General features: G+C 44.2%; 3 protein-coding genes and 1 long non-coding RNA gene across 5 annotated transcripts; 2 read left to right on the top strand and 2 right to left on the bottom strand.

The window, feature by feature from the left end:
• Positions 1–7756: 7756 nt before the first annotated feature.
• Positions 7757–9331, bottom strand: LOC139434145 (uncharacterized). The gene is made up of 3 exons (XM_071203649.1): positions 9264–9331; positions 8542–9182; positions 7757–8455 (listed from the first exon to the last, which is right to left on the bottom strand). Exons 1-3 carry the CDS (start codon positions 9292–9294, stop codon positions 8165–8167), a joined length of 963 nt encoding a protein of 320 aa, XP_071059750.1. The 5' UTR covers positions 9295–9331; the 3' UTR covers positions 7757–8164.
• A 14817-nt stretch (positions 9332–24148) lies between these two features.
• Positions 24149–73610, top strand: LOC117449954 (aldose reductase-related protein 2). The gene is made up of 10 exons (XM_034087893.1): positions 24149–24464; positions 39794–39970; positions 41002–41118; positions 41667–41744; positions 42002–42118; positions 50064–50176; positions 65940–66027; positions 66102–66185; positions 73233–73315; positions 73387–73610. Exons 1-10 carry the CDS (start codon positions 24384–24386, stop codon positions 73418–73420), a joined length of 972 nt encoding a protein of 323 aa, XP_033943784.1. The 5' UTR covers positions 24149–24383; the 3' UTR covers positions 73421–73610.
• On the top strand, positions 24480–28482 carry LOC139434197 (uncharacterized). The gene is made up of 3 exons (XR_011643609.1): positions 24480–25297; positions 26008–26086; positions 26718–28482. It is a non-coding gene; the product is annotated as an uncharacterized lncRNA (long non-coding RNA).
• Positions 73611–75486: 1876 nt separating the features above from the next.
• klhl36 (kelch-like family member 36) lies at positions 75487–92589 on the bottom strand. Of its 2 annotated transcripts, XM_034087096.2 has the most exons (9): positions 92347–92589; positions 92067–92150; positions 89804–89998; positions 86591–86713; positions 85495–85716; positions 81691–81993; positions 78387–78614; positions 78028–78185; positions 75487–77111 (listed from the first exon to the last, which is right to left on the bottom strand). In XM_034087096.2, exons 2-9 carry the CDS (start codon positions 92124–92126, stop codon positions 76505–76507), a joined length of 1896 nt encoding a protein of 631 aa, XP_033942987.1. In that variant the 5' UTR covers positions 92127–92150; positions 92347–92589; the 3' UTR covers positions 75487–76504. The 2 variants fall into 2 exon arrangements, with proteins under 2 accessions (XP_033942987.1, XP_033942989.1); XM_034087098.2 differs by lacking the exon at positions 81691–81993.
• Between the last annotated feature and the right edge of the window lie 21161 nt (positions 92590–113750).

Raw genomic sequence — 113750 nt, 5'->3', positions numbered from 1 at the left:
AGCCCAGTGTGCTCCAATTGGTCAGCTCGGCCACTCTGTTCTGATAAGTCAACCACCAGAGAGGCTCCGCCCATGTCTAACACAGTGCTTTTTTCGGCTCTGAGCGGAACATCAGTTTTACAATGGCGTTGGTACAGCCGTATGTTATACGCTAACTAACCGAACTGTACCTACAACTGTTGTTATTTAGGTGCACTTGTGGAAACCGCGCCATGATGCCTACCGAAGTGGAAAACGTCTGTTGCAAAGAAATTAGAAAGGTAGCCTAGCTGACAGTTACAACATTATGTAGCCAGCTAGCTGAAAACACCAACAGTAGCACACAACATTATATGCCAAGATATACACCATACATACCCCACACCCTGCAGAACCTCCATAACATGTACAGATTCGATTATGGACCTTTGAGGCGTTACCATGCGGAGGTAATCGATGACCGCAGCTCCGATGACCGCTCTGGAGAGGCAGTCCGCGACCACGTTAGCCTTGCCAGCGATGTGTCGTATGTCCGTGGTGTACTCGGAGATGTACGAAAGCTGGCCTTGCTGTTGGGCGGACCACGGCTCGGCCACCTTGGACATGCAGAAAGTCAGTGTTGTGATCCACGAACGCCGCAAACACACGGCCTTCCAGCAGGAAACGGAAGTGGCGAACCGCCAAATAGAGACCAAGGAGTGTCGCTGTACTTGCGCTCCCTGAGAGTCAACTGGCGGCTGAAAAAGGCGAGCGGTTGCCAGGCACCGTCGACCCATTGTTCATGCACCGCGCCCACCGCATAGTCAGACGCGTCGGTGGTGATAGCGATGGGGGCCCAGTGTGACGGGTGAGCCAACATGGCGGCTTCGCTCAGGGCGGCTTTGGTGGCGTTGAAAGCGACCTCCCTTTCAGCCATCCAGTCTATGGCCTGGCCGGGGGACTTGAGGGCCTTGTACAGCGGGCGCATGGTGTGGGCCGCCCGGCGGATGAACCGGTGATAAAACGTCACCATCCCGAAGAACTCTCGGAGCGCCCGAGCTGTAGGCGGTCGTGGAAAGGCAGACACAGCCTCCACTTTCGACGGGAGGGGGGGCGACCCCATCCTTGCTGATGAGGTGCCCGAGGAAATGGATGGAGGATAACCCGAACTGACACTTCGCCGGGTTGATAATCAGGAACCGGAGATGTGCCTGGTGCTCTTCGGAGGAGGAGCTGGCGACCAGGATGTCGTCTAAATAGACGAAGATGAATGGCATGTCTCTGAGCGCTGAATCCATCAGCCGCTGAAAGGACTGAGCTGCGTTCTTAACCTCTTAAGCCCTGAGCCTGTTTTTCAGGTTTGAGGCTCGAAAATGCTATGCCCAAAACAAATAACTATAACTTAACTTCTAAAAGTTAAGTTACCCTATATGAATAAGTTCACCCTATATGAATAATTTATTTTATCAAAGCAAGGTTACATCTGTGAGTTGGATGTAGAAGTGTCAGAATCAATATAGATGTTTCTGTGTCAGAGTAAATTCAGAACATAGTAAAAAAAGGTAAATTCTTACCTCCGCCTAAAAAAAAAACATTACTTATAGTGAAAACCACCCTTGAATGATGGTATGGTAGACTAAATGCTTTAGGAATCCAAAGTATAACATATAATAAGTACCCTGTATCAAGATTGAGGCAAAACAAGTTACATTTGACCTTTTTAGAGAGGTTTAGCAAAAAGTACTGACCTTTGGGCACATTTTGGCACATTTGGATACCATCTGTGCCATTTGACCTTTTTCAGGTACCATACTGTAAAAATAATTTTATTATCACTATAGGTAATCATTCCATCCAAATACAAGTGTTTTTATAGGAAGGTTTACTTACACAATAACAATTAGGAAACATAGGATACATTTGTCTCCAACAGGATCAGATTTATTTAAAAAATAACACACTAAAAAACTACACTAAAACTGAAATAACACCACAAGCATTTTTTTTGTAAACACTGGCAAAAAAGAAAAAATGTACACAACCTGAATGTGTTTAGTGTTTTTGAATTGAGGCACCAGGCACCTAGTGCAGTAGATAGGTCTTCACCGTTGTGTTGCCAGCATCAGAGCACCTCCTGAGCATGGTGGCATCTTCCCCATAATACTTGGGAATGCATACGAGTGATGATGGGGGGGGGGGGGGGGGGGAGTGGTGGTGCTGCAGGGACTTCACTCCTCATGTCTGCAGCAAGCTGCTCCCTGAAGGACTTCTGGGTGTGTGGCTTCATCCTGCCGGGGTCACCCCTCATCTTGTGCAGCTCCTTGTGGAGAAGGAAGCTGTTCATCAATGTCCAGAAAATGGTACCATTTCATGGTTTTGTGGTGAACGCTGTAGTACCCAATCAAAGCATCGGACACATCCACGCAGCCCATGCTTCTGTTGTAGTCCACCACAGCGTCAGGAATGGTAACAATCTTAGTCTGCCACATACCAGCCAGCCCGTTTCACTTTCCTCCTGACAGTCTGTCCACTGAATCAGAAGATGCAGAGGGAGGCTGAGTTAGTACTGGTGCAGACGTCCGGCGGCGTAGCTTGGATGTTGATGGCTCTGGGGCAACTGTATGCTGATCTGATGCACGTCGTAGCTCGGATGAGGCAGATGTTGATGGCTGTGATCCAGAAGCCATTTGATACTCGTCTTCATCACTGTGAAAACAAATGTGGAAAAAACAATTACTTTGATTACTTCACTGGCTTATTCTTTCAAAAATGTAACTCAAATCAGAAATAATTCCTCCATTTAGCATGTGTGAAATAACAGTATACATATATATATATATATATATATACTATAGCGTGTGTAAAATAACAGTATACACATATATATGTGTATACTGTTATTTCACACACGCTATATATATATATAGACTGATATACAATACAGCTTTATTTATAAACTGCTAATAGTCAATGTCTGTAGAACTACAAAACAGCATCCATTTGGCATGTGTGGAATAACAGTAGGCTATATATATATATATATATATAAATACTGGGTTGATATACAATACAGCTTTATTTATATACTGCCGTGTTATAGTCACGAAATACAATTAATCTATTTATACGTTCACCAACATGATGTTGTCATTGTTTTAGTTTCTCACGGAACGATAACGCTACAACAACAAAGCGGGGTCCATTTTGTATTTTGCGAGTGTGGAATTACTATAGATTACACCAAATACACAACTAATAGATACAAACAGAGAGAGTACATACCTTTCCTGAAGTTCATAATCAGGGTGCTGTGCTGTGCTGTGCTGTGCTGTGCTGTGCTGGGCTGGGCTGGGCTGGGCTGTGATGGGCTGGGCTGGGCTGGGCTGGGCTGGGCTGGGCTGGGCTGGGCTGGGCTGGGCTGGGCTGGGCTGGGCTGGGCTGGTTATGCGGCTGGCGGTAGTGTGTCATGTGCACAAAGCAGCTGCTGCTGGCAATATTCATACTACGCTGGATCCTATCTCTGGAACCCATTGGTCGATTTGGGTGATTGACACCTTTTTTGAAACTTTAGAGCCAATAGAATCGAGGGGGAGTTAGTAAACCCCGCTAAATACTTATGTCAAGGAGAGAGAGGCTTGCGTAAACAGCATGTGAGACAGCCGGAGCCCCGGACTGCAAAACGTTCTACTATACTCTGCGGCCATGAATGTAATGATGGATTATCAGCAACAATTCTAAAGTGACTTAGGCCCAATCCCAAACCACTTCCTCGACCCTACCCCTCCGTGATGGAGTGAACTCTGTCTGTAGCCACACTCGCAGCTCAACGAGGCTCCCTCCTGTCAGATGGAGGGAGTAAATACAGCAGCAAGCTTTGGGACGGCCTCCCCTCTCTCCGGCAGAAACAGGAAATGCCATAACATACCCTAGGGACCAGAGGGTACAATGGTTGGACATTTACTACCGGCCGCGGTATGCCTAGTGTACAGGGTCCATATAACCGACTTAATGCATAGCGGGAAGTCGGTTATATAGACATCAACAGAATAAGTGTTTAACGGTGATTTAAACTAGTTTATGCGGGGAAAAGAGTGCTCAAAATCGGATTCAACAGGCCATCCACACCGACTCCCATTAAAAGTGATTGAAATGTACAGGAATCTGTCCATTTCAATCACATTTGATGACCCGTCCAGGGTGACTTTCTTCCCCAGGAATTAGTGTCTGAAAGCTGGCTAACATTACTTTAAATACAGTGTGCACATGGCTTTATTACCCATGAAATAGTGTGTGAAAGCTGGGTGAGTTTGATGTGAATTTAAGGAAGATATGGCCATTTCATCCACACCTCACGACTCCCATTAAAAGTGATTGAAATGTACAGGAATCTGTCCATTTCAATCACATTTGATGACCCGTCCAGGGTGACTTTCTTCCCCAGGAATTAGTGTCTGAAAGCTGGCTAACATTACTTTAAATACAGTGTGCACATGGCTTTATTACCCATGAAATAGTGTGTGAAAGCTGGGTGAGTTTGATGTGAATTTAAGGAAGATATGGCCATTTCATCCACACCTCACGACTCCCATTAAAAGTGATTGAAATGTACAGGAATCTGTCCATTTCAATCACATTTGATGACCCGTCCAGGGTGACTTTCTTCCCCAGGAATTAGTGTCTGAAAGCTGGCTAACATTACTTTAAATACAGTGTGCACATGGCTTTATTACCCATGAAATAGTGTGTGAAAGCTGGGTGAGTTTGATGTGAATTTAAGGAAGATATGGCCATTTCATCCACACCTCACGACTCCCATTAAAAGTGATTGAAATGTACAGGAATCTGTCCATTTCAATCACATTTGATGACCCGTCCAGGGTGACTTTCTTCCCCAGGAATTAGTGTCTGAAAGCTGGCTAACATTACTTTAAATACAGTGTGCACATGGCTTTATTACCCATGAAATAGTGTGTGAAAGCTGGGTGAGTTTGATGTGAATTTAAGGAAGATATGGCCATTTCATCCACACCTCACGACTCCCATTAAAAGTGATTGAAATGTACAGGAATCTGTCCATTTCAATCACATTTGATGACCCGTCCAGGGTGACTTTCTTCCCCAGGAATTAGTGTCTGAAAGCTGGCTAACATTACTTTAAATACAGTGTGCACATGGCTTTATTACCCATGAAATAGTGTGTGAAAGCTGGGTGAGTTTGATGTGAATTTAAGGAAGATATGGCCATTTCATCCACACCTCACGACTCCCATTAAAAGTGATTGAAATGTACAGGAATCTGTCCATTTCAATCACATTTGATGACCCGTCCAGGGTGACTTTCTTCCCCAGGAATTAGTGTCTGAAAGCTGGCTAACATTACTTTAAATACAGTGTGCACATGGCTTTATTACCCATGAAATAGTGTGTGAAAGCTGGGTGAGTTTGATGTGAATTTAGGGAGGGAGAGCAGCAGCAGCAGCAGCAGCAGCAGCAGCAGCAGCAGCAGCAGCAGCAGCAGCAGCAGGCTGTGACCCTGGCGGAAATACATTGATTGTTTTAGCCAGGAATAAGTGTTTAGAAGGCGGGTAAAGTGTTCCTGCAGCTCCTCCATGACGGTAATAATGATTAGATATAATTGCCAGGGCAGAAAGCTCTTTTTAAAAGTGAAAAAACGATTTGAAACCGTTTGAAATGACTGGCGGGTGCTGATGGAAAGCAGGCGGAAATAAATGGATTGTTTACCCAGGAAAAGGTGTTTAAAAGGCGGGTAAAGTGTCCCTGCAGCTCCTCCATGACGGTAATAATGATTAGAAATCATTTACAGGGCAGAAAGCTGTTTTTAAAAGTGAAAAAACGATTTGAAACCGTTTGAAATGACTGGCGGGTGCTGATGGAAAGCAGGCGGAAATACATGGATTGTTTTACCCAGGAGAAGGTGTTTACAAGGCGGGTAAAGTGTTCCTGCAGCCCTTTAAATACAGTGTGCACATGGCTTTATTACCCATGAAATAGTGTGTGAAAGATGGGTAAATTTGCTGTGAATTTAAGGGAGATATGGCCCTTTCAAACAGGGAGATGTACAGGCCTTTATTACCCACGAATTAGTGTCTGAAAGCTGGCTAACATTACTTTAAATACATGGTGCACATGGCTCTGTAACCCATGAAATAGTGTGTGAAAGCTGGGTGAGTTTGATGTGAATTTAAGGAAGATATGGCCATTTCATCCACACCTCACGACTCCCATTCAAAGTGATTGAAATGTACAGCACTCTGTACATTTCAATCACATTTCCCGACCCGACCAGGGTGACTTTCTTCCCCACGAATTAGTGTCTGAAAGCTGGCTAACATTACTTTAAATGCATGGTGTACATGGCTCTGTTACCCATGAATTAGTGTGTGAAAGATGGGTGAGTTTGATGTGAATTTAAGGGAGATATGGCCCTTTCAAACAGGGAGATGTACAGGCCTTTATTACCCACGAATTAGTGTCTGAAAGCTGGCTAACATTACTTTAAATGCATGGTGCACATGGCTCTGTTACCCATGAATTAGTGTGTGAAAGATGGGTAACGTTGCTGTGAATTTAAGGGAGATATGGCCATTTCATCCACACCTCACCACTCCCATTCAAAGTGATTGAAATGTACAGCACTCTGTACATTTCAATCACATTTCACGACCTGTGTAGACTGGCTTTCTTACCCATTAGGTACACCGACAAAGCCACCTCTTCGGGGCCGCTCCAAGACCCCCAAAACACGGACGCAGCAGCCCCAGCATCTCTCCCTGACATGAGCAAACAGGTTATTTCAGACTTCCATGACATACCCCGGGGAAAAGCACCTCTCTGTGGCCGCTCCAAGACCCCCAAAACACGGACTAAGGAGCTCCAGGATCCCTCCCTGCCTTGAGAAAACAGGCTAGTTCACACTTACATTACGTACACCGACAAAGCCACCTCTTCGGGGCCGCTCCAAGACCCCCAAAACACGGACGCAGCAGCCCCAGCATCTCTCCCTGACATGAGCAAACAGGTTATTTCAGACTTCCATGACATACCCCGGGGAAAAGCACCTCTCTGTGGCCGCTCCAAGACCCCCAAAACACGGACTGAGGAGCTCCAGGATCCCTCCCATGTACCTCCAGAACCTCGAGCACCTTGGGTCCCCGGGCCCCCGAATTTAAGCACTCCCCCACGGACTAAACCAAGATGATCACACCCTCAAGAATCTCGTGCCCCTGGCTACACTTAAAGGGGGTCTACTTTGCGGTGCTTTGCCGTCCGCCCATCGGCACCCATAGTCGGCCTTCTTCACAGCAGCAGCACCCAACCTCCATGGAGGATTTTGCTCGTGCCCCTGGCTACACTTAAAGGGGGTCTACTTTGCGGTGCTTTGCCGTCCGCCCATCGGCACCCATAGTCGGCCTTCTTCACAGCAGCAGCACCCAACCTCCATGGAGGATTTTGCTCGTGCCCCTGGCTACACTTAAAGGGGGTCTACTTTGCGGTGCTTTGCCGTCCGCCCATCGGCACCCATAGTCGGCCTTCTTCACAGCACCACCTGCCCTGCTGGAGGTTCACACTTTAACTTTTTTTACCCTCTTCTACCTTACAAATCATCCCACACTTGAGCACTCCTCACTCGGACTAAACACCTACATGCTACCACCAGAACCAGAATATCGTGCCCCTGGGGATCTTAAAAGAAGAAAACCCATAGTGGGATTAAAAACAGAACACTTAGTAATTTTAACAAACTTTATTTACAGTAATATTGACAGTAATAAATAAATTCAAACAGGATATAACGTATTTACAAGGGGACTGATTACAACAACACACTGCATATTTACAAGTTGATCACTGGCAACAGTGGGTGAAGTTGGGGCAGAGTATGGCACCCTCTCTTCACCCATGTCTGAGGGGTTGTGTTCGGCCAGTGACTGGTCCCTCTTCGGGACATGTCTTGGTAGGGAGTCTTGGTAGGGAGCCGGGCTGTGCTCCTCTCCAGAGTTGTCACTGTCGATGTCAATACCCGCAAAAGTGTCTTCATTTCCCGCTGCTGCTGCTGCTGTCGATGCCGCCGCCGCTGCTTGAAGTGACTCTGTGAAGAGCAACCGAATGTCCGCAGCCTCCTTCAAAGAAGGATTATTCGCGTAAAATTTGTCCGCAGTTGCAGTGTTGTGACACATGAAATCACTCACTCTTTGGCGGTTGCCTTTGTCTTGAAACCTCTTCGCATTATCGGCGTGGACTGTGCGGAGGTCGGTGAAGTTAATGGGACTGCGGAGCCCCACATCAGCCATGCCAACCTCAGGGAGTAGGCAAGCTTCCTGAACGGGTTCTTCCCCTCTGTGTACAGAAAGTAACGGCTCTGGGTGCAGGTCAGCGTACCCTTAATTTCCAGCCACCTCTTCATCCATCCAAATTCTTCTACGGTGAGGTACAGCTGCGCCTCCCCGAACGCGTTGGCCGTCTTGTGGTTACTTACCTGTTATGACAGAGATAGAGAGTGTCAATACAATGTCAATCATGCATATAACTGCCAGAATAAATACATTGATTAATAGCACTCACATGAACCAGGTAGCCGAAGGCAGTGCCAGTTGTATCCGCCTTTCGGACCTCGGCGTTGGTCATGTTGGAGTAGACCCCCGGACGGTGGCCATAAATGCAGCTCCAATGAAGAGTCATATACCCATAGAGCAGTGTCCGGGTCGCGGTAGTCGGATTGCTGGCCATCACATCCAGGAGCTGAGGGATGCGAGTGGTGGTCGAAGTCAAGCATGTCATTAGGTCGTTGTGGCTCGGCAGACCTTCCATCTTGTCACGCTTCACTTGCATCTGGTGGATAAGTACTTTTCTCTTCAGGGACTTCAGGATGGCAACTACTTCCCGTTTGATTAAAATCATGTCCGTTTGGCTGAGCCTGCTCCCCTTGCACGGTGTGTCGGCCATGTACTTGAGAAAGTGTGATATATTCTTGATGTAGAAGTCGGAGGTCGTGACCTGAAGGCTTGACTTCATCAGGCTCCGGGACCACCCGCGTATCCTCTTGAGATCCCTCAAAAAGAGCCAGTCAGACAGGCGATTGAAACCGTGTGCCATGAAACTGAGGAACGACTTCACTCTGCTTAGTTTGGAGACTGTGTTTTCCTGGAGCCTCACTGGTGGGTCGATACCTGCATAATGCTCCCGGTATCCTTGCAGATACTCCTCTGTGAAATATAAACAGTACTTTAATGACAACACATGATGTGTTACAGAAACTGCATGTGTCACATAGCCAAAACACTTACCCATGATCCGTGGGAATGTTATGTCCCGCATTATATTTCCCCGGCCCCTGCCCCGGAACCAGGGGGAATTTATGGGAGGGGAGGTTGACGAGGCCTCGGTATGGATGGATGCAGGCTCTGAGGAGCTGGATGAATGGGTGTGAGAGCCAGTGGGGGACTTGCTGCAGGCGGGAATGGGAGACGTGCTGCAGGCGGGAATGGGAGACGTGCTGCAGGCAGGAATGGGAGACTTGCTGCAGGAGGGACCTTTCGACTTGGACAGCCTCGTTGGTGTCGACTCTGGTCGGGGTCGTTTCTTCAGAATGACCCGCTCTCGTTCCTCCCCATCGAACGCGGGCATGTCCCCGGCCCGCTGATCCATCCTCTGTCGCTTGTCCTTTATCCTCTGCTGCAACTTGCAGCGCAGGGATTTCACCTCAGCAGCATATATGTCCCGCTGAGCCCTCACTGCGTTAGCCTCCAGCCTCCATTCTTTGCAGTCCGGGTTGTCACATTCATTCACCGGGGACAAGGGTGGAGGTTGTGACAGTATATCGTCGTCTGCCACCGTGTCAACAGCCCAAGCGGTAATCATTTCTATTGTGGGGTTTGTCATTCGGAGTTCATAAAGCTCCTTCTTGGCCACTGTCATTTTCATTTGATTTTGAACCACATGTAGTTCCTCCCGGGCCAGCTCAACATGGTCTCTGGCCAAGTGGCGATCCAGCCTTGTGCCGTGGTACTCGCATCCCAGAATGGTACAGGGATGGAGCCTAATGTTGGTCCGTCCGTTGGCCAACAACAGCAGAATTTTTCTTTCATCCAAGTTACGCACACCATGGTTCCTCTGTAGGTGCTTGCTCAGGGCACGGTAGGAGCTATTGCAGATCGGACAACGGACCGCCATCCGACCTGTATTCTTGAGCATTTCGGTACCGGAAAATGTCACCAGAATCGTGGGTAAAAAAGAAGGAAGCGTGAAAAGACTCACGAAAGACGCACTCAGCTTATTTTCAAATCTGTGTTTGTTTTCATTTGCATCATGGTGCGGTGTCCCATTTAGGCACTCGTTAGGCGGGCAGAGATCCCTGTAATCTCCCCTCACGTTCCTCCAGAGTCTGATTCTCCCAAAGGATACCCGACAGTTTCGGGTACGACCCAGAGGGCGCACGGTGGACGGCCAGGGCGAGGCCGCCACACCGCGCTGGAGTCAGGGTCCCGGTGAGGCGCAGGACGGAGCACCCGGCAGTAGCCTCCAGCAGACCCCCGCGCGGTTCCCTCATCCCTCAGAAGAGGTGGAGAGGCGGAGGGGTGGGTCTTTTCATCTGCTGGCGGGTTGCCGGGATAACAGTATCCTCCGGGGAGGCATTGAACCCTTCTCAACTGCCCCCCGGAGGAGGCAGGGGAGTCAGGTACCCAGAGGGTGGACGGCCAGGGCGAGGCCGCCACACCGCGCTGGAGTCAGGGTACCGGTGAGGCGCAGGACGGAGCACCCGGCAGTAGCCTCCAGCAGACCCCCGCGCGGTTCCCTCGTCCCTCAGAAGAGGTGGAGAGGCGGAGGGGTGGGTCTTTTCATCTGCTGGCGGGTTGCCGGGATAACAGTATCCTCCGGGGAGGCATTGAACCCCTCTCAACTGCCCCCCGGAGGAGGCAGGGGAGTCAGGTACCCAGAGGGTGGACGGCCAGGGCGAGGCCGCCACACCGCGCTGGAGTCAGGGTACCGGTGAGGCGCAGGACGGAGCACCCGGCAGTAGCCTCCAGCAGACCCCCGCGCGGTTCCCTCGTCCCTCAGAAGAGGTGGAGAGGCGGAGGGGTGGGTCTTTTCATCTGCTGGCGGGTTGCCGGGATAACAGTATCCTCCGGGGAGGCATTGAACCCTTCTCAACTGCCCCCCGGAGGAGGCAGGGGAGTCAGGTACCCAGAGGGTGGACGGCCAGGGCGAGGCCGCCACAACCAGAGAACCAGAAAAAAGGGGTGAAATGGGAAAAAAGTACCCCAAAATAGTGTTCCATAAGGCGGGTAGAGTCCCCTGACAACTCCCCATACCTTTCTCCAGGGTGGGAAAAAGTACAAGTCAACTTTTGGAAGAACCAGAGAAAAGGGTGAAAATGGATAAATTGTATCCGAAAATAGTGTTCCAAAAGGCAGGTAGAGTCCCCTGACAACTCCCCATACCTTTCTCCAGGGTGGGAACAAGTTTAAGTCAACTTTTGGAAGAACCAGAGAAAAGGGTGAAAATGGATAAATTGTATCCGAAAATAGTGTTCCAAAAGGCAGGTAGAGTCCCCTGACAACTCCCCATACCTTTCTCCAGGGTGGGAACAAGTTTAAGTCAACTTTTGGAAGAACCAGAGAAAAGGGTGAAAATGGATAAATTGTATCCGAAAATAGTGTTCCAAAAGGCAGGTAGAGTCCCCTGACAACTCCCCATACCTTTATCCAGGGTGGGAAAAAGTTTAAGTCAACTTTTGGAAGAACCAGAGAAAAGGGTGAAAATGGATAAATTGTATCCGAAAATAGTGTTCCAAAAGGCAGGTAGAGTCCCCTGACAACTCCCCCTACCTTTCTCCAGAGTCGGAAAAAGTCTAAGTTAACTTTTTGGAAGAACCATAAAAAGGGGTGAAAATGGATAAAATGTATCCCAAAATAGTGCCTCTTGAGGCGGGTAGAGTCCCCTGACAACTCCCCTTGCATTCCTCCAGACACCAGTTTGAAAACTTAAAGTTTTGTGAGAACCATGATTGGGCAGGCAACAATTTCATCCGATCCAAAGTGCTCATGAGGCGGATACATTCCTCCATGATTTCCCCATCATGTGAAAATAGCTCGTTTTTTTCTAAGTGCTCTCAAAAACCGGGTTTCCGATTTCGTGCAGATGGTAGCTTGGAAAAGATGAATGAATTTTTTGGACGGAGGAGGGGAGCTCTCGTTTCCCCTCTCCGTTGTAAATTGCAACGGGGGAGTGCAAAAGTCTCCGGGGCTTCGTTCCGAAGCGCCGAAGACTTGACCCCCTCCCCCGTTGGCACTTAGCCGTTTTTCAAGAATTTTCAAAAACTTCATTTTTGATTATTTTAACATATAATTGACCGTTTTCTTTACTTTTTTTTGCTTTCCACGGGTGGAGGCGCATGGCAGGCCGCATATGAGCTTCCAAATTCGGCCTGGAACGTCCGGGAATTATGGGTTAAGCTCCATATACTGACGACTCCCATTAAAAGTGATTGAAATGTACAGGAATCTGTCCATTTCAATCACATTTGACGACGCATGCAGGGTGACCCTGGCTACACTTAAAGGGGGTATACTTTGCGGTGCTTTACCGTCCGCCCATCGGCACCCATAGTCGGCCTTATTCACAGCAGCAACACCCAACCTCCATGGATGATTTTGCTCGTGCACCTGGCTACACTTAAAGGGGGTATACTTTGCGGTGCTTTACCGTCCGCCCATCAGCACCCATAGTCGGCCTTCTTCACAGCACAGCACCCAACCTCCATGGAGGATGTTTCTCGTGCCCCTGGCTACACTTAAAGGGGGTCTACTTTGCGGTGCTTTACCGTCCGCCCATCAGCACCCATAGTCGGCCTTCTTCACAGCAGCAGCACCCAACCTCCATGGAGGATGTTTCTCGTGCCCCTGGCTACACTTAAAGGGGGTCTACTTTGCGGTGCTTTACCGTCCGCCCATCAGCACCCATAGTCGGCCTTCTTCACAGCAGCAGCACCCAACCTCCATGGAGGATGTTTCTCGTGCCCCTGGCTACACTTAAAGGGGGTCTACTTTGCGGTGCTTTACCGTCCGCCCATCGGCACCCATAGTCGGCCTTATTCACAGCAGCAGCACCCAACCTCCATGGAGGATGTTTCTCGTGCCCCTGGCTACACTTAAAGGGGGTCTACTTTGCGGTGCTTTACCGTCCGCCCATCAGCACCCATAGTCGGCCTTCTTCACAGCAGCAGCACCCAACCTCCATGGAGGATGTTTCTCGTGCCCCTGGCTACACTTAAAGGGGGTCTACTTTGCGGTGCTTTACCGTCCGCCCATCAGCACCCATAGTCGGCCTTCTTCACAGCAGCAGCACCCAACCTCCATGGAGGATGTTTCTCGTGCCCCTGGCTACACTTAAAGGGGGTCTACTTTGCGGTGCTTTACCGTCCGCCCATCGGCACCCATAGTCGGCCTTATTCACAGCAGCAACACCCAACCTCCAGTGGAGGATGTTATCATGCCCCTGGCAACACTGGTAAACACTGGTAACATATGTCTAGCCGCTGACAGGAACTTGACATCGGAACTTGACATCGCATTTCCATTGAGCGGACTCCCGTACATGGGAAGGGCAAGTCCCACGGTACCTCCGTTCATAAGGCTGACATTTGCCTTACTATATGTAACAACGGTTTCAAAGCAGCATCTCTTAGACAAAAAGTTTAAATGAATAACTCAAATAAAACTCCAAACATCTTTCATTGTGTTTCAAAGCTCTTTTAGTTTTAAACCTGATGTTTATAAGCTTCTTAGTTTTTGCAACGGTCTGTAAATATACACAACTTTATAATAAAATGCACACATTTACCTTTTCTAGACTAAACACAGGTATGATCCTAAGTTAAAAACATATGAGGTTATCATGAGGTTGTTAACATCGCAATTTATCAGTGGATGTTTGCTGGAACTACTTGTAAACAGCGTGTTTCCTGACGGACACACACAGCGTGACTCCGGTCAGGTAGAGACCGGTCTCAAGTCTGCACCGCTGCAGACTCGCTGTTTGAGTGCTTGATAGCCCACTCCCCCTCCACACTCGTTGCTTTGGAACAGCCCTCAATATGGCGGACCCTCCGCGTGAACGCGCAAACGGAGGGGTAGGGTGTAGGGGTAGGGTGTAGGGGGCGGTTTGGGAATGGGCCTAAGAGACATTGGATTAACCTTGAGCAGCGTTTTTATTCCCTTGAACACGACTTTTGATCACAAAACAGCAACGGTAAGACATAATTATTGTTATGGTTTAGAACACTGTTGTTGTTTTCTTGCTCTGTTCTGGCTGCTAGCTCAGTGAGTTTGTGTCCTACAGTGATGATACTTATATCAAAATAATCTGTGGAGTATCAGCTTTCAGGTGATATGTAGTTTGTGCAGAACATATTAAGTTTGAAAGATCGTTTTTGCTAGTTGGCACCGGAAGTAGCATCAGCCTGTTTTCACTAAGGGCTAATACTAACACTTCTTGTGAGACTTGTGTTTTGTTTCGGTAAAAATGGCTCATATCGTCAGGTTGCTGAGTTTTTTCCCATTATTTGAGTATAAGACATTCATAGGTTTTTAAATATTAAGAAGCCCCCAGACGCTGTCTCCTGCAGTGACGTGTTTTCCGCCCGGTATCGGGGGGGGGCCGGGCTTAAGAGGTTAAGCTGCATTCATACGCAGGAACTCGAAAAGCCCAAACGGCGTAATTACCGCAGTTTTGGGGACGTCTGAGGGGTGCACCGGAACCTGGTGGTAGCCCTGCACCAGATCCACCTTGGAGAAGACCAGCTTGCCCGCCAGGTGTGCAGAGAAATCCTGGATGTGAGGGACCGGGTAGTGGTCTGGCGTAGTGGCGTCGTTAAGGCGGCGGTAGTCACCACACGGTCGCCAGCCACCGGCTGATTTAGGGACCATGTGAAGCGGCGAAGCCCAAGGGCTGTCTGAGCGGCGGATGATGCCCACAACGAACTCCGACTTGGCGACTGCCAGCATTTCAGGGTTGAGCCGCTGGGCCCTAGCGTAGACAGGGGGGCCTTCAGTGTCAATGTGGTGCTCTACCCCGTGTTTGGTAGAGGCAGCGGAAAAGGTGGGAAACTCACTGAGAAGGTGCTGAAACTTGTCGCCCTGTGAGAGTGAGCTGGAGAGCCTGCTGAATGACGCCTCGCCGCGGGTACATGTGAACGAGGCAAACGTCAGTGCGTCCACCAGGTGGCTGTTCTTGACGTCCACCAGCAGTCCGTGAGCGCACAGGAAGTCTACGCCGAGGAGGGTGAAGGAGATGTCAGCTGTGACGCTACGTGTCAGGGCCAGCACCTCCGGGGCAAAACGATGGGTTGCCAGGAAGAACCGGTCAGCTTCTTCGGCCAAAGCGTGGGGCTCAGTAATAGTCGTGTTAGCGAGCGCTGTCTGTACATGTGGGGGCATGAAGACACAGAGATTGTGGCCATTGAAGAACAGGTATTACATTAATTAATTTCCTTTTGCATAAATCCCTTTTTTGCTTAATTTGAAACATTTGATAGCTGTTACAATGTGAATAGTACTCTCATATAAAATATAACATTATTTCTGTCATTTAATTCTGCAGAGGGAGGCCACAGAGACAGCAGACCAGAGGAATCTGGAGAATCTTCCTCCTCCTCCTCCCATCAGGAAGTCAGCCATTGCAGAACTGTTTGGTGAGCTCTTCAACACTGAGGAGAGAAACAAGCCCACTTTGCAGCTGGTGAAGGGAGAGGTTACCTCATACATGGCAGCGGACAGCACTTCACTGGACTCCGACCCACTTGCATGGTGGAAGACCAATGAGGCCAAATATCCTCATGTTGCCATGTTGGCAAAGCGCTACCTGGCTGTATCTGCTACCTCTGTCCCTAGCGAGAGGGTGTTCTCCACAGCAGGAGACATTGTGAGTGCAAGCAGATCTGCCCTTTTGCCAAGCAATGTGGACAAGTTGATTTAAAAAAAATACAATCAATGAGAAGCAAGCCCTAATGTCAAGCTGCCTGCTGCTTCATCCATGGCCGAGGCAAAGCAGCAGGTGTGGGAGAAGTTCGGAGAAGACATGGAGAAGGACTTTCGGGCGGCACCAAAGTTGTTCTGGAAAACTGTCCGACACCTCAGGAGGGGGAAGCAGGGGACCATCCAAGCTGTGTACAGTAAGGATGGGACGTTGTTGACCTCAACTGATGGAGTGTTAGGGCGTTGGAAGGAACACTTTGAGGAACTCCTGAACCCGACAACTCCGCCCTCTATGTTAGAGGCAGAGCTGGAGTATGACGGGGGATCGACACCAATCTCCCGGGGGGAGGTCACTAAGGTCGTCAAACAACTCCACAGTGGCAAAGCCCCGGGGGTGGAAGAGATCCGCCCGGAAATCCTGAAGGCTCTGGGTGTTGAGGGACTGTCATGGTTGACACGTCTCATCAACGTTGCGTGGAAGTCGGAAACAGTACCGAAGGAGTGGCAGACCGGGGTGGTGGTTCCCCTTTTTAAAAAGGGGGATCAGAGGGTGTGTGCCAATTACAGAGGCATCACACTACTCAGCCTCCCCGGGAAAGTTTACTCTAAGGTACTCGAAAGGAGGGTCAGGCCGATTGTCGAACCTCAGATTGAGGAGGAACAATGCGGATTCCGTCCTGGTCGTGGAACGACGGATCAGCTTTTTACTCTCGCAAGGATCCTGGAGGGGGCCTGGGAGTACACTTATCCGGTCTACATGTGTTTTGTAGACTAGGAGAAGGCGTATGACCGAGTTCCCAGGGAGTTACTGTGGGAGGTGCTGCGGGAGTATAGGGTGAGGGGGTCTCTAGTCAGGGCCATCCAATCTCTGTACTCCCAAAGCGAGAGCTGTGTCCGGGTCCTCGGCAGTAAGTCGGACCCATTTCCGGTGAGGGTTGGCCTCCGCCAGGGCTGCGCTTTGTCACCAATCCTGTTTGTAATATACATGGGTCGGATTTCGAGGCGTAGTCGTGGGGGAGGGGGTCTGCAGTTCGGTGGACTAAGGATTGCACCACTGCTTTTTGCAGATGATGTGGTTCTAATGGCTTCATCGGTCTGCGACCTTCAGCACTCACTGGATCGGTTCGCAACCGAGTGTGAAGCGGCTGGGATGAGGATCAGCACCTCCAAATCTGAGGCCATGGTTCTCAGCAGGAAACCGATGGACTGTCCACTCCAAGTAGGGAATGAGTCCTTACCCCAAGTGAAGGAGTTCAAGTATCTCGGGGTCTTGTTCTCGAGTGAGGGAACAATGGAGCGTGAGATGGGCCGGAGAATCGGAGCAGCGGGAGCGGTACTGCAGTCGCTTTACCGCACCGTTGTGACGAAAAGGGAGCTGAGCCAGAAGGCAAAGCTGTCTCTCTACCGGGCCATTTTCGTTCCTACCCTCACCTATGGTCATGAAGGATGGGTCATGACCGAAAGAACGAGATCGTGGATACAAGCGGCCGAGATGGGTTTTCTCCGCAGGGTGGCTGGTGTCTCCCTTAGGGATAAGGTGAGAAGTTCGGTCATCAGGGAGGGACTCGGAGTTGAGCCGCTCCTCCTTCGCGTCGAAAGGAGCCAGTTGAGGTGGTTCGGGCACCTAGTTAGGATGCCACCTGGGCGCCTCCCTAGGGAGGTGTTCCAGGCACGTCCAGCTGGGAAGAGACCAAGGGGTAGACCTAGGACCAGGTGGAGGGATTATATCTCTTCGCTGGCCTGGGAGCGCCTTGGGATCCCCCAGTCAGAGCTGGTTGATGTCGCCAGGGAAAAGAAAGTTTGGGGCTCTCTCCTGGAACTGCTACCCCCGCGACCCGACCACGGATAAGCGGGAGAAGATGGATGGATGGATCATAAATACACAAACAACAATGCGTACTTACAGGTTGTGTACCCGATTCTCCCGCTTTGTCTAAATAAAGTAGGAACAGCATCGTCCTTCAGTGCCCTACGCTGTGCATATCCGGCATGAATCGCTGCAATGTTTGCGAAGCTTTGGTCCATGAAATGCCGCGCACACAGTACAATTCCGGCTCGAACATCTGTTAACAAGAAATGTCAACCACTGACTTCGTCGTGGTTCTGCCCTCGGTAAGGCATACATTGAAGATTTCCCCTCACAAGACAGGAAACAGACCCTCGTTGGCATGACTGGATAAAGTTTTGAACTGAACCTGAGCGTCCAGTTCGGCTGGCAGAGGGCGCGGCCATAGCTCTGGGCGTGGCTACTGGGTATCCCTACGTAGCGATACCCAGGAAGAAAACATTGGAAAATGAGAAATCTCCAACGGGGCGTTTTGGGGAGGTCTTTTCTGTGTTCGAGTTTTACTTGCTACAGGTGTACTTTGAGGGTGTTTGACTCTGCACACCGTTTCCATGGATAAAAACCTTCATAACACACAAGGGGACAGGTAATAAGGAAAAGCATGACATGCGACCTTTACAGCATGGAGACATGTCACAGTACGTACTAAATACGAATATGAACCTGAACCTGCCAACGGAATAGGACACAGAGTTGGCAGGACCCTCAGCGGAACCCCCAATGGACCAGGACATTGGGTTGGCAGGACCCCCGGCAGAACAGTAGTCGGCGGGACCCCCAACGGGACAGGACATAGAGTTGGCAGGACCCCCGGCGAGACAGGTGTTGGCGGGACCCTCAACAGGACAGGACATTGGGTTGGCAGGATCCCCGGCAGAACAGTAGTCGACGGGACCCCCAACGGCACAGGACATAGAGTAGGGACTTGAGTTGGGACTTGAGTAGGGACCAGAGAAGGGACTCGAGAAGGGACTCGAGACGGGACTCGAGAGGGAACTCGAGAGGGGACTCGAGAGGGAACTCGAGAAGGGACTCGAGAGAGGGCTCGAGAAGGGACTCGAGAGAGGGCTCGAGAGGGACTCGAGAGGGAACTCGAGAGGTGACATGAGAGGGGACTCGAGAGGGGACTTGAGAGGGGACTCGAGAGGGGACTCGAGAGGGGTCGAGAGGGGACTCGAGAGGGGGCTCGAGAGGGGACTTGAGAGGGAACTCGAGAGGGGACTTGAGAGGGGACTCGAGAAGTGACTTGAAAGGAGACTCGAGAGGGGACTCGAGAAGGGACTTGAGAGAGGGCTTGAGAGGGGACTTGAGAGGGAACTCGAGAGGGGACACGAGAAGGGACTTGAGAGAGGGCTTGAGAGGGGACTTGAGAGGGTACTCGAGAGGTGACTCGATGAGCCATAACATCAACTTCCACACATATGCCGATGACACACAGATTTATTTCCAAACTGCCCCGGATAAACATCTGGCACTTTCTAAAGTCTCAAGATGCCTGGAACACATACACCACTGGATGAACAACAACTCCCTCCAACTGAATAGCAGCAAATCAGAGGCCATTCTGATTGGAACTAAAAAGCGACATCAGTCATATCAGCATCCATTCCCCTCTCCCCACGAGCCTAGGTGTGAAACTGGACTGATCCCTTTCATTCCAACCACACATTAAAACGGTCTGCCAAGCCTCACACTGCCACCTGAGGAACATCTCCAAAATGCGACACTCCCTCACCAACATGGTAATACATTATACTTAGTGATAACAACTGGGCTGAACATCAATAATATCTCAATAACTGAGCTACCTCTCTCCGACCATCACTGTATATTCTGTGATGCTGAAATAACCCTGACTAAAACAAAAAAATTCATAAAGTCATAGTTCAAAAAATGCTCCTAATCAGATTATATGAACCACACAGTCATGACAGCTCTCTAAATGAAATGGGAGAAAATCTCAATGATGCACTATCATCTGTATTCAATTATGTCGCCCCACTAAAAACTAAAAAGAAGTCGACAACCAGAGCCTCCCCCTGGTTGAACTATAATGGTGTCAAAGAAGAAAAAAGGAAATGTCGTGCAGCAGAGAGAAAATGGAGGAAAACAAAAACCACTATCTGCTGTGATATCTACAAAGATGCTTTAACTGTCTTTAACAGAACCATCCGACGAGCAAGGAAAGATTATTTTTCCAATATTATCATAGAAAATGCCGGAAATTCCAGAGTCCTTTTGTCCACTATCGATCAGCTGCTAAACACTGTCTCTGCCCCCCCACCCTCCCCAACAGCTAAATGTGAGGAATTTGCTCTGTTTTTTGAGAGCAAAATAACTTCAATCAGAGCTAGTATCATTCCTAGTGGAGGTGGAGATGAACCCGATCTCAGTAGAGTATGTAATGTAACCATGAGTAACTTCACATGCGTCACACTAAGCGAATGTGTAAAACTGTTTCAGAAGCAAACTCCACAACCTCAGACATTGATCCTATCCCCACAAAATTCTTTAAGCGAGTGTTTGATAGCGTCTCTAGTCCGGTCCTGGACATTATAAACACATCCCTTAAAACTGGCGTCTTCCCTGATGCCTTTAAAACAGCTGTTGTAGAGCCTCTATTAAAGAAACCTAAATTGGATAACAACACAGTAGCAAACCACAGACCAATATCAAATCTACCATTTATCAGTAATATATTGGAAAGAATCGTCTCAGTCCAAATAAATTCCTATCTCAAAGAAAACAACATCTTAGAGGTTTCAGAAGATACCACAGCACGGAAACTGCACAAAGGTAATTATTAGTGACCTCAGACTCAACTCTGATTCAAATAACATCTCCATCCTTATCCTATTAGATCTCAGTGCAGCTTTTGATACTATTGATAACAACATCCTAATAAATCGACTTGAAAAGCTTATTGGTTTCTCTGGCTGCGTGTTGAACTGGATTAAAACATATATCAGAGGAAGGATGTTCTGTATTAGTCCAGGAGTCCATACATCAGAGAAACATGAAAGCCGCTACGGGGTTCCACAAGGGAGCTGTTTAGGCCCATTACCCTTTTCTCTCTATATGTTACCGCTCGGCGACATCATCAGAGAGCATGGTATAGATTTGATTTCCACAGCCATGCGGATGATACACAATTGTACATATCCACTGAACTAAATGATGCGACAGCCATAAACTCCATTACCAAGTGCCTGACAGCAATAAACAAATGGATGCACGATAACTTTCTTAAATTGAATGAAGAAAACTGAAGTCCTACTTGTTGGCCCCAAATCAAAAAGAGAGATGCTAACAAATAATCTAGGAAGCTTAACCACTTGGATTAAACCGGAGGCAGGGGCGGACTGGAACTACAAATCAGCCCGGGACTCTCGACCGGCCCACTTTGGTATTTGTCGGGTGCTAGTGACTTACCGCAGAGGTAGACATTAAGGGTAAAATGCCACTGGCCCTCCGGGCCGGTGAAATTGTATTATCACTGGCCCCACCATTGTAACCACTGGCCCGGAGCATTCGTACAAAACTAATAATGAAGAAAATTAACATATTTGTTGCAATAGTAATTCATGCACTAACTACATTACTACTTGTACTACAACATCTGAATCATCAGTTCTTCCTCATTTTCCTCAATTGTTCATATTTGGTTTATTAAAATAATGATATTGTGGTCATTGTTAAAAAATGTCTGCTATTATTATGAGTATTATTATTTGTATAATGCACTTTCTGCCTTCCTGTCATTAGGAGTTAGACATGTAATGGCTATATGTAATTGATTTGATTAGAACCTTCATTATCCTAAACTGCCGGGACATTTCCCTCTAGCCAATACCTTTATATTGTCTACTCTTCACTTACTTGTCAGCATAGGTCGGCATTGATGTACAGAGCCACAGAAGACCTTGTTTATATATTGGCATCATATTGAGAGGTGCAGTGACGCGTCCTGAAACCAGGAAGTAAGCTGCTGGTTCCCTCCACAGAAAGCAATGGGATTTCTCCACAAGGTTTTGGAAAATAGCTGGAAATAAGGTCTGTGGAAAACGAACCTGTTTGATAAATGCTCGTTTTGTTCAGCCGGATAATCTCCACATGTCTACCCTACTTTTATCATTTTTCGAATCATAAATCTAATCGATAGATTAGAAAAGGGTTTTAGGACGCGTCACTGCACCACTCGAAGCCAACTCCATTGATCAAGCTGGCTGAAACTTTCTCTCCCTCTTCTCCTCATGCTCCCTGTCACTCTCCTTTAACTCCTCCGGTGACTTTCTTTTATTTGAAGATTGTTTTTGCCCGGCTACCGCTGGTATTAAAAACATTTTGGCGAATGGTTAGGTGGCGCGATAGCTCCGCATGCAGCCGTTTGCTTTTCACCCAACAATTACAACCGACTCACGGAACGCTACGTTGTAGCGTTGATAAACGAAACAATTTAACTAAATTGCTAGTCAAAATACCAATACCACAGGACAATTTTTTTAAAGCAATAGTGGGCAATAGTGGGCAAGTGGAAAGTACGTTATGCTGGCCCGGGGTGTCTTAATAGTGCTTCCGGGCCAACGGGCCATTTAATGTCGAGCCCTGCCGGTTACCGGCCGGCTCACATCGTCTGACCGGCCCACTTCAATACCGGCCCATCGGGATTCGTCCCGATGGCCAGTCCGCCCCTGACCGGAGGTGACAAGTCTCGGTGTCATCCTGGACTCAGATTTGAACTTCAACGCCCATTTAAACAAAGTGACCATAGACCAATAGCTTTCTTTCATCTCAGAAACATAGCGAAGGTACGACCATTCATAAATCACAATGATGCAGAGAAGCTAATTCATGCTTTTATATCTAGCCGACTAGACACGGCAATGCACTATTCACTGGTCTCCCCAAGAAAGCTATTGATTGAAAACTCTGCAGCTAGACTACTAACTAATACCAAAAGGAGGGAACACATTAGTCCTGTCTTGGCTACTCACTGGCTTCCTGTAACTTCTAGAATTGATTTGAAGGTGCTTCTCCTCACATACAAAGCTCTAAATGGACAAGGACCCAGCTACATTGCTGACTCTCTAATAAACTACACACCTGCCAGAACACTGTGATCATCAGATGCAGGTCTATTAGAGGTCACCAGAAAGAGTCCTACGAAGATCGGTGATGCAGCCTTTGTAAACTACGCCCCAAAAATGTGGAACACGTTACCCAACAATATTAGGGAAGCCAATACGTTAGACATTTTCAAAGCATTTGACTGACTTTACACTATTATACTGCACTATTTCTCTATGTTTTACTCCCCATGTTTTTATGTTTAATTATTTTATCCCACTTTATGCTTTGCTCTTGCTGCTTGTTTTACACTGATTGTATGTCTTATTTCTTACTGATGTAAAGCATTTGAACTGCAATCCCCTGTATGAAAGATGCTATACAAATACAGTTATTATTATAATGGTCTTCAACGCCATCAACCACACTGGCCCCACCTACCTACAGGAACTGCTAACCAGCAAACATTCGCATACCTCATGCACACTCAGGTCAGCCAGCTCCAATCTCCTGGCTGTTCCGCGGACAAAACTGGTCACCATGGGAAACCGTGCTTTCTCCTCCCTGGGTCCACGTCTGTGGAATCAGCTTCCAGAGAACATACGGACCTCGGCATCACTCTCAGTTTTTAGGAAATGCCTCAAGACCCACCTGTTCCACACCACATTTTACTGTCTGTCCTTTATTTTATTTATTTTATTTTAAACCTTTTATGCTCTTAACCTTTTATTTTACCACATTTTATTCAATATGCTCCTTAAGATATCTTTTTATTTTTGTATTTGTTTTATTATTTTCTCCTTATAGCTTTGTGAAGCACGTTGAGATGACGTTGTTTTTAAAGTGTGCTATATAAATGCAATGTATTATTCATGATTTATTTCTCTATATATTTTTATGAATTTATATTTTGGAAGACATTTGATATGATGTCATTCAAACTATAGACTTTCTCCTTTAAATGTGAAGCATTGGGCGTACAATGAAGTGATACAATATCACCACCTAATGTTGAAGTGTTAGTAACACAGCAGATTGTTTCTCACAATGTGACCCTGCCTGTGTGTGTGCGTTTGTGTGTGTGTGTGTGTGTGTGTGTGTGTGTGTGTGTGTGTGTGTGTGTGTGTGTGTGTGTGTGTGTGTGTGTGTGTGTGTGTGTGTGTGTGTGTGTGTGTGTGTGCGTGTGCACTGCTGCCCACGTGAGAAGAGTGACCTTTGCAACATGCTCCTCCTCACCTATTGACTGTACCCGTAAGTGCTTCATGCTGGTGAAGTACTCTGTGTGTTGTCCAATAATTAACTTGTAGACTGATAAGACACAGGAGAGAGGAAGAGGTGAGAGGAAGGACAGAGAGAGAGAGAGAGGGAGAGAAACATATCAGATAGAGAAGTACGATCAGCAGAGAAATAGGAAGGACGTTGACTCAGCAGTTGCAGTGTGAGGTGAAAAGAGGAAGAGGAAAGCTGTGAGTGTGTGAGTGTCACTCTGCTGACCTGCTCGTGCCGTGGTAAACGTCTCCATGGAGGAGCCTCAGGTGTCCCGGTCCATAGAGCTGTGTGACGGCTCACTGATGCCAGCGCTGGGGCTCGGGACCTGGAAGGTAGACTGAGCACATTTCTGTATTGTCACTGTCAACAATCCAGCTGGACTGAGTTTGTTTATTTGCAAACAGTCTGTGAGTAGTGCTCCATTATGTGTTGGTAACACGTGCAGAATTGGTGAAAGATACTATAAAAGGAGATCAAACCTGGGGAGATAATTGGAGAGAAAATACTTGCTTTAAGTCAAATGTATTTTTTAGAAAACAACAGACTTAAACAAAAGTGCTTTAAGGCCCTGACACACCAAGCCGATTTCGACCGTCGATAGATGTCTGGCCGTCGATGAGCGTCCTGTTGCCCTACTCAGATTAGTGTGTCCCGCACAAGCGGCAAACTCTGGGGAAGAGCCGGGACGCCAATACGGAAGTGCCACACACTGCAGTTCATCTAGTGGCCAGTAGGAGCAGTCTGCAGAAGGGAGCAATTTCCATAGACCCCCATGTTAAAATGCCCAACTTTACAGCAGAAATAAACATGTTTACATCGTGGTTCAAAAAACCATATTCTCTGTATAGTTAGATTCCCCCTTCATGACTACTGTGTGGGGGGTGCATCTTTTCTCAACTCATCTGTTTAATTAATATTAAGCCTTAAAGTTATGCATATATTAGGGCGTGGTCACATTGAGTGACAGCTCTGTCAAGTGACTGCTGCTGCTAGCTTCTTGTCTCTGCTCCCTGCTCCGTGAAGCTACAGGGACTCTGCCTTCTCAGTTCATCCAGGGAACACAACTTGAAGCCGGCCGTTGTTGTTTGTTCTTCATGCTTATATATCGGACTATTGTGACTCGCTCTGCGGTTGAAACAGACGGTGCATGAATGCGGTTTTTGCGGTAAGTGATATTCGAGTACTTATTGATGTGTTTATGATTTGAATCAGCTACGTACTGAATGTTAAGGCTTGGGTAAGCGTGTAAGTGAGTGGTAGCTACATCGGTGCTAATGATGCTAATCGTAGTCTCCAAGTTAAAACCATAGACTGTATATATATAAAGGTTAAAACGAAATAGACAAGTGTTAAGCGTTAAGTGGGAGAACTGTAGAACAAACGGCTTCTGTTTGAGGTTATAAAATAAGCTCATCCTTGTAACTTAGAGAGATATTTTATTATGTAGGTAGGAACTGTATGCATCGCTAAGGTTAATTTAAATTGGCTATGCTCAAGTATGTAGACAAGCTCATGTCGAAGTAGTTATGTGAAATCAACCTCACAATAAGATGTGTGTATATTACAAATAATAATATCATATTTCAAGATGATTAGGTTAGATATTACAATATGGTTGGTTGAGCTGGTCATTGAGCTTACACGTTAACGTCACAGTCATCTGAAGAACGAACCCAAACCTTGTTGTTTTTATTAATTGCATTACCAAATGGGTATCAAATAAACAGTAAGCATTGGTAACACAACTTCCAAAGTTACAGTAAAATAAAAAGGACCCTGACTCGGACAATACACAATCCAACATGTTCAACAGAAGAGAATCAGTTATATTGTTTGTACACATGGTACTTTACATATATATCTGTTTGTTTAAAGTGTCCAGGTGATGCAGACAGGCTGGACCAGAGAGTGAGAGACAGAACTGGACTCCTCACAGCAGTGAACTTCAGCACAGGTACAAAGACTCTTTTTTTCATACTGTACAAAGAATCAAGAAAGATATTTGTTTAAATAAATGAAGTATTGACACTGATATACATTCCATTAAACAATACTAAATACTAGATCACCTATACATCAGTTAAGTTGAGGGTTTTTTCCATGCAAAAGGTTACATTTAGATGATAACAAGCAATATGATTGTGTGAAAATGAGACCTTGTGTCTCAATGAGATCTACACCTGTATAAATAAAGGCTAAAGAAATATGGTTTTTATCAGCTTTCTAATTTAATGTATTGAAGGCAAAGATATTTAACACAGTGAGAACTGCTACTATTTATCTCTCAATATTGTCTGAAAAAATCGTGGTAAAAGTTATTCTTTCAGTGAGACAACAGAGCAAGCTTCTACAGTTGCACTACGTTTTGATAACAGTTAAATATTATTTTGATAATAACATATATTTCAATGTTGATGAACTTCATACTGTTCATTCATAATCTGATCGTCTTTGTAGCTCACTGTTGAAATAAACATTACAAAATAATTATATCTACAGTCCCTAAACACACAAACACACCACTTTAATAAATAACACACTTGTTCTGCAATACTATGTTTTATGTTTCCTGTCATCTTTGTTAGGAAAGGACATGCCTGAAAGACACAACATGTTCTCCTTCTCTGAAGGTCAAGAAGAACATCCAAGAGGAACATTAAAAGCTGATGTTATGAGATTGTAAGACCAGTACAGGACATTCACTAAGAAACTACTTTTATTGTGAAAACACAGTCAGCTGATCGAATGCATCTATTTCCACATCTACACTCCATCAGCTGATTATTTATATTTGCCTCACTTTATGAGCTTCACATCACCTGTGACTTGTACCGCAGAGTTTGCAACATCACAAATAAATGGGGCCAATCTTCAGTCAGATGTGAATGTGTAATCTAACATTTTCAGTTAGAATAATGGACAAAAGGAGTGCAAATACAAATACAATTTATTGAAATGTGAACCAAAACTTAATCAAACATGTTTTAAATAAAAAGCACATATGGACAGAAGGTGTACACCTATTAAATGTATAAGTAAACACATTTAGTCAAATAACGTGACAGACTAGGCCTGTGCAGTTGGTGTCAGCTGTGCCCAGCATGGGCTCCTCCATCAGGCCTGGTCCTCCTCGCTGAGGAAAGACCCCCAGTCCTCTCCAAACCAACAGACAGGACGTCCATCACACGGAGGTTTCTCCCTGAAGTCTCTGCAGCTCTCTGGACACCACGCTGTCTCAATCCGTCCACACTGAATATGAGAGGGGAAAAATGAAAATAATAAATGCTTCGGACAATAAGAAATATAAAGTTGACTGTTGAGTTGCTCAGTTTTTTTAGATTGTCAATGCTATTACTGTATAACTAATATTTCAGGTTAAGAGGCACATTCAAATAAAGATTGGTCTTTAAATACATTTTTTCTTTTGAATTGTTTGTCTAAAGTCAAGGATCTAGAACTGGTACTTAGTTTTAATGATACAGTCTGGTTATTATGCTGTTTGGAGGAGGCCTCACAGGTAAGAGTACTAACTAGCTAACATCACATGTACCTTAGCTTGACTTAAATGTATTAAACGTGTAATTAAGTGATATCAAAATATAAATAACTAATGTCATGCAAACATATTAATATTTGCTTGATTCCAGTGTTGAATTTAGTACAATTGCATACAAACGTTAAGGGGTTTTAAGATTCTGAAGTATTATGCTAAAAACTCAATAACTTAGATTATTATTTATAGTTTTGCTGAATAGTTTCATGTCCGCTTACCTTAGAAACGTAAAATGCCACGGCAGTGTGCAGATGGGGAGCATGTTAGCTTAGCTTGGTAGCTTCAGCTAGCTCTGGAACTTCCAGCTCGGTGGCAGCAGGTCCCGCCTCTTTGCCCTTTGCCCAGGCTGGAACAGGCGGGAGTTGAACTCTGACGTCACTGTCGAGCCATTAGTGGCCGACTCCGCCTACTAAGGGCTTCTCGGCAACTCTGCAGAATCCTATAGGTGACGTCACGGACCCTACGTCCATTTATAGTCTATGGTCCCGCACCGTCATGTCTTTTCGGCTGTGTCGACCACCTTGTTGAATCGGCAGCGGAGGCTGTCGGCAAAATAAATCACTCTGATTGGCTGTTCACAGTGGCGTAACAAGGTTGTGATTGGCCCCCGTGCAAATATTGTTTTGAGAACAATGTATGACAAAAAAAACTGTCTAATTTCGTCAGTTTAGCTGTTACATCTCCTTGTTCTCTCTTGTCCTTTCTCTTTTGAGCGCCACTCTTGTGCTTTGGTTTGCAGTTAGGGATGTAACGATATACCGTATATCGCGGTATCGCGATAAATAAACGTCCCAATACCGTGGTGAGACTGACAAAATCTATCTAAAAAAAAATGTAAACACTTTTTTTTTTTTAAACCTTTATTTAACCAAGTTGAGATCATCGATCTCTTTTTCAAGAGAGACCGGTCCAACATGGCAGCAAGTAGGTTACAACATGAACATAAAACAACAGAACACATAAGGACATCGTATTTACAGGGCTACATTTACATACCTAGAGACATTGACAAGTACCAACAGTATATTTATATCTCGCCCTGTCAATAAGCCTCACATTCTTGGCAAATCAATCAATCAATCAATGTTTATTTATATAGCCCAATATCACAAATGATACATTTGTCTCAGTGGTCTTCACAGTGTGTACAGAATATCAGTATGACAATACGACACCCTCTGTCCTTAGACCCTCACATCGTACAAGGAAAAACTTCCAAAGAAAACCCAGTTTAAAGGGAAAAATGGGAGAAACCTCAGGGAGAGCAACAGAGGAGGGATCCCTCTCCCAGGACGGACAGACGTGCAATAGATGCCGTGTGTAAATTGAAAAGATAATACATTTGCAACATAGGTAGTCCAAATGTTTGGAAATGCATGTGTGTATAATAGGAAGATGAATCCACGAGGATATCCATCCAGGACCTATGATCCAGGACCACAGCCACGACTCAAGATCCAGCGCTCGCGATCCAGGACACAGGACCGCAGGATCATCCATGACTCCGGATCCCAGCGTATATAGACACCAAAAAGAAAGACATTTGGGGAGGCTGGGTTAATCGGAACATGAGTGTACACGGGTATAGACAGAGAGAAGGAAGAAGTAAGATGTCCCCCGACAAACTAAGCCTATATCAGCAAAACTAGGGGCTGAATCTAATCAGCCCTAACTATAAGCTTTATCAAAAAGGAAGGTCTTAAGCGCACTCTTAAAAACGGATAGGGTGTCTGCCGCCCGAACACAAACTGGAAGCTGATTCCACAAATGTGGAGCTTGATAAGAAAAGGCTCTGGCTCCCATTGTACTTTTAAAGATTCTAGGAACAACCAACAACCCTGCATTCTTGGAACGCAATGCCCTAGTAGGACAGTAGGGTATAATGAGTTCTTTAAGGTAAGATGGCGCCTGCCCATTAAGGGCTTTGTAGGCGAGAAGAAGAATTTTAAATTCTATCCTGTGTTCTATAGGGAGCCAGTGTAAGGCAGCCAGAACAGGAGTAATGTGGTCCCTTTTCCTAACTCTGGTTAGTACACGAGCCGCAGCATTTTGAATCAGCTGAAGCGACTTGATTGACTTCTTGGTACTCCCTGATAATAAAGAGTTACAATAATCCAGCCTAGAAGTAACAAATGCATGGACTAGTTTCTCTGCATCGTTTTGAGGCAAGATATGCCTGATTTTTGCAATGTTACGTAGATGGAAGTAGGCGGTCCTTGAAATTGATTTTATGTGGGCGTTAAAGGATAAATCCTGATCAAATATAACACCAAGATTCCTTACAGTCTCACTGGAGGCCAAATTAATGCCATCCATAGTTAGTATGTCTTTAGATAATTTGTTTCGTAGATTCTTCGGGCCAAGTACAATAACTTCAGTTTTGGTCGTGTTTAACATCAAAAAGTTTAAGGTCATCCACGTTTTTAAGTCCTTAAGGCAGTCTTGAATTTTATTTAGATGATTAATTTCATCAGGCTTGATTGATAAATATAGTTGAGTATCATCCGCATAACAATGAAAGTTTACAGAATGATTCCTTATAATATTGCCTAACGGAAGCATATATAATGTGAACAAAATAGGTCCGAGCACTGAGCCCTGTGGCACTCCATGGCTAACTTTGGTTTGCGTGGAAGATTCATCGTTAACACGTACAAACTGAGAGCGTTCAGATAGATAGGACCTAAACCAGCCTAAAGCAGTTCCCTGTATGCCAACTAAGTGCTCTAGTCTTTGCAATAGGATATCATGGTCGATAGTATCAAATGCAGCACTAAGATCGAGCAAAACAAGAATAGAGACAAGTCCCTTGTCTGAGGCTATTAGAATATCATTTGTGACTTTAACCAGAGCTGTCTCTGTGCTATGATGTGTTCTAAAGCCAGACTGAAAATCTTCAAATAAATCATTGTTTTTTAAGTAATCACACAACTGTTTTGCGACCGCTTTCTCAAGAATTTTTGAGAGGAACGGAAGATTAGAAATAGGTCTATAGTTGGCTAAAACCTCTGGATCGAGGTTGTGCTTTTTAAGAAGCGGTTTTATCACTGCTACTTTGAATGATTGTGGAACATAGCCTGATAATAAAGACATATTCATAATATTTAATAAAGAAGTGCTAATTAATGGAAAAACTTCCTTCAACAGCTTAGTTGGAATTGGGTCTAACATGCACGTTGATGGTTTAGAAGAGAGAATCATTGAATGTAATTGTTCAAGGTTAATGGCTGAAAAGCATTCTAGTTTACTATCTAGTGTAATATTAGAACTTACGATTCCGGGAGCTGTTGATAACACTATACTGGTCGAAGGCAAGAGGTCATTAATTTTGTTTCTAAGAGTAACAATTTTATCGTTAAAAAAGCACATAAAATCATTACTACTGAGTGCTAAGGGAATAGAAGGCTCAATCGAGCTGTGGCTCTCTGTCAGCCTGGCTACAGTGCTGAAAAGAAATCTTGCATTATTCTTATTCTCATCTATTAATGAAGAGTAGTAGGCTGCTCTCGCTTTACGCAGTGCTTTCTTATATTCATTGAGAGTAATATGCCAAATTAAACGGGATTCTTCAAGTTTAGTGGAACGCCATATCCTTTCAAGTTGTCTAGACTTTTGCTTTATTTTGCGGGTTTCGGCATTATGCCATGGAGCTAATCTATGTTGTTTTATTTTCTTCTTTTTCAAAGGAGCAACAGAGTCTAATTTTATTCGCAGCGCATCTATAGCACTATCAACAACATGATCAATTTGGGGTGGTGTACATTTTGTATAAGTTTCCTCCCCTACATGCAGACATGCTATCGAGTTAAGTATTGGTGGAATCTCTTCCTTAAATGTGGCTATAGCACTAACAGATAGGTTTCTGCTGCAAGAGCTTTTGACTAATGCTTTGTAGTCTAGTAACAGTACTTCAAAAGTTACTAAGAAATGGTCGGATAAAGCAGGATTATGCGGTTCGACTAATAGTTGCTCAATTTCAATACCATAAGTCAGAACAAGGTCGAGAGTGTGATTATAACAGTGGGTTGGTTTATTTACACTCTGACAGAAACCAACAGAATCTAATATAGAGTTAAATGCAACAGTAAGGCTATTTTTATCATCGTCAACATGAATATTAAAGTCACCTACGATAATTACTTTGTCTGTTTTAAGAACCAAAGTTGATAAAAACTCAGAGAATTCTGATAAGAATTCTGAATAAGGACCTGGTGCACGATACACTGTAACAAATAAGATTGGCTGCAAAGTTTTCCAGGTCGGATGCGTAAGACTAATAACGAGACTTTCAAAAGAGGTATAATTACATTTTGGTTTAGTATTGATAAGTAAACTTGAGTCAAAGATTGCTGCAACTCCACCTCCTCGGCCCGTGCCTCGAGCAATATGAGTGTTGACATGGCTGGGTGGAGTGGCCTCATTTATGCTGACATATTCTTCATGTCTCAACCAAGTTTCAGTGAGACAGCATATATCAATATTATAATCTGATATTAAATCATTTACCAATATTGCTTTAGATGCTAGAGATCTTATGTTTAAGAGACCACATTTAATCTTCCTGTTTTGTTGCACTGTAGTAGTTGTTACATTTACTTTTATTAGGTTATTATGTATGACACCTCTATTAGGTTTTACCTTAAATTGTCCTTGGGCAGACACACACACCGCTAATATTGGGTATTTTATTGGGTTCGGGATTCCTATGGGTGACTGCCTAGGAGAGAGCGCAGAGAAGCGTGTAAGACTGCGACTCTGCCTCCTGGTCTCAACTCCAGTTTGTCATGGATTACGTCCACAAAGCCCTGAAATGTTTGCCGAAATGAGATCTGCACCTTTCAAAGTAGGGTGAATGCCGTCTCTCTTAATCAGACCAGGTTTTCCCCAGAAGGCTGTCCAATTATTTACGAAGCCCACATTGTTTGCTGGGCACCACCAAGACAACCAGCGCTGAAATGATGACATGCGGCTATACATGTCATCATTGATCAGATTGGGGAGGGGACCAGAGAAGATTACGGTGTCCGACATTGTTTTAGCATAACTACACACCGACTCCACATTAAGTTTGGTGCATTCTGATTGGCGTAAACGAACATCATTACCACCGACGTGAATAACAATCCTACTGTATTTACGTTTATCTTTAGCCAGCAGTTTAAGATGCGCCTCAACGTCGCCCGCTCTGGCCCCCGGAATGCATGTGACTGTGGAGGCTTCGGTCTCTAAATTCACGTGTCTCATAATAGAGCTACCAATAACCAGAGTTGGCTTCTCAGCGGGTGTCTCGCTGAGTGGGGAATATCTGTTAGATACGTGAACGGGTTGGTGGGGACCTGCGGGTTTCGCGTTATGCCCCTTCTGAACAGTCACCCAGCCTCCCTGCTGCTCGGGAGTTGCCGGGGGACGGCTAAGAGGAGCTTCCTTTTGCCGGTCCGCACATGCTAACATGGGCTTTACTTTAGCTGAGTTACTTTCTAAGATGCGGAGCCGGGCTTCTATGGCTATGATTCCCGCCTCCAACCTAACAACTATACTACATTTAACACATGTATCCTTACCAGTAAGGGAGGCCGGGAAGTAACCAAACATGAGACAGGAAGAGCAGGAAATAGCACCAGAAGGTGGGGAAAGAGCCATGGCTAGCTATCAAGCTAAAGTAGCTACCGTTAGCAAACCCGAAAAGAGTGTAGGCAACTGTGGAGTTACAGTCGCTAAGAGAAGGAGAGTTGTGAGTGCTTAAGCTGTAGTAACGTGTGATTACAACGTCAGGCAGTTGCCGTGATCAAGAGTTTTAAAACGATCGATTAAGTTTAAGTTAATAAGCTATCAGCAACAGAACAGGCACACGGGATACCCGGAGATGACAACAACAACAACCGGAAGTTACAACGTGCAACGTGCTCACCGCAATAGGTTCCTCCTGTGGTTAGGTCCAAACACTGTATTGTTTTTGAAGTGGTGGAGAGACAATGCACAATTTTACCCACTGCTGTCACCCATGGCCGAAGCATATCTCTCTGTCCCACTGAGGTGGAGTTCGACTTTTTCGCTGTCCGTCATTTTGACAGACAGGATCGTAAAATATCCGTCATAATCCATTATTACCCGTCGGGTCTGAACTCACCACTAACGTGTCGCGCTGAGGGGGGGGGGGAGGAGATTAGAACAAACTCGGAACAGCGCCAAAGTTTCCCCGCAGCGAGGCTCTGGTGTTATGCCGTGTTATGCATGCCCACCGATAGATGCATGCACCTCGCGGGAGCGCGCACAGCGTAAAGCAAAACCTCCCAGACATGTATTGATCTATACGGCAAAGTACGCTTTGGAAACTATATCATTTCCTTTTGGAGGGCATGCATAACATGGCATAACACCAGAGCCTCGCTGCGGGGAAACTTTGGCGCTGTTCCGAGTTTGTTCTAATCTGTCAAAATGACAGATTGATTTCAGATTTTTCCGTCATTGTTAAAATTACATTTTTTTTCTCTTTATTATTCAATATCGCGATAAATACCGTACCGTGGACTTGTTATCGCGATATTATCGTACCGTGAGTTTTTGGTATCGTTACATCCCTATTTGCAGTACATTATAAATGCAAGCTATTACATTTTTATAATGCTGCCGAACTTGCTTCTGCTAGCTACAGTACAGTACAGGTTGATTAAACGGTTCGCTGGTCACGCAAGGTATCACATGACATGAAAGGGAGCAAGGTCATTGGACAGACACATTACTAATTAATTGAGGTTGCTTGGTTACTTTGAAGACTGTGTGAACCGGTCAATGCCATTGGGGCCCCACATTTTTTGGGCCGCTGGCCGGCTCTGGGCCCCGGTTGCACCGTCGATAGTTACACCACTGGCTGTTCAGCTTAGCGAAACACTATTTGCCTGAATGGGAGTGGAGCGGTACAGTACTTAAGTAAATGTACTTTGTTACTGTCCACAATCTGCCTAGAAGTATTTTAATGTTGTAGCTGTTCAAGACAGTCATTTTAAAATGAGGGTAGGAATGATAATGGCCCGGAAGACAGAGAGCTTTGCCTTCTGGCTCAGTTCTCTTTTCGTCACAACGGTGCGGTAAAGCGACTGCAGTACCGCTCCCGCTGCTCCGATTCTCCGGCCCATCTCACACTCCATTGTTCCCTCACTCGATAACAAGACCCCTTGTTCTCCAGAAGTAAGGGTCCAGAGCCGACGCTGTGCGTAGAGGTGAGCCCAACCAGATCCAACTGGTAACGCTCCAACTCCCGCACAAGCTCTGGCTCCTTCCCCCCAGAGAGGTGATGTTCCACGTCCCCAAAGCCAGCTTCTGTCGCCCGGGTCTGGTCCGTCGAGACCCTCTGCTTTCACTGCCACCCTTCTGGCAGCGCACCCGACCCCATCGCTGTTTCCCGTAGGTGGTGGGCTGGAGAAGCGGAGGTGTTGCCCACGTTGCGTTTTCGGGCGGTGCCCGGCCGGGCTCCATGGCAAACCTCGTCGACGAGTCCTCCTTCTGGGCCTGGCTCCAGAAGGGGACCCCGGGCTTCCTCCGTGTGTTGGACACTTGGAGTGGACAGTCCATCGGTTTCCTGCTGAGAACCATGGCCTCAGATTTGGAGGTGCTGATCCTCATCCCAGCCGCTTCACACTCGGTTGCGAACCGATCCAGTGAGTGCTGAAGGTCGCAGACCGATGAAGCCATTAGAACCACATCATCTGTAAAAAGCAGTGGTGCAAATCTTAGTCCACCAAACTGCAGACCCCCTCCCCCACGACTACGCCTCAAAATCCTATCCATGTATATTACAAATAGGATTGGTGATGAAGCACAGCCCTGGCGGAGGCCAACCCTCACCGGACATGGGTCCGACTTACTGCCGAGGACCCGGACACAGCTCTCGCTTTGGGAGTACAGAGATTGGATGGCCCTGAGTAGAGACCCCCTCACCCCATACTCCCGCAGCACCTCCCACAGTAACTCCCTGGGAACTCGGTCATACGCCTTCTCCTAGTCTACAAAACACATGTAGACCGGAGAAGCGTACTCCCAGGCCCCCTCCAGGATCCTTGCGAGAGTAAAAAGCTGATCCGTCGTTCCACGACCAGGACGGAATCCTCATTGTTCCTCCTCAATCTGAGGATCGACAATCGGCCTGACCCTCCTTTCGAGTACCTTAGAGTAAACTTTCCCTGGGAGGTTGAGTAGTGTGATGCCTCTGTAATTGGCACACACCCTCTGATCCCCTTTTTTGAAAAGGGGAACCACCACCCCGGTCTGCCACTCTTTCGGTACTGTTTCCGACTTCCACGCTACGTTGATGAGACGTGTCAACCATGACAGTCCCTCAACACCCAGAGCCATCATATCTGGGCGGATCTCATCCACCCCCGGGGCTTTGCCACTGTGGATATGTTTGACGACCTCAGTGACCTCCCCCCGGGAGATTGGTGTTGATCCCCCGTCATACTCCAGCTCTGCCTCTAACATAGAGGGCGGAGTTGTCGGGTTCAGGAGTTCCTCAAAGTGTTCCTTCCAACGCCCTAACACTCCATCAGTTGAGGTCAACAACGTCCCATCCTTACTGTACACAGCTTGGATGGTTCCCTGCTTCCCCCTCCTGAGGTGTCGGACAGTTTTCCAGAACAACTTTAGTGCCTCCCGAAAGTCCTTTTCTATGTCTTCTCCGAACTTCTCCCACACCCGCTGCTTTGCCTCGGCCACGGCTGAGGCTGCTGCCCTTCGGGCCTGTCGGTACCTTGCAACTGCCTCGGGAGTCCCCCGGGATAACAAATCCCCGAACGCCTCCTTCTTCAGTCGGACCGCTTCCCTGACCACCGGTATCCACCAGGAGGTTCGAGGGTTACCGCCCCTTGAGGCACCTCAGACCTTGAGACCACAGCTCCCCGCTGCGGCTTCGGCAATAGAGGCTTTGAACACCGACCACTCTGGTTCAATGTCCCCAACCTCCACAGGAATGCCCGAAAAGCTCCGCCGGAGGTGTGAGTTGAAGGCCTCCTGAACTTGGGCCTCCTCCAGACGTTCCCAGTTCACCCAAACTACACTTTTGGGCTTACCAGGTCTGTCCAGAGGCTTCCCCCGCCACTCGACCCAACTCACCACCAGATGGTGATCAGTTGACAACTCTGCCCCTCTCTTTACCCGAGTGTCCAAAACATACGGCCTCAGGTCCGATGATGCGATAACGAAATCGATCATGGATCTTCTGCTTAGGGTGCTCTGGTACCACGTACACTTATGAGCATCCTTATGTTCGAACATGGTGTTTGTTATGGCCAATCCGTGACTAGCACAGAAGTCCAGTAACAAACCACCACTCCGGTTCAGATCAGGGGGGCCATTCCTCCCAATCACGCCCCTCCAAGTGTCTCCATCATAGCCCACATGTGCGTTGAAGTCTCCCAGCAAGATTAAAGAGTCCCCTTCAGGAGCCCCATACAGGACTCTTTCCAGGGTCTCCAAGAAGGCCATATACTCTGAACTGCTGTTTGGTGCATAAGCACACACAACAGTCAGAGTTTTCCCCCCCATAACCCAAAACCCGCAGGCGTAGGGAGGCGACCCTCTCGTCCACTGGGGTAAACTCCAATAACGAAGCACCTAACCGGGGACTTGTGAGTATCCCCACCCCGCCCGGCGCCTCACACCTTGAGCAACTCCGGAGAAGAATAGAGTCCAACCCCTATCCAGAAGTAAGGTTCCAGAGCCGACGCTGTGCGTAGAGGTGAGCCCAACCAGATCCAACTGGTACCGCTCCACCTCCCGCACAAGCTCTGGCTCCTTCCCCCCAGAGAGGTGACGTTCCACGTCCCCAAAGCCAGCTTCTGTCACCCGGGTCTGGTCCGTGGAGACCCTCTGCTTTCACTGCCACCCTTCTGGCAGCGCACTCGACCCCATCGCTGTTTCCCGTAGGTGGTGGGCCCGCGGGATGGAGAAGCGGAGGTGTTGCCCACGTTGCGTTTTCGGGCGGTGCCCGGCCGGGCTCCATGGCAAACCTCGTCGACGAGTCCTCCTTCTGGGCCTGGCTCCAGAAGGGGACCCCGGGCTTCCTCCGTGTGTCGTCTCTCATGAGTTCTTTTGAACATACATATATATATATATATATATATATATATTAGTGCTGTCAAAATTATCGCGTTAACGGCGGTAATTAATTTTTTGAATGAATTGCGTTAAAATATTTAACGCATTTAACGCATGTGCAGAATGGCCCGCCCCATACACGTGCCACCAGTGGCAGCGCCAGGGTATGGCTGGGGTAGGCTACACCCATACCAAGAAATGGCTTAGCCCCACCATGAAAAATGATGTTAAAGTAAGCAAAATAAAGTCTGCCAACTCGCGCGGAGTAAATTGCACAGACAGCAGTTAGTAAGATTGATTTCAGTAGCCACGGTTTTGAAAACTTTTGTCACGTAGTGATCGTCTTCTCAATAGAACATCTTTGATAATGGCGTGGTGTTGTTGGAGGAAGTCCCGACGCAGAATACTTTTGCTGTAGTACAGGGCAGAGCCATATACTAGTAATAATATGGCTCTGGTACAGGGGTGCACATAACTGGTACGCAGGTTATGTGCGTAATCTGAAATGCGTACCGTCACTTGTGTCACAAAGCGCATTTGCGTACCGACGTACTTGTGAAGCTTTTCCAGAAGGCGGTTAGATCACCGGACGACAGAGTCGGTCTCCGTGTGCACAGACAGGGCTGCTGTTAACGTCGGTCTGTACAACGGAACTGTGCCAAAACTACGCCAACCGGCTGCGGAGGGAGACTCCCCCCCCCTTCACTGGAGACCTGCGCTAAAACAGCTGATCACAACGTTCACACTCTGTGGTCACGAAGTACTCCACTAGCCCCCCCCCCCCCACCCCCTCTGTCGAATTTCCTGAAGTACTCCCCCGTTGATAGAAATCAACACGTAATGAATTAAGACCCCACGGTTTGATGATTGATAGGTGTGTGGGTTGTCTTTCATTTTGACACGCAGAACAATGTTATAATAAACATAGATACTGTATGTTAAATTGATATATCCGCCTTCTTTCATTTATCTTTCCATTCCCACAACAATATACATAAATAAATGGCATATTTTGGACATAGTTCGAATGGTGATTAATCATGATTAATTAATTTTTAAGCTGTGATTAATCTGATTAAAAATTGTAATCGTTTGACAGCCCTAATATATATAGATATATATCTATATATATATATATATATAGATATTCATACTAAAAGTGCTTTACAGATATATATATATATATAAAGCACTTTTAGTATGAATTTCAAGCCTTGGTCTATGAATATATTGACTGACTGGCGGTTGTAGACCAATTTGACTGGGAGAGGCACATTTAGTGCTGGACCAGGGAGACAAAGACAGTGCTCAAGTTTTACAATTTTTCAGTTTACTATATTGTCATGGCGCCATCATTTGTGTTGATTTAATAATATAATTTGTGTCAATTACTTAGTTACAATTTTAGTTTAGTTACTTACTTTACAATTAAGCACATTAGTTTTTATTATTTAATTACATTCCTGTTATCTTAGGCCCAGGATACAGCACAGTATTGGCTGCAACACTATCACAAATGCATTATCATATCATTATTATTTTGGAGGGGGGCCCCAGGGGGTTCCAACACAGTGCTACATACCCACCCATCGTGGTACAGTTTTCTGTGTGACATTAGGTTGAAATAGGCATGCAATGACTCTAAATCATAATGATCACGCCACCAAATGCAGATTACAACTAAAGTAATGAGCATGTTTTTAAAATGTAAGAAGTAGAAAGTAAAGGTGTTTGTGTTAAAAATGTAAGAAGTAAAAGTAAAAAGTTGTAGTACAACAATACTGATACCAGAAAAATCTACTTAAGTATATTAACTAAGTATTTGTCCTTCACTACTTCCCACCTCTGGACATTAGTTTAGTGAGCATATTACCATGAGGACCAGAGCATAAGAGCTTTGGCAGACTAGTAAAAAACAAACACAAACAGCAGTAATGATTTCAAATGGTTTTAAGATGGCAGATAGTGGATGCGATGTCAGAAAATGAGCTGTTTATTTGAAATGTCTTCCTCCTGTAGCCCTCCCCTCTCCCCCCCTCCTCGGTGCAGGGTGCAGTGGAGGCAGCCATCGCCGCGGGTTACCGTCACATAGACACCGCCCACAGCTACAACAACGAGGTTCACATCGGAAAGGCCCTGCGCTCCAAGATTCAGCAGGGCATCATCAGGCGCCAGGACATGTTCATCGTCAGTAAGGTGGGGGCCAGGGAGGGCAGGGGCAAAACCAGGGGGGGGGGATGCAAAGCATGCTGTTCACACAACTGATGAGTTTTTGAATGGCAAAGAGCAAAAATTACACCTGTCCCAGCATGCATGAAAGTGGACCCAAACTGAAGTTCGCACATTAGTCTAGTTGCCAGCGTAGAACCTGGAGATGTTTAGAACCCCAACGTTTTATGTTAGAAATATATAGTAGGCTACGGTCCCCGCACATAGAAACTGCCGGAGGCTAACTTGCATATGTTGGGCAATTTGCACAATTAGCATGTATTAGCATTGTAGCTTATGCAAACAATAGTTTAAAATGGCCTAGCAGATATGGACAGTTTTGGAGTGGTTTTTGTGGTTATTGAGGATGCTGAGTCAATTTCTGACACTTTCAGGATTCAAAATGGCAGTTTTAACCAGAGTGGCCATATTTGTACTCTCGGTGGGATGACTACCATAAGTAGTGTTGCAACCATTGGATATAGAGAGCACAAGATGAACATTATTATCTCTACAGTGAAAAAAAAAATTCCAATTCAAATGATCCATTTGTCCCCTAAAACTTCAAAATCTACCCAAAATGTATCAAAATCAGCCTTCCAAGAGTAAAAATATGATTTGAAATAATAAACATCCTAAAAAGGTTCTTTGAACATCAGATTAAAACGTTTCTTTAAAACATTATTAGAACTTGTAGGTAATGTTAGCCAAAGTTGTGAGAATTCCCCCCGCTAGCTGGGTAGGCTTTAATGGTATTTAATGCTAACTAAATGCTCATTGTGCAATTTTCCCGACATATGCAAGTTAGTATCCGGCAGTTTCTATGTGCTGGGGACCCTACTAAACATTTCTAACATAACACTTTGATACTTTCTCCAAAAAACTTTTGAGTTAATAAAACTTAAACATTTAAATAATGTTGTGCATTAAATGTTTAGAATGTCTTTTCCGATGTTTTTTTATTCATTTTTGTTCCGTTATTCTCCTGTTCATTATCTCTTATTGTATTTCATCTACAGCTGTGGCTTACCCATCATGCCCCAGAGGACATCCCTGTGTGCCTGGATAAGTCCCTGAAAGACCTCCAGCTGGACTACCTGGACCTGTACCTCGTGCATTTTCCTGTTGGCCTAAAGGTTGAGCGTAACATTCAGAACTGTTTGTCACAATTAAAAATGTACAGCTCCTTATCCTGATGTATAGCGGAGGTCCTGAGCTGATGCTATGAAGGAAGGATTTGACCGGAGCTGGTCTGCATTTTTGGACTTTAGAGCCTTAAGATTCTGTCCAACAAAGCTGCATTTCAAGATTCTTATTCATTAGGGGGCTGAAACCCTTCAAATGAAACTCAGGCAATAGCTCTAAGACACACATGGCTGACCACATTTATTTGACTGAAAATAGGCTTAATTATGTTTTATATAGGTGATTATTACGAGCAAAGTGCTAATTATTAGCAGGTTTCACTATATGAACAACTATTTTAAATAATATATTCATATTTTTTGCCAATATTTAAAATATATAAGAATGAATGCAGAGTATGCAACATGTATGGTTCTATATGTGTTTCTAAGTGTGCTTAGTCTAGTTGAAGGAGGATGCAATTACAAATCGAAAAAGCACACATGCCATATATCTTTGCCATGAAGCATCTCTTATTACCTTTACATTTCTTTTTTAGAAAATGGGTGATGAGCTTTTCCCGAAGAAGGATGGAAAGATGTTGACCTCTGACATCGACTATGTGGATGTGTGGAGGGTAACAACACTCTTTCTGTTACACTTACACCGGCCCCCCCCACAACATCCATATGCCGCTCCACACTCATCCTCCACCTCACTGTCCGTCACAGAATCATTTACCATTGATATGACAGTGAAAGATAAACAAGTTTTCTCCCTGGAGGTTCATCTACACTTCTGTTAGTGTTAAACTGTAACATATCTTTATATTTCTTTCTGATAAATGTCAGGGTATTTAGAGCTCCTCATTCCCTGCTGTGTGTTGTGTTGCAGGGCATGGAGGCCCTGCAGGCCTCAGGGAAGGTGAGGAGCATCGGGGTGTCTAACTTCAGCATCCTGCAGCTGCAGAGACTCCTGGCTCTGTGCAGGGCCCCCCCCGCTGTCAACCAGGTAATAATAATAATAATAATAATAATAATAATAATAATAATAATAATAATGGGTTTAATTTATAACGCACTTCATATTTGAGTTCAAATCCCAAAGTTCTACAAGCAGTGAGCATGTAATAATATAAAACAGTACACAACACCGTATAATTTGATAAAAAGCAGTAAAAACAAACAATAACAAAATAAAAGGGTAGTAATAAATAAGATAAAAGATCTAGGGAAAGGCTCTATTGAACAGATGGGTTTTGAGGCCTTTTTAAAAGCCTCCACGGTCTGTGGTGCTCTCATGTGCTCGGGGAGAGCATTCCACAGTCTGGGAGCAGCTGAGCAGAAAGCCCAGTCTCCTATAGTACGGAGCTTGGTCCTGGGGGGTTTGAGGAGGTTGGTTTTGCTGGAGCGGGAGGTCCGCGAGGAGGTATGAGGGGTGAGGAGTTCCTTGAGGAAGGGGGGGGGCAGTTCCATGGATACACTGGTCGGTGAGGAAGGAGACCTTGTATTCAATCCTAAGTTCTACGGGGAGTCAGTGTAGTGTTTTAAGGATGGGGGTGATATGATCTTATTTGCGCACCCTCATCAGGATCCTAGCAGCACTGTTCTGAATGTACTGGAGCTTCTGGATGCTTTTGTTAGGGATCCCGATGAGGAGTGCATTGCAGTAATCCAGCCTTGAGGAGACAAAGGCGTGGACTAGCTTTTCGGCGTGAGTGTGGGGCGGAGTTTGGATATTCCTGAGGAGATAGAAGGAGTTCTTGCACAGCTGTTTAATATGGGCCTCAAAGGTCAGATGGGCATCCATTTTCACACCCAGTTTGGTGACTGTTGAGGAGAGGGTAATGTCCTGGCCGTGGGAAGGTGATGGGGGTGATGGTGGATGACCTAACCTGGTGTGGGGTGCCAACTATAATGGCTTCGGTCTTGGAGCTGTTCAGTTTCAGGAAGTTTTGCTTCATCCACGCCTGTATCTCCTCCAGGCAGGCAGTGAGTGTGGGTGAAGGCAGGGCTGCAGAGGAGGTGAAGGCAGGGCTGCAGAGGAGGTAGGGTTGATTCTGAGGTACAGTTGGGTGTCATCAGCGTAACAAAGGAATGATACTCCATGTCGGCTGATGATAGAGCCATGCAGAGTGTGAATAGGGTGGGGCCGAGAACTGATCCTTGAAGGACACCACAGGTGACATCATGGGTACCCAACTCTGCCTCACCCAAGGAGACGTACTCTGTTCTCCCGGTGAGGTAAGATCTGAACCAGTCAAGGGGAGAGTCAGAGAGTCCGATGGTGGAGTGGAAACGGTGCAGGAGGATGCCGTGATCGATTGTGTCGAAAGCTGCAGTGAGATCGAGGACAATGAGGAGAGCGGGAGAGCCAGCATAAGCCATCATCAGCAGGTCGTTGGTAACTTCTCGAATATGTTGTTTGAGTTTAGATGGTCCTGGAGCTGTGCTGCAACTAGTTTTTCCAGCACCTTTGATAGAAATGGGAGGTTGGAAATTGGTCTGTAGTTGGCCAGGACTCCCGGGTCAAGGGAGAGTTTTTTGAGACAAGGTTTGATGACAGCGATTTTGAGGGCAGAGGGGACATGGCCAGCCTGGAGAGAGAGGTTTACGATCTTAGTGATCATGGGGCTCATGGTACTGATGTAGGATTTCACCAGAGCTGACGGAAGGGGGTCCAGGACACAGGTGGAAGGCTTCATCCTCCTAACGATGCGCTCACCTCTCGCTGAGTGATGACCGAGAAACAGTGGAGAGGCTGTGTTGTCCCAGGCTGTGGGTCAGCAGTTGGAACTGGAGGTACTGCAGAAGACTCTTATTTCCAGAGGTGGAAGAAGAGATCTTGTACTTGAGTAAACGTAGAAGTACCAGAGTGTAAGAACACTCTGTTACAAGTAAAAATCCTGCAATCATATATTGTATAGTACAAGTACTTCAAAATTGTAAATAAGTACAGTACTTGATTACAGATGTAGCGCTTCATTTCAGACAGTTTGAAACGTGAGGGCCGTGATTGGTACGTGATCTGCCCTCGCTCAAGGGAAAACCTCCAGCCTGACTTGAGACCTCCCCCGTGATAAATACATGTAATTATTATTGCCAGCTGCAATGGATCATTGATCCACCAGGGGGTGCAGTGGGGTTCCACACTGGAGCTCATGTGAAATAAAGTCAGATACAGTACGCTGGATGTACAGCGGAACTTTGTTAAGATCCATATGTCACGGATATCATACTCTGTGCTAAATAAGAGACATGTAATCATTTACAAAACATCACCATGTTGTTATTTAACAAAATAATGTTGTTTAGTCAAAAAAAACGAACGGGAGGAAATGCAGCCCGGCTCTCGATTTTTAATCCTAATTTAATCATCATCTTCACCACGATAATTTATGTTTATGTTCGCCGAATTGACAAGAAATCACTGACACATATGAATATACTGTATTCAACTTCATTAAAACGTTATTAACGTGCCTAAACTCAGTAATTCACTAAAAATATTTATATTTGAATGGAGCCTCGTCTGCAGATCAGGATCCCGACGCGTAGCGGAGGGATCTAGATCAGCTGAATGGTGTTATTTTCCCCATAAGGACCAAGTCGCTGCAAATTATCCCGCTTATTACATGGCCACATTCTCAACAAAGTAACTGTAAGGGAAACTTCAGTGTGGCAATGCAGTGGGAGTCACCGACTCAGGAAAGAGACACGGGGAGAGCAGGAGCTTTGATGTCAAACACTGATGGTTTATTTGGAGCTTCGGCCGGAGAATTCACATCACAAGTCACAGCAGCCACGATCTGACTGCACGGTAGAGTTGCCACGTCAATTCTGAAGAACTCTACCCCAGACCCATGTATTTAGCTAGTTCAGAGAGCATCATCAACATGCTGCATAACAAGATAAAAGCATAACACCTCTATCAGCTGACGCCAACAGGCAGGAACATAGAATCATAACACCTCTATCAGCTGACGCCAACAGGCAGGAACAGGGAGACAAAACGCTGAGAACACAGCAGCCAAGGTTACGAGGTGCGTGTGCTCAGTCAGACAGTTTGAACTGATAAACTGGGTTAAAGTTATGGGCCTTGGAAAATATTTCACCAACAGTAACGACATGACTCCCAATATTAATTGAAATGCTTTTATGGATTTAGAAAATGTTTTTAAATGTTGTATGCATTGATTTAAATTGACATGCATCCGCTAAGAAAAATAGTCCGTTGTTACCGTTTTTTAAACAGTCTGAATGAAACGGCAGCTCTCAGCTGTGTATTTACCATTTACACAGCTCTCTCCCCCCTCCCCCCCTGATCTTTCTTCTCCAGCAGCTAAATTAACTGTAGGTTACTAGTGACAAGCTTACAGTTAGTGACGTAACAACACCATAAAAGCTGGTGGGTTGAAAGCATTACGGGAGCTAAAAAGAACTAGAATAATTGTGATTTAGTTATTGTGGCTTTTATGTTTTTAGGTATACAATGTTATATAATTCAGGCTTATAATTAACCCTTCTCTAAAAGCCTTCAACAATGACAATATTCATAGTAATTTAATAAATCCTTCCAACACACATTGTAAAAAATAGCCTACTGTAAGTTAAGAAATCATTCCAATATGTACAACTTCAGATGTAACAACAATAACATTATAAATAGTAACATAGCTGAACATAGTATTGCACATTTAGCTTTGAGTGTTACTGACCTGAGATGTTTTTATTACATGAATTAAGGTGACTGAGGCTTTTTAACATAGACAGAGCACAACTGAAACATGACATCTGAAACGATGTAACAACATAATACACTTTTTGGGGATGCAGCTTGGGATGTGAGGAGTGAGGGACACGGCTTAGAACGGGCGTGTCGCCTACTGTCCTGCCAGTGTTGGCAGGACAGGAGAGTGTGTGCACCAGTCTGCCTTGATCTATGAATTCATGTCCGTGATACTCACTGCTGCCCACAGCTGTTTTATAGAAGGAAAACCTCCTTCACTTCATGAAAGTGTTTTAACCACACACACAATTGACATGAAATCACTGACAAATATGAATATACTGTATTCAACTTCATTAAAACGTTAACGTGCCTAAACTCAGTAATTCACTAAAAATATTTATATTTTAATGGAGCCTCGTCGGCAGATCAGCTGAAGGGTGTTATTTTCCCCATAAGGAACAAGTCGCTGCAAATTATCCCGCTTATTACATGGCCACATTCTCAACAAAGTAACAACATGACTCCCAATATTAATTGAAATGCTTTTATGGATTTAGAAAGTGTTTTTATTGATTTAAAAAATAGTTGTATTGTATGTATTGATTTAAATTGACATGCATCCGCTAAGAAAAATAGTCCATTGTTACCGTTTTTTAAACAGTCTGCTGCGGCCCCACGAGGACGAAAACGGCTAAACGCATAGGATTAACGCAAACGCAATCGCAAACGGATTCCGTCCACATGCAATAATTATCCGGATAGTGTCTGCCCACACGAGACCGCTCCGTTTAGCTCCAACCGCTGGAGAAGCTGCAGTACATATGCAGGAGCCTCTACGTGGCGCTGTAACTTCCTCCACAAAAGCAGCGAAGAAGCATGGTTGTCATGGTTGCCCTTCTGTTTATTCTCCGCGGTGGGGGCCGAGGGAACCGGGCAGAGTTTTTCGCCAGTCAGCGTGTATTAAAGTTGAAATCTTCCGGACACAATTATAAAAGTGCCGGTCAAAGGTCTTCTTTGTTATTTATTGAGCTTTAAAACAAATGAATAACGACTCTATATAATATAATGATAAAATACACGGAGCCTCTCTTTTTCCTGCCTCTCTTCAGACAGCGTCAGTGTCTGTCTCATGCAGCAGCTGATCCAGTAATGAGTGACCCGGCCGACTGTAAAAATAAACATATTTATAACTAGCTTAGGGAGTTTGAGAGGTAATTAAAATAGCTAAGGGTGATGATCTGACTGAAGTGTGTGTTTTGCTGCAGCGGGAGGAGCTTCAGGTGAGCAGAGCTGCGTGTCTCCGCCCTGTCAGATTAGACTTCACTCGCGAGAGAAAGATAAATAATCTGAATTCAGGGTGCAGTTTACTTTGACGTGGGGGTGAGCAGCAGAGGTGGGGAGAGGCGGGGCTATTGCCTCATCATTATTGCTGTAGATGTTGCACAAACAACTGTAGCATGGTCAATAGCGTCCGGAGCATGATAGCAACTCTGCGATCCGCCATTGTTGTTGTTGTTGGTGGCGAAACACTTCAGCAATGGCGCGGGGTAAACGGAGGTGAGCATAAGAGGTGGGGAGAGGCGGGGCTATTGCGCAATCACTATCAGTGATCTGAAAATGTCCGTATAGGGCGCACACACGGAGCCGTTTGACCCCCCAGAGAGTGGCGTATGCATTTCTATCCACCTTGGGACCCGTTGTCGTTTCCTCAGTCGTTTAGTGCTGTATTCGGTCGTCCTCGTGTGGCCGAACGGTCTATATGACACTAAACAGTAACGCAAACGACCGAATTCGTCCTCGTGGGGCCGCAGCCTGAATGAAACGGCAGCTCTCAGCTGTGTATTTACACAACTAATGGCCCATCAACCACAGCTCTCTCCCCCCCCCCTGATCTTTCTTCTCCAGCAGCTAAATTAACTGTAGGTTACTCTGAGGTGAGTGACAAGATTACAGTTAGACACCACACTGTCATTGCAAGTGACCCTCAGTTAGTTGACTTTTATGTTCAACTGCTAAATTCGTTACTGATAAAAAAGGGCTTCTCCTGTACCTAATTACCTTAACACTAGAACCGCCAGAGGTTTTTGTATAGGCCTACCTAACACCGTCAAATCCCGCTAATAGAATGCAATTTTTAACAACATAGGGTGCTACATAACACACTTTCAGGAAAGGTCACGGAGACTTTAATATTTTGTTGAAAAAAAGTTATATTGCACACACACAACACACATCACACACATTGACCCGATTGGCGGTTCTAGTGTTAAATAAACTCACTAATGAATGAAACCAGTTCAATAGGCATTATTCTTATTCTTATCATTCTTTATGAGCACAGAAATAGTCTTACAATCAGACCTGTTTTTTAAATGAAATCTGACAGCAGGCAGTTAGCTCTGATCACCTATGATAAATGCGCCACACCTAATCGCTGGCCATTCAGCCACAGAGCTCCCTCTATACAAATCAAACTGTAGACGGTGTGAAAGCACCTATTGTTTTAAATAATCGGATAGTCGGAATGTGACCTGTGAGCCTTCTGAATTACCGTGGGACAGCACATTCTAAACTAAAATGTTCAATCAATAAAGTAACATCTTATCTTATCTTAATAATATCTTCATATTAATAATAATAATAAATCATACAGTATGTGTCTGAAAGGGAGCAGGAGGAAGCAAACACAAAAATATACAAAAAGGATACTGCATATTAAAGCAAACGATTGTAAAGGTAAAAGTATGAGCATAAGAAATAAAGAAGTGTAATGTAAACATTTACATTATTATGATTATTTAATATATAAAGACTATATATTATTGAATTACAAGATTAGATATACTTTAGTTGATCTAAAATATTGATGTGTTCAAATGCTCTTCAAAACACAACTGCAAGTCCATGAAACTTGTCTTTCTGTATTTGTGAATGAAGCGCCATCTCCTGGTTAAAATCTGAAATTGAAAATCTGGCAACGCCCTCTTGGAAAATAGTGGGAGGGCTTAAAGGTCCCATGTCATGGCCATTTCCACTGATCATAATTCCATTGTTGAGGTCTACTAGAATAGATTTATACTGTGCAATTTTCCAAACTCACATTGTTTGGCAGACAGCATCTCTGTAAACTACATGTATTCACTCTCTCCACTAAACGGCTCGTTGCAGCTCTTGCCCCCCCCCTCCCTGTGAGCCCAGTGTGCTCCGATTGACCAATCCACGGACTTCCTCACACACACACTCTATGCAGGCAGCTCAGCTGATTTCTCCTCCCTGCTGCAGGCTGATAACAGTTGGGATCGCGGCGAAATTCTCTCTGCAGACCCATTCTCACAGCGTTTTTCAACCTTTTTCTTACTCAATATCAAGCCACACTTATTGTTCGCTAAAGAAGGAAATCACACCTCCACGGAGCTCAGCGCGATTCACAATGTCCGATTGTTTCACGTTGTGAATCGCGCTAAGCTCCGTGGAGGTGTTGTTTCCTTGTTTAGCGATACACAGCCAAACACAGCCAAACTCACCCTGAGCACACACAAAGTCACAGCTGAAGTAAAAACAATAAGTGTGGCTTGATATTGAGTAAGAAAGAGGTTGATAAACGATGTGAGAATGGGTCTGCAGAGAGAATTTTGCCGCGATCCCAACGGTCTGTTATCAGCCTGCAGCAGGGAGGAGAAATCAGCTGAGCTGCCTGCAGCACTGAGTGTGTGAGGTCCGTGGATTGGTCAATTTGGACCAATCAGCAGAAGAAGTGACGTAGCACGGTGCAGCCATGTCACACGGGGCAGGAAGTAAACAATGGAAACTGAGAAATCTCCAACGAGGCGTTTGGGGGAGGTATTTTCTGTGTTAGAGTTTACTCGCTACAGGGTGTACTTTGAGGGTTTTGACTCTGCACACCGTTTACATGCATAAAAAGCTTCATAACACACAAGGGGACGGGCAATAACCGGAAAAGCATGACATGGGACCTTTAACAATCCTCGATACTGGTCTTAGGCAGGTCGTAGGCAGGAAGCTGTAAACTGGAGTCTGAAATTAGGTGCTACATCTGTAAATGTACTAAGTTACTTTCCACCTCTGCCTCCTTGAACCTTCATTCTTATAGGTAACACACTTTTATAAAGTAAGAGCTCTCTTTCACATGAACACATCTTTGTGTCTAGCAGCTGACCGTAGATCAGCCTCCGTATTCAGCTTCTGTTTGGTGCATCCTCCACAGATCGAGCTGCATCCCTACCTGGTGCAGACTGAGATGATCGAGTTATGTAAATCCAAGAACATCGTGCTGACTGCCTTCAGTCCCTTTGGCTCGCCTGCAAGACCCCCAGAGATGTAAGGCCCCCCCCCCGCACCACTCACATGCTGCTGTTAATACCAGACACTCATTGAGGTCGGGCTCAGAGGTCTTGTTTAGGGACAGGACATTATGGGAACTTACTTTCGATTGCATGGAGTATAGATTCATTTTGTATGTAATAAACATATAATGTTGCTATTTAATAAATGTTGCTTATTTATTTATGAAGGTGACCTTATGATCACTTTTTTTATTAATTAAAACGGATGTTCACTAACCATATGTGTCTTGACAAAATGTAAGGTTAAGTGATTCTAGCGTTTGGTGCCATATTAACAGATTTACATTTAGATGATTATCTGGATTATTGGATTTAGTTCAAAATGTAAGATCCAAACTGAAATTTCATGTTCAATGCGTAATGATTTTGTGATCCATGCGGCTCATTTATTCAGATCCACTGTGTGTTGGGTCATAGTCATGCACAGTTAAAATCCCGTCAGCAGTTGTTGGTTTTACAAACTGGAATCTGTTATCTTATAATGAACACTTTGTTAGGGTGAGTGACAGCTGGAGCGTGGGATTTAACTTCCTCTGAAGGCAGATTTTCTTTGTTTTCTGGAACTTAATTTCCACAAGCTTCAACCATTGTGATTGAGGTTCTCCTAGCTGCTGTCCTTCTCAGGTTTCTAGATAAATGTCCTGCACTCCAAATTAAAGAGGGTTCAGAGAGAGAAACAATTCATAGACATATTTGAGCAAAAGAATAGGCGTTATTCTACCAGTGTATTTCTTGTAGGCTAAATATTGTAGTTTTTCTTTCTATAACTATAACCTATAACTCCTATGAAAATGTTCAAAAAGTGCTCAAACTTCACATGTGTGCTAACAGTCCAGCCGTGAAGACATCTATGTGACAGTTTTGAGATTTATTCAAATGCCGTTGCCATGGCAACACAATGCTAACCATGAAACACGGTTTTCTCATAACTTCAGTGAAAATGTTCCAAACAGCCCAAAACTTCACAGGATTGGTAACGATGCAGCCATCAACACACAGGGGCGGCGCCAGGGGGTAGCTTGGAGTTGCTATAGCAACTCCAACAATTGGCCGAGCAACGGCTTAGCAACCCCATCTATATTCTACACTCGCGAGATCTATCAGGGGTCGTTGAATTTTATTAGACACCGAATTTATAGCATTGAAAATAATTACTTTGAAAATCATGTATTTTTAATGAATTAATTGGTAAATTCCTCGGTAAAATAAGTATTTGGTCACCTACAAACAAAAAATATTTCTGGCTTTCACAGACCTAAAGTTTAACTTCTTCATATGTCTAATATTATAGTTGACTTTTCATTCAGGAAGTATGACGATGCGCTGTCAGTGCGCTTCTCCATGTTTGTGATTGGTCGATCGCTCCAAATACCACCCCTTTCATGTGAATGCGCACCTAACTAGATAGGACACGGCTGGCTTGAGCGATCCACTTGATAACCCGCGTCGTAGTACAGTTTAGCGAGAGCGCGTATGTTTTGGATTAGGCCAACCGGCTAACTCAAACATATCCAGGTTAGGTTGAACCAGCTTCGTAGTACAGGCCTCTGGGCTACTCCGACAGGATAAGCAATAGAGCCCGAATGCAATCAAACCGACTTCTGGCCTATCAGAGCACCTCTTTGTCAGTCATGTGATCACAACAACCTGGGAGAAAAATTACGGAGAACAGTGGGGCTCGCCGCTCGGGTAAGTAGTCAGTTTTTGCTTTTTATTTTACAAGCAGTGAGGGCTCGACAGCATTTGTATATTACATTAGCTAGCTAAATCAGTGAAGTAGCCTTGTGCCTTGCTGTTAGAAAGCACCGTAGTTATCATTAATTGAAGTGAATCACAACATTACCGTGTCCTTTTGTGTGTGTGCGAACGATCACTTCGGTCAAATAAGTTAAGTAGACCATGCTACACTATACAAATACTCTCTTACAAAAGCCCTGCATTTAAACATGTTAATGTTACTTTAGTAAAAGTATGCTAGTATAATTAAGAAAGTGTTGTTAAAGTAGACACAAGTTATACTATTATATTATATCATTTGTTTTATTGTTATTACCGATAATTATGCAAAAGTTGACTTAACTGTTGTAGTTGGAGCTCATTTTGAACAATGAGCTAACTAATGATTACTTTCATAATGGTTTCATGTGCTGACTATTTTCTACATTAATAGATGAAGGTCTGGTTTGTTCAAACTCTCAAAATAGGACATGCTGGACATGATAGGACATGCTATCATAATTACCCAGAGTCCGAAGTGACACCTTTACAATGTTACAGCGGTTAGATAAATGTAGTGATGTAAAAACTAAAATATTCAAGATAGTGTAGTGGAAAAGAGGTAATGTTTTAAAAACATGTTACTAAAACAAAATCTCTTGTTTTGGACTGACAGTAATGATTCAAGAAATAGTAGATCAATAAATACACACATCAATCAGGGGCGGCGCCAGGGGGAAGCTAGGGGGTGAAGGTGCTGAAGCACCCCCCCCAGGATTGCCAAAGCACCCCCAAGAAAGATGTGTTTTTTTGACCTACCCATAGGCTAAATTACTTTGTGACACTTGAGTGACTTCCTGTTAGCTAGAGTGCCAAATGATTTGCTAACAGCAAAGTGAAAAAGTTATCGTTTTTTAGTCCTTAAACGTCCACGTGTGGACACTCAATCAAAACCACCTGAAAGCGAGAGGGATTCTGCACATAATAGGCCTCGTGAGTACAAGTAGCTTACTTCTGGGTCTCTGTGTTTCATTCAAGCTCTGCTCTGTGTGTCTGTGTGGCACGAGCCATTTTGTGTGCTTGCGCATCTACCAGAGATCGTTGTGGTTAGCATCTGGTGCTAGCTAGCCAAGCTAACGGATATAAGGAGCTTTTTCAACAAGGTGGAGGGAGAACTCTCTCCTGTCAGACGGAGTGTCTCAGGTAACCTCAGCTCGGGTGAAGTAAAGGACTCTCAGTGTTTAGATAGTTAACTTTAGTCTAGTTATCTCAGTGGGTCTCACACGGTTTGTTTTAAAAGGGGAGTGATTTGTAAAATGTCTATGAAGAAATAGAAAATCTGTTTACAGTTCTGTTTCATATGGGTGATGAGAGATGTATCCATAGATCTCTTAATGTTGCTCTCAAAGTGCACCAGATTGATGCTTTTAACTTCAATATTTAAAACAAATCTTCCCGGGGGAGCATGCCCCCGGACCCCCCTAGAGGAGGTGAGGACCCTCCTAGAGGACGTGAGGTCCACTCCCCACTTGTAAAAATAGCACTTTATCCCTGCTTACACCTATATGCCGTGAGCTGATTATCGAGCCTTCATTGTAACAGTCGCGGGTGTACTGTGTGGGGAGTGTTGCAGTAGAAAATTCAACTGTAGCGCTGGTGCATTAATGGGAAACCCTTAATATTTGAGCACCCTCTATGAAACGTCAAGCTACCCCACAGCACCCCCTAGAGAAAATCTCTGGCGCCGCCACTGACATCAATCTGCTCTCATCTGTGATGCCTCCTCCAAACATTATAACCAGACTGTATCATTCAAATTATAAGTAACAGTTCTAGCTACTTGACTTTAGACAAACAATTCAAAAGACAAAATCAACACAATTTATTGAAAGACCAATCTTTATTTTATGGTGCCTCTCCTTTTGTTTGTGTTATTAAACCCTGTCAATCTAAAAAAATGAGCAACTCAACAGTTAACTTTATATTTCTTATTGTCCAAAGCATCTATTACACTATTTTTCCCCCTCTCATATTCACAGGATGGATGATTAGAGACTTTGGGGGAAACCTCAGCTTTATGAACGTCCTGTCTGTTGCTTTGGCCAGAGAGGGCTGAGGGTCTTTCCCTGCGAGGAGGACCAGGCCTGATGTAGGAGGACCAGGCCTGATGGAGGAGGACCAGCCCTGAGGGTGGAGGTCCAGGCCTGAGGGAGGAGGACCAGGCCTGATGGAGGAGGACCTGCACCAGCTGCACCTACAGAACTTAGCCCATGCTGGGCATAGCTGTTACCACCTGCACAGGCCTAGCCTGTCAATTAACAGATTCACATTTAGTGTAACTTATGTATATTATTTCGTTTTTATTAAAAAAAAAAAATGTTGATGGTTCATGCTTGATAACTTTTAGTTCACATTTAAATAAATTGTATTTGTACTCCTTTTGTCCGTTATTCTTACTGAAAATGTTACATTACACATTCAAATCTGACTGAAGATTGGCACCATTTATTTGTGACGTTGCAAACTCAAGGCACAGGTATTGTGAAGCTCATAAAGTGAAGCAAATGCATTTGATCAGCTGACTGACCAAACTTTATAGGCCTGACAATAATCACACTGTCTCTGAGGTGCAACGTAAAACACAAAACAACACAACAATTAAGTTCCTGTTGGACTACAAAACTAGTTAGTGTGCAGGTCTTTGTGTTACAATATAAGTGTCTCTTAGTGAATGTACTGCTCTTAAATCTCATAACATCAGCTTTTCCTTTCCCTCTTGGATGTTCTTCTGGACCCTCAGAGAAAGAGAAAATGGTGAAGCAGTCCTGTCTCTCAGGCATGTCCTCTCCTAACAGAAATATCAAAAAACACATTATTGCTGAGCAAGTGTGTTATTTTAGAAAGAGGTGTTCAGGGGCTATAAATATTAGGTATGGGAATTTGAAAGCAAATGTATATTCGAATATTCGACCCCCCAAAAAACGGTTAACCGGTTAACTGAAATGTACATTTCCTATAAAAAATAAAAACATGTTCAAATAATGTTCAATAAGCATTAAGTATAGAACCAAGTCGAATTTGTCAAATGTATTGAATTGGTGATCACAGTTTGACAGCTATAGGCCTACAGCTTTCATGTGCGGGATTCACAATCAGGCCAGCTGTAGAGAAGACCCTCTCAGCTGGAACGGAGGTTGCGGGTATAGCAAGGTATAGTATAATAATAAGTAATAAGTAATACGTTTAATTTGGCATAGTTTGCACTCAACACCGCACTCACTAACCTGGTCGAAATATTTCCACACATTACTCCTTTTTGACCACATGTCTGTTGTGTAGGACTCTTCTTACAGTGTAAATAATTACTGGACTATGACTGGTAAAATATGTTGAATACCGGCAAAACTAAATCTCTCCTGTCAAAATGTCTATGTACTTTGCCGCGACACACGGTTGCCAAGCAGCACTTATTGTTGTTTAGGCTGGCCACTCATGCAGGGGCGCTGTAAGGGGGTGAAAAGTTAGGACGATTCTAAGGGCCCATGACTGACAGGGGCCCAAACAATTTTAGAACATTAAGAAAAAAATGACCCTGATATCTTTTCATGGTGCCCAAAATCCCTGGCGGCGCCCCTGCACTAATGTGTCGCGAGTGTTGACAGGGGGCGGGGGAGCACGCTCATGAACTGTTAGCGCCGGAACCTCGCAACGGCTGCGTAGCGCATTTGCGCCGCATTTGGGCATAAGATGAGGTTTGAGTCTGCGTGATCTGCGTGTAGGGAGGGGCAGCAGCCATATCATTGGCTAGAACTAGCTAGATCTGATGGATTTGGACATAAACGCGAGTGAAGTGTAACCGGACGTGAGAGAGAGATCAGCACCTGCAGCTCTGCCCGGTGTGAGGGACCGGTGAGCGGAGCAAAACACACCTTTATACGTCACCTAACACATTTAGCTATGGCACTGTCGTATACATTGAATTATTCAATTTGATAATATGTAATCAACTTAGGCATCCCTCCCAAAAAAAAAAAACTCATATTCGAAAACCTGAATAATTAATCGAATACCTGAATAATTTCAAATGTTCGATTAATCGTTTCATCCCTAAAATATAATGATTTTTTTATTTGAATGTGTTTTTTAAATGCAACAGTGTACTACAAAGATAATCAGGTTATGAATGAACCATTCTAAATTCATCAACATTGAAAGAAATATATTTTAAAATAATATTTAACTGTTATCAAAACTTAGTTCAACTGTAGAAGCTTGCTCTGTTCGGTTGTCTCACTGAAAGAATCAGTTTTAACATGTTTTTAAAGTCAATATAAATACATTGTATACAATACAAATATAAATACAAAGGGTCGTAGTTCTCACTATGTTCAATAATATTTGCCTTAAAGAGCCTGTGACAGCATCCCAACAACTGTTGTGCAATGAAATATTGGGCTACTAGTAATCTCGAACCGTCAGTTTAAAAAAGAAAAAGCGATACCGTTCCGTTAAATATCAATAATTTCGAACATCGCGGGGAAATTCCTTCGACTCATTTTGAAGTTTTGGGGGAAGCCGGAAGTGACGTCAATGCGGGAACGCTTCGAGAGCCAAACACGGACAAAGTGTGTTGTGTCATGCGTAGAAATGGTGAATTACTGAGATTAGGCACGTTAATAACGTTGTAATGAAGTTGACTACAGTATATTCATATTTGTCAGTGCTTTCGTGTCAATTCGGCGACATAAACATAAATGATCGTGGTGAAGATGATGATTACATTTGGATTAAAAATCGGGAGTGAGAGCTGCTGAATTTCCTCCCGTCGGATGTGATATAAAAACAAATCGATTATTTTTGTGGTTGTAAACTCAAGTGGATGAAACTACATTTATTAGTGCTTTCATGTCAATTCGGCGAACATATGATACATTAAACGTGAGGATGATGATTAAAAATCGTTTGTTTGAGCCGGTCTGCATTTCCTAATGAGAAAACAAACCGATGCTTTTTGTAGTTGTAGTACACCAACAACATGGATTAAACGTGTTTTTTTTTACCACAATGTTGGGGAAATTAATGGATAAAATGCACGGATTATTATTGTTATTCCCACTCCGATCGGGACACTAGGTCCACCGTTTCCCCGCAGCGAGGCTCCCCCCGTTGACAGTTTACGTGGGCTGGGTGCAGTGGCGGACTGGCCATCGGGACGAATCCCGATGGGCCGGTACCGAAGTGGGCCAGTCGGATAAGTAACTAGCACATCTCCCATAGGCGGCGCGTGAGGCTCAGGTTTGAGAAGGCTAAATAACTTCTTTTACCTGACGCTGCCCGCCTCCGGCGTCTGTAGAAAAGAGATCCACTCAGTGTGCGGAGTTTAAATCTCTCAAGTCATATTACAGGATAAAGGAAATACAGTTTAAACTGCCGTATGCAGAGAAGACGCCGACGTGTCGTACTTATCATTCATATTACATCATCAATCAGATCATCGATCATATAATATCATAATATATCATATATTTCCTTATCTGAGTCAGCTTCTCCAGCCTCATCTGGCCGTGCAACACTCACAGTGTCACAGACTGTATGCAGAAGTATTATTTAACACATTATGTTGACGAAACACTCGAGACAAATGTAATTAAAGTCAGATCCACTCGTGTCTTAGACGTGAACGCGCTCTCAGCTGGAGAGAGAAACCCTGGCTTGATTTACCGAGTTGATAACCAGCGTCGTAGGACCGCTTAGCGAGATCTCGTTTGTTAGTTTGTTGTTGTTAGTTTGTTTGTTATTCAAACATATCCAGGGTCTGTTGAACTGGCTTCGTAGTACAGGGCACATGTGGCTAGCAGCGCTAATGTCAAAGACACAGACATTATACATTATATTTGTATTTTACCAGGATGCAGTGACACAAATATTTACATATTTACATTTACTATCTACAGCACCCGCCGCCCCTGACATCCCCCACTCCCCCCGTTGACAATTTACTAGCGGTACCGAAGTGGGCCGGTCGAGAGTCCCGGGATGATTTTTAGTCCCATTCCACCACTGGCTACATGACCATATGATCGCCCATATTGACGCACCTCATTCCTAAACTTCTAACAGATACAACATAAACCGATCCTTCAGCCTCATATGAGCTCTCAGACACGTTCAACATTAACCTGTCATCGCTGTCTGAGCTTGCTGCTGTGTGCGCCGTTGTGCGTTTACATCTGACTGTATATATATAAAGGTTTACATGCAGATGCTGGGATCCTGGACGGTGCAGCTGGAGCGCTGTGCCCGCAATGGCGTCACACATCATTTGGCGGGACTTGAAGAATCCGCGAGAAGATCCAGAAAATTGTCAACATTGAAGGCCAGATTAATGGTTATCAAAGTACAAATATCCAAAATCAGTTCAGTAACGGTTTTCAAGGGGACAATATGTACTCAAATTGATGGGTTTGGATGATGGGGGAAAACCGTGTGACAGGCTCTTTAAATACATTGAAATGTGAAAATTGAACAAAAGTTATGTTGCTTGGTAAAATGTAAATGATCTAGTATTTAGTCATGTTTAAAGGTATGTATATCAGTGTATTAGAGTCATTACTTTATGCATTCTTTGTAAAGTATGAAAAAGGTGTACCTTGGAATCCGTGCTGAAGTTCTCCAGATCTGTCTCTCCTCCTCTGGTCCAGCCTGTCTGGATCACCTTAAGGAGACTTTGAACAAACAGATGTAAAGTTACATGCGTGGGTTACAGACTTCTTTACATGCAAACAACTTTTTATCTTCTTTTAAAAACAGGTCATAATCTTATTTTTATACTTAAGAAATTGCTGGATATCACAGTCCTTATACTGTATCAGTTTGATTGAGTATTATTGTGTAGGTCCTTTTTATTTTACTGTTATTTGAGTTTTTCATGAGTCAGTCAAATTAATTTGTTTTCATATGCCATATTCATATGTATCACACACGTAAGGGTAAGACAGAAACCTATTGAACAAATGCAATGCGATGGATAAGCTTAACAACGTCATATCTAATATTTAAACAAATCATTTCCTTGTCACGAAAGCATTGACTACGCTATTCATCCTCCTTAAATGCAGGCATTAAGTTACATGTTCCGTTCTACAGCCACGATGAAGCTGTTTCTCAAGTGTGAGGATAATACAATTAAAAGAGGCATTGGTAATAATATTAAAAAAAACAATGTTTGGGTCGTTCGTCGGATAGGCGGTTAGCTGCAATAAATAACTCCAGTTCAACAAACCATATTACAATATCTAAGGAAGCGTTATTTCTGGACCATTTGAAATGTGACGTTCATATTTTAAAGATACACACATTTTATTGTGAGGTTGATTTAATATACACTAAGCCTCTCTTCAACAATACGTTGACGTTAGCTAGTCTATGTTATGCTATAGTAGAGCATAGCGAATTGAAATTAACCTTAACAATGCATACAGTAACCTAACTAGAAAGCTAACTATCTAACGTACAAGGATGACCTTATTTTACCAACCTCGCACAGAAGCCTTTTGGTATACAGTAGCATCCCACTTAATGTTTTACACTTCTCTATTACGTTTAAGTTGGATGCTACGCATAGCATCGTTAGCACATATGTAGCTACCGATTGCTCAAATGCTAACCCAACTCTAAACATTCATTAACGTTAGCTTAATAAAAACACCAGTAACATAACATAAAGTATGCAGGGTTGACTTACCAAAAAAACTGCATTCATGGACGGTCTGTTTTAACCGCAGATAAATCCTATATTTGCATGACGAATAGTCCACCAGGAAACAACACAACAAACACGGCCGAGTTCAAGTAGTGTTCTCCTCATGAGCTGAGCCCCTGTAGCATCACGGAGCTAACGGAGCTAGCAGTGAGACAGAGGAGCTAGGAGCAGCAGTCCCGTTGTCATGAAGGGGGAATCTAACTATATACAGAATATGTTTTTGTGAACCATCTGCATCCATCGCCTACAGTTTGCAGCATTGGGCTTCACCGCACTGTCCCGGAGTCCGCCGCTTGGCTCTGATAGGCCAGAAGTCGGTTTGATTGCATTCGGGCTCGATTGCTTATCCTGTCTGAGTAGCCCGGATGATGTTGCATCGCAATTTTGGACATCGAATTTTAAACACTGACATTTTTTAAGTCGAATTTTTAAACACCGAAATTGTGCATTCGAATTTTTTTCCACTTGAATTTTTGGGATCTGAATTTGACTATTCCAATTTTTTTAACTTGAATTGTTACATTTTTATTTCACATAGGTACATTCAGAGCAAAAAAAATTCAGATACTTCTGTCTCTTGTTTGCTTCCATACATTGTAAGTTAAAGCGCAAACTGTTACTTGGCTAATGTTGTTATAATTCTCAGTGTGTGCAGTGGCGCCTCCATAAATTGTTCATAGGGGGGTCATTCCAGAATTGGAGGACATTTCATGTCCCCCATACAAAAAATCTAATGCCCAAAATGCTAAAACATGCACTTGTTGTGTTAAACATACTTGTCCTGAGGCAACATGTATATAAAGTTGTAGAAAAAGTGGTTTAAAAATATTTTTTTAATTATCAAATAGCTCTCGAACACCCCCTAAAATGGCATTTTTCTCTTTCCCCGCTTCTTGGTGACCAACTTGCATGTCAAATACAACATTTAAAATAGGGATTTTATTTACTTTTTTTGGTATTATTATATTGATATATGTCTCTTGTAATGGTAAAATAAATTTGTTAAATCATAAACATATTTTAGATAACAGTAATTTTGCACAGAAGGTGTGTCCCTCAACATGCGTTCAACCCTGTTACCCAAACCTTTTTAGATTGGCAGAGGAAGTGAAAAAACTGTCAGGTGACACAGTGGAAGTGACATCAGCAAGCCATGTGCTAGTGCCATGGGTAGACCAAAACTAAGTCCTCTCTTTTATTTTTCATATTTTTACAATCTTTTCAGTCTTAAAAGAGTGTGGCACTCTGACCCACTCAACCCTGTTACTGATATTATCAGAATAAAGCATATTAATTTCAAAGTTATCTTTCTTGCATTAGATATCCAAGTTTGTTCTTGCCTTGAAAGTAGCATTACATGCTACATCTAGCAATAATTCCTGAGGTTAAAGCTCAAATTAGCATTGATTTTCAACCCTGTTACATTCAACCCTGTTACTGTAATTAGAGTAACAGGGGTAATTCTTCATTGGAAAATATACATTTGATGCCTAGCTGGGCAATTCACTTTTTTTGATGGTTTATTTTTTTATCTGTTTTTCCTAAATACATAAAAAAAATTATAAAATAAAAGGTTCATTTTTCAAAGATGTTGGTGTCTAAATTGTCCTCCAATTCTGGAATGACCCAGGGGTGGCCAAATGGGGCCACTGAAAATCTTGGGGTGGCCCACCAAAACCAAGCATTTAATTGTTGTGAAAGTATAGACTAGAGGAAAACAATGGCAAAGAGAATCACCTACTAATATACTTTGGTTTCTTATTTTACTATTTCTGATACTATTCATCTGAAGTGAATATAATATGGATAGTTAACATTTTACTTCAAACAACATTTAAAAGAACCTTGTTTTGTGTTATGTATACATGTGTTGGTGATTTATTGTTTTGTTTTTTATATTTGCTAGTTGTTCTTTCCTTTTAAAAAGACAAATACAGCTTAATTTAAATAAGTTCCTTTATTGTAAGGCACAACATGTTCAGCATTCTCAACACATACAATACACAACAGCAACACAACATGTTCTTCAGTCTCTAGGTTATAAATTGTTTTAGACTGAACAAAGCTGTTTGTGTCACACTGGGATCAAAGATGATTGACATGACCTTTTTAAATCAAGTTTTAAAACATCCATCCATCCATCTTCTCCCGCTTATCCGTGGTCGGGTCGCGGGGGTAGCAGTTCCAGCAGAGAGCCCCAAACTTTCTTTTCCCTGGCGACATCAACCAGCTCTGACTGGGGGATCCCAAGGCGCTCCCAGGCCAGCGAAGAGATATAATCCCTCCACCTGGTCCTAGGTCTACCCCTTGGTCTCTTCCCAGCTGGACGTGCCTGGAACACCTCCCTAGGGAGGAGCCCAGGTGGCATCCTAACTAGGTGCCCGAACCACCTCAACTGGCTTCTTTCGACGCGAAGGAGGAGCGGCTCAACTCCGAGTCCCTCCCTGATGACCGAACTTCTCACCTTATCTCTAAGGGAGACACCAGCCACCCGGCGGAGGAAACCCATCTCGGCCGCTTGTATCCGCGATCTCGTTCTTTCGGTCATGACCCATCCTTCATGACCATAGGTGAGGGTAGGAACGAAAATGGCCCGGTAGACAGAGAGCTTTGCCTTCCGGCTCAGCTCCCTTTTCGTCACAACGGTGCGGTAAAGCGACTACAATACCGCTCCCGCTGCTCCGATTCTCCGGCCCATCTCACGCTCCATTGATCCCGCACTCGAGAACAAGACCCCGAGATACTTGAACTCCTTCACTTGGGGTAAGGACTCATTCCCTACTTGGAGTGGACAGTCCATCGGTTTCCTGCTGAGAACCATGGCCTCAGATTTGGAGGTGCTGATCCTCATCCCAGCCGCTTCACACTTGGTTGCGAACCGATCCAGTGAGTGCTGAAGGTCGCAGACCGATGAAGCCATCAGAACCACATCATCTGCAAAAAGCAGTGGTGCAATCCTTAGTCCACCGAACTGCAGACCCCCCCCCCCACGACTACGCCTCGAAATCCGATCCATGTATATTACAAACAGGATTGGTGACAAAGCGCAGCCCTGGCGGAGGCCAACCCTCACCGGAAATGGGTCCGACTTACTGCCGAGGACCCGGACACAGCTCTCGCTTTGGGAGTACAGAGATTGGATGGCCCTGAGTAGAGACCCCCTCACCCCATACTCCCGCAGCACCTCCCACAGTAACTCCCTTCGAACCCGGTCATACGCCTTCTCCAAGTCTACAAAACACATGTAGACCGGATAAGCGTACTCCCAGGCCCCCTCCAGGATCCTTGCGAGAGTAAAAAGCTGATCCGTCGTTCCACGACCAGGACGGAATCCGCATTGTTCCTCCTCAATCTGAGGTTCGACAATCGGCCTGACCCTCCTTTCGAGTACCTTGGAGTAAACTTTCCCGGGGAGGCTGAGTAGTGTGATGCCTCTGTAATTGGCACACACCCTCTGATCCCCCTTTTTGAAAAGGGGGACCACCACCCCGGTCTGCCACTCCTTCGGTACCGTTTCCGACTTCCACGCAACGTTGATGAGACGTGTCAACCATGACAGTCCCTCAACACCCAGAGCCTTCAGCATTTCCGGGCGGATCTCATCCACCCCCGGGGCTTTGCCACTGTGGAGTTGTTTGACGACCTCAGTGACCTCCCCCCGGGAGATTGGCGTTGATCCCCCGTCATACTCCAGCTCTGCCTCTAACATAGAGGGCGGAGTTGTCGGGTTCAGGAGTTCCTCAAAGTGTTCCTTCCAACGTCCCAACACTCCATCAGTTGAGGTCAACAACGTCCCATCCTTACTGTACACAGCTTGGATGGTTCCCTGCTTCCCCCTCCTGAGGTGTCGGACAGTTTTCCAGAACAACTTTGGTGCCGCCCGAAAGTCCTATTCCATGTCTTCTCCGAACTTCTCCCACACCCGCTGCTTTGCCTCGGCCACGGATGAGGCTGCTGCCCTTCGGGCCTGTCGGTACCTTGCAACTGCTTCGGGAGTCCCCCGGGATAACAAATCCCTGAAGGCCTCCTTCTTCAGTCGGACGGCTTCCCTGACCACCGGTGTCCACCAGGAGGTTCGAGGGTTACCGCCCCTTGAGGCACCTAAGACCTTGAGACCACAGCTCCCCACCGCGGCTTCGGCAATAGAGGCTTTGAACACCGACCACTCTGGTTCAATGTCCCCAACCTCCACAGGAATGCCCGAAAAGCTCCGCCGGAGGTGTGAGTTGAAGGCCTCCTGAACTTGGGCCTCCTCCAGACGTTCCCAGTTCACCCGAACTACACGTTTGGGCTTACCAGGTCTATCCAGAGGCTTCCCCCGCCACTCGACCCAACTCACCACCAGATGGTGATCAGTTGACAACTCCGCCCCTCTCTTTACCCGAGTGTCCAAAACATACGGCCTCAGGTCCGATGATACGATAACGAAATCGATCATGGACCTTCTGCCTAGTTTTAAAACATGACTATTTTATTTCAACAGGACCCAAAAACACAAGGGGTATACCATTGTAAATACATACTGTGATTGAACACAAAAACACCATCTATTATTGACCTTTATAGCAAATTCAAAACATTATAAATGATACAAAACACCCCCTTTTAGTATTAGACAGAAAATAGGTGACGAGACATATTTCAATTTTTTTTAGATTAGGCCACTGTGGTGAGAGTAATACATATAGCTTGTATTCCATTTGTTTTGAAAATGTATATACTTTATAAACAAACTGGTTACCCTTTTTTGAAATTAGCATACAGAACATTATGAAAACAAACTTGACTAATGGTCGGCTCATAACCCCAGAACACAGAAGAGGAAAAACTGCATAGATTCTCGTTTCATTTTGAAGTAGCTGCAGACCCAAAGTGTGTAGAAGACTTAAATGATTAAAAATGTCACAATCACATTAATAAAACTGTACTTAGGTTTTAGTTTCACTTTTACAAAACAGAGTTCCACATGTACTTTCTAGCATGTATGGCCATCTCCTCACTAGCGCTATGCTGCTGCTCCCCTGCCAGCTCTGTCTCTCCTTTACTCTTCTTCTTCTTACAATAAGAAGAGATGTCTGTTGACTTTCTCTTCATGTTCTGCAGATTGACATTACACATGGCAGAGATTAATTGTAGCCTACGCATTACACCAGCCCAGCATACCCACATTAGCTAACGTTAGTTTAGCTTGCTAAGCTAACGCTAACTAGGATAGCCGCCAAAGTGTGTTTACAGACAAATTATACCTGAAGTCAAGCCAGCCTTTACTGAGCCCCGAGCCTGTTTTCCAGGTCTTCCAGCGTTTCTCGTTTTAATGCCATTGAACACACATTTTGATCAGAATAACAGCTAAAGGTGAGCGTATCTCCGTGTTTTGCTACCTAAAGCTAACACACTAAAGCCTAAAGTGTTGTGGGGCTTAACAGGCAACGAACGTATACGACTTACCTTCTAGAAGTCAGTAGAAAAATCAGTAGAAAGAAACGTTTTGCTGCAACCTGCTGCTGTCTGTGCGAATCTCAGAGTGATGCGCACGAGTATCAGAGTGGTGCGTGCGCCGAGTATCAGAGTGTTACCATGGTAGCAGAGGGAGAGGGAGGGGCTGCAGTATGAGCGTTGGAAGCTCAAATCAAGCAATTCACTGGCTGTGTATTTGTTGTTAAATATCAGATAAACTACTACGCATACGTGACTGGCGAGGCGGGGTGTGTGGTGGGGGGGCCAGTGGGGGGGGCCAACAAATATATCAGGGTGGCCATGGCCCCCCCTGGCACCCCCCTGCTGGCGCCACTGAGTGTGTGAACACAGATCGAAAATGGAAAGACACAGCGTATTATGGGGTGTCATCAAATGCCGTTGGCATCAAGTTAGTTCAAAAGTTTGCAGTTCAAATATTCTGCTGCTTTTCCAAGCCTTTTTACTTTCTTTTCTTCTCTCATCACACATTCAAGCCCCCAGTGTTCATGTATCATTTCAATCTAAATTATTCACTTTCTTCTTACACATTACATTTCAGCATAGCAGTTCAGGGTCAGCTTTTCAGCATAAAGCATTCCCACTAGCAATTTCTTTAGGAATTGCATTCTCTAGTTCTTATCTGATGTACAACCTAGTCTGAACTACGGTTCAATAAGGGTCTTTGATATTTCTGATGCAGACTGGAATAGGATGGGTCTAGTGAAATATGGGGAAATAATAGAAATGTCCTCACCCAGCCCACTGATTGTGGTGATTGTAAATCCTGATCTGTCCCTCTCAGGCTGAGAGGAGAGACTGATCCTCTGAGGCTGCTGGAGGACCCTGTGGTGGCAGATATCGCCAAGAAGCACAGACACAGCCCCGCACAGGTCAGTGTGACTGTGTGTCCCCATACGTGTGTGTGTGTGTGTGTTTCCCTGTCAGTAACAGTGGTCTGCTCCAGGTATTGCTCAGGTTCCACGTGCAGCAGGGTGTTGCAGTCATCCCGAAGAGTGACAAGCCTCACCACATCCTGGAAAACACAAAGGTAAACCTCTTTGTTTCTCTCAGACACTTCAGTACGCACGCTGCTTTGTGATGTGGTGAGTTCTTTAAACATCCTTCTGTTTAGCTTCTTGGCTCTCACACTCTTTTCTTTATTTTCTGTTTCTTTTGGGTAATTTTAGATTGCCATTGTTCTTACATGTAGCTGTAGCCCAACTGAGTTTGGAATTTAAATTCTGTTTTGAAAATCAAACCTTGTAATTTTTTTTTTTTATGATAGATATCCATTTAAAACTGAATTAATTGGCCAATTAGGGGGAGTGAAACAGCATATTACTGTTTCATTTTGCACGGCAAAGGTCTGAGAGCATTTTAGTGTATGCTGAACCGACTTTAAACCCTGCTATGAGGCACATTTGTAATTTTTGATATTGGGCTAAATAAACACGTTTGATTTAGATTGTAATTGTCTATTTATACATTCAACAGACATTAAGTATAGTCAGATATTCACATTGTTTTGGTCTCCACCCCCTCTATATAAATATATGTCTCCTTAGCTGCTAAATGCTCCACCATGTTCACCAGCTTGTCTCTGTCTGCTGTTTGGGGCTGGACAGAGGAATCTGCATCTTCCACAACACAAACTCAATAATGCATGTGACAACATCACTGCAAAACCTCTACTGTATTCTCAGCTTTTCATGAGAACAGCCATTCATGTCCTTTTAAGTTGTTGGTTTGTCAGGCAGGGTTGTGTAGCAGTTTGATCAAAATGTGATGCAGAAATACAGCAACAATCACTTTGCAGCAAATTAACTACTTTCCATAAACCTGTCCTAACTGCTGTTGTGCAGTCATTAAGCATTGCATCAATGTGCTAAATAAAAAGTTAGGTCATGTTATTGCAATTCATCGTATAGGATATGAAAAAAACTAATTTAAGTTTTAGAGGTATTTCACTCACAACTATACAATCAGGGATTTACCCTCTGGGGACCATGACGTCTTTCAAGGCAATCCATGAGATAATTCTGGTGATGAACAGCAGACTTCTAGAAAATATATAATTATAATCAAAAATATATTTGTTTTATTGTACACACACCACTCAGGCGCAAGTCAAAAGCAGCATCAATTAAGAAAGTCCTGCACAACAACACCAAGCCTTTCTGAAAGTGTGGATAATGGATATATAACCCAAGAAAGTCACATGTGCATTGTATTTAAACTAGGGCTGTCAGTCGATTAAAATATTTAATCGCGATTAATCGCATGATTGTCAATAGTTAATCGCGATTAATCGCAAATTAATCGCACATTTTTTATCTGTTCTAAATGTACCTTAGAGGAATATTTTTCAAGTTTTTAATACTCTTATCAACATATGAGTGGACAAATATGCTTTATGCTAATGTTTATTATCATTTGAACAATGACAAATATTCTCATGAATATTAAACACAACAACCTTTGAACATTACAAATATTCGCCTCAATTCAACCTGGAACCTCTCTCATACAATACAAATGGGGTGTGTGTGTGTGTGTGTGGTGTGTGTGTGTGTGTGTGTGTGTGTGTGTGTGTGTGTGTGTGTGTGTGTGTGTGTGTGTGTGTGTGTGTGTGTGTGTGTGTGTGTGTGTGTGTGTGTGTGTGTGTGTGTGTGTGTGTGTGTGTGTGTGTGTGTGTGTGTGTGTGTGTGTGTGATCGTGATCGTTGGAGCTATGTGCAACTCAAGGCATATGCTCGAACGGGAGCTGCCTGGACGCTGCAATCATGTTGCTGCAATCATGAGTGTGCTGACTTCTCCTCCAATGTCCCGCTGTCTGCTTCCTGCATCAAGTCAAGTGCTCGGCGCAGTTGTGTGGATACTAGGGCGCTCCTCTGTTTTCATTTAAACAGCTCCTTATATCCGTTAGCACAGCTAGCTAGCACCAGATGCTAACAACAACAATAGCCGCGTTCACACTGCGGTACGGTAATGCACGTAAGGTCTCTCTCTCGCTCGCTCGGGCCACACGTACACACACCCTCCCGGTCCTCCCGATGGCCAGTCGGTGCCTGCCGGTGAGCGTGGAAGTGTGGTCTGCCACAAGCGGGCGGCAGGAGCGGGGCTGTCAGCAGCATCAGCTTGTAGATGGTATTTTAAACTTGATGCGCTCTGAAACTACGGGGCGGCCGAGGAAAAAAAATACACATGCGTTAATCGCGTTAAAATAATTAGTGGCGTTAATTTTTTTAACTTGACAGCCCTAATTTAAACACATGTACGGTCCAACAACAATAAGCTATACCTTAAAGTGGCCATATTCTGCTTTTTAGGGTTTTCCTTTTCCTGTAGTGTGTTATATACTTAGGGTTGCCAACTTCCGCGTGGATTTCTGGCAGATTTAGTTACTAAATCCGCCAGAAATCCACGCGCGAAGATTTTTTATTTAGTTATGTTTAGTTATGTATGCAGATTTAGTTATGTTGCCAACCGGGACATATATATACTATAACCAGTGTTGGGACTAACGCGTTACTGTAACGCAACTACTTTTTGTGGTAACTAATAGCGTTACTAGTTACCTATTCCCATTAAGTAACGCCGTTATAGTTACTGTGATTTAAATGGGTGCGTTACTGCGTTACATTATGTGATCCAACTGAACCGAATCTCGCTGCGGATGTAATTTATAGACGAATACAGCGATGTCCTCTCACAGCACTAGGGCTGCACGGTATTGAAAAAAACTGACATCGCGATTTCCCCCCTATATTGCGTTTTTTTTAACCTGTAACCCCAAAGTCCCGGCGGGTACTTTACTTTTTTTTTTCACGACAGTGTCTCAGGGGATCGTAATATTAATGTGTTATACCAGATTAACGGAAATAATCTCAGCTAACTGACGATACAAACCATTTTTACCAAAACAAAACACAAGTCTCATAAGAAGCATCTAAATGACCCCTGAGCGAAAAATGCTAACGCACTTTGGCACAGAACTCAAGATAAAAGTACCCTTATTATTACTTATCGTAGCTGCACTTACAAGATATCCGATTAAAGCTGAGGTTCCACAGATTATTTAGGTATATAGTATCATCACTGAGTGATCTGAACTCGGACAGGGGAAGCAAACACAGACATCACAACACGTACCTTTACGTAGCTTCTAGGGGAGATGTCTCACCGTAGCTGTCAATCTGATCAAAAGACGTGTTCAATGGCATTAAAACGAGAAAGAAAAAACGCGGCCGAATCGGTTAATCCATAGGTTTTTAACGTCTCTGTATAAAAAAATTATTTAATTTATAATCTATAATTCCATTTTTATGTAAATATCGCAGAGCAAAAGTTAGCTGCTAATGGTAGCTACCAGAGTGGCTGCTGCTTCCGGTCTTGGCTATGCGGCAGTCCAGCGCAGTCTAACACACACACATTACCAAATAAGGAGTGAGAGTGACGCGTACCCAATACCGGAAGCTGCATACACTCTGGTGGCTACCATTAGCAGCTAACTGTTGTGCTCCGATTTTTACATACAAATGGAATTATGGATTATAAACAATTGCTTCAAAACCACAGATACATTATCAACCTATGTATCAACCGATTCAGCTGCGTTTTTTCTTTCTCGTTTTAATGCCATTGAACACGTCTTTTGATCAGATTGACAGCTACGGTGAGACGATCTCCCGTAAAAGCTCCGTAAAAGGTACGTGTTGTGATGTCTGTGTTCGCTTCCCCTGTTGCGAGATCGGATCGCTTAGATACTATACTTAAATAATCTGTGGAGTCTCAGCTTTAATCGGATATATTGTATGTGCAGTTTCGATAAGTAATAAGGGTATCTTTATTTTGAATTCTGTGCTAAAGTGCGTTGAATAAAACCGCACATCCCTGCGGTGTGAATACCGCGCATGCGCATACCGCGGTTATCGCCATGACACGGTATATCGTTCAGCCCTACACAGCACCATGGAAAAGTGACAGTAACCAGAGAGGAGTGATGATTGGTTAACGCGAGGTAACATTTCAGGGTAAGCCAATCAGAGACAGAGTTGGGCGGGTCTTGCCTTATGGAGAAAATACACACACGAACACTTGCTAATGCTAACACACACACATCGGCAACGCTCACCACCAGCACACACACACACACAATGGCAGATACAAGTATCAGCGAGAGCAGCAGCGCATTTGCAACATGGAGATATAACCACTATTTTCAATTTGTGGGGATAAAGGAAAACAGCAATGCCAATCTCCTGAGCTATAAAACTAGTCGCCAAAGACCCACCGTCTCAACCACCGGTAGTGACCCAGATGGAGCAACACCATCTAAACAGCCAAAAAACGATTTTTTTAAATCGCCACATGTCACCCAGAGTCAACTAAACAGATTGATTGCCAGGTACGTTGTTGAGGACATGCTGCCCATCGCAACGGTCGAGTCTGTTGCCTTCAGAGAACTAGTCAGCAAAATACCAGTGAAAGCATTTCATTTTCAATTTTATTGTTATTATTTTTAAAGTAAAGTAACTTGTTACAAGTTACTTTTATAATTTAGTAACTAATAAAGTAACTAGTTACTTTTTTGAGAGCAGTAACTATAACTATTACTAGTTACTTTTTAAAAGTAACTTGCCCAACACTGACTATAACACACTTCTATTGGCTAGCGCTTCAACACATTGTACGTGATAGGCTAAGGGGCGGGACATCTCTAAGCAGTTGACCAATCACAACAGAGCTGGCCAGCTAACCAATCAGAGCAGACTATCTGGCACAATTACATTTGATTTCCTACTCTTTATTCAGTACTGTTGATGTTAGAGTGTGATTAGTAAAGATGTTATATTGACACTTGATTAGACTTGGATTTTAGGTGTCTGTTTTACCCCTTAATGCTAAGTTGACCAATAGGCATTCTGCATGTATTTCATATTTTCCCTTTAAAGAGCCTGTGACACCATCCCAACAACTGTTGTGCAATGAAATATTGGGCTACTAGTAATCTCGAACCGTCAGTTTAAAAAAGAAAAAGCGATACCGTTCCGTTAAATATCAATAATTTCGAACATCGCGGGGAAATTCCTTCGACTCATTTTGAAGTTTTGGGGGAAGCCGGAAGTGACGTCAATGCGGGAACGCTTCGAGAGCCAAACAAGGACAAAGTGTGTGTTGTCATGCGTAGAAATTGTGAATTACTGAGATTAGGCACGTTAATAACGTTTTAATGAAGTTGACTACAGTATATTCATATTTGTCAGTGCTTTCATGTCAATTCGGCGACATAAACATAAATGATCGTGGTGAAGATGATGATTACATTAGGATTAAAAATCGGGAGTGAGAGCTGCTGAATTTCCTCCCGTCGGATGTGATATAAAAACAAATCGATTATTTTTGTGGTTGTAAACTCAAGTGGATGAAACTACATTTATTAGTGCTTTCATGTCAATGCGGCGAACATATGATACATTAAATGATGAGTGAGGATGATGATTACAAATCGTTTGTTTGAGCCGGTCTGCATTTCCTGATGAGAAAACAAACCGATGCTTTTTGTAGTTGTAGTACACCAACAACATGGATTAAACGTGTGTTTTTTTTACCACAATGTTGGGGAAATTAATGGATAAAATGCACGGATTATTATTATTATTCCCACTCCGATCGGGACACTAGGTCCACCGTTTCGCCGCAGCGAGGCTCCCCCCGTTGACAATTTACGTGGGCTGGGTGCAGTGGCGGACTGGCCATCGGGACGAATCCCGATGGGCCGGTACCGAAGTGGGCCGGTCGGATAAGTCACCAGCACATCCCCCATAGGCGGCACGTGAGGCTCAGGTTTGAGAAGGCTAAATAACTTCTTTTACCTGATGCTGCCCGCCTCCGGCGTCTATAGAAAAGAGATCCACTCAGTGTGCGGAGTTTAAATCTCTCAAGTCATATTACAGGATAAAGGAAATACAGATTAAACTGCCGTATGCAGAGAAGACGCCGACGTGTCGCACTTATCATTCATATTACATCATCAATCAGATCATCGATCATATAATATCATAATATATCATATATTTCCTTATCTGAGTCAGCTTCTCCAGCCTCATCTGGCCGTGCAACACTCACAGTGTCACAGACTGGATGCAGAAGTATTATTTAACACATTATGTTGACGAAACATTCGAGACAAATGTAATTAAAGTCAGATCCACTCGTGTCTTAGACGTGAACGCGCTCTCAGCTGGAGAGAGAAACCCTGGCTTGATTTACCGAGTTGATAACCAGCGTCGTAGGACCGCTTAGCGAGATCTCGTTTGTTAGTTTGTTTGTTACTCAAACATATCCAGGGTCTGTTGAACTGGCTTCGTAGTACAGGGCACAGGTGGCTAGCAGCGCTAATGTCAAAGACACAGACATTATACATTATATTTGTATTTTACATCCCCCGCTCCCCCCGTTGACAATTTACTAGCGGTACCGAAGTGGGCCGGTCGAGAGTCCCGGGATGATTTTTAGTCCCAGTCCACCACTGGCTACATGACCATATGATCGCCCATATTGACGCACCTCATTCCTAAACTTCTAACAGATACAACATAAACCGATCCTTCAGCCTCATATGAGCTCTCAGACACGTTCAACATTAACCTGTCATCGCTGTCTGAGCTTGCTGCTGTGTGCGCCGTCGTGCGTTTACATCTGACTGTATATATATAAAGGTTTACATGCAGATGCTGGGATCCTGGACGGTGCAGCTGGAGCGCTGTGCCCGCATTGACGTCACCCATCATTTGGCGGGACTTGAAGAATCCGCGAGAAGATCCAGAAAATGGTCAACATTGAAGGCAGATTAATGGTTATCAAAGTACAAATAACCAAAATCAGTTCAGTAACGGTTTTCAAGGGGACAATATGTACTCAAATTGATGGGTTTGGATGATGGGGGAAAACCGTGTCACAGGCTCTTTAAGGGCTGCTTCAATAACTGTCCTTCAAAAAGAATAACACATTGTCTAGGACTTCACTTTAAGAAGAGCATCATCATTATTGTTGTTGTCTGTAGAAGCCATTTATCAGTGTCACTGTTTCTGCAGATCTTTGACTTCAGTCTGACTGAAGAGGACATGCGAGCCCTGAGAGGACTGGACCGAGGGTGGAGGTCCTGCCTGCTGGAGGAGTGAGTTCATCACAGCCATGTTGTTCTGCGTGAGCAGCTCCTGACACACTGATGATGTTGTTCTGTTTCAGAGTCAAGTCTCACCCGTACTACCCCTTCGTATGAAGCTGCCAGAGGACGAGTGGAGAGGAGGCGGCACCCTGCACCTACTGACACGTCAACAAGACCTCAGACAGCCTCACACTGCCATCCAGTGTGCCTTACTGCACAAGAATAATCATATAGTCAGGGTGCACATAACTGTTTTGCCCTGGTTCTCAAAGGGTGCTCATCCTTAATAAACCGTAACTTTTGAGGGGTCTTGACTTTATTTGCCAGACACACGGCACTGAACACACAGAGGTGAACACAAGACAACATTAGCAAATAAGTATGTGAACATAACCAATAACCTACCATAGCCAATAACAAATGAATGTAACTTATTTTATTTGTGTTGTTCATTCATATCTTTTACCTTAACATTCATTTATTTATGCATTTCTTTTTTATCTCTCCAGTTTTAAAGGATATGTCTGGTTTACTGTCCTATAGTATGCATTGGAATGATTTCAAACCTGTTTATCCCAATAATTATAAAGGAGTGCCTTGGAAATATGTGTTTACATAAATTGTGACCAAACCGTTTGAACTTAGACTAAAGTGAACTATCTAAACACTCAGAGTCCTTTACCTCACTGAGCTGTAGTATCAGCCTCTCAGTCTGACTGGAGAGGACTCTCCCTCCACATTATTGTAGAAACATCTTCTTCTTCTTCCGTTAGAGCAGCTAGCACCAGATGCTAATAACAACACCGGGCGGTGCGCCCTTCTCTCTCTCCCTCGCACTTTGGCTGTGAGCTGCGGTTGCCAGATAAGCCAACATCCCCCATTTTCATCACTTACAGCGCCCATTTTACAGGGCAAATGAAACGTGTAACCGGGGTGAAAAGGGTGTTACATTTACTTAATTATGAATATTGTTACATCAAGGCCGAAAATTAGGATGAGCCCCAACGGTCAACATTTTTTTTTTCCCTCCCAGAGCTGTCAGCGCAGCGCCTCCACAGATCTGGGCCCTAGGTGAACATCTATAACGCCAGTGCTACGGGCCGACCCTGAGTTCATATGCAACTCGCAAATATCTTTCTCTCTCTCTCCTCTCTTTTCTCTTCTCTCCCAATTTTGGTACGCAAATGCGCCTTTTTTCAAATGACCCGGTGCTCTTTTTTTGGCGGAGGTGCGCATGCGTACCTGCGCACCAGTTATGTGCAGCCCTGCATATAGTAGTGTAGTGGCCAGCATAGTGAACCCGGAAATGTTGAGTACCCCAAAGTTCTATGTTAGAAATGTATAGTTGGGTCCCCTGAAGATAGAAACTGTTTGCATAATTTGCACAATTTGCATCAGTATCATGATTAGCATTATAGCTCACTGTATTTGGACAACAGCCGATTTAGACCATTGTTGAGTGGTTTTGGATGCAGGATGCAGGTTTAACCAAAACGTGTCCATATCTGTCATCCCGGGTTGACTACCATGAGCCATTGGATATAGACAGCACAATATAAAAATGTGAAGAAACCTCGGGGAGAGCAACAGACAGACAGACGTGCAGTGTCGTGTAAATTGAAAAGATAATACATTTGCCATATAGGTAGCCCAAATGCTTGAAAATGCATGTGTCTATAAAAAAGGATATGAAACCAGGTGGATGTCAACAATCCTGTGGGAGCCATCAGAGAAGTAGCATGGTGAGAGCAGGCAGGACAGCAGAGACAGGTTCAGCCAGGACTCATCATTGTATTGCTAATTAATGCAACTTGCTTATTGTACAAATTGCCAAACATATGCAAGTTAGCATCCCATACTACACATTTCTATCTTAACACTTTGGGGTTCCAACACATTTCTGGGTTCACTATAGGACTATAAGCTGGAAACTCTAATGTGCAGGTGAACACACATTTTAAGACGATTCGGCTTTCAAATGAGATTGTAATATATTTAACCAACACTTATCAGTGCTCTGATAAGCTTTTACAGGTGTAGTGATTTGTTTTATAATGGTCCATGTTTTGAATAAAATACTTTGCCTTTACAGTCACATTTCTGTCAAATGGCAGCAATTTGACAGGTTAAGACGGTTAAGACAGACAAATGCACAGTCAATTGACACAAACTTTTACAAATACTGCACAGATTATATTTTATTACATACACTGTGTGTTTACAATGTTCTGCACAGCAGTCTGACCTTGGTGTGGAGTGAGTTATGATTGACTACCTGATACCATATCTGACCTCTGAACAGTGTTACGGCTCAGACACAGGACTTCGCTCAGGTCTGGAGGAGAAGTTGCAGAAATGAAAGCATGCATGGGAACCATTGCCAGTTGTCTCTCTCTGCGGCGCTGGGGTGCGCATGGCGAAAACAACTGTTGTTACCCATGTGGGGGACATAACAACAAACATATCTTCTAATAACCCTCCTGTCGTGTTCGGGTCAAACCTACTACTTTCATCAATCATAAATATTGTGTTTTACATTTGATTGCTTCAAGGCCTTATGATGTCCTCCACTAGGCACATATCAAATTGCTGATCACCACTTTCATTGAATGTTGAGTGGTTTGGTCCACTTTGTAAGACTATGGTGAAATGAATGGGTAACCCCACAGTATGTTCATCCATCAGAGGAACAGCCACATATCCACAAACATGTTCATGTTGGGACACATTTCAGTGTCTATTCACTGCAGTGTTTACAGCTGGAAAGGGTGTTAAATACAATGTGGTGATGATTAATGGGGTTTGTGCTAACACCAAAGTAAGGGGGGTGAAACAAACACGAGGAGGGGTACACATGTGTGAATAAGGATCTGTCTCAGCCAAACAGTCTAGTAGCCAGCACCTGGACATGTTGATGTTGTATCGTAGGGTCCCCAGCACATACGCTGCATGCTAACCTGCATGTTGGCAATTTGCACAATTAGCATCAGTAGTGATATTAAAACGGTTGGGTCGATTTGGACAGTTGTGGAGTGGTCATGGGGGTATTGAGGATGCTGAATACATTTCTGACAGTTTTAGGATAAAAAAATGGCAGTTTAAACCAGAAAGGGCCAATTTGTTTGGAAGTTAGCATCCGGCAGTTTCTACTTGCTGGGGACCCGTACTACAGGTCATTTCCGCGTCCTCGATAGGACTCTATGAGGTCCGGCCTTGTATAAGATGGTCCTTCACTGTTGTCACGTGGAGGGTAATGCTCCTTTCCCCTTCTTCTTCTCCCCCGGAGAGGTTGGGGGGGGGGGAGGGCTTCATAGTGCACACACATGCTGAGGCTCCTGCGACACATTTAGGCAAGTCGGGGCCTCTGCTCCACGAGTCCTTGTCGGGGTCGTACACCTGCGTGGCTCTGGAGAACACTATGCTCTCCCAACTGTAGCCCCCCAGCACGTAGATCCTCCCCGCCCACACGGACACCCCCGCCTCGCTGTTGGGCAGCAGCAGCGGAGCCAGGAGGGTCCACTGCCCGCTGCCGGGGTCGTAGGACTCCACCCTCAGGATGTCGAAGCGCTCCGTGGTGTCCTCATCGTCGTCGCTGCCCCCCAGGGCGTAGATGAGGTGTTTGAGGGAGGCCATGCAGTGCCAGCCCCGCGCCAGAGTCATGGCCGGCCGCTCCGTCCACACCTCGCTGTCCCGGGACGGCTCATAGCTCAGGACCTGTCTGCGGTACGGGCCGATCTGAAAGTCGTGACCTCCTGAGATGTAGACCACTCCTCTGTGGACCGTCCCCGCGTGGCCGTAGGTGAGCCTAGACCAGGCACAATTCAAAAAGCCAAATGCAGAACCGTTACAAAAATTAATAGAAAAAATCTACTGGATTTATGGTTAAACAAACTGACAAACAATAAATATGCACTCAAGAAATATAATGGCAAAGACTTAATGTTTACAGCCACACTAAGCGAAGCCTGACAGGAAGCCATCTTGGGGGTTTGGAACTATCCTGTCAAAGCAGCACTTGTGGGACGCTTCACCCAAAAATAAATCATTTGTATGTTAGTAACGTACCCGGTGATACATTAATAAAATAAACATTTATAAAAGTCTTTATACATTAAAGTTAATGTGGTTAACGTTTAACAACAGCAAACTTTATCAAAACATCCGTTCGTGATCGTTCACAGTACTGGCATATCCAGGTAGCAAGTTAGGACACTTGTGGGAAGTGCTTTAAACATTAAGTTATTAACAGGAGTGAATGGATTGGAAAGAAGTGCGGATATGAGTGGATGCATTGTGTTGTTGTTAAATGGATAGCCCCAGATTACAATGTGGAGCATTTGATAAAAACTCTCCTTCAAGAATATTAGGTAACACAGGTAGGCCCGTTGTTAGGAAGTATGGATGGGGGGGCAACATTTCCAAATGGGTTCTCTCATCCAAGGCTCCAGACTGTTGTCACGTTCCAAAGTGCGTGTAAATTGTCATTTATAGCGTGTCTCCACAACAGAACTCACAATTGAAGGGTTTGGGAAACAAATGATTGCATTTTGTGAGAAGCTGCTGAGAGCTGTGTTATTAAAAGGTCACAATTCCCTCTATAAATTACATTTTTAACAACGGTATTTTGTTAAAAAAAAATATCATACATGGATTCATTATTTCCTATATTCCCTACTGCCACAGAATTCTAGAAAACACAGACACACACCATGTGAGCCTACCTGGGCAGTGGAGCCACGTAGGACCAGCAGTCCTGGGCGGGACAGTACACCTCCACAGAGGACAGGGCTCCAGAGTCATTCCTCCCCCCCACAGCGATCAGGCTCTCTCCCACCGCCTCCAGGTAGAAGTCCACCCGCCGCTCATTCATTGGAGCTCCCTGGAAAAGCATCACAGCGTCACTGAGTCTGAGCACCAGCAAACAGGAAGTGAGAAACAAAGGGTGGGGGGGGGGGTCCTCTGTTACCCTTCTCACATTAAACTGAAATGTTTTTGTGCTAGTGTTAAAAAAATCTAAATAATTTTGTGTTTGAAAATAAACAGTATTTGACAGAGAATGGGGGGGCTCCTGGAACAGTACCCGGGACCACTGGTTGTGGCGGGGGTCGTATCTGTGGAGCAGGTTACAGGCAGCGTCCCCCCCGTTGTCCCTGGACGAGCTGCCCCCAGCAGTGAAGATGAAGCCCCCCAGCACGGCCAGGCAGTGGTGGCTCCGCTGGGCCGGCAGCTCCGTCTCCACCGACCAGCTTCCTGTTTCAGCGTCCAGCCGGCACACGTTGGCGCTCAGCTCCTCCCCCCGCTCCGACACCTGCAGCAGGGACGGGACGGGTACAGGTGGAGTTATTACAGAGCAAATAGGTGTAGCTGAGCACAGCCGGCTGCTTGAAATCTTATTTTCTTTATTGTTCAAAAATAATTCCAGGCCAAAACTTAAGACTTACATTTATTTTGATCAATTCAGGGATTTAAGTCTTTAGTCAGTCAAGCCCAAATCAAGTCAGATGTTTTTATTTTACCAACTGCTTTGTCGTCCTTGGGATTATGAAAGGCGCTATATAAATGTATTATTATTATTATTAGATCTGACTCAGGATTCTTTAGAGTTGATAACAAACGTTTTATAAACGTACAAAATAAGAATAATACAAAAATAGCCATGATCTGTTGATCTGTGATTCCGATCGTGCGTTAGTCCTTGATGATATTGTTTCTTTTGGTCCTCTCTCTGTGACTAAAGCTCTGGGTGAGTTGTTGTAACTAGTACTTCCAAGGCACTCCTTTATATGATTATTAGATATGTGTGACGGCCGTCGCCTCCCCGGTCCTGTTGATTCTGTTTTGCTGTTCCATATGTAAATGAGCTGTGTAGTTGCCCCAACGTCATTGGCTACCATTTCTGCTCCGCCTCCGAAGACACTGATTGGAGCACGCCGGGCCCGACGCGCTCCAATCCCAGCGCATACCTTCCGGAGATGACTACAAAGCCTGGGGACACCTATTAGAGATGGCAAGTCCCGATCCTTTTACGGACTCAGGGTCTTCTGAGTCAGTCATTGAAGAGACCCGGATCATACGAGTCATTTGAGTCAGCATCACCAAGAGCGTAGAAATCCTATCGGTGAAACCGAAAACTTGTTGCATTTCACGAGCATATTAAACTGACGTTACATTAACCTCCGCTACACAGTGTCTTTTGCTTTCATAAAAAATGTTGATCGAAAAAAAAAGGGTTATTTTGCGATTTGGCGAATCTGAGTCTGCTGTTGACTCGTGCATGACGACGAGTCTGCCGGATCTCTGGATCTGCTGCTATGGTTACGGCTCTGAGTCCGCACCAGTCTGCTGTGTGTTGCACAGCGAGTCAGGATTTGCGAATCTGAGTCTGAAGTTCCGCTGACTAACTCGTAGGCGACTGGTCTCTCGATCATTGTCCTGGATTCACGGATCCCGCGATGTTGAGTAAGTCCATTATGTTTCCGGCTCCAAAGGAAGTTTCAGTGCAGACTTCTAACAGCATGTTCATGTTGTGCAACAGTCTCCTGCTGTACAGCTGCATGTCCAATACGGATCTCACGTGGCAAAACGTTTATTTTGAACAAAGCACACAAAAAGAAACAAACAATGACAAATGATAGAAAATTGTAAAACAGTTATAATATATAAAATGTCTTAATTATACAATTATTAAATTAAAACACAATTGTGCAAAATTTGCTTTAGTAAAGGAACATATTAAAATAACTATATACATATAATGCAAAACACACTGAGTCAGGATGTGCGAATCTCTGAGCCTGCTGTTGACTCGTTCATGATACAGCCGCGGGAGCTGGAGGAGGGGCTGCAACGTGTTGCTGTTAACCTCTCCCCACTTGTGGCCGCGGCTATGCTCGTGCACGAGTTTGGATCTCTGGATCTGCTAAGCTATTACCGTTAGGAGCCGTAACTTACTCCTCTGAGTGCCCACGAGTCTGCAGGAAGTTTCCCTGATCCGCGTCCCCTGAGCCAAACCATAACTTCTGGCAGCGGTCCTACTGGCTAAAGGCTAGGCAGATGGACTGGGGTACGTTGTAATGTGAGTGTACATGTTATAAGGAGAGTAGCGAGTGACGCAATGTATAGTTATAGTACGTCACCAGGTGTAGGACTCGAAGGACTCGGGTCAATGGAGAGGGGAGACTCGTCACGACCAGCTCATTTCTAGGATCCGGATGATTCAGGACTCGCCCATCTCCACCACCTGTCACTCGGGAGGCTCTGCTGCGATCAGACGCCTCACGCATGTTTGCTCTTGTGTCGTGGACACTTTAGACTTAAGCTGTAGACTGTGTTTGACTTGTGTGGTCCGTGTGTTTGGTGTGAGTATATATGTGCTTAGTGTCGTGTGAACATGTGTTTGGAGTGTTTAGCTGTGTTTTGCTGCAGCCTCATTGTATTGGTGTTGACTGGCAGTGATTTCAGGTGTGAAACTAGGCTCACCTTTAGGCCCAATCCCAAACCACTCCCTCGACCCCTCCGTGACGGAGTGAACTCCGTCTGTAGCCACACTCGCAGCTCAACGAGGCTCCTCCTGTCAGGTGGAGGGAGGGAACACAGCGGCACGCTTTCTAGACTAAACACAGTATGATCCTAAGTTAAAACATATGAGGTCATCATGAGGTCGCTAACATCGCAGCTTATCAGTGGATGTTTGCTGGAACTACTTGTACACAGCGTGTTTCCTGAGGACACACACAACGTGACTCCGGTCAGGTAGAGACCGGTCTCAAGTCAGCACCGCTGCAGACTCGCTGTTTGAGGGCTCGATAGCCCACTCCCCCTCCTCACCCCTCCACACTCGTTGGTTTGGAACAGCCCTCAATATGGCGTTGGAAGCCGCTTTTGAAGCTGTCGAAGCTGCAGTGTGGACGGGCCGCTAGAGTCCTCCTTCCGTCATTAGCAGTACACGTGCGCCCTTTTGGCTGAGGCTATGTTTTGCTCTCAATTTGTTGGACACCTTTTTTGTTATTTATTAAACCCAAGTATAATTATTTACCAACCCAACTGGTGTGTTCCCTTCCTCATCCCTAGTGGGTCCGTACCAAGATGTAAGTCATGACGTATAACAGTAAGAAATACAGGCGGTCACATTTAAATGTTTTCACCCAGCCTTATGTTTATTTATCTTCCTTTTTCGTCATCTATGTTTGTATTACTGTTGTCCTTTGTGTCCCCTCCCTATTGTAAAGCATCCTTTGGTGTCATGATAGGCACTATATAAATAAAGTGATAATGAGTACACTTTGAGAATAATGGATACAAAAGTGAGAAACACTGCAAATGGCTTCATATGCATCGTTGAAAACAAAGTTGTGATCAACTGATTGGGCACCACCCATCTGTACCTCTCCTCCAATCAGCAGCAGCTGCTCCGCGCCCCCCCTCAGCAGGGTGCTTCCTGTCTGCAGCAGTGGTTGAGCGCTGGGCGTACCGTGGTATCCCAGAGCCTCCTGCAGCAGAGCCTGGCAGCTCTCCTCCGTCAGCAGGGCCCTCAGCGCCGGCACCACCCGCTCCACCAGCTCCCCCCCCGCCATCAGGGGGAAGCGGATGTGGGAGAGGAGCTGCCTGGCGTGGGGGGTGCGCTCAGGAGTGGTGCTGAGCCACCGCAGGGAGGCCTGCAGCAGCGCCTGCTCGCTGTCATGCTGCACCTTAGGGTGGAGGTGAACAGGAAGTGAACAAGATCAGGACCCCGTCTCACCTGCAGCTGCTCATCATGTCTACGTACAGTCAAACACAAACCAAACAATAAACAACCTCTGCCTCCTTATCCAAAGAGTGTACTTCCTGTTCTCTCTTCTTCGCTGGCTGGCATTACAGACGGGAGTGGGCCGGCAGTTTAGATAGACACTGTGTGCACAACTATTATGAAAGAGAGCATTTTGATCATATTTTCCAACTCTTAGCTGTGTGGACTTGGAGTTAAGGATATCAGGTGATGTGTATGTGTGTGATGAGGGAGGGCGTGGCCTGAGGAGATCAACACCCTACATGAAAACAGGCAAAATGGGCCAAAAAATAGATTTAACTGACTTTTGAAAAGCACATCTTTGTAATAGTCAACAGGGCTGCAAGAAACATATTGAGGAACAAATAAGCAAATTGAGTGCCACAGATCTGAGAAGAATCGAACGTGAAGCCACCAGGAAGCCATTATCCTCCAGTGCGGTCAGACTCCAGAACTGTGACCCACCTGAGGGCCCAGAGGTCTCAGGTGTTCAGAGACATGGCCCCGGAGAGGGAGGCTGGACCCCCACTGAACAAGCCACGGTGAGGGAGGCTGGACCCCCCTGAACAAGCCACGGTGAGGGAGGCTGGACCCCCCTGAACAAGCCACGGTGAGGGAGGCTGGAACCCACTGAACAAGCCACGGTGAGGGAGGCTGGACCCCCCTGAACAAGCCACGGTGAGGGAGGCTGGACCCCCCTGAACAAGCCACGGTGAGGGAGGCTGGACCCCCACTGAACAAGCCACGGTGAGGGGGCTGGACCCCACTGAACAAGCCACGGTGAGGGGGCTGGACCCCACTGAACAAGCCACGGTGAGGGGGCTGGACCCCACTGAACAAGACAGGGTGAGGGAGGCTGGACCCACTGAACAGGCCACGGTGAGGGGGCTGGACCCCACTGAACAAGCCACGGTGAGGGAGGCTGGACCCCCCTGAACAAGCCACGGTGAGGGAGGCTGGACCCCCACTGAACAAGCCACGGTGAGGGGGCTGGACCCCACTGAACAAGCCACGGTGAGGGGGCTGGACCCCACTGAACAAGCCACGGTGAGGGGGCTGGACCCCACTGAACAAGACAGGGTGAGGGAGGCTGGACCCACTGAACAAGCCACGGTGAGGGGGCTGGACCCCACTGAACAAGGCACGGTGAGGGGGCTGGACCCCACTGAACAAGACAGGGTGAGGGAGGCTGGACCCCACTGAACAAGCCACGGAGAGGGAGGCTGGACCCCACTGAACAAGCCACGGTGAGGGAGGCTGGACCCCACTGAACAAGCCACGGTGAGGGAGGCTGGACCCCACTGAACAAGCCACGGAGAGGGAGGCTGGACCCCACTGAACAAGACAGGGTGAGGGAGGCTGGACCCACTGAACAAGCCACGGTGAGGGGGCTGGACCCCACTGAACAAGGCACGGTGAGGGGGCTGGACCCCACTGAACAAGACAGGGTGAGGGAGGCTGGACCCCACTGAACAAGCCACGGTGAGGGAGGCTGGACCCCACTGAACAAGCCACGGAGAGGGAGGCTGGACCCCACTGAACAAGCCACGGTGAGGGAGGCTGGACCCCACTGAACAAGCCACGGTGAGGGAGGCTGGACCCCACTGAACAAGCCACGGAGAGGGAGGCTGGACCCCACTGAACAAGCCACGGTGAGGGAGGCTGGACCCACTGAACAAGCCACGGTGAGGGAGGCTGGACCCCACTGAACAAGCCACGGAGAGGGAGGCTGGACCCCACTGAACAAGCCACGGTGAGGGAGGCTGGACCCCACTGAACAAGCCACGGTGAGGGAGGCTGGACCCCCCTGAACAAGCCACGGTGAGGGAGGCTGGACCCCCCTGAACAACACATGAGGTCAAGACTGGGCCAAGACACATCTGAAGACAGATTGTGAAAGGTTTTCTGGACTGATGAGATGAGGGGGACTCTGGATGGACCCGTGGCTGGATCAGTCCCGGGCCCAGAGCTCCACTTCCACTCAGCAAGGTGGAGGTGGGTTCTGGAATGGGCTGGTTTTATTAAAGAGGAGCTAGTTGGACCCTTTCAGGTTGAACATGGACTCTAAATCAACTCCCAAACCTACTCCCACTTTCTTCCATCAGTGGAACAGGGAAAGGTCTGCATCTTTCAGGAAGACCATGAGTGAGGCTGGGGGGATGGGAGGCTGGGGGGATGGGGGGATGGGAGGCTGGGGGGATGGAGGGATGGGAGGCTGGGGGGAGGAGCCGCTGACCAAACCTCACTGTCCTCTTGATGATGGGAAGGAATCATGATGAAAGTGAAACACTGATTCAGTGCTGAACACATTTCCTCTTTACTTTAAAAAACAAAAACACTCTTCTTCTTCTTCTTTATAGAATTTATTTCGTAATTTAACATACTAAATACTAGATGAAAATACAACTGAAGGACTTACGTTTGCTATGAATAACAATGTATTTGTAGCAGAAGTGTGTAATGAATGATTGAGGAATGTGTTTGGCTTAATGATGGTTAAAAGATACAACTTGTGAACAACTTCTACATTCTGCACAGCTGCCTTAAAGGTGACATGTCATGCTTTTCCGGTTATCACCCGTCCCTTGTGTTATGAAGGTTTGTATGCATGTACACGGTGTGCAGAGTCACAACCCTCAAAGTACACCCTGTAGGGAGTAACACTCTAACACAGAGAACTCCCCAAAACGCCTCGTTGGTGAAACGTCATCATCCATTTGATTCTTCCGGGTACAAGATTACGTAAGCACGTACCCGGAACTAAATGGACCAATCCGTGGAGCCGTTACGTTACGTCCGCAGAGCCGTTACGTTAAGCCCCCGCTGATTGGTCCAAATTGACCAATCCACGGACACACACGGACGGACGCACGCACGCTCGCTAAACAAGGAAACAACACCTCTACGGAGCTCAGCGCGATTCACAACGTCCCGACCAATCAGAGCACACTGTGCTCACAGGGAGGGGGGGGGCTGGAGCTACTGGAGCTACAACGAGCCGCTAAAAGCAGAGAGTGAAGTTCAGTGAATACACGTCGTTTACAGAGATGCTGTTTGAGAAACCAATGTGAGTTTGGAACATTGCACGATATAAATCTATTCTCGTCGACCTCAACAATGGAATCATGATCAGTGGAAATGGCCATGACATGTCTCCTTTAACATCCGAGTACTAGTAATGATAACTTTACCATCATACATTTAGGTTTCTTTATTTGACTTGCTTTAATTTTTAATTGATCTTATTATGTTTATGATATGCACCAGTACACTAAAGCAAATTCCTTGTATGTGAAAATCTAATAGGCAATAAAATGTATTTTCATTTAAATCATTTTATTCTTACCGAGTGAATAAAGGTTGGAATATATTGATAAAGAAATGTTGCAGCACGTATTTCCTCCCCCCTGAGCAGTGTATGTACCTGTCCGCTGGAGAGGTACGCTGAGAGTTTGTGTAGAGGAATGTGATGCAGGAAGTCGGGGGTGAAGGACAGCGAGGCGAAGTGTGTGAGGACGAAGCGGTCCACGCAGGAGTCCAGGCGCTCCAGGCTGTACAGCAGGGCCAGCTGCTGCAGGAACAGGAAGTTGTCCTCACTCAGCCCCCCCTCCAGGTACTGGCAGCACAGATCCACCACCCGCCACACCTGGACCAACCAGCAGCTTTAGTGATCAGTTTCATTTCCATCATAATGACATATGCTGTTCATTTATTTACTTTTGAGGGTTTCACACTATTTGAAGGATATAAGCACTGTGTAAACAATGACTAGGCTTTATAACACTCTAACACACTATGGCTACTTATAAACAGGTCTTATTCCAAATGTCCTACTTCTTCCTCTATTACTACAACTCATTACATTGAGGGGGGAGACATCAGGCCCATAACAAACATTATACAAGATATCATCCACTCACCTACTGTAGTGTGACCTTGAATTGTGGCATTGACATTTGGTAAACAGATTGTTGAAGTAGTGTTGCTGTTGTTAACCCTGCCCTCTTTCACATTGAATGCATCAAGACTGTTCTGTGTATGGAAGCTTTGTTCAGCCTGCAGTCGGGCAGGAACATTTCCCTCCAAACTCAAGGTGACACAGAGTGTGCAATTGAAATACAAATAAGTGGCATATTAGCACTTGAAGAATATTGTCACGGTAACAGGTATAAACAGTTGGCATTTTACTTATAGTACACAGTCAAATAGATGTATTATAATTGTTAATCATTATAAATTATTTTAAACACTCAACCCAACTAAAAAGATTATTGCATGAATAAATGCCAACTAAAAGAATATGATGAACCTATTCTCCATCTGGAATGATTATTAGCATTCAACACTTTATACGCTTCACCTGTGTCTATTTTGAGTGACCTTTTAATACAATACTGCAGTCGTTTGGACTACAACTGAGCAGAAACCTGGTTTTCATACATACTGTAATTTAATGTGATGCACCCTAATTCTCCTGCAATGTACATGATGTGTTTCACAGGAAGTGTCCCGTTGGTTACCTGCAGGAGGTGGGCCGCCTCCAGCACAGACTCAATGTTCTCCCCATCCAGCAGCAGCTCCCCGCTGTACAGGAAGTCCACTACAGCCTTCAGACCAATGTAGGACATCCCAACCAGCTCCACCTGCAAAAGGAAGAGGAAGATGCAGGTAATTGGCTTTATGACACATCATAGCACAGAGACAGCTCTGGTTAAAGTTACAAATGATATTCAAATAGCCTCTGACAAGGGACTTGTCTCTATTCTTGTTTTGCTCGATCTCAGTGCTGCATTAGATACTATCGACCATGATATCTTATTGCAAAGACTAGAGCTTGCTTTAGGAGCTTGCTTTAGGCTGGATTAGGTCCCATCTATCTGAACGCTCTCAGTTTGTACGTGTCAACGATGAATCTTCTACACAAACCAAAGTTAGCCATGGAGTGCCACAGGGCTCAGTGCTCGGACCTATTTTGTTCACATTATATATGCTTCAGTTAGGCAATATTATAAGGAATCATTCTGTACATTTTCATTGTTATGCGGATGATACTCAACTATATTTATCAATCAAGCCTGATGAAATCAATCATCTAAATAAAATTCAAGAATGCCTCAAGGACTTAGGTCAAAGTCATCCACGTTTTTAACGTTTTTTATGTTAAACACGACCAAAACTGAAGTTATTGTACTTGGCCCGAAGAATCTACGAAACAAATTATCTAAAGATATACTAACTATGGATGGCATTAATTTGGCCTCCAGTGAGACTGTAAGGAATCTTGGTGTTATATTTGATCAGGATTTATCCTTTAACGCCCACATAAAATCAATTTCAAGGACCGCCTACTTCCATCTACGTAACATTGCAAAAATCAGGCATATCTTGCCTCAAAACGATGCAGAGAAACTAGTCCATGCATTTGTTACTTCAAGGCTGGATTATTGTAACTCTTTATTATCAGGGAGTACCAAGAAGTCAGGCAAGTCGCTTCAGCTGATTCAAAATGCTGCGGCTCGTGTACTAACCAGAGTTAGGAAAAGGGACCACATTACTCCTGTTCTGGCTGCCTTACACTGGCTCCCTATAGAACAAAGGATAGAATTTAAAATTCTTCTTCTCGCCTACAAAGCCCTTAATGGGCAGGCGCCATCTTACCTTAAAGAACTCATTATACCCTACTGTCCTACTAGGGCATTGCGTTCCAAGAATGCAGGGTTGTTGGTTGTTCCGAGAGTCTCTAAAAGTACAATGGGAGCCAGAGCCTTTTCTTATCAAGCTCCACATTTGTGGAATCAGCTTCCAGTTTGTGTTCGGGCGGCAGACACCCTATCCGTTTTTAAGAGTGCGCTTAAGACCTTCCTTTTTGATAAAGCTTATAGTTAGGGCTGATTAGATTCAGCCCCTAGTTTTGCTGATATAGGCTTAGTTTGTCGGGGGACATCTTACTTCTTCCTTCTCTCTGTCTATACCTGTGTCCTCTCATGTTCCGATTAACCCAGCTTCCCCAAATGTCTTTCTTTTGGGTGTCTATATACGCCGGGATCCGGAGTCATGGATGATCCTGCGGTCCTGTGTCCTGGATTGGGAGCCCTGGATCGCGAGCCCTGGATCGCGAGTCCTGGATCGCGAGCCCTGGATCGTGAGCCCTGGATCTTGAGTCGTGGCTGTGGTCCTGGATCATAAGTCCTGGATGGATATCCTCGTGGATTCATCTTCTTATTATAGACACATGCATTTCCAAACATTTGGACTACCTATGTTGCAAATGTATTATCTTTTCAATTTACACACGGCATCTATTGCACGTCTGTCCATCCTGGGAGAGGGAGCCCTCCTCTGCTGCTCTCCCTGAGGTTTCTCCCATGTTCCCTTTAAACTGGGGGTTTTCTCTGGAAGTTTTTCCTTGTACGATGTGAGGGTCTGAGGACAGAGGGTCTAAGGACAGAGGGTCTAAGGACAGAGGGTGTCGTATTGTCATACTGATAGTCTGTACACACTGTGAAGACCACTGAGACAAATGTAACATTTGTGATATTGGGCTGTATAAATAAACATTGATTGATTGATTGATTGAATTAGGAGTTGTATATATGATGTCACTAGAATTTAAAGAGGTTTCCGGTACCTCCTAAGCGGCTGAGCACACGGAAGCTTCTAGATCTGATGCCATTCCTCTGGATATTAATGGAGTTTCTTAGAAATGTTATCTTTTGAATGATTATCCTGTCTATGACATCCTGGAGCTGTTTCCACCTGCCATCCACAGCACAAGGCCATAGGAACAGAGTTAAAGGACACCTGACGAAGCAGTTGTATTTTACTTCTGAGGTTATTCCTCACAGATCCCACGTGATTTTAGGCAGACAGCTACTGACAAAAACTGATTTTAAACTGATTTGTATAAGGATCTCAGACCAAAGACTTACACACAGCTGATCTTTGTTGTGGTTTGTGTGTGTTTTGTGCGGGGTGGAGCTCCTACTCCTATTGTGCCAAGGACCGGCAGATACATTAAAAACAATTGAACTGATTTTAATATTTACTCACCAGCAGGTGGCAACAGAGGCTAATTGTATTTAACAATTTGCACCAATTTGCATCCAAAACATATTAACAAAGTTTAAAACCAGGATACAATTAAAACAAAAAATTAGGACCGCTTTACAAATATTAATATAATATAATATAATATAATATAATATAATATAGGTGGCTAATTGTATGTAGGAGGTTTCCTGTGTGCTCCACTTCCTATTGGCGCACCGGTAACTTTCTCTGCGCAGACCTTATGCTAACCAATTTTGATTTATTTTGGATGTTTTGGATGAAATAATATGACTGGTATATGTGCGAAAAAGAAAAAAAGAAGAATTTTCAAGATAAACTCAGAGCTATTTCACGGCCCGGCAGTAACACCTCCGCGGCCCGGACCGGGGGTTGGGAACCCCTGCCTTAGAGAACCCAGATGTAGATACTATAGATACTACACCCATTATTGACCGCATAGATCCTGACCGACAATGAGTTATCTTGACATTAAAAGAATATGATTAACCTAGGTCCTAGTCTATAGATCTTTATAAGTAAACGTAGATGAAAATGAGAGGAATGCAGTTCTAGAAAAATAAAAAGGAAACAGAAAGTGGAAGGAAGACAAAAGGAAACGAAGGCTTCTGTTCAAATCATCAAATTCCCGTCGTATAATCTGTTCTTTGCCTCACTACATGTACCTCTTCCTGGCGTTTCTCCCTCATGCCCAGGGTGAACATGGCGTGGAAGTACGGGCTGGAGAGGGCCAGCAGGGCCCGGTGGGCCGGGAGCCGCCTGCTGTCGGCCAGCAGCACCACGTCACACAGCTGGTGCTGCTGCCGCTGCTGGCTGAGGCCCCGCAGCACCCCCCCCGCCTGGTCCCCGCAGCGGAACACCTGCAACACACAGGTCGAGGTCTTAGTGGGGGATTTTTAGACAGTACACACACACTTATTGTGGGTCGAAGGTTCAGTTCAGCAGTGTAGAAAGTGTGCGCAAATGTTACTCATTACAATTTTTCAGTTCGTCCTTGCTGTATGTAAAAATAACATTTAAAGAAATAATATTTGCCATCTGAAAGAATATTTGGAAAGACTCTAAAATAAGACAACAATTCTACAAAAAGGCATTAAAGTTACCCTGAGAAGATGCCGATCATTATTGGCTATATGTGGCAATAGAGTGCCACAGTCCTAAAACCCGGAAGTAAACTCCTTCCTTACTTTTATCATTTTCGAATCCTAAATCTATCGATCATAAATCTATCGATTAGATTTATGATTAGAAAATTATAAAAGTAGGGAAGACATGTGGATATTATCCGGCTGAACAAAACGTGATCTGTCTCTCCCATTTGCATCAACCACAGATTTCCAGCTCTTTTCCAAAGTCCTCTGGAGACATTGCATTGCTTTTTGTGGAAGGAACCGGAAGGGGTCAAATGCTGACTTACTTCCGGGTTTTAGGACGCGTCACTGTGGCACTCAATCAACACGTTGTGCCTCTTCACCTACATCTTGGTTCTTACTTCTTCACTTAAAATCCTAAAAGCTTTGATCTTATATTTAAAACTAAGGTTATTACTACTTCTCATTCTTCTAAATCTATTCTCTCTTTACTTCTCACACTCTCTACTCCTGTAATCTATTTCATTCTATTTTCTCTTTATCCAAAACCTTTCCCCTCTCTGACCTCTCGAGGTTCTATTAGAGGGTAACAGGTTGCAGAGAAGGCCTAGCCCGACCGGGGAGTGTGGAACGTAGCCACAGACCTACTCCTTACCTCTAACCAATTCAGGTTCCAGTGGGGACCTTTTCCCTGCGTGTGCCTCTCCACGTCTGTTTCCTACTTCTTACTTGCTACCCCTTTCCCTCAACCTATCCTAAGGGAGTGCATGTATGTAGACACGTTAGTTTAGCTGCTATAGGCTTGGACTGTTGGGGGGGGGGCACCTTACTCCGTCTTTCTGACTGTTTGTCCCTGTGTACTCTCATGTTCCGATTAACCCAGCTTCCCCCAAATCTCTTTTTTGTGTCCATATATACGCCGGGATCCTGAGTCGAGGCTGATCCTGTTGCTGTGGTCGTGTCCTGGATCCTCTATCCTGAGTCCTGGACTTCGAGTCCTGGACTTCGAGTCCTGGCTGAACCGGTCTCTGCGGTCCTGCCTGACTCTCACCATACTACTTCCCTGATGGCTCCCACAGGATTGTTGACATCCTCGTGGATTCATCTTCCTATTATACACACATGCATTTCCAAACATCTGGACTACCTATGTTGTAAATGTATTATCTTTTCAATTTACACACGGCATCTATTGCACGTCTGTCCGTCCTGGGAGAGGGATCCCTCCTCTGCTGCTCTCCCTGAGGTTTCTCCCATGTTCCCTTTAAACTGTGGGTTTTCTCTGGAAGTTTTTCCTTGTACGATGTGAGGGTCTAAGGACAGAGGGTCTAAGGACAGAGGGTCTAAGGACAGAGGGTCTGAGGACAGAGGGTGTCGTATTGTCATACTGATATTCTGTACAAACTGAAGTCCACTGAGACAAATGTAACATCTGTGATATTGGGCTATATAAATAAACATTGATTGATTGAACAGTATTGTTAGGCATCAAGGACACACATAATGGGTGTTGGTGAGATAGACTGAATGTAAACGTAACCATGTTTGTTAACAAGAAACAAATTATAAAAATATGAAATGTTTCACATTCTTAAATGTTGATGTCTTATTTAAACACTGCTATATTGTATACTTTATTTATACAAATACGCACTTTTGATAATAGAAAGTAATATATATATATATATATCCAAAAGTAAGGAAACGTATTTCCTGGGAGTCACTTTCAGGTGTATTTCTCTACTGTACAGAAGCTGCTTCCTTCTTGTTTGTGTTTATTTGTTTCAAAGTCTGACTCTGACTCTGGTCCCCTACTTACTGGCAAACACATACACACCTGGGAGGATTCACCGATGCGCTTGGGCCGACACACTTGACTCGGTTTGCCGTTGTCCATTATCTTCCCTTAGGCAGACACCATCTACACACACACACACACACACACACACACACACACACACACTAAAATGAGCAGCATCCTGTCTCCTTGCTGAATATTGGCCCTCATACTGTTAGCTAGGAAACACAGACAGTCAAACACAATAATAACAAAGAACTATGCAATGTCACTGTGGGAATCAAACTCTAGAAAGCTGTGATAAACTGACAGTGCTTACATTAGTCGTCTCGTGGAGCAGCTGAGCACAGAGATACAGTCAGCATCTCTTGCTGCAGGTTAGCACTTTCAGGAGGGAACGATCAGCACGAGGGCTTTCTAACGACGACAGACACGGGACCGCATCCCGGGAAGGTCTTTGGATCACAGGGTCTTCTTATAGAGACAAACTCCTGAAATACATAGTGTTTTAAACCATAGCAAGAGCTAAACAAGGTAGCATATTGCCTGCTAGTTGAATAAACAAAACGGCTTCCGGTTTAGTTTTTCAAAATAAATTACTGTGTGATAGCTTTTTTAAGGGTTTTTTGTTTTGTTTTTCAAGATAAATAATTACTTGAAGTTATAGCAGTCACATGTTATTTCTGTTTATTGTAAGCAAGCTGTTATTAGCGCTCATATTGTTAACATCCACTCCACCTCCCCATTTTACTTATCCCTTGTAATTTTGCTATTTTATTTTGAAGCCGAAACCTTTCAATCCGGTGGCAAACATCCGGGAAGTAGCCTGATCAAGCCCCCAGGAAGTGCGCCGGACTCAGATGAAAATATTCGTGGTGGCCAAACGGCGGTACTGCACATCCGTTTGGTTGCCAGGCCCGGAAACACTTTTTCCCATTGATTTACATGTAGTAGTCTGTAAATCGTTGGATAATTTTTTTTAAACTAAATAAACTACTCAGTATGAACACTTGTATAGCCCTTATTAAAAACATTCGTTCCTCAAGTTGTAAAAATGTGCTAATAACGTTATTCTGAGAGTTATTTCCCTCTGCATTATGAACGCGCATCTAACCCACGGGACCGCGCCGCCCGGCACGTTCATGTTACGTGTTCAGCACTACAGTACATGCGTTTATCTCAACCCATGGATGCACAATAACAACGGACCCATATCGCCTTACTGCCAGCCCACGGAGCTGTAATAATGGATATATTGCACATGTTTGCTGTAATTCATCATTTGTAAAATATTATACTACATGGGCTGTATGATGTAAATGTTGTACCGTAAATGTTGTATTAATGTTAATGTTGTTTCGCTCTCTCAAAAGTTGGGCCATTTTATCATCATGCGCTAATGAGCAACTCTCATAGGAATGTATCCAGTTCTTATTATACATCCATGCGCCTGATGGACCGATCATCTCCAGCTCTGTGCGAGCTAGTGATGGGAATTCCGGCTCTTCTTGGTGAGCCGGATCATTTGGCTCGGCTCACCAAGAAGAGCCGGCTCTTTCGGCTCCCAAACGGCTCTTCAGTTTACCACATATTATACCTTTTAATTAAATCAAATGTAGCCCTGTTTTGACTAATAATTTATATGTGTACACATATATCACTTCAATTATTCAATACATCCTTTGTACTGAAGTATTCAAAAGTAAAAATTACATGTTTAATATAAATGATTTGCTGTGGCCAATTGTTTTCATTGCATTTCCAGACCCGTGTAACTCTCTGATACCACCCAGAGCCATTTAATAGAAGAGTTACGACATCTCCGTTCACTCCAATGGACCACTTTTTTACAGCAATGGCGGATCGTGGAGCCTCTCAATCGTTCCCCGGAAGTTAGCACCAAGGCTAGCAGAGCTGTGGAGTTGCAGCATAATACACCGTTCGTGACGGACTTTTAAAGGTAAGAAGAAGTTTAAAGATTTATATTGCGGATATTATCAGTACATCTGATTCAAATGAACATGTCTATTAAAGGATGTCAGTGGATTATCCCTAAATTAGTAGATTTAGGGAACGTTTACAGATAACAGATTAAGCTAGCATACCGAAGCAAGTTAGCAACACACGTTGAACAGCCTTTTAATTGTAAATTCCGTTCTCTTAATGTCATTTCGTCCAACATGTTGAATTAGAGAAGAGGGGCTTCTAAATGGGATTGTATGCGGGGGTGGAGGGAGTTAAATATTAGATAAATATAACTTTGGTGCGTGTAAGAGTGAGTGTTTTTAGCAGAGCCATATTGTGTCCTTGTGATTATGTTGATTATTACCTGTCTGTATAATGTTGCAGCTCAGCTGATTTTGGATTGATGGCAAAGGAAGAGGGACTTAAGTGAGAGTGAAAACACAAGGTAAGTTTAATACTACTGTTTTATATAAGTAAACACCTTATCTCCCCAAGGCATTTCCCATCCAATAGGTGTGCTGTGTGTGTATAACCCTTTCTCCTGTCTGTTACTCCCTCTTTCAGCACAAGAACCAGAGGGGGATTCAATGGAGCCTGAATACCTGCACTGAGACCCTCACCCTGCACTCAGAGTCTCAACTCTGTGTTTTTCATGCCTTTCCCTGTTTTTTTGTATTAAACAAAACATTAAGCTTTCCCAATGGTGTGGTTTTCGTTTTGTGAAAAAGTGCAAATGCAGTGTTTGTATATAATTACATCACATATTTTGTTGCTGTTGGTCGTGAAATTGCTCCTGCTGACTTGAGCCAGCCATTTTTTCCTCCGCTCTGTGTCAGTGGGGAAGCCGTACATTTGTACTCCTTTCTCTGAGAGATTGGAGCATCCCCAGGCAGCACAGCAAACCATGGTGGCGACTAGGAGGCAGCACAGCACACCAGGACAACACGGAGGAAAAGACACCGACAAACTGCATGATATGCTATTCAATGTTTTTTTAATTCCATGTATTTGCAATGGATGTTCCTAAAGCAACACATTGAACATCATCATCATCTTCTTCTTCTTCATCATCATCATCATCATCATCATCATCATCATCATCATCATCATCATCATCATCATCATCATCATCATCATCTTCATCATCATCATCATCATATGCTGCTGCTGCTAGTCCTTTGATAGTCACCTGTCGGTCTCCTGTCCTTTCTGAAAGCCATAAAGATGACATTAGTCATTTAGATAACTTGTGTCCTCAGTTACCATGGGATTACTGAAACTACCATGAATTTAAAAAAGTGGTAGAAATTAATCTAATCTGCATTTTAAAAGCATTACTTTAGATCCCCTCCCTCTAAATATATCAATATACATTATAAAGTGATGCTCCTGACTACCATACAAGTTTAAGAAGATAATATTGGTTTGAAAGAATTCAAAGCTATAAATAAATGTAACCAAGGCACTGTTAGCCTAACATGTAAACTAGTTGTTCACACTAATCCTAATATTATCACTTAATATTAGCAAATTCGATTTTATTTTTTAAAACATATTGATGTAAATACATACACATATCGATTTGTTGTATAAATATTGCAAATCAAAACCTTTATTCACTAATAATTACCAAAAATCGTAGTTCTATCTCCTGTTATCAATGCATTCACATTGCCCGCCATGAACTTCCGGGGAACGATCCTCGTCTACATGAACCACGTGATGATAACCGTTTTTGGACTTCCGTTGTCGTAACTCTTCTATCTATATGGCGCTGATACGATTTAAACTGACGGTATGTTTAAGGTACTACATTATGCCATAAAACATTGATTTTAATTTCTAACAGTCCCTCCTTACACACCTAAAAGGTGTGTATAATACTGAAATCAATGAGTTCTTCATCTGAACTTTGCATAGTACAAAACTCATATCAAAAACATACAATCAAAATGGAATGGTTCAATAGCCTCAACTTTTCAAAAATACAAAAAATACTTTGACTGTGCTTAAACATAAAAGTTTTCCCTTGTGCATAACTTCTAGTGTTAACATTCAATATCATTCTTCAAAATGGCAGCAATGGCTTGGTATTAGAAAATTTCTTCCTCCCTCCTTTCACAGAAACCTTTCCCATACCACGCTCAGTGTTAAGGCACTTGTTTTTACAAAGTGAAAAGAAACAAACCATTTTAAAATAGCAATGATTTATAAAACATGAGATCTACCATATTAGAATAGTGTAAAATAATAAAGAATAAAATAAACTATATAATAGGAATAGGAATATAGTGTAAAGTAAATTGAAATGGATTCACTCACTCACATGATTTCATAATTTAAAGTATCACATCAGCTGGACATTCATTGAACAATCTCATTTTCATCAATATCTGTATATGGGGGTGGGTCGTCTTGTTCTGCTAGCATTTATAACTGTCTCCACATGAGAAATGTACCCTCCCTCCTTTCATACCATTTAAGGTATGACAGTAATATGTTCTCTAGAAGAGGCCGTCGTGATCAATCGGTACGTTAGGACATGGAATGCAACATCTAGGCCTCCCCTGGGCCCCCTATGTTATCCTTGTACACTGTGGAGCCTAAACTCCCCCTGGGACTGGTCTCTTAGCCCTACTGGCTTTGGGGTGTTTCGCCATGTTGATTAACTGCATAAAAAACATCACTGGCTGTGCTAGTGCACAGGTCCCAGTCCAATCCTGTGACAACACTGGGTACAAGGTTTTAGTTCCATGATACCACCAAACATCTACTCGGTACGGCATTCTAGACAGTCATTTCTGGGAGAAGATTTTGGTCAGTTACAACAGTTGTAGAGTTTCATCACTTGAAAGTTCCCACTTCAGTAGCTTTGGGTGGTCTGTTCTAATGATGTGATAAAATCCCTGAAATGGTGTGAAAACCAGTGGAATATCAATAATGCATTATACTAATTTATCTTCAATTCTGGTCTCCTTGAAGAACCATGCTAACCCCTTTTACAGTGTGTGGAACCTTGGGTGCCCGAGCATGTGATAATTACTCCCTCCTTTAATAAGGACTTTCAAATCAGGAATGTTCACTCATGGCAGATATGTTTCTCCTTTAAATAACGTCTCTAAATGTCAGGTCATCACTGATTAAATGGATGAGCATTAGGAGGTGGTGACACTTGTCTTTTAAAACTCATACTCTGGTGCCGTGCGCTCCCTCTGAAGCTGCAAGTAAGATTTAAACATCTGCAGGGTGGGTTGAGCAACCCCTTCTCCCTGAACGATATTTGTTGTCAAAAATATGCACCATTAAAATGAGTGATCCAAGGCCCCGCATGTATTACTCCCAATTATATTAGTTTTTCAGAATTAAAATCTTCAATCGCTCTTTGCCCAGTGTCTTTTTAAAACTCTACATCTTGGACGACAAACAGATGTTGTTTCCACCTTAACAGTTCTCCTATGGCAATAACCATGCTACAATGGAGACATCAATACTCTAGATTGGAATACCTTCTTTGGCTTGGTTCTAGCTCTGCCTTTAACATTTTCCATTCAAATAAAGATTTGTCTGCATTTATAGAGTGGTTATTAAACTATCCCTTTAAACTGTAGATCTATATTGTAACAAATTAAATCTTCCCCAAATTCTCACATGAATAAGAATCTCTTAAAGAATAATTTGTTTATATGATGAAAAGATTGAATAATATGTTCTTCCCTCAGTGTGTTTTATGGATTATTTTCTAATAAGTGTGTTTATGTGTAAACTCACTCACTCCCGTGTTCCTTCTCTCCCCCTCTGGTCGTCAAGCCACGACCCCCTCAGGTTCTGCTGGCCCATGCCAACTCCTCTGGTTCTGTCCTCTGCTCTGTCCTGTCTTCTCCTCAGTCCATCCGTTCTTGAATCCTCCCGCTGTCACACTTTTCAGTGGCCCAACTGCTTTGCATTTCATCTCCTCCTTTACAGTCTCTTCGCTGTTTCATGGAGGGCGTATTCCGCTCATGTCCCACACTCTGCTCTTGTGCCAAATCTCGTGGCTCAGTTTGGAACTTTGTGTCCTGTCTGAGGGACCGATGAGAGTTTGCCTCTTTGTCAGCATACTGGTTTGGTTCTGGATACCTCAGGTGGAGATGGTTCTGGATGCCTCAGGTCGTTGTTGGTTCAGCTCGGGTTCTCTGTCTGTTCGATGGAGGAGGAGTCTCCTGTGGTGAGGTCATGTTGTCTGAAGATGGGCTCGTAGCGTTTTCTGACAGGCAGAGAGAGAGAGAAAGAGAGAGAGAGAGATCTCGGGCCGCATTACCTATAGTTAATTCTAACACACTGAGGTAAAATAAATCCAATCCACTCCATTTTCCTAATCTTACTATCTATCTTAGATGTTAAATGCTATCTAAACCCAATTAATGTCTACTAATGGTTGTGCCATATCCCAAAACATTGTTTTCACCCACTGTAACATGTTTACTCCAAATAACTCTTTCAGGAAACCATCTTCTTCCATAAACTGAAATACCTAGATGTTTCAAGGACCCCATATTTCACACTATAAAAGAACGTCCCCATATTTTCTCCATTATTTTAAATCTCACTGTTATTTAGAACATAAGTAACTTTTGTGACTGCTGGACATATTATATCTGCAATGTCGCCACAATCTGCTGGGGAATTTTGTTCATAGAGTTTGTACGTACAAAGCTGTACTTGTGGGTTAGTAGTCTGTTTCTACTGTAATCATTTTTCAATAATTGTGCTCAGGTCACCGGTCGGTTGTCCATAAACTTAACAGGGGGTGTTTCTGGTACAGACTAAAACATGGATCCAGTGTATTTGGAGATTCCCCTAATCTGTACATTCCCATCACTTACATATCCCAATCACTTAAACCCATCTCATAATTTGATACAAGAACTGCATATATGGGGGGTGAATCATCTTGATTGTAACCGCCTCACCTTTGGGACCGAGTATTTCTAACTCCTCCTCTTGTGGCTCAGCTGATCTTTTGGCTCTGGGGATAAGTGAAACTCTCTGAAACACAGCTGGAGTTCTGTTAGTGATGTGGGTATTATCTATGAGTGAACTAATGGATCATGTCTTACTTGATATTGTACTCCCCATCCAAACAGAAAGGTGCCAAGTGTAATGAGCTCAATCAACAATGCTATTCTGACTCTTATCCCTAGGGGACCACACAATTGGTTTGGCTTTGTTCTTGACATCATCTCTATTTTGTCCATGGTTGTGTCAGTTACAGAATTTAAATAATGAGTACTATAATAACGTATACGAAAATTTGACTCTTTTTCAGATGTAAAACAAAAAATAGGTTTTCACTTTAGTATACAATCTATAGACAATTTGTCTTTGGAGCTGTTTCTATCTTTATCTTATTTCTATTTATTGTTTTGTTCCAGCTCTGCCAAATCAGTCCTAACTCCCAATAATGTTCTGGAAGTTGCCGGTGAAGGGTGACAATGTGTGAGGTGGTGTCAATTTGCTCCTTTTTCTTTACCTTTAAACCGGAGCTCGTGTGAAGTTCATTACAACTTCTCACTGTTCCGTCCACCGGGATCAGCTCACTGTCTTTTGTGAACTTTCACCCTCACCCAATCACCTGGCCAAACAGGAGTCTCTTCTGGTGTCTTGTCTGGCATCTCTGTAGCTTTCCTAGCCTGTGTAGACAAAACTTGGATAATATTACTCAGAGCTCTGACATATTCATCACTTCTATTCATCTAATATCTTAAAACTGGACCACTCCCTCCTTGGAGGAGAACCATATACAAACATATTCACTAAAATCTGCCATTAGCACAACAAATTGTTTACTTGTTTCAGGAATGGCTTTTGTCCTGGTATTATGCATCATTGTTGCTGCGAAAAACAATACCCCTGGTGTCGCTAACGCGTCTCAATAATTCTAGGATTAGAGGATTGGTTGATACTGCTGAACAAACATATAATAAAATAATATTTCTCCAAACTAGAGGGAAAATACGAACTATTCTCACAGAGGGTGACATGCATGAAGGGCTGGTGCCCCTCACTCAAAATGAGATATTGCCTTACGCACTACATTATAAATCAGTAAAGTTACTCAAGAATAAATAAATAAAAACTGATTCTTGAAACTGTTGTAAAAACCCTACAACTTCTTCATCCAAGCTCTCAATCAGTGTTATGTTATTTAATCTGCAGATCATGCCTTAAAACAGATACTTCAGACCGATTATAAAATGTTGTTTATGAGAAAAAATGTAATCTGACTCCATAAATCACATAATTGTTTTACTAAAAAACTACACTTCCAGTAACAATAAATGAAGTTCCCCTTTAAACACAGCCCCGGTCTTCTGACGGGGTCTATCTATGTACTAGCTGGAAAATGTTGTGCCAGTCTCTGTCGCTCCGTCACTGTTCTCCCGCCAACAGTCACTCTCTAGTTCTGCTGGGTTCTTGTTGACTTCTTCACTGGTTTGAGACAAGTGACCCCATCGGACACCTCCCTTTGTAGCCAGACTTCGCCACAGCAGAATCGGGTTTCTGTTTTTTGGTCTCAACAGCTCCACGTCAGGTGTATCGCCGCCCTTTGAACAGCAGTCGGTGTAAACAGGAGGACTTGGTAAGGATCCTCCGTCTTGGGCGAGTACTAGGTTTCCGTCTTCATATTTTTGGGTGGAAACCCGTTGTCTTGACCTCACTAGCTGTGTGGACACAATAGTTTTCTGTGTGGGGGAACAACATCACTCGTAATCTCTTTCCTTCTCATAATTACAAAAATAGTCTGCTAAATGTTCTATTCTGTGGATGCTTTATGTGTAAATGCAAATGCTACTCTCGATTTTGTTTTACATTAAACATTAAAGAGCCTGTGACACCATCCCAACAACTGTTGTGCAATGAAATATTGGGCTACTAGTAATCTCGAACCGTCAGTTTAAAAAAGAAAAAGCGATACCGTTTCGTTAAATATCAATAATTTCGAACATCGCGGGGAAATTCCTTCACTCATTTTGAAGTTTTGGGGGAAGCCGGAAGTGACGTCAATGCGGGAACGCTTCGAGAGCCAAACACGGACAAAGTGTGTTGTTATGCGTAGAAAGGGTGAATTACTGAGATTAGGCACTTTAATAACATTTTAATGAAGCTGACTACAGTATATTCATATTTGTCAGTGCTTTCATGTCAATTCGGCGACATAAACATAAATGATCGTGGTGAAGATGATGATTACATGAGGATTAAAAATCGGGAGTGAGAGCTGCTGAATTTCCTCCCGTCGGATGTGATATCAAAACAAATCGATTATTTTTGTGGTTGTAAACTCAAGTGGATGAAACTACATTTATTAGTGCTTTCATGTCAATTCGGCGAACATATGATACATTCAATAATGAGTGAGGATGATGATTAAAAATCGTTTGTTTGAGCCGGTCTGCATTTACTGATGAGAAAACAAACCGATGCTTTTTGTAGTTGTAGTAGGCACCAACAACATGGATTAAACGTGTGGTTTTTTACCACAATGTTGGGGAAATTAATGGATAAAATGCACGGATTATTATTATTATTCCCACTCCGATCGGGACACTAGGTCCACCGTTTCCCCGCAGCGAGGCTCCCCCCGTTGACAGTTTACGTGGGCTGGGTGCAGTGGCGGACTGGCCATCGGGACGAATCCCGATGGGCCGGTACCGAAGTGGGCCGGTCGGATAAGTAACTAGCACATCCCCCATAGGCGGCGCGTGAGGCTCAGGTTTGAGAAGGCTAAATAACTTATTTTACCTGACGCTGCCCGCCTCCGGTGTCTATAGAAAAGAGATTAACTCAGTGTGCGGAGTTTAAATCTCTCAAGTCATATTACAGGATAAAGAAAATACAGTTTAAACTGCCGTATGCAGAGAAGACGCCGACGTGTCGCACTTATCATTCATATTACATCATCAATCAGATCATCGATCATATAATATCATAATATATCATATATTTCCTTATCTGAGTCAGCTTCTCCAGCCTCATCTGGCCGTGCAACACTCACAGTGTCACAGACTGGATGCAGAAGTATTATGTAACACATTATGTTGACGAAACACTCGAGACAAATGTAATTAAAGTCAGATCCACTCGTGTCTTAGACGTGAACGCGCTCTCAGCTGGAGAGAGAAACCCTGGCTTGATTTACCGAGTTGATAACCAGCGTCGTAGGACCGCTTAGCGAGATCTCGTTTGTTAGTTTGTTGTTAGTTTGTTTGTTACTCAAACATATCCAGGGTCTGTTGAACTGGCTTCGTAGTACAGGGCACAGGTGGCTAGCAGCGCTAATGTCAAAGACACAGACATTATACATTATATTTGTATTTTACATCCCCCGCTCCCCCCGTTGACAATTTACTAGCGGTACCGAAGTGGGCCGGTCGAGAGTCCCGGGATGATTTTTAGTCCCATTCCACCACTGGCTACATGACCATACGATCGCCCATATTGACGCACCTCATTCCTAAACTTCTAACAGATACAACATAAACCGATCCTTCAGCCTCATATGAGCTCTCAGACACGTTCAACATTAACCTGTCATCGCTGTCTGAGCTTGCTGCTGTGTGCGCCGTCGTGCGTTTACATCTGACTGTATATATATAAAGGTTTACATGCAGATGCTGGGATCCTGGACGGTGCAGCTGGAGCGCTGTGCCCGCAATGACGTCACCCATCATTTGGCGGGACTTGAAGAATCCGCGAGAAGATCCAGAAAATGGTCAACATTGAAGGCAGATTAATGGTTATCAAAGTACAAATATCCAAAATCAGTTCAGTAACGGTTTTCAAGGGGACAATATGTACTCAAATTGATGGGTTTGGATGATGGGGGAAAACCGTGTCACAGGCTCTTTAAACCTCTCCCTCCTGTGGTAACAGATATGGCTCAATGTAGCTGGATTTCAAAATACCCTGAAGATGCATCACCTGGTGGTCTGGTCCTCTGAGCTTCCTCATTGTTGTGGTTGATACCAGGGCATTTGTCAGTGGCATTTGGGTCATGTTTGGCACCCCTGTTCGTCTTTGACATCTCTGGGACCCCCTGCCTCCGTCGTCATCATGGAAACCTCCCCCGGGGTATCTGCATGGAGGGCCGTTGTTTGGTGCATGTGGTGGGTGTTTCATTTGTTGTGGTGGACAATCTCTAGCCCAATGGCCCATTTGGCTGCAATGGTAACATCCCTCAAACCGTAAACGTCTTCTGCCTGTGCCTCCTTGGAAACCTCCTGGTTGTTGGTTCTGCTTCTGATTCTCTGGCACTATCTGAGATTTAACTGTTTGAGGTGTCTGCCCTGCATTCTCTGGTTCTTCCTGAGCTTGAATTGTTGGAGGTGTCTGCCCTGCCTTCTCTGGAAGTTTCCCCTCCCTTCTCCTTGTCTTGTTCCTACAAGCTACGGTGTCTTTTGTTTTTTCTGCTATGTCTTCCCTCACTGGCAGGTCTGCTACTCGGACCACATTTATGCTGTGTGCCAATAGGCTGGCATATTCCAGATGGAGTATCAGACTTGTAACTCTTATAAATAAAAGTAATAATAAATAATAAAAGTAATAAAAGTAAATGTAACAACTACTACAGTGCAACAAAACAGGAAGATTAAATGTGGTCTCTTAAACATAAGATCTCTAGCATCTAAAGCAATATTGGTAAATGATTTAATATCAGATTATAATATTGATATATGCTGTCTCACTGAAACTTGGTTGAGACATGAAGAATATGTCAGCATAAATGAGGCCACTCCACCCAGCCATGTCAACACTCATATTGCTCGAGGCACGGGCCGAGGAGGTGGAGTTGCAGCAATCTTTGACTCAAGTTTACTTATCAATATTAAACCAAAATGTAATTATACCTCTTTTGAAAGCCTCGTTTTTAGTCTTACGCATCCGACCTGGAAAACTTTGCAGCCAATCTTATTTGTTACAGTGTACCGTGCACCAGGTCCTTATTCAGAATTCTTATCAGAATTCTCTGAGTTTTTATCAACTTTGGTTCTTAAAACAGACAAAGTAATTATCGTAGGTGACTTTAATATTCATGTTGACGATGATAAAAATAGCCTTACTGTTGCATTTAACTCTATATTAGATTCTGTTGGTTTCTGTCAGAGTGTAAATAAACCAACCCACTGTTATAATCACACTCTCGACCTTGTTCTGACTTATGGTATTGAAATTGAGCAACTATTAGTCGAACCGCATAATCCTGCTTTATCCGACCATTTCTTAGTAACTTTTGAAGTACTGTTACTAGACTACAAAGCATTAGTCAAAAGCTCTTGCAGCAGAAACCTATCTGTTAGTGCTATAGCCACATTTAAGGAAGAGATTCAACCAATACTTAACTCGATAGCATGTCTGCATGTAGGGGAGGAAACTTATACAAAATGTACACCACCCCAAATTGATCATGTTGTTGATAGTGCTATAGATGCGCTGCGAATAAAATTAGATTCTGTTGCTCCTTTGAAAAAGAAGAAAATAAAACAACATAGATTAGCTCCATGGCATAATGCCGAAACCCGCAAAATAAAGCAAAAGTCTAGACAACTTGAAAGGATATGGCGTTCCACTAAACTTGAAGAATCTCGTTTAATTTGGCATATTACTCTCAATGAATATAAGAAAGCACTGCGTAAAGCGAGAGCAGCCTACTACTCTTCATTAATAGATGAGAATAAGAATAATGCAAGATTTCTTTTCAGCACTGTAGCCAGGCTGACAGAGAGCCACAGCTCGATTGAGCCTTCTATTCCCTTAGCACTCAGTAGTAATGATTTTATGTGCTTTTTTAACGATAAAATTGTTACTCTTAGAAACAAAATTAATGACCTCTTGCCTTCGACCAGTATAGTGTTATCAACAGCTCCCGGAATCGTAAGTTCTAATATTACACTAGATAGTAAACTAGAATGCTTTTCAGCCATTAACCTTGAACAATTACATTCAATGATTCTCTCTTCTAAACCATCAACGTGTATGTTAGACCCAATTCCAACTAAGCTGTTGAAGGAAGTTTTTCCATTAATTAGCACTTCTTTATTAAATATTATGAATATGTCTTTATTATCAGGCTATGTTCCACAATCATTCAAAGTAGCAGTGATAAAACCGCTTCTTAAAAAGCACAACCTCGATCCAGAGGTTTTAGCCAACTATAGACCTATTTCTAATCTTCCGTTCCTCTCAAAAATTCTTGAGAAAGCGGTCGCAAAACAGTTGTGTGATTACTTAAAAAACAATGATTTATTTGAAGATTTTCAGTCTGGCTTTAGAACACATCATAGCACAGAGACAGCTCTGGTTAAAGTCACAAATGATATTCTAATAGCCTCAGACAAGGGACTTGTCTCTATTCTTGTTTTGCTCGATCTTAGTGCTGCATTTGATACTATCGACCATGATATCCTATTGCAAAGACTAGAGCACTTAGTTGGCATACAGGGAACTGCTTTAGGCTGGTTTAGGTCCTATCTATCTGAACGCTCTCAGTTTGTACGTGTTAACGATGAATCTTCCATGCAAACCAAAGTTAGCCATGGAGTGCCACAGGGCTCAGTGCTCGGACCTATTTTGTTCACATTATATATGCTTCCGTTAGGCAATATTATAAGGAATCATTCTGTAAACTTTCATTGTTATGCGGATGATACTCAACTATATTTATCAATCAAGCCTGATGAAATTAATCATCTAAATAAAATTCAAGACTGCCTTAAGGACTTAAAAACGTGGATGACCTTAAACTTTTTGATGTTAAACACGACCAAAACTGAAGTTATTGTACTTGGCCCGAAGAATCTACGAAACAAATTATCTAAAGACATACTAACTATGGATGGCATTAATTTGGCCTCCAGTGAGACTGTAAGGAATCTTGGTGTTATATTTGATCAGGATTTATCCTTTAACGCCCACATAAAATCAATTTCAAGGACCGCCTACTTCCATCTACGTAACATTGCAAAAATCAGGCATATCTTGCCTCAAAACGATGCAGAGAAACTAGTCCATGCATTTGTTACTTCTAGGCTGGATTATTGTAACTCTTTATTATCAGGGAGTACCAAGAAGTCAATCAAGTCGCTTCAGCTGATTCAAAATGCTGCGGCTCGTGTACTAACCAGAGTTAGGAAAAGGGACCACATTACTCCTGTTCTGGCTGCCTTACACTGGCTCCCTATAGAACACAGGATAGAATTTAAAATTCTTCTTCTCGCCTACAAAGCCCTTAATGGGCAGGCGCCATCTTACCTTAAAGAACTCATTATACCCTACTGTCCTACTAGGGCATTGCGTTCCAAGAATGCAGGGTTGTTGGTTGTTCCTAGAATCTTTAAAAGTACAATGGGAGCCAGAGCCTTTTCTTATCAAGCTCCACATTTGTGGAATCAGCTTCCAGTTTGTGTTCGGGCGGCAGACACCCTATCCGTTTTTAAGAGTGCGCTTAAGACCTTCCTTTTTGATAAAGCTTATAGTTAGGGCTGATTAGATTCAGCCCCTAGTTTTGCTGATATAGGCTTAGTTTGTCGGGGGACATCTTACTTCTTCCTTCTCTCTGTCTATACCCGTGTACACTCATGTTCCGATTAACCCAGCTTCCCCAAATGTCTTTCTTTTTGGTGTCTATATACGCTGGGATCCGGAGTCATGGATGATCCTGCGGTCCTGTGTCCTGGATCGCGAGCGCTGGATCTTGAGTCGTGGCTGTGGTCCTGGATCATAGGTCCTGGATGGATATCCTCGTGGATTCATCTTCCTATTATACACACATGCATTTCCAAACATTTGGACTACCTATGTTGCAAATGTATTATCTTTTCAATTTACACACGGCATCTATTGCACGTCTGTCCGTCCTGGGAGAGGGATCCCTCCTCTGTTGTTCTCCCTGAGGTTTCTCCCATTTTTCCCTTTAAAACTGGGTTTTCTTTGGAAGTTTTTCCTTGTACGATGTGAGGGTCTAAGGACAGAGGGTGTCGTATTGTCATACTGATATTCTGTACACACTGTGAAGACCACTGAGACAAATGTAACATTTGTGATATTGGGCTATATAAATAAACATTGATTGATTGATTGATATAAATCTTTCTTCAGCTTCCCTCCATATAGTTAGCTGTTGTAGGCATTTTTCGTGCTCATAGTCGAGTACTGCTCTTCTATGGGCTTTTGTTGGTCCAGGTTGATCATCTGCTGGAATCAGTCCTCTTGTTTGCCACTGTTCCAACAGTTTCTCTATTTGGTTCCATGTCTTCTGTCTTTTAATTGGAAAGGTTAAAGCATCTGATCTGATTTTTACCCTTTCCTTGATATCTGCAGTTGAGCCTGACTCTGCTTCTGGTCTCAACTTAGTTTCTTTCGGTGACATGCTCTCTTCCTATTCGAATGAATATTATTAAGTTATCAAAGATTGAAACACTAATCCTCCGCTTACACCTTCGTTCCTGATAAATAATATCCTATGTCATCCGAACTGAACTTTAAATCTTGGGTTTTTTTTAGTTGTTAAATCTTTTTTTTTTTTAAGTTTATTTTTTTTTTAAAACATTTTTAAAGTTTAATATTTTCTAATTAGGATTTTTAATTTTTTTTATAAAGTAAGTTAAAAAAGATAAAAATTATGCAACTTTTAAAATCAGAAATGTTAAAAAATAAAAATTGGACAGTGTATAGTTTTGACTTTGAAATATGAAAATTAGAAATCTGGTGAAAATCTACTGTGTTCCACTTTCCGAAGTGTTTGGAATTATGTAAATGTCATAACTTGTGTTAGCTTCAATACATTGGTGTTTGAATATTCTACAGTGTAGTTTTAAAGTCTATAATGCAAAGTTTCTCATCTTTTAATTAGAAACCACTTTGCAATTATATCCCGGCGATTGGCGCATGTGTTCATTCTAGGGCTGTCAGTCGATTAAAATATTTAATCGCGATTAATCGCATGATTGTCCATAGTTAATCGCGATTAATCGCAAATTAATCGCACATTTTTGATCTGTTCTAAATGTACCTTAGAGGAATATTTTTCAAGTTTTTAATACTCTTATCAACATATGAGTGGACAAATATGCTTTATGCTAATGTTTATTATCATTTGAACAATGACAAATATTCTCATGAATATTAAACACAACAACCTGAACATTACAAATATTCGCCTCAATTCAACCTGGAACCTCTCTCATACAATAATACAATACAAATGGTGTGTGTGTGTGTGTGTGTGTGTGTGTGTGTGTGTGTGTGTGTGTGTGTGTGTGTGTGTGTGTGTGTGTGTGTGTGTGTGTGTGTGTGTGTGTGTGTGTGTGTGTGTGTGTGTGTGTGTGTGTGTGTGTGTGTGTGTGTGTGTGTGTGTGTGTGTGTGTGTGTGTGTGTGTGTGTGTGTGTGTGTGGGATCGTTGGAGCTATGTGCAACTCAAGGCATATGCTCGAACGGGAGCTGCCTGGACGCTGCAATCATGTTGCGCGCACTATCCGTGCTGAGTGTGCTGACTTTTTCGTACAATGTCCCGCTGTCTGGCTTCCTGCATAAAGTCAAGTCAAGTGATCGGCACAGTTGTCTGGATAGAGCGCTCCTCTGTTTTCATTTAAACAGCTCCTTATATCCGTTAGCGCAGCTAGCTAGCACCCGATGCTAACAACAACAATGCACGTAAGGTCTCTCTCTCGCTCGCTCGGGCCACACACACACACGCACACACACACACCCTCCCGGTCCTCCCGATGGCCAGTCGGTGCCTGCCGGTGAGCGTGGAAGTGTGGTCTGCCACAAGCGGGCGGCAGGAGCGGGGCTGTCAGCATCAGCTTGTAGATGGTATTTTAAACTCGATGCATTCTGAAACTACGGGGCAGCCGAGGAAAAAAAATACACATGCGCTAATCGCATTAAAATAATTAGTGGCGTTAATTTTTTTTTGCATTAACGGGTTAACTTGACAGCCCTAGTTCATTCATAACACTTAAAATCAAGCTTCAACATGTACTGGGTCCTTGCATCCCTGGATGTTGTTTACCTAGAGTTGTCAACTGCACGAATAAATAGGACAAATGACACTAATATAAACAGTTGGCGCTCTGCAGTCGATTCCTTCAAAGATCTTTTAGAATGATTTCACCCTTTCCATAATCCACAGCCTTTTCAATTGCGACCTTTGCATGTGTGTGTGTGTGTGTGTGTGTGTGTGTGTGTGTGTGTGTGCATGCGTGCGTGCGTGCGTGCATGCGTGCGTGCGTGTGTGTGTGTGTGTGTGTGTGTGTGTGTGTGTGTGTGTGTGTGTGTGTGTGTGTGTGTGTGTGTGTGTGTGTGTGTGTGTGTGTGTGTGTGTGTGTGTGTGTGTGTGTGTGTGTGTGTGTGTGTGTGTGTGTGTGTGTGTGTGTGTGTGTGTGTGATGGTATACACTCCTGTCTGATAGCGCTGATGGAGTGCTGGCACCCAACAGTGAACACCTTATATGTGTGTGTATCTTTGTCTGTGTGTGTTTATATGTCTGGGAGGGAGGGTAGGGTTTGTTTTATTTTATTTTCGTTGTCTTGTGTGTTCTGAATTCTGCATTTTGTATATTTTGTAAGTAATTATTTTTTATCTCATTTTGTTTCTCTTGTGTACTTTCAGTTATTTCATTTAAGGAAAAAAAAAAAAAAGTTGTGCTTGTAGTTGTACATGTCGTGTATTAAACATCAATAAAAATGTGATCACAAAAAAAGAAAGAGACAAGGAGGGGAAAAGGCGTGTGGAAGTAAGCAATGAACTGAAAATGCCACCAATCCTCTGTTTTAACGTGATGGCGGACATTGAAAACTGAAGCGGGCATAAGCACCCCTGTCATATACACATTAATATATCCCTTCTGACTGACAAGCGTTCAAAAACCCTTCTGCTTATCACTTACTACTTTTTGTTTTATTTATTTTTTACAGACAAATACTGACACCCCGGCTCCGGCTGGAGCTCTCAGCCTTTTCAAGAGAAGGGGGCTTCTTTCAACAACTAACAACAAAATATTGGTATACCAAAACATTTAGCAACATAAAACAAGGTCTTTACGAATCAACAATGACAACCAATCAAACAGATTTCCGAATGTCTCGTCGGCTCCTACTCTGTCTTCTTCCATCATTTTATTTTTTAGGAATCTCAGATCTGCACAAGCCTTTTTTCTTATCTCTCTGTTTGATTCCACTGAGAATCAATCTCTCAGGCTGTTCCCATTGTCCGCGGAAGCTTCCGGGAATTGGAACGCCTAAATCACTCTTTTCAAACTCTTCTTCCATAATTGACTTCGTATCTATTATCTGACTAGGTTGATATGTGTTCACTTGTATTTATTAATACACTGGACAAATCTTGTCGTTACTCTTAATGTCCTTATTCTATTATTTGAATGTCCTGTTAATTCAGACGTACACACAGTCTGAATTCAAAGTTTTCCAGCGTGAAACAACCCAGAATATTGTTACACACCCTGTTCGCCACCAGAGGGCAGCAGCTGACCACAAATGAGCTTCCTCAGTCTGATGAAGCTCCCAGCTTCTGTAAACCTTCTCCTGACACTATTTCTGCTCTCTCTTCTCAATTATTACACAGTTTCGACAGAAAAAAATCACACAGTTTATTACAGAATTTTCCCAGTGAGTCAGCCGTGCAGGACTCCACGGAGACCTCGCTGGTTCACTTTACTTTCTTTAGTGAGTTAAGGTACGGGAATGCATACCACCCGACTCTTACAAACACTCAGTGCTTTTTGGTCCAGGACTGCTTTACCTGACTCTACAAACACTTAATTTAACTATAACTCGGTGCCTTAGGTCCGGAATGTCCTACCTGACTTCTAAGCACTTTCTTACTTTCTACAGTATTGTATTTTTTACCGTGACTAAGAACACTGAGAACGCCGCTGACAACTCTAACATTTTTGTAGCAAAGCCAAATCACAGATTTTGGTAATCAACAGGTATCTGTTTTACCTTTGTATCATGTAGGACGCCCTGGTGTAGTTGTCAGGGGTGTCCAGGTGTCCTCCCCTGGACTGAATTCCGTCCGCTAGCTGTCGGTGGTCCTCCTATGGACCAGCACTCATCACGTCGGAGATCACCAACTTGTAGGAGCAAACACAGTAGTGGTGGCTTAAAGCCCAGCTCTGCTCCGCGCCGTCCGTTAGATGAGCCTGGTCAGATTAATAAGAGAAGGAGTTCAAAACACCGGCATAAAAGTTATAACAATAATCTGATTTTAATGGTAAAAAACACAAACGAAATACAGAGTGCCCTGTAACAGAGCACTCCGGGCTCCCCGCTCCACTGCCGTGTCAGAAGCAGGGGGCATCGTGCATGAATAAACAACAGTATATATGGACATATTTGGGGCGGAGAGTCACTTGTTATCTTCCACCGGACTCCACTCCTTTAATTTCCCAAGGAAGGTTTCACACAAACTATTCTTTCCCAAACAATCAAACATTGTACACAGATATATTGGTATCAAACATTGTGCACAGATATATTGGTATCAAACATTGTGCACAGATATATTGGTGCTTGAGATTATATTGGCCCCAAATAGAACCTTGAAAAGAACCTGTGTGTGTGCTGGTGGGGGGAAGTGTATGTGTGTGTGTGTGTGTGTGTGTGTGTGTGTGTGTGTGTGTGTGTGTGTGTGTGTGTGTGTGTGTGTGTGTGTGTGTGTGTGTGTGTGTGTGTGTGTGTGTGTGTGTGTGTGTGTGTGTGTGTGTGTGTGTGTGTGTGTGTGTGTGTGTGTGTGTGTGTGTGTGTGTGTGTGTGTGTGTGTGTGTGTGTGTGTGTGTGTGTGTGTGTGTGTGTGTGTGTGTGTGTGTGCTGATTTCTGGGTCAGGGAGTGTATGTGTGTGTGCTGGTGAGAGGAAGTGTGTGTGTGTGTGTGTGTGTGTGTGTGTGTGTGTGTGTGTGTGTGTGTGTGTGTGTGTGTGTGTGTGTGTGTGTGTGTGTGTGTGTGTGTGTGCGTGCGTGCGTGCGTGCGTGCGTTAATACTTCAAGTTAATACCTGTTTACTTTAATACAGTTTAGAACAATATCTGTTTGCTTTACTGTGGGAAATGGTCTCTCATGGCTTGGCTAAGCATGCTGTGAATGTTGTGGGAAGTGATAGGTTTATCATCGGTAAAGTTTTCCGTACCAGCTCTTTGCTCAACTCTTTTTAGTTCGTAGCTAGATGTCTGCTGTGCTAATATCCGCCGGAAATCCCCGATGCAGATGCTTTGGCCTACGGACATGTCGGCAAATTTCCTCATCCAATGTCTCCCTCCCTCAGTAGGTAGCGGCATTTTGTCAACTAGTGCGTGTATGCCTCCTAGAGTAAAAGGGTGGTAAGCGGTGTTCCCGGTAGGGAGGGCTATTAGTGGGGCCTGTAGTACGGGGGCCATAAGAGTGTGTGTCGTGGGGGTGTTTGCGGTGTACTGGGACCGTAGCTGTCTGCGGGGGAGCTGGAGGACCTGTTGTTCTGTGAGATCAGAGATTGTTCCTGACATAGTTATGGTCTTGACTTTGCATATACGAGGCCTGTTACTCTCCTCTTCTTCCCCTGATCTGACTGTCAGAAGCTTCTCGTAATCACTTCCGAGGTACCCCGCCTCTTCCCTCATAGAGGACCTCTTGTCGTCGTCATCTCCTGACGCCCCTCCCCTTCTGGAGGAGTGATGACCTGTCTGCGCCTGTCGTTCTTGGAACGGTACGTCGCTCAAGTTAGAGTCCCGTCTAGGAGATCTGTCTGTATACCTGCGTGGGGAACCTGTTGGTTCCATGTCTGCCCTTTCTCGGCTACTGCTCCCTCTGTCTCTGTGCCTTCTTTATCTGTTTCGACTTTCTCATTTTATGACGTTTCAATCCTGCAATTCTTCCGCGACTTGGTAATAGCCCCTCTCTTTACTATTACTGTCTTAATTCTCGCTGTCTTTACGGCTCATGTCACTTCTCCTATCTTCTTCTTCTCTCCTCTTTGGATATTGTCTTTCGACATAGTCAAGTCGTATTTTCTCCTGTCTCTCCTTTTCGTCTTGTTGCTGTACAATAAGTAGTAATTCTGCTGGTGTGGGACTATTCTTGCTTTTTTCAATTGTTCTAAGGAGGGACGTCAACCTGTCGTTTTTCACTCCCGCACTGTCTGAGTTAGAAGCCTCAGATTCAGAGGTCAGCTGAAGTTCGCGTAAGGTGACATTGATCTGCTCCCTTTCTAAGCGGTGTTTTTCCTCCAATGTTCTACATCCTAACTCAATGTTAAGGGCTCTTTTTTCTCGCGTATTGGGTGTGGAAGTACTCCTTAAAGGAGTCAGTGAGACATTTCCTACCATCTTGAAATTGCCCCCCCTTATACCTGCTACCTCCTGGTCTGACCCGGAGGGTATATCCCCTACTACCTTCTGTAAATTGGACATTGGGGGTGCGTTCGGGACAGGGGGGGAGTAGGGAGGAGGGTCGAATAAATCGGGGTGGATGAGGGGGGAAAGGATGGGGACATATGGACCAGAAGTAGGTCCGGCCTGGGACTTCCCCTCGGGGTCATCGTTTTGAACTACGGGAGGGGGAGTAGGTTTTGCCGCTGTTTGGACCGCGACCGTGGCTGGGGGTATCCCGGATATGGTGGGAGTTTTTACTGGAGCGCACGCCATGGTTACCCTGTTCATTGCTAGCGCTGCGTTGTGACAGATCCTCCTTAGTTTATCTACTAAGTCTTTTTCTTTGTTTAGCTTGGAT

The sequence above is a fragment of the Pseudochaenichthys georgianus genome, chromosome 7 (assembly GCF_902827115.2).
Source record: "Pseudochaenichthys georgianus chromosome 7, fPseGeo1.2, whole genome shotgun sequence".
NCBI lineage: Eukaryota > Metazoa > Chordata > Actinopteri > Perciformes > Channichthyidae > Pseudochaenichthys > Pseudochaenichthys georgianus.
This window is presented reverse-complemented; position numbering and strand designations above follow the sequence as displayed.

Coding starts and splice junctions, on each gene's coding strand:
- LOC139434145 (XM_071203649.1), bottom strand. CDS start 9,294: ATGCGGGACATAACATTCCCACGGATCATGG. Junction 9,183..9,263: donor AACATTCCCACGGATCATGG/GTAAGTGTTTTG, acceptor TATATTTCACAG/AGGAGTATCTGCAAGGATAC. Junction 8,456..8,541: donor CCTTCGGCTACCTGGTTCAT/GTGAGTGCTATT, acceptor CTGTCATAACAG/GTAAGTAACCACAAGACGGC.
- LOC117449954 (XM_034087893.1), top strand. CDS start 24,384: ATGGAGGAGCCTCAGGTGTCCCGGTCCATAGAGCTGTGTGACGGCTCA. Junction 42,119..50,063: donor CCCCCCCCGCTGTCAACCAG/GTAATAATAATA, acceptor CATCCTCCACAG/ATCGAGCTGCATCCCTACCT. Junction 66,186..73,232: donor ACATCCTGGAAAACACAAAG/GTAAACCTCTTT, acceptor CTGTTTCTGCAG/ATCTTTGACTTCAGTCTGAC.
- klhl36 (XM_034087096.2), bottom strand. CDS start 92,126: ATGGACAACGGCAAACCGAGTCAAGTGTGTCGGCCCAAGCGCATCGGT. Junction 89,999..92,066: donor GCATCGGTGAATCCTCCCAG/GTGTGTATGTGT, acceptor TGTGTGTTGCAG/GTGTTCCGCTGCGGGGACCA. Junction 77,112..78,027: donor TACGTGGCTCCACTGCCCAG/GTAGGCTCACAT, acceptor TGCCTGGTCTAG/GCTCACCTACGGCCACGCGG.